General features: G+C 51.5%; 1 protein-coding gene and 5 long non-coding RNA genes across 7 annotated transcripts; 1 reads left to right on the top strand and 5 right to left on the bottom strand.

Moving 5' to 3' along the window:
- Positions 1-1,010: 1,010 nt before the first annotated feature.
- LOC138921567 (uncharacterized) lies at positions 1,011-10,622 on the bottom strand. The gene is made up of 3 exons (XR_011434227.1): positions 9,882-10,622; positions 4,812-4,947; positions 1,011-1,531 (listed from the first exon to the last, which is right to left on the bottom strand). It is a non-coding gene; the product is annotated as an uncharacterized lncRNA (long non-coding RNA).
- An 8,132-nt stretch (positions 10,623-18,754) lies between these two features.
- On the bottom strand, positions 18,755-35,007 carry LOC138921566 (uncharacterized). Its single transcript, XR_011434226.1, has 2 exons — positions 34,322-35,007; positions 18,755-19,016 (listed from the first exon to the last, which is right to left on the bottom strand). It is a non-coding gene; the product is annotated as an uncharacterized lncRNA (long non-coding RNA).
- A 16,021-nt stretch (positions 35,008-51,028) lies between these two features.
- On the bottom strand, positions 51,029-62,854 carry LOC138921563 (uncharacterized). 2 transcript variants are annotated; one of them, XR_011434224.1, is made up of 6 exons: positions 62,791-62,854; positions 62,096-62,263; positions 57,495-57,567; positions 57,013-57,143; positions 52,715-56,869; positions 51,029-51,450 (listed from the first exon to the last, which is right to left on the bottom strand). It is a non-coding gene; the product is annotated as an uncharacterized lncRNA (long non-coding RNA). The 2 variants fall into 2 exon arrangements; XR_011434225.1 differs by lacking the exons at positions 57,013-57,143; positions 57,495-57,567; positions 62,096-62,263; positions 62,791-62,854 and adding an exon at positions 52,095-52,262 and having other exon boundaries at positions 51,029-51,389; positions 52,715-52,802.
- Positions 62,855-63,138: 284 nt separating this feature from the next.
- On the top strand, positions 63,139-113,445 carry LZTS1 (leucine zipper tumor suppressor 1). Its single transcript, XM_023636104.2, has 4 exons — positions 63,139-63,339; positions 104,546-105,021; positions 106,494-107,276; positions 109,741-113,445. Exons 2-4 carry the CDS (start codon positions 104,677-104,679, stop codon positions 110,413-110,415), a joined length of 1,803 nt encoding a protein of 600 aa, XP_023491872.2. The 5' UTR covers positions 63,139-63,339; positions 104,546-104,676; the 3' UTR covers positions 110,416-113,445.
- Positions 102,430-112,720, bottom strand: LOC138921561 (uncharacterized). Its single transcript, XR_011434214.1, has 4 exons — positions 112,606-112,720; positions 109,702-109,980; positions 107,975-108,432; positions 102,430-107,773 (listed from the first exon to the last, which is right to left on the bottom strand). It is a non-coding gene; the product is annotated as an uncharacterized lncRNA (long non-coding RNA).
- Positions 113,446-115,724: 2,279 nt separating the features above from the next.
- On the bottom strand, positions 115,725-116,623 carry LOC111772487 (uncharacterized). The gene is made up of 2 exons (XR_011430644.1): positions 116,339-116,623; positions 115,725-115,990 (listed from the first exon to the last, which is right to left on the bottom strand). It is a non-coding gene; the product is annotated as an uncharacterized lncRNA (long non-coding RNA).
- Between the last annotated feature and the right edge of the window lie 5,313 nt (positions 116,624-121,936).

The following is a 121,936-nucleotide window of genomic DNA, read 5'->3' as shown; positions in this document are numbered from 1 at the left end:
ACGCAGTCACGGAGGCTGAGAACTCCCAGCATCTGCCATCTGCAAGCTGGAGACCAGGACAGCTGGTGTCATAGTTCAGTTCAAGTCCACAGGCCTGAGAACACCAAAGGCAGGAGGAGATGGAAGGCGCAGCTCGAGCAGTCAGTCAGGAAGGACCCAATTCTTCTGTCCTCCACATTTCGTTCTACTCAGACCCTCAACAGATTGGGCGATGCCCACCCACATTGGGGAGGGCAATCTACTTTACTGAGTCCACTGATCCAAATGCCAATCTCATCTGGAAACACTCTCACAGACATCTACAGAAATAACGTTTGGCCAAATGTCTGGGCACCCTGTGATCCAGTCAAGTGGACTCATGACTGGATCCCCCATCCCTCCGCATCTCAAATTTCTGGGAGGCTTTGAAAGAGAACAAATGATTTATCCCCAACCTGACCCAGCCCCAGCCCTCATGGCCATGCCCACCTCATCTCCATCAGGGGCATAGTGTTGTGATGAGATTTTGGCTCACCAGGCAATTCCTGCCATGACACTGTCACATGACAAAAATATGCATGAATCTAGGTACCAACCAATTAATTTACCAAACAGTTCTTACGAAACTAATTGCACAGTTGAAACTCATTTTTTTTAACCCAGATGATATCTAGGCTTGTTTGATAACGTGCAGCTTTCTTGCCAAACTCTTTGAACTTTGGTGCAAAAGTTTCATGGCCTGAGAAGGGACTTCTGCAAGCAACGTGGTAGAAACAGTACAGGCCTCGGGTCCTATTCCTGTTTCTGCCACTGATCCTTAGCTCTGTAACCTCATGCCGGCGACTCCCTCTCTCTGAGGCCCTGGTCTTGGGAGGGAAGGGGCAGCGTTTCCACGGCGTCTTCCGCAGAGCGCTACCGTATGCTCAGGGGACGGCGCAGGCGCAGAGCGCTCCTGCTCAGGTCAGAGCAGGCAACTGGGGAGCAGGTGTTCAGCAGTGAGATGGGCGAAAGCAAACTGAGGGAAGCCATGCTTTTTCAGGTTTCCTCATTGACTGAATTCCTCCAGTGTTTAATAGGCTATTGGAAGAGAGATCTCAAACACAGTGCTTCTCATGTTTGCCCGCAAAGCCAGTTTTTCTGGGAGGGGGGAAGGGGGTGTTGTTTTTGTCAATGAGCATCCCTGAAAGCTTGTGTTCCAAGGGGCAGACTTCCGTGTTTTCTGAACGCCGCATGGAAGGCTCTCCGAGAGGCGCTGTTTGTCGCATCAACAGGCTGGGATCGCGGCTCGGCGCTGCAGCCTGTGCTCACCTCCCTCCCTCAGGAGGTGCCAGGCACCGCCTCCAGAGCAGCGCGGATCCACGAGTGCTGGCATGGAAAAGTCCCAAAAATTTCATTAACGGCAAGAAGCAAGGCGCACACTTTACAAACTGGCCTCCTTGGAGTGCAGGTGGGGTGAGTCGATGCCAGGACGCTTGAGAAGGTGTGACTGTGCATAGCAAGTCTCAGCACGTGCGTCATAAACTCCTTCCAGAGGAGGCCTTTTGGAGTGGCACTGGGGTGGGAGAGAAGGGGCATTCTTACTTTTTATTTCATTACGTACTGTTGGAATTTGTTTTTAACAGGTCATGTATTATTTCTATAATTTCAAAAAGCCTGTCTTCTTGATGAGAAACCGTCAGAACTTGACCCCCCTGGGTCCTCCGAGTGCCAACTCTTCTGTGTTTCCAGCCTGAAACTTTAGGCAGAGTTGAGGGAATGAGCACCTGAGGAGTAGCTGGCCCCTCTCCTCAGGGTCCGTACTCACGGGCTACATCTGGGTTCCGGAAGGCCAAAGAACCCAGCCACAGTGGCAAGAATGCAACTTTGAGTTCCATTGTAGACAAACATTAACAGGCAGACCATGACCAAGCACAGAATCCCAGAAGCCAGAAACATCTGAGCTGGAATAATCATTCTACAGAAGAGAAGTCTGAGACCCACAGTTGTGAAATGGACCACAGATCTCAGCTCTGGTGCTCCTGATTCTGAGTCTGGGAGAATCTCCACCATGCAACTGGAGAGATCATTGCCCTGTGAGCTGCCCACATGGAGACAGGAGGATGTTCCCAGCTTCAAAGATGACGAAAGCTAGACACAGTGGACTGAAGAAACAACGTCCAACCAGAGAAGGCAGAGCCAAAACTGAGGAGAAGGCAAATCTGGTTAACTAACTTAGCTAATGCTCAAACTGATGGAAATCTTGGGGAGAGGGTGCCAAGGTAAAGAAACAGAAACAGACGCAAATCAAAGATCAAGGCAATTTTGTACCAACTGCTAAAGGCAACTGGTAAGAACTATCTTGCCAGTTTCCTTTGGGATCTACTCTGCATACCTGTGAGGGTTTACCCTCTCAACTAGTTATATAAGTGGTAAACTCAGCGGTAACCATGAAGCACGAGGAGAGCGGAGGTGGAGAACGAGCTTTTCCACCTGAGTGAATTGACGGAAGGATGGAAGTCCTCTTTCAGTGCCAGAACTTCTGCGCGTTTTTACAGCGTTTGTGGGAGTCTCTATTGAGAGCACCATCGCGTCCCTGCCTTGTTAAACAGAATGTGCTGCGCGCCACCGACCTTTTCTTCAAGTCTTTTGTTTATGTGTTTGTTTTCCATTCAGAAAAGAGGTCTGTTCTCTGAGATTCAGTACAGAGAGGCCCTGGAACTGCTGAGGTGTGAGGCTCGGCCCGTCCACTCCCCACATCTGTGCTGGACAGGCTTTGGGTCCGAGGGACACCCTGCCTTCTGGTGACAGTTCGGTACGACATCTGGGGGAAGGGGACGGGTGAACTGGGAAAGCATATTTTCTCTTTTGACCCTCTGTCCTTCTGAATCCTTCCATTGCTTTTTTTTTTTTTTTGCAAGTTAAGTTGTTTTTACAACAAACAAGTTTGTTATTTTTGTATCAGGCAAACAGACAAAAGAACAAATAAGTACAAATGAGAAAATGGCACCCTGACCCCTGTTCCCTCATTTGCTAGGAGCCTGGGGTATTTGGGGTTGTTATTATTGCCATTTGACAGGTGAGTCCTGGAGAGGCTTGTGGACTTGTCCAAGGCCACCCAGGGAGTTGGTGGTAGAACATGGGTATGAACTTGGCTGTTCTGGTTCTTAGGCCCCACACCCTCCGCTTGGCAGCGGGAGCCCTGTCCTTCCCTGAGAGTCAGTCAATCTGTCTCTCTCTCCCGTTTTCCCACTGGCATTATCCCTGCTCCTAGCAACCTCTGCCCCCTCCTAATTGGCTGTTTCTATTGTATCACAGACTGGAAAGGCACACATCAGCTCTGTGCAGCGTGCCACTGAAGAAAAGGAAGTAAGTGTCCCTCTGTGTGCAGGACCAGGGCTTTCCCTCCGACAGCGACGTGAGCCTCAGTCCACGGTCGCTGCGGGGAGACTGCCTGCTCTGAAGCCCCAACCCTTCCTCATTCCTACATGTTCCGAGTAGTTGACGTAAACTCTGTGATGTACGTAGTCTGTCCATCCGTAGCCAGAGTTCTCAGAAACCAGCCTGGCTGAGAACGCACTGCTTTGTGACAATCTCAGCCAGCATAAGAGAGTGAAGAAAGGGAGGAAGGAGGAAGGGAGGGGAGGACATGAGATTTGGGGAACCTTTGTTTCCAAGATTAAGCCACAGGAGAAGTGGTGACATTAATGAGAGTCAGCGCGAGTGGCATGGGGTGGTGGGGAACTCTGGTGTTCTCTCCCTATAATCTTCATCAGACCCCTAACAAACACATAATCCAAGCACAAACAATTTGCCTGCTATAAAACATAGCTTCTAGAAAAGGCCTCCAGCTCCCACTTCAAAATATTGCCACCTTTAAGCCTCTCCTGCATAAAAATTCTGGAATCAGCAGCATTCAGGAAATTTGCTGGCCAAGCCCGGCTTCCCCGCCACTCTCAGACAGGATCCTCAGTGACAGGTCAAGATGCCAGGACAGGTAAAAGATCCCCAGGATTTCCACTGCTGGAGGGAGGTCACTTCCTACCTTGGCCCCCAGGCCACCAGGCTGCTGAGCCCAGGCCCCAGTGACTAAGCAGCAGCACCTACAGAAGTCCATTGAGCCTCTCTGAGGCCCGAGTCACAGAGATTTATCTACATAAGCACACACGTGCAAACCCCCACATGCCCTCCCACCCCAGACCCATTGGCTGTCACAGGAAAGGGGAGACACGCGGCCTGGAAGTCAGCCTCTCAGGCTGCAGCTCTTTGCTGCCAGGGGATAGCCACCAGGGTGGGGACTAATAGGAGAATGCCCGTGTGCTGCTCAGTTAAAAAGTCAAACGACCCATAAGGCTGGTAATAACCATCGCTGTGGAGAGAGACGAGCGACACTAAGGCCGTCATGCTGGGAGAAAGAGTGATTGCTCCTGTCTTCTCACACGCACCCGCCAGTGGCAGGAACCTCAGGCCCGTGAGCTGATTTACCCCCAGCTCAGCTGGAGCTGATCAGAGTGAGAACAGAGCCAGGAGGGGGTGGACGTGTTTCGGTTCAGGCAGACACACTGGGCCATTACGATGTAGCGGCCCTGTGTGGGGCAGTGTGGCACGGTGGTCCCTAAGCCAGGGTGCTTCAGAACTACCCAGGGGACCCTCATACAAAGACACACCCTGGGGCTCCACTCTCACCTGCAGAATCAGAGTTAGATATCTGTGCTGTCTTCTAAGCTCCCCAGGTATTCTGTTACAGCCTGTCCATGACTGACATTTAGAAACCGCAGCAGTGGGGACTATGATAGAGTGTAAGGCACAGTTTGTCCTTACAGAACTTATCATATAAGCAGAGAAACAGGACTCACTCATTGGAGGCTGAGCTAATCATTCCCTAGTCTGCGTTCAGATCGTGCTCTTGTCCATATCTCCATTACAGCCTTTGTTTCCTCAAATTGCAAGTGTTGATTAGTCTTCTTGCTTCACAAGTATTCTGTGAATTATCTGAAGGAGGAATCATGTTTATTCACCTTGGAGACATTTATTCACACAATCGTTTATCCATTCATTCATTCCTTTGCATAAACACATACTGAGTATCTGGAGCCAGGCGCTGTCCTAGGTGCTGGCTGTGCAGCAGAAACAAGACGGACAAGTCCCTGGCTTTCCTGGAACTTACGTTCTGGAAGAGGTGAGGGTGGGAGCAAAAAAACAAACCAATGAATAAGACAAGTGTTGCAAAGGAAACAAAACAAAGTCATGGGAAAGAAACTAACTAACCAGGAAGCCAGGCGGCAACATTTAGTAACATGGTCATGGGGGGCTTCTCTAGGTCAGTGACACTTCAGCGAAACCCCAAATGATGAAGACACAGAATTAGTGCAAGAGCATCTGGACGGAACACACAAGACAGAAACAGGAAGTGCAGAGGCTCAGAGGCTGAGATGAACTGGCACACTGCAGTAACAGAAAGAAGGCCGGGGAGATCCCAACCATGGGGACCAGTGATTGACGGGAGACAAGCAGGCGATGCGGCTGAGAAGGGGCAGAGGCCAGACAAGAGGCACCTGAGAAGCCATGGTGGGGCAACTCTATCTTACTCCCTCTTTCTCTTTGATTCTAAGAGCAGGAGAACACCGCTGGAGGGTTTTAACCCAGGCGACTCACCAATATGACCTGACTTCGTCCTTTAAAGCTCAGCCTGCTTTGTGAGGAATGGGTTGTATGGGGGCAAGAATGGAAATGGGAGGCCAGTTGTTAGCCAACTATTTTGGAAGCCCAGATGGGAGACGGGGGTGGGGCAGAGGAGCGGCGCGTGCCCGAGTGCCAGGCACAGCGCACACTGTGGAAGCATCTCTCAGCCCACTAGACAGACTGGTTGTGGGGGAGAGAAAGAGCTCATAAGTGACTCCTGGATTAGTGGGCAAACCCAGTGCCTGGAACATAATGATGAGCACTCGAATGATTACTGCACAGTTGGGTAAGTGAGCACAAAACAACTCAACACCAGCATCGAGAGCACAATTATATGCCAACGTGTCTGGTGCAGACAAAAGTGCTCTGGGCCATCAAGAAAGGTGTCCATGTGAATTCCAATTGTCTAGGAGATGGGATTTGAAATTCGGCTCAAAAGACGGTGGCGTTGGGATAGAGAAGCAAACACCAGGGGAGCTTCCAGATCAGAGCATAAAAAGGAGCCTAGCATGTTTTTGGGGGTCTTTTGTTTATATTTTTGGCTTTGGGATATTCTTAAGGGGTGGGACGTTCAGGGCAAATGTAGAGACAACTGTGTTGGCAAAGCAGAAGATAGAGATAGAGTTGGTTGAACATGAAAACAGGAGAAGAATATGAAGCATCTTGAAAGCCAGACAGTAGTTTGGATTCAAGAAGCAACAGTGCTGTGCCTGGTCCTCGTCTGGGGAGGCAGCATGCCGACAGCGGTCATTTCTGTCCTGAAATCGGATGGTCTGAGGCTGGAGGTGGGTGACACAGCAGGTGACGCAGCAGATCCAATAAAATTACAGTAATCTAAGCACTGGGTTCACCAAACTACCCTGCCTGGGGAAAATAAAAATAAAAAGACATAATTCCCCAGCCTGGGCTCCAACGCAGAAACGCTGCCCTGCCTGAGGCTCTTGGATTGGAGCTGGCCCGGGGGCGGGGGGGGGCACAAGAAGGGGTAGGGAGGTGGTCAGCGGGAGCAAGCAGGTGAGCCCTGAGCCAGTGAGGCAGCCCTCCCTGAAGCAGAAGAGGACACAGGAGTTTCCAGCTGCAGGCTGCTGGGTTCCCTGGGCCAGTCTGTGTATTTTCTATCTCCTTCAGATTCCAAATCTAAGTAAAATTCTAGGTCCTGCCCAGGGCATTTGCAGCTGCCATGAGTGGGCCATGTCGCAGGGAATATCCTCCTTGGTGACCAGAGACTTAAAGGCCAGCCAGGAGCCAACGTAGCCTCACAGCTTTTGCAAGGGGTGCAGAGGGGTACGCAGGAGAATGCGGAGGAGGACAAGCGAATCCTCTTTCCTTTCACGCTCGAGATTTTGCTGGAATGTGGCCTTTCCCACATATATATCACCAACCTAAGAGTCCGAGGGCCTCGCCCCAACCCCCCCGCAGGTCAGTGAACTACACCTGGCCACATGGAAGCTGGACGCAACAGAAGAGGGCGGAGGACTGTGGAGTCAGGTCTCCCGAATGGAAAGGAAAGGACAGAACGAGAGAGAATGACAGCAGCAGCCTCTGGTGGACACTTGCTGTCTTACAGCGAGAAGGTGGCTGGCTCCTCCAGCCCAGGAGGTGGGGAGCAGGCCTGATAGCCAGTGCAGCAGCAAGAAGCCAGATTCTGGTAAAGAGGCTGGAGCGGCTCCAAACAATAACCATCTGCTCAGGGGCCCACTGGAGCCTGGTTGGGGAAACGATCCTGCGTCAGGCCGCACCCGCACCGGCAGCCTCGCTTGGTCGTGGAACATCTGGCTTCCCTGTGGTTAGGCAGAGATGGCACCTTCCACTCCCCGATTTGGTTTGGAAGCTCACAACTACTATCAAGGATGCAGTCTATTGACAAAGATCCAGGGACCCGGCATGTTCCTTCTTACCTGAGGCTCCCCGCCCATACTGCCCTGCACCCCAAGAATCCACATGTGTGCACACAGACACATCCACCGATCATTCAACAAAGATTTATTATCTAAAATGTGTCAGGTATGATGCCAGGACCTGGGACACAAAGAAGAATGTAACAAGGTCCCTGACCTCCAAGAAAGACAGCGCTGTACAGAGATGGCACTCTGTACGACACAGTAGCATTGTTACAGGAACAGGAAACAACTCAGGTTGGGGCAGTTAGAGAAGTTTTACCAAAGATGATGTATTTGTGCTGTGTCTTGAAGGAAAGGAAGGACTTTCACAATCAAAAGATAATGATAAAGGGGCCGGCCTGGTGGCATAGTGGTTAAGTTCGCATGCTGTGCTGCAGCGGCGCAGAGTTTGCAGGTTCGGATCCCAGGCACGGACTCACACACCACTTGTCAAGCCCACAAGGCAGCGTCCCACATACAAAATAGAGACAGATGGGCACAGATGTTAGCTCAGGGCCAATCCTCCTCACACACACACACAAATAGTGGTAAAGAAATTCCCAGAAGAAACAGCAGGTAAAAGGACACATCTTGAAAGAGTCTAGGGAAAGGTCCAAGGATGACAAGCGGTTCCATGCGACCAGCAGCAATGGCAGAGAGGATGAAAGTGGCCTGGTCAGTTGGGGACAGATTACGAAAGGCCTTTGCTAAGGGGTCTGGGTTCCTGAGCAAGGTAGAGACAGAATCAACAGTGCACTGGAAACAAATTGATGGTGACATCTGGTGACCAAGGACCTAGGAATGCCTAATCATATCCAGAAGATCACCTGTCCGCCCCGTGACATTTTCGAAGGAGCTTGCACACAAGTAGCACGATTATTGGTTGTGCAAGCCCTATGTTACCCCAATTGAGGACTCGCCAGGACAAGCTTGAATGGAACATGCAGCTTAAGCTCAAAGACCTGTGTGAGACCTGTTTTTTCTGGACCAAACACATGGGCAATTCTGTGGAGAGACTAGTAAGCAAGAAAGAAGGGTACTGTGAGACCAGGCCCAGCCCTAACACCCTCCCCTGCTCCTGGGGCCCAAGGAGCTGTGGCTAGATGGCCTTCTGGAGGCAGGAGGCCGAAGAGCAGCAAAGCTGGGTGTCGACCACCTCCGCGTGGTGTCCAAGGAAATTATTCATTATCCTAAGTCCCACCTACAGAGTGACGTTCTGCCCCCAGTTTTTCCCTGCAATCTGTCTGGGAGCGTGGTCTCGGACAGAATCCTAGATGTGAGCAGGGGTCTCTCTTCAGCACAGGACCCTGGGCTGCCTCGAGCGCCCAGGTCCAGGGTACCATATGTAGAATGTGGTTCCTTCCACACCCCAAACATGAATTAATCCAACCACAAGCCTTTGAGGTTTCCAAGTTTCTAAAGAATGTATAAGATGCACAACAGTATGACTGCACCCCAGCACCCAACATCGCTTCAAAATACAGAAGACATAATCAAAGCACTAGCATCTCCCAAACCAGAGCTCATCCCCACTTGGCTGCCAATCTGAAATACAGCAGAGTGCTAAATCCCCAGGGAAGGAGAAAAAAGAGAATCCTAAGCTAATTTGGAAGAAACTTGCCATTGAACCGACTTGTGCCACCATATGCAAATTTTATAGAAACTCAAAGCTTTAATGGGTCTGCTCAGGTCTGAGGCAGACGGCAGGAGAGGCCATCCAAGGTAGTGACGTTTTGCTCAGTGACCTGACATTAGTGCCCAGGGGGTGGAGGGTGCGGTGAGGAGGGACTGAGAGTGGACGTGGGTTTAGTAGACTAGCAATTTCCAAGAGCATCTCCAGAGGCCAAACACAAACACTTTCCTCAAGCCTCCTGGCCCCAGGACATGGGCGGAGCTGCCTTCCCTGACTGCTGTCCAGATGCCCTCTTCTGTCACCTGCCTTCCTCCTGCAGCCAGGCCTGGCTCCCCAGATGACAGCAGGACAGACCAAAGGGCTCCCCTCGTACACCCCCCGAGCCCTGAGCTGTCCACAGCCTCTTCCCACTTAGAACTCCTCCAGCCCTTGTCTGTGCCTTTCTTGTAATTAAATAAGTGTACACTTCTCTCTCGGGAGATTATAAACCCTTTGAGGACAGAACTAAGAAGGATTAAAATTGGGAGTTTTTTCTTCTTTATATGGGAAAGAGAAACTTGATAGAGCTCTCCCTTGGGGCCCCGGGTGACGTTCACAGTTCCCGCTGCTCTCCGTGTGGCCCCAACCAAACTTGGGACAAGACACAGGCAGAGGAGGAAGTGGCTCGGGTGGTGTGCTTTGGAATGCAAGGAATTTCCCAGTTGTACCCCCAAAATCTCTGCCTCCAGTACCTGAAGTTCCACCGTTAGTCATCCATTAGTCATCCAGTCCTTTCAGTCTCTGAAGTTGCTCTGCTCTGCAGTTCCCTCCTGAATAAACTCTAAGTGCGCGTAGAGGGAGAGCCTCTCAAGCTCGAGGCAGGTGACACCTTAGCAAGGGATTCGTCGGCCTCCGATGTGAGGACGGTGTTACCGGGCCAGGCACTGCGGCGGGGATCTGAGCGCGTCAACTCCAGGAGGGAAAGGCCTTGTGCGTTCTGGTGACTTCTGTGCACTCCTGCCGCTTTACGGTGCCTGGAACACACAGGTGCTCGATGAACGCTGTTGAAATAACGAATGAACGCGTCCACAAACGAGGGGTCCCGAAGACAGTACCCCTCAGGAGAAGGCCAGAGGCCAGCAAACCATCTCCCTGTAGCCAGGCCCCCCTCCTTCTTCTCGCGGGGCCTCCATGGTGTCTCGGGCGGCGTAAGAAGCGCTCGGGAAATCCCGTGGGACGACGCCCCTGCACAATCGGCGGGGGCTCGGCCCGGCTGTCGGAGGCGCGTCTGCCCACCAGGGGGCGACGCAGACCGGATCCCGGGGAGCTGTGGCGCGGAGGCCGGCGGGCGGCTCCGGCAGGGGCTGCGAGGGCCGCCGGGCAGCCTTCCGTCCCCGCGCGCGTTAACTGGAGGGCTCGGCGAAGCAGCTCGTCCCCTGCCCGGAGCGGAGGCGGTCGTCACAGAGCCGCCGTGAGTGCATCGCGGCCCACGTCTGCGGAAAGGAAGAAGACAAGCCAACTGCGACGGCGCTGGGCTCACTGTCAGGAACGCCGCGCCGCCTGCTCTATTTTCTGAGTAACTAAGGGTGCCCCGGGGAGCCTGAGGCCTCCCGCGGGTGAGTGACACCTGGCCGACGCTGGCGCGCGGCGAGCCCAGGGGAGCCCGCGGGACCCTCCCCCCGCCCGCGCTCGCGCTGGCCGCTTAACGCGTGTCTGCAGTCAAACTGGGTCAGGACCTCGGGCAGCAGTCTGACCCCCTCCTTGTTAGATTGTAAAGAGGGGTTGAGAGTTGGAAGGAGACACGCCCCAGTTAAAGAAGGAGCCAAAAGGGAATATGCATTGATCCAGGGACTGCGTGCCGTGAGGCCTGCATAGTTGTGACTGACTCAACCTCTCCCCGGCCCCGTTAGCACCCGCCTTCCCACGTGAGGAAGCAGACTTACAGAGGGCGTACGATGCTGCTTTATTTCACTCCTTCTTTCATTCAGCATTTATTGGGCTCTTATTTGGAGCGAGGAGCTATGCTAAGCACCAAGGACACTGGGAATGTAACATAGGACCTAAGGTGAGTGTGACAGAGGGACAGGACTCTACATGGGAGTGTATGAGGAGTACAGCTCAGTTCTCCCCCAGGAAGGGCTCGCTGTCGCACTGCATCTCTGCCTTCTCCACAGTCAGTCCCCGTGCCCAGCGCAGGGGCTGTCCAGTCCTCCTTGTAGCTCCAGGATTTAGACTAGTACCTTGTGGTGCTCTGTAAATGACTGCATAGAGAGAGAGATGATGGATGGATGGATGGGTGGGTAGATGCGTGGATGGATGAATGAATGGGTGCATGGACAGGTGGATGGCTGGATGGACAAATGAGTGATGAACAAATAAACAGATCCTGGAGAGTACATGTCAAAAAGGTGCAAGAATACCCAGTAATCAGTGGTAGGCCTTATTCATAACTATATTCCTATTACCTGCACAGAATGTGATCTCTTTGGTATGCTGTAAACCCCACGAAAGCAAGGACCCCTCCCTGTGTGTTTTCCATCACCCACAGAGCCCAGCACAGAATTCGGTTTCCTCCAGGTGCTCAGTAAAAGTTTGTGCAATGAAATGGTGTTTTCCATATTTGACTTCATTCTCTCTCCTGATCCGTGGACAACTTTGGGGGGTAGAGTAGGGTCCTTCCACCTTTCATGCAAAGAGGAGGACCAAGCCACAGAAAAGCGAAATGTCTGAGGGTCTGAACTCTGAGTCTTGAGACCCCAGGCCCTGGGACAAATCGGTGAGTGAGCATGTGGCCTTTCGAGGAGGCAGCCCAGAGGCCCAGAGGCCCAGTGGTGAGGAGAAGCTCCCAGCTGTGTCTGGAGGAAACAGCCAGGCCTGAGTTCCTGTGAGCTAAGGCAGGCCCCCTACTGCCAAAGAGGGGACGATGGCAGCTGGGGCTGGCTGCTCAGCTGGGGACAGAGGGGAGGAAGTGGTGGAGGCAGAGCCCATCAGCCAAGGAGGGGCCTGGACTGAGCAGCAAGCGCATCTCCCCACCTCCAGCCTAGCCGTCAGAGCACATCCTCCCCAGGCCTCCCCAGGCCTGAGGGGCTAAGCAAGGGGCTGTCCTAAGGAGTCTCTCCTGAGACAGTAGACCCAGGACAGGGCCTCAGGGAGCAAGTGTCAGACCCTGCGTGTCTGAAGTGCTGCATTTTGCCCTGGTTTGGTAACTAAGAAGCTTGCGGTCCTTTAGGGCCCCATCTCCTTCTCTGTGCCTCTGTTCCCTAATCCCTGAAATGACGTCATTGAGAAGATGGCTTGAGTTATCGCGTCAACCCCCTGGCAGCCTGGCACAGCATACTTCTCAGGAAAGGTGCTCCCTCCCCTTCCTCTGTCACCCACCTCCTGATGTATGCCTCAGTTCCTCCTGAGAGAAGCAGGAAGAGCAGCACCCACACCAGCCTCGGCTCGGGAAGATCATGCAGACCAAACGAAAGATGGATGTAAAAGTGCGGTGAAGTCTGGGTGCAGATGCAAGAGCAAGGTTAAATTAACACGTCAAGTCCCCAGAATGGACAGTCCAGCTGCTGCAAATCCCCTGCGGTAAAAGTACCAGAGGGGAGCCTCAGCCCCACCCAACTGCCCTGTCCCCAGGGCTCTCTGCTTCTAGTGCCTCCCTCCGAGCTTTCCCCACCTGCCCCACCTGCTCAGACTCTCTCTCCATCTCCTCCAGGAGCTAGAAAGCCTGCTCCTGCCTCCTTAGCTGATGGAGCTGGAGACAGGCAGCCTTCACAGGTGCTCCGTTCCAGCCTCAGCACAGCACGCTGCTGCCCACCCTTGTGAGGGGGCTTGGCTGCCGCCTCCTCCAGATGTTGTTCCAGCGACCGGGAAGAGGATGGGAAACAGAAACCCACTGGCCCCTTGATGTCCTGTAACATTCCTGGAGTGGGACATGCTCAAATGGCATATCTTTTGTGAAGCCACCCTAGAAAGCCCAGTGGCGAACCAGCTCCTCCCTGGGGTACTGAGCAAGGCGAGAAGAGGCTGGGATTGGAGTGGGGAGGGGGAAGCTGAAGGCCAGGTCTGAGTCAGAATCCAGAATCCTGTGTGACCTTGAATATGTTCCTCTGCTCTCTGGACCTCAATTGTTTTCATGTTCAAGACGATGATTGTTTTGAGGCTTAAATAAGAAAATATGATTATAGGATATAGAACAATGTCTGACCAAGAGTTGGCACCAATAAACATGAAAAAAAGAATGGATAGAAGACCCTCAAATCTCAGGACCAGTGAAGAGCATGGCTTTGGGGTAAGCTGGAAGAGGCTCCAGTAAGCAACAGTTTTCAACTGGCTAACCCTGCATCCCTGTGCACCCTCCACGGGAGGAGTGGGGAGGGCTTCCCTGGAGACACGGACTTGGTTGGGGGGTGAGTGTGTAGGAAAAAGAGGGAAAAGATAATCCAAAACCTCACTGCCAAAAAAGTAAGAAAACAATACACTAACAACGAAGGAGCAGAAAGGGAAATCAAGAATGCAATCCCATTTACAATTGCAACAAAAAGAATAAAATACCTAGGAATAAATTTAACCAAAGAGGTGGAAGACCTGTACACTGAAAACTACAAAACATTGTTGAAAGAAATCAAAGACACAAAGAAATGCAACAATATTCCATGCTCTTGGATTGGAAGAATTAACATAGTTAAAATGTCCATACTTCCTGAAGCAATCTACAGATTCAATGCAATCCTTATCAAAGTTCCAACAACATTTTTCACAGAAATAGAACAAAAACTCCTAAAATTTATATGGAACAACACAAGACCCTGAATAGCCAAAGGAGTACTGAGAAAAAAGAACAAAGCTGGAGGTATCACATTCCCTGATTTCAAACTGTATTACAAAGCCATAGTAACCAAAACAGATCAATGGAACAGAATTGAGAGCCCAGAAATAAACCCACACATCTATGGACAGCTAATTTTCGACAGGGGAGCGGAGAACATACAATGGAGAAAGCAAAGTCTTCTCAGTAAATGGTGTTGGGAAAACTGGACAGCCACATGCAAAAGAATGACGGTAGACCATTGTCTTACACAATGCACAAAAATTAACTCAAAATGGATTAAAGACTTGAATGGTCTTAGCAGCATATTTTCAAATACAGTGGCTGACCATGCAAGAGAAACAGTAGAAAAAAATAAACAAATGGAAGTACCTCAAACTAAAAAGCTTCTGCTCAGAAAAAGGAAACCATCAACAAAATGAAAAGACAACCTAACAATTGGAAGAAGACATTTGCAAACCATATATCTGATAAGGGCTTCATATCCAAAATACGTAAAGAACTCATACACCTCAACAACAAAAAAGCCAACAACCCAATTAAAAAGTGGGCAAAAGATCTGAACAGACATTTCTCCAAAGAAGATGTACAGATGACCAACATGCACATGAAAAGATATTCAACATCACTAATTATCAAGGAAATGCAAGTCAAAACTACTATATCACCTCACACCCGTCAGAATGGCTATAATTAACAAGACAAGAAACAGCAAGTGCTGGAGAGGATGTGGAGAGAAGGGAACATTCATATATTGCTGGTGGGCGTGCAAACTGGTACAACCACTGTGGAAAGCAGTAGAGATTCCTCAAAAAATTAAGAGTAGAACTACCATATGATCCAGCTATTCCACCGCTGGGTATTTATCCAAAGAACATGAAAAGATGAATGCATAAAGATACAAACACCCCTATGTTCACTGCAGCATTATTCATAATAGCCAAGACCTGGAAGCAAGCTAGGTACCCATAAAGGGATGAACAGATGAAGAAGATGTGGTATAGATACACAATGGAATACTACTCAGCTGTAAGAAATTATTAAATCTGGCCATTTATGATAACATGGATGGACCTGGAGCATATTATGCTAAGTGAAATAAGTCAGAGGCAGAAAGTCAAATATCGTATGATCTCACTCATAAGAAAAAGATAAAAACTACAACAAACAATCACATAGAGACCAAGATTGGATTGGTGATTACCAGAGAGGAAGCGGGGAGGGAGGAGGGCAAAAAGGATGACAGGGTACACGTGTGTGGTGATGGATGTTAATGAGTCTTTGGGTGGTGAACATGATGTAATCTACATGGAAATCGAAATATAATGATGTATACCTGAAATTTATGAAATGTTATAAACCAATGTTATCGCAATAAAAAGTAAAAATTAAAAAAAATAAGAAAACATATACCTGTGCTCAATTTCCTTCAGTGGCTCCCACTTATCCAGATCTGAATTCGCGGGCAGCACTGGAGGCTCCCCCTTGGCTCGACCCGGTCTGACTTCCCACCCTGATTTATCCCTCCTCACCCAAACCGCTCTCCTCCTCTGGACCGTCTGCTCGTCAACACCTAAGCAGGTCCGGCGCATCTTGCCTCCCCACCTCGTGTGAGCTGGACAACGAAGCTGAGTCCCTGCAGGTCCTCTCACCTGTGCCTGGGCCCGCAGGGCTCTTTCCCTGACTCAGCATTTGGCCGCTCCATTCATTTGCCCCTTTTTAGTGTCACTTTTCAAATATCAGGCTGAGTCTGAGCAACTAGACTGTAAGCTCCACAGGGACAAGAGTGTGTGTGTGTGTGTGTGTGTGTGTCTGTGTGTGTATTCACATGTATATAGAAACATCTATGTATTCAAGATTACTGATCTTTCCATCCATCTATTTATACCTATGCTTATATCCAGCTGTATATCCAGATATAGGTAGCAATAGAGATGTAGACAGATATAGATACAGATATAAATATAGATATAGATATAGGTATAGATGTAGATACAGATATACGTATAGATATAGATAGAATGAGCACCAGAACAACCCCTCCCATCCCTGTATGCATGCCCCTTTAAATGAGACTTTTTTCCACCCATCAAGAAATGGCGTCTCTGTCTCCTTTCCTCAACTCTCAGCTGGCCTTATGACTTGCTCTGACAACTAGACATGATAACTAGAATGTGGCAGATGTGACATTGTGCGGCTTCCTAGTCTAGGTCTTGGCAGCATTGGAAGTTTCCACTCTTGCTCTCGTAGATTAGAATTTGGCCACTGCCACATGACAAAGGCTGAGCTAGCCTTCTTGAGGATGAGAGATCTTGTGGGGAGAGAGGCCTGGATGACAGCCAGGGCCAACCACCAGACATGTGAGTGAGGCCATTTTCAACCATGCAGACCCAGCTGAGCCGCCACGTGACTGAAACCATATTAGCGACCTCCGGAGCAAGTGTCAAGCCTGGCATCATCTAGTCTTCCATTTCCTGTCAGGATCTCCTTCCAGCGCTGAGCCCAGCATGAGCTGTTAACCCACAGACTTGGGAAGAAACAGAACGGCTCTTGTTTCAAGCCACCAAGTGATGGGGTAGTTTGGGTATAAAGCAAAGATTAAAGCATATGTGTACGTGTTTTTGTGTGTCTGTGAAAAATTGAATGCTATATACATATCAGCGTCAGAATTACTTAAGTGAGTAAACGAATGAGTGGGTGAGTTCAAAGCCTTAATGTGTTCCATTCTAGATTTTCCCTTCTGAGTCCATTAGTGTAGAATCTGTTTGTTGGATCTGATTTTACTCCTCTCTATTTTCTCTCAGCAAGAGGAAAAAGTAACCGGGATTTGAAAGAAGTTTACCTAGTTCTTAGGAATGTCAAGCATGCAGAGGAAGGGCCCAACCCATTGGTTCTTCCTCAGTGCACAAAAGCCACCACAGTGTGCTGTCAGGGAAATGAATTGGAAACCAGGCGACGGTTGCTTGAGGCCTGGTTTACCACCCATTGGCTGTGTCCTTCAGTATGGTCAGTTTCGTCTCTCTGGGCCTCAGTTTCCCCATCTGGAAGTAGAAGCTTCAATTGGCTAGCCTCTAAGGCCTCTCTCATCTATGACATTCTCTGAGTTCTTGGTAAAAAGGTCTTAACCCTTTCATCCACCTCATGGCGTATTCTTTTGATGACTAGTTTACAACAAGCAGTATGATAAGGATCGGGAGTGCCACTGTCCCTTGGGGGCAGAAAATAGGACTTAGAAAAGGGAGTTGAGACCCCTTCGACTACACCACAAAGCAGGAAGAGAGCCAGGATTAGGCTTGAGGCCTGGCAGCTGTGTTTTGGAGACTGGCTTGGATGCTGGGTTACATTGGGTCTCAGAGCTGGTGTGTCTCATGTCATCTGGTTAATGCACTTAGGCTGGAACTCACAGGAGATGAGGTTTTATAAGGTGGTCCTGAGTAGCCTCAGAAATAGCTATGGAAAAAGATGACTTTTCATCCTGACGTAAGTCTGATTGGAATGTGCAGGGAGCAGATCATGCCTGCCGTCTCTGCCCTCCATCTATTGCCACTCTTTCCCATGACGGTAACGGCCTTCAGGAAAGGTCTATCTTCCCAGCCATCTCACAGTGGAGACATTTGTGTCATTTTAAACTTGAAGAAATCAAACTCAGAGTGGTAAGGTAATGTCACATGATCAGGAAGTTCAAAGCCGAGAAATAAACCCAAATTTATCTGATTCTAAAACACAACATTTTCCACCATATTATGCAGTCCTCTTCCATTTGCTGCTGGGATCTTCTTCCAGAGCTGAGGCCAAGGGAAGGGAGGACCTTACGCAGAACACACTTCACACCTCAGGCCCGGAGCTGTTAGGAACACTGTGAGCAGGGCTGTCTTGACACGGCAGCCTCACATCCACCTTGGATAGAACTTGGGTTGCGTCCACTTCATCTCAAATTCTATCCCTCAAGAAAATTGAGATATTATATAATTCCAGTGAATATGGATACAATAATGGCTGCAGAATCTTGGAGCTCCTGCCTGAAGCCTGCTAATAAGTCACTTCAGTCCCTCCTCCCAAACCGAAAGCAGTCAGAGGATCACTACACACTGGGCGTGTGCACAAGGAAACACAGGACCTGGGCCCGGTGCAGGGGCCTCAGCTGACAGCCACACAAAAATCCACAAAACATGCAAATGTGAGCTTCACGGTGCTAACTCACTGTACGAGAATGAGGAAAGAAAGACCCTTACGGACTAGCGGGGAACGAGAAGGTTTCATGGAACAAACAGAGTTTGAGCTGAACCATGAAGGAAAAAGTGGTCCAGAGAAGGAGGAAGGGCCCTCTTAGCAGTGGGCACAGCACGAGCAAAAGCTTTGAGGAAGGAGAGACCAGGTTTGTGGAGAGGACAGTGAGAAGGTGAACCTGCATGGGGCCGGGGGCCTGGTGGAGGAGAATGCAAATGGCCCCAGTGGGCAGGAGAGCCCGAGTCAGCAAAAGGGAGACATCTGGCACCCAGGTCCCATCCACTCATCCATCTCACTTTCTACAAGACTGAAGCCCCGCCCGGCTACCCACACAAACCAACACACAGACATACACATGTGTGTGCGCACGCATGCTCACACACACACACACTGTCACACACACACCCTGTTTTGTGTTTGTTCCTGTCAGAAACCAGCCTGAGATTGTTGTGGATTCCAGAGGAGGGTGGGGAAGGCCAAGATAGGAGATTGGTGAGGTTCTAATTACATATCTTTGAGGTGGAAATTTAGCGAAACCAAACTTGGAACAACATAAAAGTGCGTGAAACAGACTTATCCGTTCATTATGCAAAGGAATTGCTTATTTATGGAGTTTGGATTACAGTAGAGAGCTCCTAAAGCAGAAGGACGGTGCTTGACGGAGTCCCATTAGCAGAAGCGCACTCTGTGGGGAAGAGCACACCTGTGGGATGCAGCCTCAGTGTGCGCAGGCCCATCCCCGCCAGCGCGGAGGGAACGCGGGCCAGAGGAGCTCGCTCAGAGGACAATCCGTGACAATTCTGAGATCTTAGGGAAGATGTCCACTGTAGAGCCATTCCTATGAGAAAAAATAATACGATATTATAAATATTGTCATATTGGGGGCAAAAGACTTAAAAAAAGGAGATGATGCTTAGTCACTGCCCGACGCTCTAACAGAGTCATCTATTTGTGATTCGAGGACTTCCCTGGGACCGGGATCCCCCAATTAAAAAAAAAATCTTGAGTCTAACTCACTTTAGATTTTCTACATTTTATTATCTACTCTCCTTTTTCTTTAAATTAAAATTGCTTCGGGGAATGATTAAGTCACTAAGAGAGCATTTCTCAAGTATGTTCTTGTGAAGTACTGGTTTACAAGAAAAAAATTGGTGGTTAAATACATTTGGAGAATTTCAAATTAAATTCACACCCCATACCACCCGCCTTGGACTGTATAGTGAGCATTCACATTAATGTGTTAACGGTTCTGAGAAGTCTTACAATAAAGAAATTTAAACTTGTTTAACTTTAACTTGGTGTTTCTAAAATTTAAGTAATCAAGAAATCTGGGGGTTTGTTTTTGTTTTCATTTACAAAACATCTAGTACTGTCCCGAGGAATGGATGTTCTATAAAACAAGCTTTGGGAAATAATGACCTTTTGGGTTGTTTTTTCAGTTTCTGTCTTTGGACGTAAATTTGAAAATTGTTCATGATTTTTCAAGACCAATTGCTTGATGCTTTTGTTTTCGTGCAGCCTGGTAAAGTTCGACCCTAATCTTCTTACATGGAGTTGCATTTTTTACTCATAAAGAGATTTGGTTACCTGGTTTCTGGGTGGAACCCAGGGACTCTTGAACCACAGGTTCTCTAGGACTTAAAAAGTCATGTTCTGGTCCCCAGAGAGGGCAGTGAAGTCAGAGTGCTCTGGTCAGGGGTACTAGGCCATGTCTGGGTACCAAAAGGAAGACGTCTCAGAGTGTCCCTGTGTGTGTAGGTTAAAAAACAATGGTGCAACTGGAAACAACCCAAAAGGCCATCCACAGGTGAATGGAGAAGCTATGGTATATCCATACAGTGGAATGCCACCCATCAATCAAGTGGAATAAACTATAATGCAGACCACAACATGAATGAATCTCAACATCGTTACACTCAGGAAAAGAAGAGTACATGTTGTATGATTCTTTCATATAAACCTCTAGGAAATACAGACCAATCTATAGCAACAGAAAGCAGATCAGGAGTAGCCTGGGGGTGGGAGTAGAGGGAGGGAAGGGGCACCAGGAAATCTTTGGGGGTGAGTGATGGAAATATTTGGTATCTTAATTGTGGTAATAGTTTTAAGGCTATACACATATGTCAAAACTCGTTAAATTGTATACTTACATATGTGTGGTTTATTGCATATAAGCAATATCTCGAGTTGCAAAAATAAATTAAAATAAATAAATAAATAATTGCCGACAAAAATAATCCATAACCAATCTATAAATGAAAATTTGGGTGAGTTTATTCTGAGCTGAAATCTGAGGACCATGGCCCGGGGCCTTTCTTCCCGAAGGAAGAAAGGGCACCAAAGAAGTGAAGTATACAGAGTGGTTATATACCCCCACACGGGATGTTTCACATATGATTCAAATGTCCCTCTCACAATAGTCACAAGATTGCCCTGTGGGCACAGCACTTGATGGACACAGCAGGTAGTGGGTCTGCTATCTCAGAGAGCATAGCAGGAGGCAAGCCTATTGTCTCAAGCTGGGTGGTCACAGGTGAGCGCAGCAATCAGTTTCTAACCTAAGGAAAGATGCTTAATCCTTAAGGGAATGCCAACGTTGCGAGCGGGAGGGAAGTTGCACCTTTATCTCAAGGGCCTTTGTTCTTGCCATAGGGAATGTCTAAAGCAGATATACAATGCATGCTCAACAGCCACGGTCAGGCCCTTTTGGAAAGACAAGGTCAGGCCGAATTAGGTTTACACCAAATGGCTTCCTCATATATTCCAATGTATCCTATTACTTGCCATTTCAATTTATCATAATTTAAAAATTTTCTCCAGAAAAAGAAAAAGAAGAACATTCTGTGCCTGGCTTGCTCTGATTAATGCTTCCAGTCATCAATGATTTTTAGATAATCAAAGGTGGTAAGCAAGAGAGTGAGCAGGTCAGGACCTTGACTGACTCCGTTTGTAGACACTGCCTTCTAGAGCCCTTTATAGCCACCCAGGCAGAGGCAACTCTTCGTCTTTCATTATTTTCTCATCAGTGGGAGAGGCCTTGAAAGAGTTTCATCTGCTTCCTAGAAATTTCAAGGACTCAGAAGAAAGGTTTGTCCATTGTCTTTTCTTTGACAACAAAGCTTCGCCAGAGCTGGTGTGGTTGAGGGGACTGAACTGAGTTGAACCTCTCTGGTCAAAGCTTGGCTCACTTTCAATGGCTGTGTGTCCTTGGTATAGTCACTTCCTCTATGTCCCTGGAGAATCAGACACTTCAGAGATGTAGCAGATACAAAGGAGTAAAAAGACAGCTCACCCTGGGGAAACTAAGGCAGGAAAAGAGTATCTTCATTCCTAAAATGAAAAGGTGGAAAGCTTCTTCTTATTCTGGCATTTTATGATTCTTTGAATTTTTCTCTGCAAGCAAGAATATGCTATGAGCACTCTAAATGGGTGGATAAAAGTTTGAGGAAGAGGAAAGAGGCGGATGGGGGTAAAACGGGGAACTGGCCAGATTGAGCGCTAACAGCCCAGTCTCCATGTCAGGCAGACTGTAGCTTCACCCTGGATGGATCTTTGACAAGCCATGTGACCTCCAGCCAATCCACAGCTCTGAGACTCCTCAGCAAACTAGAGTAATTAGTAACTACCACACAGTTGTTCTTAAAAGTAAATGAAAAAGTATTTGTAAAAATCCCCAGCACAAGGCCCAGCATATAATAGGGGCAAAATGTCAATTCCTTCTCCACCTTCCAGAGACAAATAACCTGTTAAATATTTGGCTGAGAGGAGGCCTGAAATTCACAGGTAAATACAGGTCCAACGTATCCCACACCCTCGGAGCTGAGTCAACGGCAAGACCTCCCCAAAACGTGAGGCTCCTGGATTTCTATCTTTGCTTAACTGGTCCACTGAAGGCATCTTTCCTGGGGACGCACTGTCTCTGGGAGTGACCGCACAATGTAGCAGGGCTTTTCTCCCCAGCCCTGGGGCTCCTTCCTTGCATCCACTCTTCCAGGCTCTGCAGGGCTTCTTCCCCCATTTTGACCTCCGCTGCCCCACCCCTACTCCATCTTCAACCTTGCTTCCTTTCCTTCCTTCTCCTCTTTGTTTTTTAAGGGGCAGCCCAGGTCTGAGGCACCTCCAGAGATCAGGATGGTGAAAACAGGTGGATGAAGTCAAATGAGGGAACAGGATTTTGTATGTCCCAATAAGTTAAGTCTACCAGAGCTGGAAGACTCCTCAGGGTGTGTATTCATTTCCTGTGGCTATCGTCACAAAGTACCAAAAACCGGGTGGGTTAAAATAGCAGGAAGTTATGCTCTCACAGTTCTGGAGGCCAGAAAATTGAACTCAAGTTGTCAGCAAGGCCTTGTTCTCTCTGACAACTCAAGGGAGCATCGTCCCTCACTTCCTCCATCTTCTGGTGGTCTCCAGCAATCTTTGGCATTCCTTGGCTGTATACACATCACTCCGATCTCTGCCTCCACCATCACGTGGCATTCTCCCTGCATGTCTTACTATCCCTGAGTGTCTATGTCCTTTCTTCTTCTTACAAGGACACCCGTCATATTGGATTAAGGCTTATCTTAATATCTACAAAAACCCTATTTCCAAATAAGGTCGCATTCTGAGATCTGGTGGACATTAATTTTGGGGGGACACAATTCAACCCAATATAGGGTCCTCAATGTTCCACCACCAGAAGAGAATAAATCCTAGAATTTAAAGTGACTTGGTTGGGGCCGGCCCAGTGACATAGTGGTAAAGTTCACGCACTCCACTTCAGCAGCCCAAGGCTCATGGGTTGGGATCCTCGGCTCAGATCTACACACTGCTCATCAAGCCAAGCTGTGGCAGCATCCCACATACAAAATAGAGGAAGATTGGCACAGATGTTAGCTCAGGGCTAATCTTCCTTACCAAAAAATATTTTAAAATAAAGTGACTTGGTCTAGATAAAATGGATTGGCAGAGCTAAGCCTGGAGTTCAGGCCTGTTGCTCCCACACCCAGGTGACTTGTAAGGCACCAGTGTGTCTTTAACAGGCACTGACTTGGCTCCAGGCTAAGGGGAAGGAAGAGAGATGACTTTGGTTTTGGAGGCTCCCTGTGCTGGACCAGGCTTATGATAGGAACAGCCACAGTGCTCTGGAGGCGCGATCCCCAATCTCTACAATAGCGAACGTCCTAGGAAAGCTCACTAAGGGCCAGCCACTATTCTTAGCCCTCAAATGTGTATTAACTTATTTAATTCTCCCAACAAGCCAGGGTCTGTCTGAATCCAAAGCCCATGCCCTTCCTCCAGCACCAAGCAGCCTTAAGTGAGAACTTAGAGCGAAAATAGAGCTTCAGATGATACTTCTGCATACCCACCAAAGACCTATCACGTAATTTAAAGCTCAGCTGGAATTTGAAAATGTCCACCCTGGCTGGGAATGGGGTAACCACACAGGACAGTTGTCTACCCAAAGGCCAGCTGCCAGCCAATGAGCCGGGAATCTCCCAGAGCCCAGGCTTCAGATGGCTTACAGACTGAGACAAGCAACAGTCCGTTAAGCACTTTCCAGCTGATGGCTGTGGTTTCTGGCCAGGATAGCTGACAGATGTGCATGGGGGCCTCTGCCCATCAGGGTGCAGATGTGGGACAAATCTCTCTGGCACAATGCTGCTCTGAGACAAGGAGGGGCAGAGAGAAAGAAAGCAGCTCAGGCCATGCCTGCAAACAGCTCAGGGTTAAAGGATTACTGGTTGGACCCCAGCACCACTGATTCATACTCACTACATGCTGGGGGACTGCGGGCAGTAATTAACAGTTATCCAAAGGCATCAACCAAAGCCGAGGAAGGGGCCCAGTGGGATGCACTGACTGTCAGTCTGGGAGTGCAGACAGAGGGGAAAGTCATCTCTTCCTGGGCACTGGGAGACAGAAAATGCTTGAAGATGCCATAGGGTATAAAAAAGGAACTGGAACTTCCTTTGCTTCTGCCACACCCTTTGTAATGATAGTTCTTATTTGAGAAGAGGCATATGTGAAAGCTTCGGGCTCTGGAGAGGATATATTTTGATGTCACACCCTGGGTTGCTGGACCAGGTTTTTAGAGGAATCTGAATATCCTGCTACTGGTGTCTGCTTGGTGCACAAAGAGAATAGAAGCGCTCCCTTCATCTATAAGGATACTAAGGAAGCAGCAAAGAGCACCCACCCGTAGCCTCAAGACCTGCAGTCCCATGACAGCCCCACCGCCATCTTGCTATGGCAAGATAAACCCTTTACCCTCGCTGAGTCTGAGATCCCCATTTCTCGGGTAAGGATGATCACACACATTCTGTCCTTCTCCATGGGCTATTGTGAGACTCAAATAGAACAATATACACAGAAACATTTTGAAAAGCACAGTTTTAGTAGTGAGGGCAGAAAGTACTAATGACTAAGAGCCAAGAGGAGCAGCTCAGCCACCAACCAACCAGCTATGGGAAACTGGGAAAGTCGTAAAACTCTAATCGTGCATGACAGCCTTGGGTCATGGAGGTTTTTACAAATCTAACCAAAGCGATGGACCGAAGGCCCCAGAAAAACGCCCAAGGAAGAGACAATGTTTTCACATGACCTCAGAAGCTTCCTGGCTTTTCTAGGCCCATCTGTGGGCCTCTAGCAAGTCCCCAGACCCCCAGGTTGAAAGCACCGGCCCCAGGAGCAGGCACACAGCAGCCGCAGCCCAGATCTCAGTTACTGTGCCTTGAGAAGGAACGTCTCGATGTCACGGGGGGACCATTCCCAGCAGACTGAAAGTGAGGAAGTAGAGTATTTCATATATTTATCAGGAGCATCATGGAAGTTAACCTGCACACGGCCTAAGTGTTTTCAGGCCATGTTTGAGGGCGACCTCAGTACTCTGCTGCCCCGGTCCAGGCTGTGGCTCATTATTCTCCAGTTCGTCCTCCCGTGCGGCCCTGTCTACTTCACATCTTTCAGAGACTCCTCAGACTCTCCTGGCACTGAGGGCCACCCCTGCTGTTCTCAGCACGGGCACGGGTTGGTTTCCTTTTTCCAGGTTTGCTGTCATTTCAGTGGGATTTGGGAGGCGGGGGAGGCAAACATGTGAACTCAGGCTGGAGCCAGAAGCTCCTTATTTCTTTTAAGTTCTGTAAATCCCCCCTGGCTCCACCCTGGAAGCCCAGACCGGAGGCACCGCCTTGGTTTGCTTTTGCAGTGTCACGTAAGGCCCTTCATATAACTGCCCATCTGCAGCCCCTGAGTGCCGGTGTCCGCGTGAGACACCCCCTCAGCTGTCGCGAGCCAGGGCGGGAGCAGGAGCACGGCAGCAGCAGCCAGGTCTTGGCCCAAACACCATGAGCGGGAACATCTCAGCATCACGGAGGACTGTCCCCAGCAGCGCACGCAACCCCTGTGGCTGAGAAGCCTGGTGCAGGCACCTGGGAGACTGCCATCTCTGCTGTTCGGGCAGACGCGAGCCCTCATTTTATGCCCAGGTATGTGGGCTAGCACCTGAGCGACAGCACAGCACAGAGGGCAAGAAAGCAGACTTCAGAGGAACTTACTAGCTGTGTTGAACAAATTTCCTAATCTTTCTGTGCCTCAGCATCATTAGTTGTAAAACAGGGACACTGATAGTATTTACTTCATATCGTTGCTATGAAAATTCAGTAGGTTAATACATATGCAGTGTTTAAAACAGTGTCTAGTAAGCACTCAGTAAACACAAGTCATTTGAGGATGGGGAGAAAGGGGTGTTAATGACTGAATGTCTATGTCCCCCTACAATTCACGTGTTGAACCCTAACCCCAGTGCGAAGGATAGAGGGAAGTTTGGAGACGGGGCCTTTGGGAGATAATTCTTTTCAGATGAGGCCAAGAGGGTGGCACCCCCATGATGGAATTAGTGTCCCTGTGAGGAAGAGAGACCAGAGATCACTCTGTCTCCACCATGTGAGGACACAGGGAGAAGGCAGCCATCTACAAGCCAGGAAGAGAGCCCTCACTGGGAACAGAAGCTGTGAGTGTCTTGACCTTGGACTTTCCAGCCTCCAGAACTGTGAGAAACGAAAGCCTGTGGTTGAAGCCCCCCAGCCTGTGGTATGTGTTACAGCAGCCCGAGCTGACTGACACAGGGGTCCACTAGTCAGGTTCTCCAGAGACGCACAATGAAAAGGAAATGTAGGTGTGTAGATATTAAGGAATCGGCTCACGTGGTCACGGGGGCTGGCAAGTCTGAAATCTGTGGGGCCAGCTGGCAGGCTGCACACAGAGGAAGAGCTGATGTTGCAGCCCAAGTCTGAAAGCAGTCTGGAGGCAGGATTCCCTCTTCCTTCAGGGAACCTCGGTCTGCTTTCTCGTAATGCCTTTGACTGATCAGATGAGACCTACCCACACTATGTGCAAAATCCACTGATTTAAATGTCAATCTCATCTAAAACTACCTTCACATCGACACCTAGACTGGTGTTTCACCAATTATCTAGGTACAGTGGCCTCACCAGGTTGACACATATTGACACACGGAATGAACCATCGCAGGGTGACTGAAGGTGAGCAGTGTACAGGTTCACACATGCACGTCAGGAGCACTTCCTCAGTAGCACACTCGACACACCGTATCCTTAAAATGCCACCAAGGCCAAGGCTGTCTCTGGAGCCAGGGCTCCCATGTCTAGATCTGCTGAGGGTGAGAGAGGGTGTGCAGGCCACCTCATCAGCACACCTGGAGCAGTAGCTCTCATGGAAGCCAATGGCAAACAGCTGCCTCGGGGGCAAGTGCAGACTTGGGGCCCTGTGCCATGGACAGGGTCCAGGAGGCTGCCCCCAGGCCTCCTCTGTCCTCACAGTTATACTTTCAACCTGCTGCTCTGCCTACATCATCTGCTCTGGGCTGCATGGCCACCTGGGGAGAACGCCGGGTGGGAATTATAATGCCCGTTTCACAGAGGCACCAAAACAGAGGCTACACAACTGGCAAGGACAGAGTCTGGACTAGAATCAGCTTCTCTGGCCCCTACTTCAGGGCACTTTTCCATTACATCAAAATGTCCTCCAAGCCCACAAACAGGGTCAGCCTGTGATGTCGGGGTGTGTGTGTGTCGGGGTGGGGGGGCAACCAAAGGAATTAAGAGGGAGCAGAGAGGGTCCATGTTATTATCTCAAGCAAGTCAATCCACCCAGCTGAGACTCAGTTTCTTCCTGTGCAAAATGACACAACTAGGCCATAAGTTCCTAAGGATGAAAACTGTATCTTTTCCTCCACATATATCCCCTTCCCAGCCTAGCATGTAGGAATCATTCAGCAAGTGCTTGTTGAACTGAATGGGGAGTAGGTGATGCCATTAGTTTGCTGCCATAGCAAAGTACCATAGACTGGGTGCCTTAAACAAAAGACATTTTTTTTCTCACAATTACGGAGGCTGGAAGTGCAAGATCAAGGTGCAGGCAGGGTTGGTTTCTCCTGAGGCCTCTATCCTTGCCTTGTGGATGGCCATCTTTTCCCTGTGTCTTCCCTGGTCTTCCCTACGTGTGTGCTTGTGTCCTAATTTCCTCTTCTTATAAGAATACCAGTCCTTTGGATTAGGGCCCACTTTACTACCTTGATTTTAACCTAATTACTTAGTTAAGTTCCTATCACCAAATGCAGTCACACTGTGAGGTACTGTTGGGGGTTTGGTCTTCAATATATAAATTGGGGGGTGTGGGGGGCCGTAAATCAACTCAAATCAGGCATCTGGTCTCTAGAGTTGTTCCAGCTCTGACATGTGATTTCTCTCATGGCGAATCAGGAACTTTCCCTAGGCCTTCCTCCCTCTGATGAATAGTTCCTGGTAAAAATGGGCATGTTAACCTCAATAAGAGAACAGAGAACCCAATTAAAAAATGGGCCAAAGACCTTGACAGACACCTCTCCAAGAAGACATACAGATGAGCAATAAGCACATGAAAAGATATCCACATCATACATCATCAAGGAAATGCAAATTAAAACAATGAGATACCACTACATGCCCATTAGAATGGCCCAAATCTGGAAACCTGACAACACCAAGTGCTGACAAGGATGTAGAGTGATGAAACTCTCATTCATTGTTAGTGGGAATACAAAATGGTGCAGCCACTTTGGAAGGCAGTTTGGTGGTTTCTTACAAAACTAAACGTACTCTTACCATACGATCCAGCAGTTGTGCTCCTTGGTATTTACCCAAAGGAGCTGAAAACTTACGTCCACACAAAAACCTGCACATGGATGTTTATGGCAGCTTTATTCATAATTGTCAACACTTGAAAGCAACCAAGATGTCCTTCAGTAGGTGAACAGATCAATAAATTGAAAATGGAATATTATTCAGCAATAAAAAGCAATGAATGATCAAGCCATGAAAAGACATGGAAGAAACTTAAAGGCGCATTAAAGTGAAAGAAGCCAGTCTGAGAAGGCTACACACTGTACGACATTCTGGAAAAGGCAAAACTATCAAGACAGTAAAAAGATCAGTGGTTGCCAGGAGCTGGGGGGGAGGGTAGGATGAATATGCAGACACAGAGGATTTTTAAGACAGTGAAAAAACTCCGTATGATACTATGATGATGGATACAAGCCATTAGACATATGTCTAAACCCACAGAATGGACAACACCAAGAGTGAACCCTAAGGTAAACCACAGACTCTGGGTGATGTTGCCGTGTCAATAACGGCTCATCAATTCTAACAAACATCCCACTCTCATGGGGGATGTTGATAGTGTGGGAAGCTGTGCATATGTGGGGGCAGGATGTATGTGGAAACTCTTTGTACCTTCCTCTTAATTTTGCTCTGAATCTAAAGCTGCTCTAAAAAAATAGTCTTTAATAATAATTTTAAGAAGACATGCTATTGTTTATATAATTAGCCTGGAAATGGGTAAAATCAAGGAGAAAAAGATTAGCACATGGTCCAATGATGCTTTGTCTCCAACAAGAAACTGCCTGGAGTCGACCAGCCAAACGAAGCATTCAGGCTTTGAAAATAATAAGGGAGAAAATGATCAGCGTAATCTGTTACTATTTCTAAGAGAACACCACCATTTAAAGTATTTAAGTACTTTAAAATCATCTAAAACAATATATCTGTAAGCTTATCATTTGTCAAATACAAATTTTACAAAATGAGCATGTCAGGGCCCTGTAGGCATGTATTGGTGTCTGTCCCTGGCCACGGTTGCACCAGGGCCTGGATGCCTCAACTAGGTGGTTCATCCACGCAGTGGACACTCCTCAGGGATAAGAGTGTGAACTCTCGAGCCATGCAAGTGCCTGGATGAATCTCTGTTTTGGACCACTAACGAGCACGGCAAGGACTGGGGACTGTCCATTTGATGCAGACAAGATTGTGCTGGAGATGCAAAGCTTCTTAGTAGTCAAACGGATATTGTTTGCTTTTTTATTTTAAATAGGAAATTGTTTTCTAAAACTAAAATACTGGAATTGTCAAAGTAATATACTGAGAGAAGCTGACAAAAAAGTACTTACTGTACGATTCCGTTAATGTACAGTCTAGAAAATGCCAACAAATGTAGCCTAAGGGAAAGAGATGAGTGGTTGTCTGGGCAGGTGGGTGCAGAGGGAGACCAGAAGGTGATTACAACGGACAGGAGGAAGCTTTTGGAGGTAGTGGACATGGTCACTGTCTTGGCTGTCCGGTGGTTTCACAGGTGTGTTCATTCGTCAGAGCTTCTCAAGGAGTACACTGTAAACACGGGTGGTTATCTGTATGTCAATTACTCCTCAATAAAGCTGGTAAAAAGGCGCAGCTGGAGGAAGGCACCCCCTTTATCAGAGCACAGTGTCTTACGACTTGAGGCCTGTAGAGGAGCACAAGGAGGATGAGAGACAATTTGCTTATTGTTTCCCTAGAGATTCCAGGCCCCCAGAAAGCAGGGGTGAGGGGGAGGTGGTGTAAACTAGAGGAGTGGATGAGGGTCCTACCCCCAGACTCCGGGCCCTACCCCACCCCTCACAGTGGTACCTGCCCCTCCAAGGCTGACTAAAGACCAAATGACCCAGGCCGAAGGCCCTGGATGCTAGACTCAGGTATCCTAATTGAGGAAAACTCGTGAGAATGCAATTTAAAACTGGGTAAAACTGGATTGTCTGTCTGTGTAGTCCATCAAGATTTCTCCCAATGAAGCCTGCCTGAGAGGCTCCCCTGCGTGCAGGGCAGCATCCCCCCACAGCCCTGCCTGGGAGACTGGCATGTGTCCTCTGGGCCTCCCCTCTAGCCTCCACTGTCACTTCCTCTGCAGTATTGTCAACCAGCTGCTCCAGGCACTGAAGGGAGGGCAGGAGCGCGACTGCTCAGTCAGCCTCAGTCAGCACGTCTAGTTCAGGTGGAGGCTCCAGCCTTGGCCAGGGCAAGCTCCAGTCCACACTTCCTCTGGTCCCCAGGGCCCTGCGGGGAGGGGAAGGGGCGCCTCTGCTGGGCACACCGCTCACCTTCCCACCCTTGGTCACATCCTTCAGCGTGCCTAATATCTACCTACTCTTGATTACTTCCGTCTGTTATTCCAGATTGTTATCTAGCTTTAACACACAGGATTTGGGGAAGATCTTTGTTTTCACAATATCCACTATCATCTGGAAATTAGGAACTGTTGCTGTCAAATACACGTCTGCATGTGTCTGCATGATGTTACCTGATACTTTAAAGAGGGGCGGGAGAGATGGGTAACGGGCTGAGGGAGGGCCTCTTCTGAGACTGTGAACACCACACCTGTGTCTAGCAAGCTCCCCAGCGCCAGGTGTGCGGCCTGGGGGTGAGCAGGGGGGGATGGCTGCTAAGCAAACTTTCCCTCAGGCCTCACCCAGCCCCAATCTCTTCCTGGTTGTGATGACACAGGACTGTTTATTTTTTTAATATGAGAGGGAGAAGCTGACGGGTGTAGATGCTGGCATCGTACAGCCTGGGTTTGAGTCCTGGTTCTGCTCCTTAATAGCCATCAACCTCCTAGCTGCTCTGGACCTCACCTTTCTCATCTGTAAAATGGTGCCATTAATAGTACCTCTCATAAAACTGTTTTAAAGAATGCGCAGGATAATCTGCATTCTGCTACGTTGGCTGATTTATCTAGCCCACCTTTTTTAAATTTACAGAGAGAGGTCACTCACCCCAGGCTGCAGGGCTGATGGGGCATGGGGATTGAACCCAAATTCAAGACTCCTCATTCAAAGACTTCCTTCTCTGCAGAGCAATTGCTCTAGGAAAATGCAAATAAGTGTTCCTGGGGGTGGTGGGGGGTCTAACTCCAAGTTATCAGCACCTTAATGTTAGCAATGTGAATTGGTTTAACACCTTTTTTTTAATTGAACTCAGTCTGGTTAGAAAGGAGGACAGAAAGGGGTGGGGGCAGACCCTCCGCCTGTGATTTGGGCAGCCCTCACACTAGAGGTTGCGTCTCCTGCTGTCACGGGACAAAGCTGAGACTCAGGTCCTAGGATCAGACCGCAGTGAAGGTGCTGCTCCCACTACCTGACTGGGAACCCAAACGCTTCCTCACAGAAGGAGACTGGGAAGAGCTCACCATCCACACGGGACTCTGAGGTGGGCCTGGGTGACCGTGTGGGCAGGAGAAGGGGGAAGAGACCACCTCACAGGCCCCACAGCTGCCAGGCAGGACCAGGCACAGATGCCGGGTCCATCATTCTCTCAACACCACTCTGCGCCAACCCCCAAGGCCTCAGGGAGGCGACACTCTGATGACCCCTTCCCGCTGCAGCCTCACAGGCTCCTGATGGGGGAGGCGCCTTTCACTCAGGCCTTGAGCCCCCAGGAACAGCACCGTCTACCAAATGAGCCAGACACGGAGCTGGAAAACCCTCGGACAACTGTTCGGTTCCCTCCTTCAAGGAGGGGAGCGAGGGCTAACCGACGGGCCCCTCCCTTCCCTGCTTCTTGGAGAGAAAATAAACATTCTCCATGGTTTTTCTTCTTAACTAAACCCTCCAAGTTTAGACGCACTTCTCTGAGTTCCTTTTCCAGGGAGCAGTGGACTAGAGAGAACACAAGAAGGAGATGCTCTGTCAGAGAGGATGCCATCTTCTCATTACTCAACTCACGTTTTCAAGGACTTACTACGGCTTTAAAATGCTATTTCATTGGATCTTCATGCCCTCTGTGAAGGCTGAAGGTTATCGCATGTGTTTGTGCATTACTCAAGGTCAATAAGAGCGGCAGGACTGGGATTTGAAGCCAGCCCCGGACGACCCCGGGGCCAGACTCTTCCCGAAACGCGGCTGCACATGTCGTGTCTTCTCATGGTCCCCCGGCTGCCTCCTTCCTCACCCCTGGTCCAGGCCGGGGTCCTGAGCCCTCTCTCCTCAGATGCCTGTCTTATCTCCATGAAGAAACCAGACCCTGCGATCATGTGCCCTCTTCTAGAGTTACCAGGTCATCCAGCATCCCCAACAATTAGTCTCTCTCCTTTAAGAAAATTCATCACACTGAAAAGCCACCACAACGAATTCTGTGACGCTTTTAAAGTGATCTCTATTTTTATAATCACAACAGCATCTATGCACCCGTGAAAAGACAGTTTCACAGGGAAGCGTTATTTATTCAGACTGACTAAAATACTCCCTGTGCCTGTAAATTAGACAATCCCTTGAAATCATTCACCTTGAAGTCCCCAGGGGTTTGGACCGGCTGAGGACACTGCTTTCCATCCCATGATCTCTCCCCTCGGAACCTGCAGAGCAAGCTGGTGCTGCCCTGGTCTAGTACTGGTCTGGTAGCGATCTCGTCTGGTGCCGGTCTGGTGGTGATCTGGTCTGGTGGTGATCCGGTCTGTGGTGATCTGGTCTGGTGCTGGTCTGGTAGTGATCTGGTCTGGTGGTGATCTGGTCTGGTGCTGGTCTGGCGCTGCTCTTGTACTTGGAAGTTACCTTTTGTCTTCCTTTTTTTTTTCCTGGTTTATTATGAGCTAGAACTCCACCCCCAGCATGGTCAGTGCTGTCCAACCCTCTCCTGGCCATCACATTCAGGGCCTTGGGCCCAAACTGACCATCTCTTCTTTTTGTAACAATAACTAAATGACAGTAGAAACAACATTTCGTAGTACCTGACAGTTTACACAGCACATTTACCTACACTAACTCATTTAATCCTCAAATTGACCCCAGGAGGGTATTAGCACTTCCATTTTCCTTGAAAAACTGAGTCTCAGAGAGATTTAAGCCACTTGCTTAAGATAGCTCAGCTCGTGAGTGGGAAAGCAAGATCCAAAACCTTAGGTGTGATTCATTGTCCCCCCATCCACCCTCCCAACCTTTCTGTCACCTCCCTCACAGCCACGCAGAGGGGAGTTCCCTGGCCGCTCAGAACAGGTGTCCTGGTCTGGTTGCACAGGTGGAATGTCCACATGCCTAGCTTCACTGCCCACCGGCCTCACTCTCAAGCCCATTTGGGCCCTCTGGCCAGCTGAGCCCGGGAGGATTCTCCTGAACACTGCTACGAAGTGCTCTCTCGAAGCCTTGGGCCAGAACACATGCAGTCTAGGGAAACGCTTCCTTCACTCTTTCTGGGGACTGTCTTCCCCTCCAGGACACTCCTGCCAAATGGCCTTCTCCCCTACAGCTCAAACCCCACCTGTGGTGTCCAGGGGTCCAGCATCCCAGGCCAGCCTGCCTCCAAGGACTCTTCCCCACCCCACCCCACCCCTACAAAGATCACAGCAGCAGAGCGGGCGCCATGCTGTGGCCTCCCACTTGAGTGCCCTCCAAGCCCCAGGTTAATGCCAGACAGCTGCCTAATCAAGAGGTGTTTGTCCCCCCACCCGGTATGATGGAAGCTGGGACAGAGTTTGCACCTTGAGGCCTAAAGGCTGCGGCCATCTGGTCTTTCTCCCTCCCCCTTCTACCCTAAACAGTTCCTGGCAGGAGTTTCAGGCAAGCGACAGCCAGCTGGGCGGAGGCCTCTGGAGACCCCTCCCCTAGACTCACCCGAGTGAGAAGCTGCCCCCAATCAAAGGCTGACGCGGGCCATCTGTGCCTGAGCCCCTGAAATCGGGCAGGCAGCGCCCTGTGCCTCCAGGGCCCTCCAAGCTGTGAGGAAATTCTGCCAAGCCCTGCTCCTCCCCCAAAGCCCCCAACACCAAACACAACCATCCATTCTCCTGCCTTCCCCCATCTACCTGAACCGGAGAGCAAGTGCCAAGCCAGTCCAATTCCTGCAGCGCCCCCGGGGAAAGGCAGCTGCATTAGGCCAGGAGAGAAGCTTGGGCCCCTGATCCTACAGCTCCTGGTAGTACCCAGACAACTCAAGCTCTGATGCAGGTGAGATGAAAAGGAAGGGCAAGGAACAGAAAGCAGGAAAAGCCCCCAGTCTCCTCCTTGGAGAAAAGGGTGTCAGCTAATAGTCAGAAGATGCAGCGCAGAGGAGGAGCCTGCAGTTTCCCAGCATGACTTCACCTTCCGTCAAACTCCAGAGAAAAAATAGATCCCATGGCTCCTTCAGTCCCAGCCTTTTATTTTGAAGATGAGAAAACTGAAGCTCAGAAAGCGGGATGACAAGTCGCAGCTAGCCCAAGGCAGATTCAGACAAGAAGCCAGTGCTCTCTCCCTCATCTTCCATTGTCGCTGACTGTCCAGCTCCCTCAGCAGTTGTGTAGCCCGTACTCCCCTGCCTCGGGGTCCCTGCATATAAACACTCTGGTCCCTAGGAAAGAAGGGCCCAGAGGAGGACAAGAGACGCGTGTGGGAGACAGTCCTGGCGATGGCTTTTCAAGGGCTCCTGGAGAGGGAGCCCCTCTACAGGCCCTGCCTCCCTCCAGCAACGAGCGCAGCCCGAGTCCGCTGGGCTCAAACCTCAGTTCTGACCTCAATAGCTCTGCAGCCCTGGCGCGTAGCTTCACCCTCTGCTCTCCTGACTCCACGTGTGACATGTGTACAGAAAAGCCAGCTGCCGCGTCATTGTAAAGAGCACGAGATCGCTACTTTTAAAACACTGCCCTGACAGCTGTTGGTTGGCCTGTCCTTCATACTGTGCTTCTTACCCGAGGGGTGTTAAGAGTGCTCTAGCCTGGAGACCCAGACTTCTGCTCTACCCCGAACTAAGAAAGACTGCAGGTGGATGGAAACGATGCATCTTCCTTTGGACTGGAGCCACTCTCAGGAGGTAAAGTTGCCTCCCCTGGTTCTCTTCACAGATAAATATGTTAGGCTCTGTCTTACCTTGGTGCCACCCTCTCCCTGAGATGATCACCCTCCCACCTATTCCAGGTACTCATCCCTGATGCCCACCTCTGTGGTGAAGACCACCCAGAATACTCCAAGCCTCATCAATATTCTCCTTCTCCAAGCTCTCACTGTGATTTAGCGTCTCATTTTCTTTCATCTTATCTTTTAACAAGACTGTAAGTTCCTAGAGGGCAGAAATCATATCTCGTTTATCTTTGAATTTCCCTCACAGTGGTCTAGAGCAAAGCCAAGTAAGTGCATTAATGGAAGGGTCTCTGTTTGCATAAGACCACTCTCCTGCACCCTCCCTCACCCCAGCGCTTCTACAATGGTTCTTCAATACATGGACAAAATGAAACTACGGCTCCAAGGAAATGGGTGCAAACAAGAACTTATCCACTTGCTTGAAGATCTGAGGCTTCCTATGCTCATTCATTTATTTCTTCATTCATTAAGGAGAGGAGAGTACCTATGTCTGCCAACCATAATACATAATTCAGCCATAACTCATAATTCATTCTGGCCAGAGATGGGCAAAAACTTGGGTGACTCCATCGGACCTTGAGGTAGAGCCGGCAAATGCTATGAAGTCATTCATATCAATAATAAGTGCTAGATGTTTTTCATGCGTTAATGATTCTAAGAGCTTTACCTGTATTTGCACATATAAACCTTAAAACTGTCTTTTGAAGTAGGGCCTATCATTATCCCACTTTGTAGATAGTGAAACTGAGGCATAGAGATGTTGAGCCACTCGCCCCCACTAGAAAGGTACGAGTCAGATGGAAGCCAGGCCGTTTGGCTCAGAGCACGTGCGCCTCAGCATTCCACTGTACTCGGGCAGAGTCGCAGGGTGCCCGAAGGTGGAGGGACACAGGACAAGGCATGAGGGGATCGAGAGACCACAGAGCCCTGGGGAGGTGGAGCAATTGCAGAGGGGCAGCACACAGGGCAGAGCAGCCTCTCTGGCCCCGGGGAGCCCTCTCCTCACGAGGACATCCTGAGCCCTCCTGTGAGCCGCCACTTGGCACTCACCTGATAGAGGGCTTCTGAGAGGCAGCCTGGCCTTCCCGTCTGCCTGAGGGTTAGCCAGGCCCCAGCACAGGAGTCCTTGATTGCTCCCAAACCCATCCTCCATATTACTATGCAATTCTGTCCTGCTCTGATCTTGTGAAATCCTCAAAGATCCCCTACTTCACATCACTGGGTGGCGGCCACAGTCTGTGTCCTCTGTCCTGAGGGTGTGTGGCAGCCATGCAGGGAGAAGTCCAATGAGGACATGAGGGACAATCAGAAGATGCTAGAAAAGAGTAGACCCTCGTAGCCTTAGTTGCTGAGAAAACTGGGCTTGCAGGCAAGGGGTCCACCACCGGGTAGGGAGCCAAGACCCTGGTGGGTAGCCTTAAAGAGGGGAAGGAGAGAAGCTCGGAGCTGTGTCTGAAGCAGTTTTTGGTGCAGTCATGGCCATGCACTAATAGGGAGAGAGGACCGCTGCTAGTAGTGATGGCTGAGCCAGTGGTGAGGCCTGGGGTGGCCTGGACACAGGAACTGCAGGGCCCGGGGCAAACCTACACGCAAGTGGAGATGGCTGACATTGCCCAGATGGATGCTCAGAGTGATAATTCCTGGGGTCCCTTCGCCAGTTGTTGGTCCTATAGTCACTCGAGGAAATTCAGCACCTATTTCATGTTGTCAGAGTGAGGATAGACCAAGAGAGAGCATTAGCCTGAGCTAGCGCCCCCAGTGGTCTGAGATTAGCTGACAGGGCAAAAGGGGGGCTTTCCTGAGGAAGACCAGTGGAAATGCGAGGAGGAGCTGGTCACGAAATCTCTCCACACCATCATTCCCTGATGAAGTGTGACAGCTCCAGGTGCAGCTCACCAATGGCAAGCAGCCTGAGGCAGGGGTGGAGGGGAGAGGGCGGGGTGGATGGGGTGGGTCGGCTGATAATGTTCCCTTATTCCTGTCCCCCATCAGGATCTACCCCCACTGCTTCTCTGGCCTTCTCCCTACCCCTCTCCTCTGGTCTATTGGCTTCAGCCACACCAGCCTCCTTGTTATTCCTCGAACACATCAAACATGCTCTTGCCTCAGGGCCTTTGCACTTGCTGTTCCCTCTGCCTAGAATAGTCTTCCCCCAGATATCCAAATAACTGCTCTCTTCCTTCTGGTTTCTGCTCAATGTCACCTTTTTAGAGAGGTGGCCTGACCTCCACATATCCGAGGCACCCCCCTCACAGCTGCACTCTCGTCCACCCTCAGCATGGCTTCATTTTCTCCGATGCTCGCTGCCACCTGACACACATATGCCTAGGTATGTATTAGCATGTCTGTGATCTATTTGATCTTGACAGAACACAAGTTCTGTGAGACCAGAAATGCTTGTCTATTGCTGTACCTCTGTGCCTGGAACAGTGCCTGACACATTGTAGGCACTCAAAATACTTACGGGGTCAAGCTGAATTCTCCTCCCTTATCTCTGGATGATTTCCTTCTGAGCTGAGCCTAGGGATCTCCTTTTTGGTGGTTGACGTTCTTTGTTTTCTGAACTCATTAGTAAAAAGTGGGAAGTGCTCTTTTCCACATCACAGAATGATCAAGGCCCTGAAAACGGGGCTCACCTCCACCCTGCCGCCCTGTGTGAGCCCTCCCTCCGCCCCCACATGCTTTCCCAACTCATGTTCGCCTCTGGGCCCCCCAGCTGCTTCCACGGGCCCCATCAAATGTGACTCCCTTCTGCTTATCTAAATCCTACTCAAACTGCCATACTCCCCTCTATCCTGAGCTTCTTTCCCTCTGTTCACCAATTTCTCCATTCTCTGAGTCCGTATGTCTCTTCCACACTGTTTAGCACTAGAATTTAAAATGTGCTGGTCTCATCTCCCTAACCAGACTCTGCTTCTCTGGGGACAGACAACACGCCTTCCACGTTTTCTGCCTCCCCCTGGGACGAACACCACGCAGGGAGAACACGCGTCTGTGTTGACCAATTTGTTAAGAAGTAAATAAAATTATCGGGAAGGTAGAGGAGCATTTCTCTTCCTTGCAGATATGCCTCCTGCTGCCTCCATGTTGGTATCTCTTAGATCACTGAGTGAGACAATGAGAAGCGAGGGAAAGGGAAAGTCTAAGGCAGAGAGTTGTGCCCCTTTGGTCATTCGCCCAGGAAGCATTAATCAAGGGCTGGGCACTGCCCAGCCGGTGGGAAGACAAATTCCAGAATCACAGAACACTGAGTTGGACGGAACCTCAGAGAGCATCTGGTCCAAACGCTGGTATCAATTACGGTGCTGCTTAGTTGCAAGCGACAGAAACTGACACAGGCTGAATTGGGCAGGAGGGGGATGGAACCAAGGAGAGGATCTGGGAGCGTTGGATACCCGGCCCGGAACTCTGCTTCCAGGAGCAAAGCCCAACGGCTCGGTCTGGCAGAAGAACTGGGCCTCTATCACAGAGCCTGGACTTCCCAGCTTGCGCTGTGGCTGCTGCTGCCCGGGGACACACCACCCCTAGGAGACCCTCCACTGTCCTTGACTCGTTTTGATTCAGACTCTGGCCAGCGCACCACCAAACTTAACCACTAGGCCATGGGGCTGGCCCCTTCATATTTCTATTTTTTATTCCTAGAAGCTTCATTTGTTTCTTTTTTAACATATTTCTTTCTTTTACTCACATGTTCCTTTGAATTCTTGAGCATATTTATGTTAGTGGTTTTAAAAGTCCTAGTCAGTTAATTCCATCATTTCTGTGTCCATTTCTATTGGCTGATTTTCCTCCTGATTATAGGTCATGTATTTCTGCTTCTTCACATGTCTAGTAATTTCTGACTGGATGCTAGAAATCAGGTTTTATATTTTGTGTGCTGGATTTTTTTTTTAAGGTATTGAGAGTATTAGACTTCATTCTGGCAGCCAGATAAGTTTCTTGTGGATCTGCGTGAGCCTCCGAAGGCTTGTTTCCAGGCTTTATTACAGTGGGTGAGAGAAGGCCTTACCCTCCACTAGCTCAGCCCCACTAGGAAGGCAGGACACTTCTGGAGCTCCCACCATCAGCCCTGAGCACTCAGTGAGGACTCTCAACTCCATTTGGTCAGAACCCAAACAGGTTCCAGACTGTGCTCAGTTCAGCGTTTCCCTGAATTTTCCTTTGACTGGCCTGGTAGAGTTTCACCCTATGCATGTGTAGTTTGATATTGAGCAATAGATCTAAGGGGACAACTATGTGGATTTCTAGATCTCTTTTTCCACACAGCTCCCTCATCTCCAGCACACAATTCCAGAAATTTAGGCTACTTTAGCCCCCTCCACCTCCAAACTCTGTTCTCTGTTTGCTCCACTCAGAAAGTCTGCTGTGTTCTGTTTGGGATTACCTCCCTGTGTTGACATCCAGAAAGTGCCTCCAGGCAGAAAGCTGGAGCAATTTTAAGAGCTTACTTTCTGTTTTTCGTTTCTCTTGGAACCACAGTCCTAGTACCTGTTGTTCCGTGTACAAAAGCTACTGCCTCATATTTTTTCCAGTTTTCTAGTTGTTTACAGCAGGAAGACAAGTATGGTTCCAGTAATTCCAACATGGACCAATGTGGAAGTCTTATATCTGTTTTTTAAACTAAGCCACAAGACCTTCCTAGGTTTGAGAGTTCCAGAACAGGCACCCAAAGAGCCAGGATGGCTCCGCCAACAGGGTAAATGTGAAAGAGCTTCAAGAAGGTGAAATTCAAGGGAGAAAATTCAGGGCTGCTTTTATCGTCAACCTTTTTCACCTGGAGAGCTTTTCACGGCTAAAACTTTAGAATTCTTTGTACAATATTTGGTTTTCATAATTCTGAGAAGCACTGGATTCCAAATGCCCAAAGACGAATAGAGGAAGTGAATTGAGGCCTCACTAGGTAGAAGTGAGTTCAAAAACTATATTTAAGTATAATGTTTATATGTTATATTTAAACATAATACTTATATATTATATTTAAACATAATATTTATATTTAAATATAAATTTTAAAAATTTTACATTTATATTTATAATAAAATGAATTCTAAAGTTACATTTTCCCTTGCTTAACATAAGTCTTTCTGACTGACTCCTTACCTCAAGCTAACACAAACTGCCTGTTGGAAGCAAGTCCCTTCAATTCTCTTCCTTAAGGATCTCATAGAATGAAGGCGATACGATCAATCTTCATTATTGACATAGCAAAGAGATTGCCACTGTGTGTGGTCCCCTTGGTCCAGTGAGACCAAGCTACACCCCCAGAGCCCGTGTTACTGCGGTCTCAGGTTCTGCCCACCACCTTGCTCCTGGACTATTGCCACCAGTCACCCCATTCCAGTTCGACCTCCTCATGCTGCTTGAAGATATTTCCTATAATTCAGCTTTAATCACAGCAGTCCCTGGTTGGAGAATCTTTGTAATTCCTCGTTGCTAAAAAGTCCTCTGTAATTTGGCTGCAATCTTTCCTTCCAATGTTTTGCCCCGTGGTTTCCCTTCACTGCATTCTAGCCAAGACATTAATTTCTGGTTCCTGTGCGTGAACCATAATTTCACAGCTTTCTTCTTTTTCTCTCAGCTCATGCTTTCTTTCCTGTCTCTGGAATACTTTCCTTTTCCCAAATATTTGAAGATAAAAATGTTACTTATCTTTAAAAGCCCCATTCTAAAACAATCCCATTCCCGATAACTTTAATATTCTTAGTACCGAATCCCTCCACTGCTCTCCCTCGTCTCTCGTGGGACTTAATCGAAATCTCGTTTATCACCTGCATCACTGTCTACCTTATAGTATAACCTCCTCAGTAAACCCCTCAAGTGTAGAGTCTGTATATCATCCTTTCTGTGCTTCTTCAAGCTTCTAATGGGCTGAACTGCACACAAGGGCTCTCAATGAGCGTTTCTTGAGAGAATAAATGATTGAGTGGGTGCCTGGATGTTTTCCTTGTTGTTCCTGCCAGTTAATTTTAGATGTATTAATTTGAACCGTATGAAATCACTGTAGGTTCAAAAATAGTCAAATGTCAGCAACTTAAAATGGTTCAATCTTATATGTTTTCTTCCCCATTTTGATGTGAACTACCCTTTAGCAGACTATATTACATTATTAAAATTGTAGGATATCTAAATTAATCAGGGACAAAGGATTTTCACTAATTAAATAAAAATGTCAGAAATAATTGTTTGTGAGAGCAGAACCGAGTATGAAACAGACATATATCTGTAAAAGAGCTTGTACCTGCAAAAGAATTGACGTCCACTCAAATCAAGCCAACTGAAGTCTGAAAAGGGAGGTCTTGATGGGGTACTGGAGAACTCGCAGTCAAGGTGGCCTTGTGGGGGGAGCCGGGGCCGCTCAGCAGCCTCCGCAGCAGGCGCTCTTGGGTTTTCCTCTAGAGCTCTGACTCCTAGTCTATTTTGGTTTGAATTCTAACCTCCCGATGGGTCGCATCTGAATGACTTGCCTGGGCAAGGGTTCTGCCGATGCTTCAGTGAAAGCAAGACGGTTGCTTGAAGGCTGGCCTTGTGGACCAGTAGATGGAAAGGGGAAATGGGCAGATGCACGATTTTTGAAATAAAAAGCACATGAATTCAAAGAAATTTGTATATGCCATTACTGGGGAACTGTTTACTCTGCTTTGCCTTCAGGAGAAAGTTTGAGAAGATTCAAGCTAGGTCATCTCTACGGTGTCTTCAAACTCAACATTTTCTCAGACGGTAAATTTCCATATGTAGCCAAAATCTTCTTTTTCCTCCTCCAACATAGCTCGTGGTTTTCAAAGTTGGTCTGTAGGGGGCTAGTCTGCTGTTTGGGGTGTCTGAGGTGGTGAGAGACAAGAGAAGTTGAATTCCTGGCACAAGTGGATAGTGGGACATAAGAGACCTCTCAGCTCTGTTTATACTCCATTTAATTAATGTTTGTTCAGCATCTACTCTGCAACAAAATCTAGCACTTATCAATACAAAAATCATAATATCCAGCATTGCTAGATACTGTGAGAAATACAAAGAATTTAAGGAATGGTCCCTGTCGTTGAAACAGTTATGATCTGATTGGGAAACCCAGGTAAACACACAGGTGTTGTTCATGCCCACGCAAGCTTAGTGGCTAAGGGCACAAATGTGTGTCCTCAGATGCAACTGCCAACATACGTGTCATTTCAGTGTAAAATATTACTTAGACATGGACCAAAAGAATCATTTGTTGCATGAGATTATTTGTTACAGAAAATTGGCCAGATCAACAGAGCTCTCCATTTCGGAGCCATTGGCCAAAATTTGGAAATAGTGTTCTTCAAAGCTCACCTTGAAAAGTGATTTAATTCTATTCTTTTATGTCTGTCTCACCCCCAATGCCGATAAACAGTGAGCAGGTCTAAGGTTTGAGCTGCCTCACCGTCCCCGTCCCACCAAGCAGAGAGCAGCCAGCATTCCGTATTCTTTGCACACAGCCTTTGAAGGGGAAAGAAGGCACAGACAGGAGGGGAAGCAGCAAGATGAGCTGAAAACAGTTATGAACTGGGAACCAGAAAATCTCGGTCCTGGTCGTACCTCTGACCCTAACTTATTGCAGTGCTTTGAGCAAGTCACTTAAACCTCTCTACACCCTAGTTGTGGGACATCTGTAAACTAGGAGGGGTAGAAAAAGGTTTAAATTCACCAACATTTATTATGCGCCGCTGAGGAGATGCCCTTAAATGCTTCCAATAAATGCCTGTGGACAAAACTGGAAACCTAACTTCAAATCACAGACCCCGAGACTGTCTAATAACAGATGATTGAAGGTGAAACATCCACTCCCCTTTTCCAAACCCGGGCCACTTATCTGACTAGACAGACCACGTGCCTCCCCACTTCGATGCAGTAAAACGCTTTGAAAATAAGCTGAAGGAGAAGATCATCTGGGGGACCTGATCGTGACTCCCACTGAACTTGAACTGGTCCAAATCATCCCTCACTAAGGCATTAATTATGAGGATTTAACGTGGTCCTGCCCACAGAAGCTCACAGACTGGTCTGGCCTATTGAGCATTCCACCTGGAAGTTGATTGTTGAGAGCTGTGGGTTTGAGAGGGCACTACCCAGGGACAAGCGTCCTCCTCCTCTGCCTCTGTTTACGCTCTTAGTTCCAGAGCCTCGACTGATGACAAAGAAGGGTCAGCTCTGACTCACGATGGTTCTGTGAGCATCTTGACCCTGGTGAGCTGCAGGGCCTGAGATGTTTACTTCGTTTCCCTTTCATTCCACACTCAGCTGGGCTCTCACAGAAGGAAAGTAGCCCACACTGACTACTCAGCCCAAAAATATTTACTGAGTGCTGCCCAAGTGCTCTGCATAACGAGGAAACAGGAAGACACAGCTGAAGCCCAGGGCTTCAGAGCTGCTCCGGGACTCATGAGAACCGCATGACCCGACCTCCTCAAACAGAGTCCCCAGCCCTGGGTGTGGGAGCGAGTGAGGTTGGGGAGAGGCCTTGGATGGGAGATGGCGGGAAAATGCCTACAAGGAAGAAGCCTGGGCACGCTGACACACTTAAACAAGTCTCCAGCCAAGACTGACTCTTCTCCACATGGGAATGATTCAGAGTTACAGACAAGTGTCCTGAGGCAGATCAGGCAGCTGCACCGCCCTTTCTGCTCTCCTCCAGCCCCGACCCCAGGAACAAACCTAGCACCCCAGATTGGGAGGGCTGGAGTCACTGTTCTGCATGTTTGTGGAGGGGGGCCAGCTGCCTCTCTCCTATCAGAGCACTCAGGAGCTGAGCAATGCAGAAAGGGAAGGGAGATGCTGTGAGTCCAGCCCCCGGGAACAGCACAGACAAGAGGCCATGGCGTTGAGCACCAAGGGCGCCTCTGCCCTGCGCTGTCTCGGGTGAGATTTTGGTCCAGTCCAAGGAGGAAATAATAACAGCTGTTACCAATGTGGGACCACTTTCCAGGGCCAGACACTATGCTAAATGCTTTCTTTGCATTATCTCATTTAATCTTCACACTGGCACCACTCCCCTGCCCTTCCCAATTATAGCCCGGGGAGCTATAATTATCTCTACCTACTAATGAGGAAAAGAAAGGCTCAGAGGAGTTCAGCAACTTGGCTGAGTTTACCCAGATTACAAGAGGAGGAGGGCAGATGCTGATGCGAGTTTGTCTGACTTCAAATTCTGTGTTCCTCTGTACGTGATACTGCTTGCCAGAAAAGAAGTTGGAAACCCCAGGAAGAGTGTGGAGGTGGGGAGAGGGCAATGACAGAAGCAGGCAGGATAGAGGAGAAGGGCTGACAATCCTGGTTCAACAAGGTAAGAGCCTCAGATCTGGAATAGGAAAGAGCAGGTTTCCGGGAGGTGGCATTTGTGCTGGTGCTCAGCCCAAAGTGATGGGGACGTATGTGGACAGAGGTCTTGGGCAGACACTCTCCAGGGATGGAGGGCCGATGGCAGCCCTCTGAGAGCTCCCTCTCTGGAGCTGTGGGGAGGGTCTCTAACTGGTCTCGCAGAATTGTAGACTGAGGCACTGACACAGTGCTGGTACCTCGGTGAGCCATGGCGACGGTAAGAGAGCACCAGCGGGGACAGGCTGGGTCTGTCGTGCAGTTCAACTGTGACAGTCTGTGCAGCAGCCATGGGCATGGAAGGGCAGGGACTGGCCTGCCAGGGCCCGTTGTTCTTAGCATTTGGGGGACCAAGTGCCTTATAAAGCCACAAAGGAAGAAGGCAAGCCTGGGAGGTGAACTCTACCTCTGGCCACTGCAGTCTCCAGAAATAGCATTAAAACATCAGACCTGTCTACTGTCTCCACTGCCACCAAGCCCTGTTAGGTGGGAGCTCAACCAAGGGCGAAATCCATGCAGCCCACTCCTTCCCTCATACCCACCGCACAGAGAAGCGTGAGACATGGCCTCCGCCTTCCAGAAGCACACTAACAAACTAAAAAAGTTTGCTTTGTTTTCTTAACAGCTTTATTGAGATATAATTCACATACCATACAATTCTCTCAGTTAAAGTGCACCGTTCCATGGTTTTTAGTATTGTCACAGAGTTGTGAAACCATCATCACAATCAATTTTAGAACATTTCTTCACCCCAAAAAGAAACCCTGTAACCCATTAGCAGGCACTTCCCATTTCCCTTCCCCCACCCCCTCCAGCCTTAGGCAACCACTAATCTTCCTGTCCCATAGAGGTGCCACTCATCAGTTGATAGACAGTTGGGTCATTTCCACTTTTTGGCTCTGAATATTCATGTACAAGCTTTTCAGCGGGTATAAGTTTTAGTTTCTCTTGGCTGTATAACTAGAAGTGAAACTGCTGGGTTACAGGGTAACTCTATGGATAGTTTTTAGAAGAACTAACAGACTGGTTTCCAAAGTAGCTGTGCCATTTTGCTTTCCCGTCAGCAGTGTATGAGACCCAGCTTCTCCAAAGCCTCACCAACACTTACTATTTGTCTTTTTGATTATAGCCATCCTAATGGATGTGGTATCTCAGTGTATCTTGATTGTGTTTTCTTAATGACTAATGACGTTAAGCATCTTTCCATGTGTTTATGGGGCATTTCTATGTCTTCTTTGGAGAAACGTCTATTCAGATCCTTTGCCCGTCTTTAGATTGGATTGTCTTTTATTATTTAGTTGTAAGACTTCTTTATACATTCTGGATACTCTGTTATCCCTTGTCAGATCTATGATTTGCAAACATTTTCTCCTGTTTTGTGGGTTGATGTTTCACTTTGTTGGCGGTGTCACTTAGGACACAAAAATTATTAATTTATCTATTTATTTTTTATTTTATAAATTACACTTTTCATGTCGTATCTAAGAAATCATTGCCTAATCCAAGGTCATGAAGATTTACACCTATGTTTTCTTCTAAGAGTTTTATAGTTTTAGCTTGTACCCTTAAATCTGTTATCCCTTTTGAGTTCCTTTTTTGGTATGGTGTGAGGTAGGGGTCCAAGTTCACTCTTTTGCATGTGGATATCCAGTTGCCCCAGCAACATTTGTTGAAAATAATATTCTTTCCCTCATTAATGCCTTGTCAGCCATATGGAAAATCAATTGACCAATTTACCATCACGTTTGAGAAGCAGGTTACATAACTGAATAGGACAAGATGATCTATGACACTTGAGCCATTGCTGATGGTAGATTTAAGGAAAAACATTCAGAAGACTAAATATTTCGGAGACAAATTAAGCAGTGGTAAGAACGGCAGAAGGTTTAGAGGCAGAGTGAACTGCACAGCCTAAAAATGCAAGCGTAACAATGTCAAGGGTTTTATTGGTTTGTTTGTTTTTAACCTATCTCTAGAGCAAAGCTAAAGAAAAGAAGGAATGGACACCCTGTTTAGGAACTAAGGTGCAGAGTAAACTTCTTAAACACCACTCTTACACTCCTGTATAGCATGACCTCTCCCACAGGGATGGCATGGGCACTGCCCCCTCACCCCAGATGCTTCTTCCATAGGAAGGTGGAACACTCCTGTCTCTCTCCAATTCTCACTTCCCATGGGCAAAGGATAATTTAATCTGACTAGTGAATTTCAGGAGAATAAACTGGGTATGCTCAGCTCCACTCATTTCCTCCCTTTTTTCCTCTTAGGACTCAGCTACTATAGGGAATTGCAGCTCTCCTCTGCTCTGTGCTGGGTCTATGTCCTGGGGAGAAGGAAGAGGGTGGGGGGAGTCTCCACTCAGATCGGCATTCTCTGTGACTGGCTGGGTAAGTATGTCTAATTCAGGAAATTACCCACAGACATAAGCCATGTCTTATGACTTCGCCTTTATGTGCATCAGAGCTAAGACAGCAAAAGAGGCCTAGGCCCTGAGGGAATACGCCCAAGAAATTTATGGAATTCAGATATCAAAAAAATATAGTGTCTTGAACCTAAATGTAAGACCTGAAACCATAAAACACTTAGAAGAAAACATAGGCAGTATACTCTTTGACATTGGTCTTAGCAATATCTTTTCAAATACAATGTCTACTCAGGCAATGGAAACAAAAGAAATAAACAAATGGGACTACATCAGACTAAAAAGCTTCTGCAAGGCAAATGAAACCATGAACAAAACAAAAAGACAACCCACAAACTGGAATAAAATATTTGCAAATCATATATCCAACAAGCGGTTAATTTCCAAAATATATAAAGAACTCATACAACTCAACAACAAATAAACAAACAACCCGATCAAAAAGTGGACAGGCGATATGAACAGAGATTTTCCCAAAGAAGATATACAGAAGGCCAACAGACGCATGAAAAGATGTTCAACATCACTAATTATTAGGGAAATGCAAATCAAAACTACAATGAGATATCACCTTACACCCATCAGAATGGCTATAATTAACAAGACAAAAAATAACAAGTGTTGCAGAGGATGTGGAGTAAGGGAAACCTTCACACACTGCTACTGGGAATGCAAACTGCTGCGGTCACTATAGAAAATGGTATGGAGATTTCTCAAAAAATTAAAAATAGAAATACCATATGATCCAGGTATCCCACTACTGGGTATTTATCCAAAGAACATGAAATCAACAATACAAAGAGATTTATGCTCCCTGTATTCACTGCAGCACTATTCACAATAGCCAAGACATGGAAGTAACCCAAGTGCCCATCGACTGATGAATGGATAAAGAAGATGTGGTATAAACATGCAATGGAATACTACTCAGCCATAAAAAAGATAAAATTATCCCATTTGCAACAACACGGATGGACCTTGAGGGTATTGTTATGCAAAGCAAGCCAGAAAGAGAAAGACAAACGCTATATGATTTCACTCATGTGGAATATAAACAAACACATGGACAAAGAAAAGAGTCCAGTGGTTACCAGGGGAAGGCAGGGGAGGGGAAAAGGGGCACATGTTTATGGTGATGGATAAAAACTAGACTATTGGTGGTGAGCATGATGCAGTCTATACAGAAACTGATATACAATAATGTACACCTGAAATTACATGTTATAAACCAATATGATCTCAATAAAATAATTTTTGAAAAATGCACTGTCTTGAAAAGTCAAGGTGACAAAATTGGTCCTTCCTAGGCCATAGGGGCAGAAGATTTAGAAACCCACAGTAGCTCCTGGCCAGAATCAGTGGAGGGTGATTTTCCAACTGAAACAAATGTGGGCATGAGGTGAAAACTTTCTCCAGAAGGTTCTTGGTCATAACAATTCCAAAATAAGAGGCAATGGTAGCCCCCTGTGTGGTCCAGAACTGAAACTATCAGCTCACAAGATAGAGCAGAGGCTGTGTTACCAGATGGAGCTCACTCTCAACGAAACACTGAAATTTCAGGAATTCAGGGCTAGAGGGACAATGCTAATGCAAATTTGCAATCTCTGCCAGAAAAACAGCAGTGTCTCAATGCCCTGCTCAGAGAGCAGGCAGATGCACAGGCGGATTCCTGCCTCAGTTTAGGTAAATGCATAGTGCCAAAATCAACGCACTGTGCCAAAATTAACCTCTTACTAGGAGCTTTCCTTCAATTGAGGGTAAGTTCATCAGCTGTGGACTCCAGACAATGATGTCAACTGAGAAACATAATGATGAAGCAAAAGCCAAGAGTTCCTTTGTCTTCCTCCTCCCCTAGGATAGAATGGTCCTTGGGTGGCACTAAATATTGGAGCGTGAGAACATAATTTTGCTTAGGATAACTGCTGGAGGTTGACTGGTTTTCTTTCTTTCTTTTTTTTTTTTTTTTTTTTTTAGGAAGATTAGTCCTGAGCTAGTATCTGCCTCCAATCCTCCTCTTTTTGCTGAAGAAGACTGGCCCTGAGCTAACATCCATGCCCATCTTCCTCTACTTTATATGTGGGACACCTGCCACAGCATGGCTTGATAAGCAGTGCGTAGTTCTGCACCCGGGATCTGAACCGGTGAACCCCGGGCCGCTGAAGTGGAGCACGCAAACTTAACCAAAGCACCACCACGCTGACCCCAAGACTGGGTTTCTTAATTGGAGGTGTTAGAGAAAAAGTGATTCATTCTGGCACTTGTTAAAAAATAGTCGGGCGGACTCTATTCAGGTGGACCATCGCCATAGTTGGAGGGATCACCACGATGGGGTGTTGCGGTGGGGAGAGAGCTTGGGCTCCACTCTGAATACAACAAGCAAAAGTGAAGATTTACAGCCTAGGCTGGGTGTCAGCTGATGGAACACTAGTACAAGGAAACATCAGGAAGAAGGGCTCTTGCTGAGAGCTGGCCAAGGTGAGCAGACATCACCTGGGAGCTGCAGGGGGCTGAAGCACCTGATCAGATATCAAGGGTGATGAGATATCAAGGCTGAGGGACTCTAGCTCAACTTAGTAGGCTTCTGGCTAAAATTGGGCTCTTGAGAACATGCCCAAGACCAGCTTAGTTGAAAAAGAGCTCAGAGGAACCTGATTAGAGTTTGGTCAAGGAAAGAATCTTTGTCAGGGGGATCTGGGGATATATGAAGACTGTACTGTGATAATCTATATGTTCTATTACCTGATGGAGCTCTTTAAAAGTGGGGTATTTGAGGTTTGGCATTGGATTAATAGAACTCCTGAGGCCCTGAAGAAATTGCACCATCCATTGAGAGCCCAGGGTGCAGCTGCTGAAAGAATCCCAGCTCAACCCAGCCATCAGCAAGTTCTCTGGCTGAGTCTAGGCAGAGTCAGAAATTGAAGAGGATGAATTTCAGACTTTAATTTCCTTGAACTTCAACTCATAAACGCAAGCGAATTTTATTGTGGAGATTAGCTTCTTTGAACTTTGACTTGGCAAGGAAACTTAGTCTTTGAACTTAAAATTCTTCCTGGGAATTTGATAATGAGGGGCATTTATATGCAAATCTGGGGCATTCCTAAATTGTTGACAATTTTATTATTGAATTGTCTTTATATGGTTTATAATTGGAAGATCTTAGTGGGTCATATAATTAATTGAAAAACCTGTGCTATGCTAGGTTGGAAAATGTGGTTGGACATAATTTGGAATGGGGAAGGGAGTCAATTTTCAATCATAGGTACAGAGTACTCTGGGGTTTATGTAATTTGTGGACTGTTCTGACCCATTTCGGAGGCTTCAGAGATAAACTCTAAACTGCCCTGCAGAGGTCCCAGGAAGATACTCACAGAAGCCATAGCTGGTCCCTGGGAACTGGGGACTCGGGGAGCACACTGCCTTGATTTAGTACTGTCTCCAGCCAGAATGGGGAGGGTGACATTCTTGGTGGACTCTTGGCTTCATGGCTAAACCCTGTGGGTTAAACATCTAGTGTTGTTAGGGAGAAATACTTTGTCCCCATTCTTGATGTTTTCTTCAATGTGAAGTGTGGCATTACTGGTGTCTATCACCCAACAGGAGGGATTTCTTGAAATATTAGGAAGCTCATTGCCCACTGACTCAATCCACATTCTCCAATCTGGTCCTTGTTAGTAACAAAGGTGGTGTCTTCATTTTTCAACCACATCCACCTTTTCTTTGTCTTATTGATAATTGGTTGTGAGTGCAGAGTAGAAAAGAGTGGTGCTATTCAAACCCCTAAAGAACACCATCTTCGAATTGCACAGTAGTTCACAAGGCATGATTTGGTAGGTGGGGTGGTGCATGATAACTTGCATTTCTAATAAGTTCCCACACTTTGAAAACGACAGGACAAACAATAGGAGACTATTGATCCCACAGACACGACTATCCTTGGATAATACTTTAATTTCACACTTAAAGGACCTCTTTTAAGAGCCCTGTTGGTCTTAATATATGTTACAATGTCTAAAACCAAGCTCAGAATTTCTGAAGGCCATCCATGAGCTGATTCACCTTCATTCTGTGCTTGCAACTGGACGAGCAGTTGTGTTCCATGTCGGAAGTAGGTGGTGGCCAATGAACACTTGATCCAGTGCCATTTCAAACGGCAGCCTTCAAGTTCTACAGAAACGAAAAAGCTCTCCCAACTCAAACTGCTGAAGGCTGACCGCAGGGACCACAGATGCATATCTCCACCCCTTCAGAGAGCCAGCCTCTGAGTCTCCTTCTCGGTTGTCCTTCAAAGGCTGGACGGAGTGACAAGAGAAACTGAATGACTGCTAATTCCACCACAAGTTTGGAGAGTATCTGTTGACGCATAAGACACCCCTGTTATAACAGGTACCATTTAGATTAAAAGCAGTAAATGTCCTCTGATTCAGGTGACAAGTGGTTGGGGTCATGAGCCTTGCTTTCAGCACACACATGAAGGGGAATAGGGAAAATGCTCATCTTGTAAGGGAGGTACCAGGTCTGAAACTGAGACACAAATGGATAAAGCCCAGAAGACAGAAGACAAAAGTTTAAGAGAATGAAAGCCCTCTACAGGTAAGGAGAGAATTATGAGGCACTCAGACACTTGTAGTGTCTTAAAGAGTCTGTGCTCTGGAGTCTGTGCATCCACATCCCTCTTCTGAGAGATTCCTTAAGTGTAAGTAAGCATGCTAGTTTCCACACAAGGCCACAGTCCTGCCCATAGCTCATTGGACCAGAGACAGAGCCAATAGCCAGGGCTGTATGGGCACCTGATTCTTGAGAGGGATGGCTGACTTAATCAGATCTGGGCGTTGAAAAGTAGCAAATGATGCTGACAGAATGCTGCAGAAGTGGAAAGACACAGAGAAAAGACAACAGGAAGAAACCAAGAATAAAAAGAAACCACAGGCAGAAGTAGGAAGGAAAAGAACAGAGAGCAGAGTAAGAAGGAGAGGTGGAGGAGTGAGAGCACTTACACCGCAGCCGGTCCCCAGGGCTGTCCTCCTTCTGAAGCTGCTGTGCTCACCTCCTCTCCCCTGCTCAGAATGCCTTCACTGGGGCTCTGCAGAAGCTTTCTTTGTCCTTACAATAAACTCCCATAAACTGAGACAGCCTAAGCACATATCTAGTTCTTGGAAACATATCTTTGTTAATAGAAACAGAGACAAGAAGAGATTGTTACAGACTAGAATCTTGGGCCCAAACCAAAAAGATGAGATTTAAGATGAGTAAGTTGTGAATTGCTTCATTTCAATTTCAAAAAGTGACCAGGTCTAACTGGTCAGTAGAGCCTCTAGATTTCAGGGGAAGGCAGCAATACCATGCACGTGGTTAAAAGCAAGCTCAGTCTCAGCTCGCCTTCCCGGAAGTTTAGTGTGTGGGGAGAGAGAGAGAGAGGGAATGGCATTCTGCCTTGAGCAAATACTGGATTGATGTGAGCTCTTCAGAGCCCCACATGGTATAGAGACCCTAACTAGACAGCACGTGGGCACACAGAAACAAGCATGGTTGTGGGAGCACAGGGGAGGGGGCCTAGATGTCCCTGCACCTCCTAGACTACCTTGCCTCCCATGGCCTCACATCCCCCTCAACTGACCTGTTCAGTGACTGTACTCCCCAGCAGACTGCAAGCTTCATGAGGACAAGGACACATCTGTGTTCTTCACTGCTCTGTTCCTAGCACCTAGCACAGTGGGTTAAAATCATATTAAATGAGTAACAAGTAAAATGGGAACATTAAATTTAAAAGGGAGGAAATTCAAGTGGACTGAATTGTGGTTTTCAAATATTTGCAAGAGTTTCAGGTGGAGGAGAGAGCAGTCTTACTAGGGCTGCTCAAGAGAGCAGAGTAGCAGAGGGGTGAGAGGACCGTCCTGCAGTCGGAGCCCTGAGCTCACTCCCAACTCACGCTGGCCTCGCCACTCAGACCTGAGGCATCGTTTCATCATTTCTAAGTTCTCTTCGGGCTTCAACATGTAATGAAGCATGAAATGATGAGTAGACATTACTGAGAGAGAGATTTTTATTTTAATTTCACCAAAACTCTCCAGCATTTATAGATGTCAAAAATAAATTGGTTTGTTTCATAAAATAGTGCGTTCTCTGTTGATGTAAATCGTCAAGCTGCATTGGAGAACCACCTGCACCGTGTGCTGCGGCAAGGATGCTTGCGTTAGATGCGATGTTGGGCAGCAGGACTTCTAGTTCTGTCAAAGCTATGAAATTCTAACTACCACAGGTGGAGTGTTTCCGTTTGGACATCAAGAATGTGAACCAAAGAAAGAAGTGGCTTCTGCTTTATTCTGTGGCTTGGCAAGTATGTGACTGAATCTCGCTGAGCCTCCATTTCCTCATCTGCTGGGGGGATCGTGATATATGCCCTTCCTACCTGAAGAGGTTGGCAAAGATCAAACAAGATAATGTTTGGACTTGGAAAATGTAAAGTGTTCTACAAACACACTGTCTGCTCCAGAGGGAGGAAAGGAAATCCCAAAGGCCCATATCGTCTGCCCTCCAGGCCAAGATTCTGTCCGAGTAAAATAAGAGTGTTGGTCCTCAATTCCCCGAAGACACCTTGAAGATACTTTGCCCCTCTCTCTCCCTGCCTGGCGATAACAGAGCTGGTAACTCGTTCTGTCAGTTGTGGTGGTTCCACTTGCCGCATGAATGTCAAGCTCACTGGACCACAAGTTAATATATAAGGTCTTTTCCCTTTCTTCATGGGTACAATCCTGTTAAATTACCCCTTTATGCTCACATCAATTTTTTTTTTTTGCTTTTTAGTTTTAAGTCCTAAAATAGCATATTCCATTCGACTGCTTTAGTGCTTTCAAGGCAGTGCCTGGCGTCATGGGAGTTTAATGCAAACCAGAGTGGAGTTGGCTGAGCTTCAAGACAGCCAGAGCACACCAAATGGGTGTCGTCAAGGACAGTCTCGACATCCCAGGAGCCCACCTACATGGCAGCCTTTCATTCACAATCCCCTCAGCCACATGCAAACCAAATGGAAACACAAGATGGTTTTTTTTCATCTCCATTTTACTGAGAGGAAAACCTAAGTACAAAACACTTAAGCGCCTTTACAAAGATCGCTTGGCCCCACCAGTGCTGGACCAGAGCTTACAAATTTGGCTTCCTATTGGCACATTACTCTTGCTACTAAGCCTTCAGACTCCATCACATGGTTCAGCATTTCCCATGGGTTGATTCTATTCCCAGCTCACTCTTGTAGTCTTCCACCCGCCGCCAGCCTGGCTAGGAAAGCCTCTGACTTCCATCGAGGTCCCTTCTCAGGCAATCCGGAAAAGGCCCAGAACAAGAAAGGTCCTCAGCTCAAGAGGAAGGGACCAGGAGAGCCAGCCAGCTTCTGCTGGGACATTTCAGCGTTGGGCCCTTACAGCTCTCAGAATACTGGGAACAAGTGTAAGTGAGGAGCTTAAAGTCTGCAGGAGGGAGGGGGGATGCTGAGTGAAGGGGAGGCCCCAGCTACGAGCGAGCGCACAGCTACTCACAGTTTAAAAGCACTTTCCTGCTGTCACCTGCTGGGTCCTGGTGATGATGCAGTGAGATCTGAGGTCTGGCAGATGGGGCGCTGTCCGCTTTACAGAAAGTCAGCCCAGGTTACATGACATCCATGGTCACGTAGCTGGTGAATGTCAGAGCTGCCCGTGAACTGCAGTCTTCAGATGGCACTGGAAGATTCTGTCGCCCATAAATGAATCTCAAGCATTGACTCTCATTTACAGAGATATATTTAGGAAAAGAAGTCTCTTTTTTGGTCTCCCAGAAACAACACCAGAAACTCTGCCCGCCCTTCTCCCTCTGCAAAAAGCTGACCCCATGCTATAGCTAGGAGGTTTGCTCACACGTTTCTCCTTCCAGGTGAGGGAGGTCCCTTCTCCCTAGATCTGGCTTTTCTATGAGAACCCCAAAAAGAGAGGCTGGAGATGTTTGTTCTTACTTTTCAAAGCAGTCAGAGACTTCCTCATGCCCAGAGGGAAAGGGACTGTCCCGAAAACACTCCTGCACAGGAGTCCCCTCTTTCTTCTCCCTCCCTCCCCTACCTGCCCCCCATGGAGATTGCTCACCATTCCCTAGCACCCCTTCCTTGCCAGCACAGCCAGCCTGCCAGCTCACACTTCCTGCCTTCTCAGCAGGCAGCCTCTCCTTCAGCACCAATGAGGGCGGAGGGCTGGGCAGGCCAGCAGAACGCAGGTCTGAGGGGAGGCGAGCCTCGGCAGCTCTCCTAGGGGAGCCCCGCTGCCCGCCCGCATGGCGCATGGCGCAGCGCAGGGCCTGGCGGCAGAGCCTCCCCGCAAGTTGGAACAGGACTCCCGCCTCCGCTCTCAGCAGTCGGCTTTAAATAGGATTAGTGAGAGAGAACATTCTAAACACTGCTCTGAGAGGTTCCAGAACAGGCAGCCGGCTACTTCCTCTCAAGCTGCCATTTCGGGCCAGATGCCCTGGCTGCCTCCCCTAAGTTGGAGCTAACTCTTTTGCACTCAGCATTCCCGCTCTGCTCTGAACCTAACCTTAGGCTTTCAAGGACAAAATGAAGTCCTATTGTCCCCCCAACTAGCTCCTCAGCCCATGGCTAGTGCCAGAGAGCTCCCTGTGGCCTCATTCGTTAGACTGGTTATCTTCTTTGATAAAATTCGCGGGGCTTAGGGAAGAGGGTGGGAGGGGGCTGGGAGGAAGCAACAGGAAGCTGTCGTATACACCTTAGTGTGAAGTGCTCTGTTGTACAGCAATCACAGTGCCCCTGAGAACTGCAGCAGATACTCTTAATCTACTGTACTTTTTTCCTGTGTCCTCCTTGTGGAATTACATTGTTAATATCACTCAAAAGTGCCAGAAATTGAGGATATGGGGGCAAGAGACTTGGCCAAGGTCACACAGCTACTAGGTGCAGAGTAGAAGTCAAACCCAGGTCTGCAGCTCCGGTGTACACACGCAGAACGCCGTTCTTTTCCACTATACTGTGCTGAATGGACTTCAGGTCAAGAGTTTCTAATGGAAGGGATAGGGTAGAAAAGGCCCTGGGTTTCTGATCAGGCAGGGGCCAGGGGGCGGGTGGTAAAGAGAACAAGGAAACAGCTACAGAGGGGTTTCCCGCAGCGGTGCATGCTGGGCCCTTCACCGGCGCTAACCTCCCCCTACCCCACCACCCTGAGAAGGAGGTGCCACACCAGGAAGCTCAGCCAACTGCTGCTCCTGTGCTCGGTGCCTCAACTGGACCTGCAGCCAAATGGTCAGCGTCTACCAAGAGCCCATGGGGGGAACGCTCACGAGGCTGCTGCAACAGTCCTTCTTCGCTGTCGTTCCCGGTGACCTCAGGTAAAAGAGAGTCAGAAGATGCTGGACAGGACCACGGAGATTACCTTGTACGACCCCCACCCTCTCCACTCCTCTGCCCTCTTCCCCTTCTCCTCTATTTTTGCAGGAGGTAAGATTGAGGTCTTCTCGATGGAGACTGTAGTCAGTCTGGGAATCAAAGCAAAATATACGGTCGACGCCTAGAGAATTCGATACACAAAGTGAAGGGTGTGAAGCTAACCCAGAAGACACGGGGAGAAGAGCGATGCAGGTTGAGAGGCACACTGACTTGGAGGACTCAATCAGGAGGCCAGCTGGCCCCAGGAGCCCCAGCCGAGGGCAGCCCCTCGTCCCAGACGACCAGTCTTGGACCTCACCAGCTCTTAGGGAGACAGCATCAGACCTTCCTTTCGTCTCAGATTCCTGGAGCAGATTCCTGAGTAAATGTGTACATTAAATGTCAGCAAACAGGGTCTCAAATGCCCCTCTGCCATTTCTCCCTGCCCCCAGCGGGAGTAAATGAGCATGCCAACATTTCCCACAGGGGACCAACCGATGCCCCGGAAGTCATGGTCTTACCTGCTCTATTCGTTTAAACGAGTTTAGGGCTACAAACAAATGTGAGCTTGACAGAGACCGCTTGCCAAAGGTCTCCCTCAAAACTGACAAAGGTCATGCCAACTTCTTTGTCTGTATGATGTTCCTCAGCCCTGGGGAGAAATTAGCTCAAAGTCGATTTGTCCATTAGTCTTCACCCATGTGCTCAGCACCGGGCTGCGTGTTATTAGGGAGACAGAAAACTACGAGGTGGTCCCTGCCCTCATTTAGTCATTAAATATTTTTTGAGCATCTATCATGTGCCGATCATTGAGTTGAGCACTTAAAAATCCTATAGGAAAATGCGATTCATTCACCTGAAACAACAGAACACAAATTACAAGGTGCACAAGGAAGGAAAGAACAGTGGGACCCAGATGTGTATTCGACAGGACTTCAGTGGGGTCGGTGGGGGGAGCCAAGAGGGCTGGGTCAGGGTTTGGGGAGGGCCTCAAAAGACTCACCATTCCGGCTTGAATGAAGGCCAGGGCACAGGAGGTGGAAGTGGCTTGGCGAAGGTGAGGAAGCAGTGTGGAACTGCAGAGATGTACATGTTGGGAAGAGGAGAAAAACGGATGAGCCGGTAGGGATGGGGCACATTGTAGAGGTCTCTGAGAACTAAGCAAAGGAGCTGAAACTTGCTGGTCGAGGGGGAAGCTATTTTATCCCTTATGCTTACAGCCGTTCTGCGAGGCTCCAATTCACTTTGGGGGTCTCTAGCCTTGGGTAGAGCCGAGGAGAGTCGACTCTAGAGAGACAGCCTAGAAAAGCAGAGAAAGCAAAGGCTTTGGATGGACTTGCATTCCAATATTCTTTCCTCCACTTACTAGTGGTGGGATTTGGGTCAAATTATTTAACCACTGAGCTGAAATTTCTTCATTTGGAAGATGAAGAGGTAATGATTTCTACAATTATTAAAGATACTATTGATAAAATGTCCAGCAAAGATGAGATACTAGGCAAGCAATGATTGTTAGTTCTCTCCACAGCTTCCTACTTTCCCCTTGAAGACAAAGGTGAGACGTATACATATGTCCCAGTATCTATTCCATCCCCAATCAACTGATCAAAGCCAATGACAGTAGTCTCAGTGAAGTTGCTATGATTGCTGGATGATGGGGCCAAGCCTATCCAGAGTTAGCTGACAGCCTTCCAGGAAAGATTTCTTGATCCTAGGAAAGAGCGGCAAGAGCAAAGGTCATTTATTCCTCAGCCCATTGCTGGGTTCTGGGTATAACAACTACAGTGGTAGATCCAACCTGCAGTCATGGAGCAACTGTCCTGAGAGCAAAGCCCATGCTCTGAGGACAGCAGAAGAGAGCAATGGAAACCTGATCTGATGCCATTCGGAAGTGAGATATGAACTAACCCTAATCTCTAAATTTATTAATTGATGAGATTTTTTCCTATTGTTTAAGCTAGTTTGATTCAGCTTTAGACAATTTCTGTTACAGTTTTAGACAAACTAGTCAAAACCATGGAAGAGATAGATTCCAGAACAGGTGATGGATGGGCCAGGACTTGTCAGAGCTAGGATGCCGAATTAGAAACAGCCTATTAAATCCTATGAAAAAGACATGGGGGTGGGGGGAGGCGGGGGGTGGTAAAATCAGAATACTTCCCTCTCATTTCTCTGTAATCTAGATCAACCCAGTATTTACATCGAAGGGTTTGCTAAATGATTATCACATGAGCCTCGTCAGCTCGTGGCTGAACAAAGCTTACTCACCCTGGAAGCTAGTTAGTGCCGTTTGAGCCCAGTTTTATGTTAGTCAAGGTGGCGGGTTCACTATTGTTTGCTCAGGGGAAGGCTGCCTGCCTGTGATCTACTGTGTTCAAACCAAACCACATTCAGGCACGGTATCAGTCACACAGTTTCTGAGGCAGCTATCAGACGCGTGCCTTAAAACCCTGGGCTCCCAACTCCAGCGAAGCTGGGCCAATTTCTCATCTTGCTCTTTGACTCAGTTTTCCTTTTCAGTGAAAGAGCAGGATGGACATATTTCCTAAGGGAACTCTAGCATGTTACTGGGGACGAGTCATCCCTGAATAGGGATTCCGAGGCCAGAAACTTCTCTCCGAAGAGTGTTTGTTCCCTCGACAACTTGCCTGGTCTCCTGAACCTGAATACAGGTTAAGCACTCAGAGCGAAGATACAGATAATAACACCACCGATGACGATGAGGTGGATGCTAAAGAGTTCTTGAAGTCACATAGCAGTTTCTAGGAAAGAGAAGCACTAGTTGCATTTTGTCTCACTTGTCTTCCTAACACCCTAAGAAGTCAAGGAGGCGACGTTCCTCCCAATGCAAAGGGGAGTTTACTGAAGCCTAGAGATAAGAGGTGCACAGGGACACGCAGGTAAGGAATGTAAATTCTGGTTGTAATTGCTGCACATCCAGGGGAACTGTTTTCTACCCTGGAGAGAGACAAGGTACTGGGGGCGCATCCTCTAAGGTCAGGAGGCATTGGCTCAGCCTGCAGGAAACCCAGCCTTCCTGTACTCTCCTGGGGTAGCTGGGAGATGGGTGGAGCAGCAGCAGCCTGTTGAGCCCTTAGAGCTTCACTCAGAGATCTAGCATTATAATATTCTCTCATCTGCTTTTGGAGATTACCCAACCTCAGTTAAATATAGTCAGCCTTTCTTATCTCCGAAGATAAGGCCCTGGATTTTTAGACTTGAAATAATATTAAAAATTATTTGACATTTTTCACTTTTCCTACCACCTTCTACTTCATTAATTCTTTTTATCTTTGCATGATTGTCACAAGATGGATAAGGCAAATGTTATTAGGTCCATTTTACCAATAAGGTTGTGACAAGTCCGAGTCTTAATATTGAATAAGAAAACTGTTGGTCTTTGAATGAGAAACTTACAGAAGAGTTGAAGAGACAAACAAGAAACTGGGAAAGTTTTTAAATTGTGATTGAGAAAGGCAGAGGTGTTTCTAATCCAGACAAGCTGCTGGCTTAACTGGTCCATGGGTCTGGTCCTGTGTGGCCAATCTTAGGTCCTAGAGATGAAGAACAGAATGATAAGCCAGAATACTAAGCTACTTGAATCTCAGGTGATGAGTAGATGAGAATGGCAGGGAATATTTTTTTTAATAAGAACATGCCTTGTGACCCAGCTTTCTAGACTCAGCCCAGGCAAAGAAGAACCTGAGGGATGCAGAGGTTCAGATGGGATACCCAGAGCCCAGGAAGGGCAGCACTCCTACTAGACAAAGGAGAGAGGAGCCACAGTGAAGATCTCACCAAGGGTGTTAGGGGCAGACATACCCAGCCATTGCACGGCCATAGCCAACAGCTAAATCAGGGAGCTAACTATGGCTTTGTACTTCTGGAGACCACATTCTCAAGGCCTTTGTGAACACACACAGACACACACACACGCGTACATGCTGCACCATCACAGTTCTCCTCCCCTCATCCTGCTTCCTTACTTTCACTGCACTCTCAAAGTCCCCGGCTTCATCTATGAAGCATCCCTTGCACAAGGTGTTTCTATTGTTCCATGCTGTATCCAGCTTTCACCCCTCACACACCCCGCAGCCACTGCTCACACCTAACCCACACATTAGAAGAGGGCTGCAGGGCCGGCCTTATGGTGTGGTTGTTAAGTTTGTGTGCTCTGCTTCTGTGGCCCAGGGTTCGCAGGTTCGGATCCTGGGCATGGACCTACACACTGCTCATCAAGCCATGCTGTGGCAGCATCCCACATAAAATAGAAGAAGATTAGCACAGATGTGAGCTCAGGGCTGATCTTCCTCACAAAAAAAAAAGAAGAAGAGGCCTCCATGTCAAGCTCATCTTCTACCCAGAATGCCCCTGACAGAGACCCACAGTGCGTCAGTGCTGGAGGAGGGCCCTTAAAGCATATCTCATCCAAATTACTCACTCTGCAGATGGGGAAACTGAGGCCTAGCCAAGAACATGGTTTTGTCCAAGAGCATTTAAATAGCCAGGTGAAGGGCCAAAACAAGGAGCAGGCCTCCAGGATCCTTTTGCTCTCCACATGGAATTTCACATCTGAAGACGAAAAAATGATGATGAAGTCTGGAGCCCACCAGATCCCTTCCTCTGCCTTCCAAGAGTCAGCCCTTTCTTTAAGTGGCTGGAATGTTTGATCTACATTAACCCATTCAGCAAATATTCCTGAGAAACTCCCACCTGTGAGGCACCACATCTGCCTTTGGAAATAGAGGTCGAGTCTAGCCCCCGGCCCCAGACAGCACACACCCTAGGGAAAGACAGACTTGCAGTCACGGCCACCATGCAAGCAAGCAGACCTGTGTTGTGCCAATGAATGGGCCCCAAGAAGCATGGGGCTTAGAGAAAGGAGCCGCGGCTCCGCCGGGGGCGATCAGAGAAGGCAGGAGGACTGCACCTTAGGACTCAGATTTTGAGAGGGAGAGTTAAGAGGAGCAGGAAAAAGGCTTTTACACTGAGGGATGAGTGTGTACAAAGGTGAGGAAGAAGAGGTGAGGTTCAGAGAAGGCTGAGTAGCCTTTGTGGTTTACACATAGAAGGCGCAGCATTCCTTGTAATAACTGCCATGTGTATGTACTTACCACATGCCAGGGGTTCTTATTTAATCCTCACAACAAGCCTATGAACTAGGAATTCACTCATTTAACAGATATTCATGGAGTGCCTACTCTGTGCCAGGCAAGTTCCAGGTGTTGGGGATGGCCAAAGAGACCAAGTCTCTCAGCCATGAACCAGAGAGCCGTCCCTGCTCTCAGGGAGTTCAGCTGCTTGGAATTATCCCCCTGTCCACAAATGAAGAAGCTGAGACCTGGGGAGCTGGAGGACTGGCTCAGGCCACACAGACGAGAAGGGGCAGAGCCTGTCTGCGCTCTTAACCCAGCACTGTGCTGCCTCCCCGATGCTGCAATTGAGAGCTGGCCTCTTCAGGGTTAAGATCTGGAGGCAGTGAGGATCCCTTTCAGGGTTTTGAGTAAGGGACAAAACGGTGTGGCTTCCCTTCTGGCTGGCTTGCTCGTTCCACCTACACTCAGAGGCCAGCCACCTCAATCTCCCCCCTCCACACATACACACCTCTTTAGGCTGAGGCCGACACTCTCTGGGCGGAGCTACGCCTGGTTTTATCAGATTCGCTTCGGAGCACCCTCAGGACCACAGCCTCGTGCACCACCTGGCACCCCACTTAACTGACCCTTTATCCAACCGTAGTGTGTAAGCTTGGTTCCCCTCCCAGGTCAACGGCTAGAAGATGAAAGTGAGAGTGGTAGAGAAAATGATAGCGTTAGAACCATACTGGGTGAGATTACTAGCTATAAACTTGAAACAGGCCTCAGCGTTAGCCTGAAATTCAGTCCCTGGCAGGGAGCTGGGCAAGTTTGCCTTTGCAATGTCTTGGGAGGGAGTGCCAGGGCTCCCGGCTGTATGCTGGCCTGAGAAGCAGCGCCCCTTGTGAGGCTGCTGGTCCGGTCTGGGAAGCTAGAAATCCAGGCTTTCCGTGGGGTTTGGGGGTTGGAATGGGGAGAGGGTGCTGGGAAAAGGAAACTGATGAGGAAGGGGTGATAGAGGAGGGGAAAATGTAGAAAAGGATAAAGAGAAGGATGGATAAAGGAAATCCGAAGGAGTAAAACCTGAGCGCAGGTGATAAAAGCAGGGGATGGGGGCAGACGGGAACAGTTGGAGAAAGGGAAAGACTGGGCGGACAGGGCGGGGTCTGGTGAAGTGAGAGCGGAGAGATGGGGCCGGTCCTCGCAAGGCGGACGCGGACGAACCGGGAGGTCTAGCAGCCCAGCTGTCAGCGGGAACAAAGGCGGCCCGGCGGGGACCAGGCTGGGTGGCGCCCAGGCCAATGAGCGGCGCCTGCCCCGCCCCGCCCGACTCTGGCCAATCATCGGCGTCGACCCCGCCCCGCCCCGGCCAGTCAGCGGCCCCGGCCCTGCCGGCCCCGCCCCACCCCGCCGGCCCCGCCCCGCCAGCCCCTCCATGGCCAACGAGCGGCGCTGGCCCCACCCCTCCGGCCCCGCCCCGCCCTGCAGTCCCCGCCCCACCCCACCCCGGCCAATGAGCGGCGCCGGCCCCGCCCCGCCCGGCCCCTAGACCCGCGCAGAGGCCGGCGCGCCGGGAGCGGGCGGGCGCCGGGAGCAGACGCGCGGGCGGGCGCGGGTCCCGGAGTCCTCCTCCGCCTGGTCCAGCCGCCAGCTCCGCGAGATACCGGGCGCCGTGGGACGCGCCCGGCCCGGCCGCTTGGGAGAGGAGAGACGGGAACGCAGCGCGGACACGCGCGGCAACGATTCTGGAGCCAGCCCCCGCGCAGGAGGCAGGTAGGGTGCGCGGAGAGGCTCCCGTCCCTCCGAGAAGCGTCTGCGGCCGACCCGGCGCCCCACTCCGGGGAAACCGCGCTCCCCGCGGCGTGCCGGCGCGTCCGTCCGGCCGTCTGTCTGTCGGATCTCCAACTGTCTTTGTCTCTGCACGCAGCTGTCAGGGTCTGCCCTCTGCCGGGGTGGGTGCTGCCGGTCCGGTCCCAGCCCCGGGAAAGGGTGGTGCGTCCGTCCTTCTGTCTTTGTCTCGTCTCTTGCAGACCGGGTTTATCGACTCCCCGCCCGAGTCTGATCTTGATGGACGTCAGTATGGGTGACAGTGATGTGGGAGGTGAGGAAGCCGGAGGTGTGCGTGAGGCCGGAGGGGCCTGGCCCCGGGCGGAGGGCCTGACAGCTGGGACCGGACACTGAACTTTCCGTCTGGAACTTAGGAGATGGGCTGTGTCCGCGCTGGTGGCGGGGACTCAGATGCGGTTAGAGGTTAGGAATACTTCCCTGAAGGATATGTCACACTGACTGGGGTGGATAGAGAGGGGAGTGATGAACCTGGATGTTGAAGTGGGCCCCTGAAGCTGCAGGTTACCGCAGTCAGTCCTGGACATGAAGGTCGGCCAGAGCAACACAGACACACAGACAGACACACACACACAATCTCACACCTATGCACGGGCCACATTTACTTCTTTCTCTCATCCAGCACAAGCAGCCAGCCCCCAGCTGCCTGTCCATCCCTAAACACACACAGACACACACACACACCATTTTACATGCTTAACTCCAACCTTCAGAGCACAAAGTTCAGCAGCAACAGGCACCAAAACACTAACGGCCAGGTGGTCTTTCTCTTTCCTGCTCCAAGTGGAAAGGATTAAACTGGGAGCAAGTGAGTATTCTGCTCGCCCACGAGTGTGTCAGGCCTGGAAAAATGTTCCGGACCTGTTAGCTTCAGAGCCCTCAATTTTCCAGGAACAAGGAGTGCTTAGGGATCTGAGCAACTAAAGTTTCTGGGTCCTTTCTCTTCCATCCACACCCTCCTGCTGGCCGTCAGCCCTTCTGCTCTGGTCTCGGGTGCTTGAGTACAGAGTTCTGGAGAGCTCTTGGCAGAGGCTGTGCCAGATAAGGGTCTCCTGCTTTGCTGTAAGTGCAGTCTAATTGTAACTGTGGGAGCCGAGGAGCCCAGCCGCAGAGATGAGCTGTCCGCTTGGCAATTCTTCCTGTAGCAGAGACCCTTGAGAAGAGTCTGTGGGCAGGGCCAAGAGAGTGCTTGTAACCTGAGCTTACTCTGAGTTCAAAAACAATTTTCTGTGGGCATGATGGGGAAAATACAGGTGTTGGAAGTATGTATGCGTATGCACATACATGCAAATAGTTATTAGAGACAGCATTTACGGGCAGGAAGAGTGTTCATGTTCAAGGATGGAGGTGAGCAGAGTCTGTGGGTGGGACTCTGTGGGCAGAGGCATACCCACTAATCAGGTGTGGGGTTCACACCTTGTATTTATCCAGCGCCTTTCTTCTGAGGTGCTTTCTGCATATCACAGACATTATCTCATTTGTTATCTCCCTTATCCTCACAACATAACTACCAAGTTGGCTTGAAGCACAGTTAACTCTCTGTGTTCCATCAGTGAGGAAACTGAGGCACCAGAGGGGCAGGGCTTTCCCTGGGGTCACAGCTAATGGGAGCAACTGGGAGTCCAGGTACAAGGTCTCAACTGGGTAGATGTGAGTGTGGGACACTCACTCTGCTTGAGGTAAGAAGAAACTCAGGTGGAGAAAGAAGGTGTCTCTTGAAGGTGTCTGTGTGTGAGCAACAGGGAGGACGAGACATTTGAGGTAGTTCTATTTAACATTTTGGGCAGCCTCTGTGCACTTCACAAGGTAAAACCTGTTGTGACCATTCAGCTTGCGCATTTGTGTCTGAAGGAGGAGCCCCGTGTCCCTGTGTGTGCCCCACTGATGTGTGTGAGGGTGCTGCCGTGGGCAGTGTGCTGCTGTGTGGTGTGTGCCAGGAGAGCTGGTGAGGTGGCCGTGTGTGAGGGAAACGTCAGCCGCGAAGTTTGAGAAGCCGTGGGTCCGCCCGTATGGGCGGAGAGGTAGATGGGCTCCAGCCTTATGACAACGGCTTCCTAATCCCGAAAAATTATTTATATGCCTTTGTACTTATTCAGCATTCATTTGATAGGTATTCATTGGGTGCCTTCAGAATGCAAGGCTCTGGGCCAGGCAGCGAGGCGACAACGGGGAGAGAGGTGCTGGTGGCAAACCTGTGGTTAAGCAGCTGATAGACTCATGTCCTGGGTAGGATTGAACACCACTTAATACATTCCCTAGGTAGCTGTGTGCCCAGTGCTGTATTCATTATCTGGTTTAGGCCTCTCCACGGCCCTGCAGGCTGTGGAGGCCTCTCAGACGAGGAGACTCTAATAATGTAGCTGGGATCAAAAACGGAGCCGGGATTCGAACTCAGCTCAGCCCCTGGCTCGCTCTCTTTCTTCTGCTACCTTTGAATGTAGAAATGCATCTTTCTTCTCTGTAAAAGGTTCTTGCCCTGTCCCTCTACCTCCATCTAACTAGCTCCCGCTTCCACTTCTGGTTTTAATCCTAAGGATCAGCACCTCCCAGAAACCTCCTCCCGCCTCGCCCTCAGACCCGGTCGCCTGCCTTCCTGAGTTTCCATGGTCACTCCGTGCTAACCTGGCGTTTACCTGTCGGCGCCTGAAGAACCCGCAGCGATTTCAGAGGCGGAGATTGTGTCGTAAATCCCCCGCCCAGAGTACAGTGTCCGGCTCCAGTGAAAAGCCCTCAGTAAATACTGGTTTAATAAGGTAATGGGCAAGAAAAGAGCTGTCAGAGACCCTTGGCGGGGAGCGCTGTTCCCAGCAGCGGATTTCTGCATGGCCTCTGACTTTCCTGCCTCTGTTATTGGGCCAGCTCCTTCTCGGCCTTGGCCTGAAAGGCTGTGCCGTCCCACTTGCTGCCTCCAGCAGTTCAGGAGCCTGAGGAAAACCTAGCCCCACCCACCCTGCCACCCAAGCGCTCTATCTACAGGTCGATCAACAGACAAGTACAATTATATAGGTGGGAGGTGCCAGGCGTGATCTAGACTTGGGGTTTTAAAATTGTGCAGTTGGAACCCCAGGGGGCGGTGGTTCCAGGGCAATGATGAGGTGTTTCTGGGGTTTTGCCTGTAGAGAAGTATCCCAATGCTTGGGGAATCTAGGCAATTTACATGGTGGGTCTTTGAGTTTGCTTTTGAGGAGATCTTTGTTCTGCTACAGTTTGAAAACCACTGGTCTGAAATGGATACTCTCACGCTGCTGTTGAGAGTGTGAATTGCTACCATGTTTGAGGAGGTAATCTGGCCAAGATTGGCCCGAGGTCACACGGTCAGGGTCCAGTGACTCCCTTCCTATGTCCTTTACCACCTGTTTTTTTCTCCTGTGGGGCCTCCAAGGCCGATCTGCGGGCTCGCTTGGCTGGAGGCAGTGGTGAGAGGTGAGTGACCTCCACCCTTCACTCCCCAGCGCCGTCTGGTCTGGGTGGCTGGCTAAGCCAGGCAGAAGGAGGTGACAGGTTGCCACATGCCTTCCCAAGGGTCTGTAATGATTTTAGTTTTCCTTTCAAAGATCATTGATTGAGTTTGAAAACTCTGCATTTCGCTATCTGTTAAAGGTCTTATCCATGCAAGGTGCCAGGGAGACGAGGATTTAAAAAATGGCTAAATAATAGTTTGAGACTAAAATTTATGATGAGATTTGGGAAGAGGAACCAGCACACAAGAATCAATAACTACAGTGAAAATTGGACTGTACTTACTTTGAACACAGGAACTGCTCAGAAGGCAGGAGGTGAGCTGGAAGACACCAGGGAGGATGTGGTCAGGAACTGAATGCTGAAGCTGAACCTCAGGAAGGCATAAAGAGAGTGACCATAGCAGTAGCCAAGGTCATCGCCCTAAGATGAAAGCCGACAGCTGAGGAGATGGGGCTTTCTCCTCCAAGTGGAACCCTGGTGGGAGTCTGTCACCTCCTTCTGCCTGGCTTAGCCAGCCACTCAGACCAGACAGAGCTGGGGAGTGGAGAATGGGAGGTCACTCACCTCTCACCACTGCCTCCAGGTGAGCAAGTGGGCAGACTGGCCTTGGGGGCCATCCTCTGAGGGTTGGAGAAGCGGTGGGCCGGGCTCAGGCCAGCTGCCGCTTGGAGAGCTCCTCTGCATCTGCAGCCTCCATCCTGCTTCTCTCTCCTGCTTCCTGCCAGACACCAACCTCCACCGATGGCCTAGCACCATCCCTAGGCTTCCGACAATAATGACTTCAATAGCCCCTTTTATTTGTACAGGACTTCACACTTTAAAAAGGGGCATCATTATTATTTACAACTGTGTGAGAAGAGTTCTTTCACAATTTGACAGATGAGAAAACTGAGTGAAAACTGAATGAAGGAGTTCACCCAACATTTTCGGTGGAATGCTGGGATCTGAACCCAGCTATCCTGACTCCCATCCAGGGCTGTAACCACTCAGCTACTGGGCCTCATTCATTAAACAGATTTAGGTTCACTAAATTGTTGACAGGTGTTTAATGTAAAGAAAAAGGTTTTTAAAATTGTAAGAACTTGATTACTTCGTAATTATTGTAATTCAAACATGATAGCAGTCTTAAGAGTTTTCTTCGCTTTTTCTGTGCCCCCCCCCATTATCCCTAAGCACTTGTTATGCATATATGTTAAGTTCAATAAACAATAAACCAGGAAGTATCTAGAATAACAGCATGTCTAGTTGGGACTTACCTTAAGGAATGAAATTTATCTTATGTGGGTTCTTTTCTATAGCTAATCAATTCATAAGGTTTAGTCCACACCACTTTGAAATTATGGCTAATTTTGCTTTCACAGAATCTGAACTAATGACATTTCATTGGAATATCAAACTCTATTCCATAATCTATTTCAGTGTTTCCACCTTATTCATAAACAAATAAGTTCCAAACTAAAACAGGACAGCAGTCTCCTCGCTGGTGTGTAAGCCGTGTGTGGAAACCAGGCTTCGAGGTCATCACACATGGACACGGCCCCCCAGACAAGGAGAGAATTGCATGGAGTGTCAGTGGGCAAGAGTGTGCGACGGGTAGAGAAGAGAGGGTGGAAGATACAGCGGACAAACTGTATGTGTGTGTATGTGTGTGTGTGCGTGTGCGTGTGTGTGTGCATGTGTGTGCGCACGCGTACGCATTAGCTAACAGCTAAAACTAATTGTTCCAATCAGTCCAGCAGAGAGGGGGTTTTCCTTACTAAGTGACAGGCCAAATTGGTGTCTGAACAGATGTGATGTGGGTTTTCCCCAGGACCTGGCACACAGGCAGTGCAGGGCCTCCCTGTCCAGATCACTCATAGATTTGCTTCCACATCAGTTAATCTGCCTTCAGGATGCTGCCAGCAGATACACATACCCAACACTCGTTCTTCCATTCCCATCATCTCTCCCTTGGAGACGTGCTCTCCTCTGCTCCCCACACTCAAGGCACATCCCATAATGTGAGTCCTAAGATTCCCAGATGGCAGGACCTGGAAGATCCACACCTGTGTCTACCTGGGCTGGCCTCTCTGTGGCCTGATCTGAAGTGTGCTTCAGCGGCCACCTCCCTGATACCATAGAAATTCAGTTTCTGCCATACCCACAAGCAGTATTTCAGGTGCCGTCAGCCCCTCAGAGCTGCAGATGCTCCTAGACCACAGCATCCACCAGAAAAAGAGGGACCAGTCTAGGTGAAATGCCCAGCCCAAGGGGTGTGCAGGGACGTGGACCCCTCAAAGGTGTCAACAGTGGAGGTGGGCATTGCTCTGAAAAGCAAGTGGTATCTAAGGACAAACACTGCCCCTTGCATAAATCTAACCTCAATGCATAGACTGCCAGGTGGCTGAGGGGTCCCTGCCCAGGGTGCCAGGGCAGGGCTATGCACTTGGCTCCCTGGCTTTGGGGGCATCTTCACCCTCCTTGCTGTTGCAAAGCTCTTTGCTGCTAAATTGCCCTCCTCCTGGCAGCCTGGGCCGCTAAATTGGTCTCAACTTGCTGTACTTCCACCCACCACCTTAGTCATTATTTGCTGGCAGCATTCAGAGAGTGGGTGTAGAGCAGCTGAACATTATATTCCTGCTGGAAAGAGAGAGAGTTGAGCATAGGCATGTGGGGAAGGGGGAGAGGGAAGGAGGTCAGAGCGGAGGAGGCAGGGAAGCAAAGCTCGGGTTCACTGGCACCTTCCCCAGTGACTCCAGTAACGTGGGGCAGTGGGCAATGGGGAGTGTGGATCCTGGCTCAGTGGGAGGAGATGCAGGCACTCTAGGATGACAGGGGTCCCTGCACTATTTGGGGCTGCCCTTGCCTGGTCTGGAGGGAGGAAAGGATGTAGCTGTGGGGAGAGAAAACTCCAACCTCATCAATTCCCTGTTCCTTCCGTTCTCCAGTAGGGACTGTCATGCCTGTTGAGCATATGTTCCCATGTGTTAGTATTCAGCTCCTTCTCTATCCTTCCTCCCAGCCTAGATTATAAACGCCTTGAAAGAGAAAGTGTGTCATGCTTCAGGTGTGTTGCACCAGGCCCTGGACAGAGTCAGGGCTCAGCCCCAGATGGCTGATTGATGATGACGAGGCCTACGGTGGCCCTTCCCACCTAGACATTTCGTCTCTCCCTCTGCTGCCACAGGGTCCAAAAACCCAGGCAGGCAAGAGGAGGAGGAGTAACCAGGGAGATTTCCAGCGCTTGGTCTCCTGTCTCCGTGAGGACGCTTCAGCGAGGGCAAGGGTTACCCCACAGAAGAACACACCAGCTAGGGAAGCAGAGGCTTCAAGGCCTCCTGTCCTGGTGCAGAAGGCTCGAGGGATCTCCAGCCAACAGAGGTGGCTCCCTTGGAGAGTTCATCCAGCACCCAAGCCTTGCACTGGGCTGGCAGGAGGTGGAGAACAGAGTCGGCTCTCATGTCAGACAGCAGAGACCCATCAGGCAGAGCAGAATGACCCAGACAGGAGGTCCTCTGAGTGCCCGATGGCGTGTTTGGTTTCCCAGAGAGAGGTTGGAAGGGGAAGGCAGCGCCAACCCAAGCTGGCTTGGAACCTGGTGGGCCTCCCAGTGCAGGTCCTTTCGGGAAAACCCTGGGCCCAGAAGCCTCCACACAGCTAGGGAGCCATGCTGAGAATGTTGAGGGTCAGAAGTCTGGGGGAGTGAGCCCTGAGGCTGCTCTGGCCCTTCTGCCAGGTGCTAAGAGGCAGCTCTGTCTGAGTGTCTCCTGCAGAGGATGCCTGTGCGCGGTCTGCCCTGCCACCTTCACAGCGAGGTCAGGCGGCAGGGTTTCAGGACACTTCAGACTCAGGGCACCTCCCTTATTTATTGCAAGCCTCAGACACTCCCGCTTCGGCTCCTCCTGCCCCTCCCCTCCTCAGGAAGGGCATCTCAGCAGGGCACGCGGAGGAGGGAGGGAAGGCTTAGACTGTGCTCAAGTCTTAGGGAGACAACCTTCCCTCCTGCTGATCAAATTCCCCCAGCCCAAGCCTCAGTGGCGCCAGCAGACAAACCGCACTGCCGGCAGGTGGGAAAACAAGAGCCGCCAGGCCAGGCGGAGCCCGCAGCCTCCACCTGCACTATAAAGGGAGAAAGGGAGCGCCCGCTGAGGGCCCAGGAGGGTCCCAGCTGCCTGTGCTCCCCTGCTCAGAGGCTCTGCGCTGCCGGCGGGTGTGGGCGGGACGCTCAGCCTTTCCTGAGACCACGTTTCCTCATCCACCAGGGTGACGAGGTGCACCCGGCTTTCAAAGCCTGGGCCTCCCAGCCTGCTTCCGCCATCTGTTAGAAACCTTCTCTGATGATGGAGTGACTTCTGTCTTAGAGCTACGCAGGACCTCTAAGTCTAGGGTTCCAAGATTTACCAGGAAACTAAAGAGCTTGCGTTGAAGAAATGTCCGGTCCTCTGCACAGAAACACAACTCTCAGGGTTGAAAAGACCCTTAAATGCCATTCTGTCCACTCTCCCACAAGAAACACTTTCTCCCCCAAGGTGTTGTCTTTTCTCCGCTCACCTCTGAGAACTGCTGTTCTGGCCCAGGAACCTGTTCTTTCTGTTTGAATTTCATTCTTTTAAAGTCATGGACTGCTAGGTTCATGGCAAGTACTCTGCCAGATCCTGGGAGGAGCACAGATGAGCAAGAGGGAGACCTGCCACGAGGCGTCCCTGGCCTGGGATGGGGGAGGAGACAGATACATTAAAAAAATGTCAGTGTGCAGAGAGCCCAGTCAGTCTAAAGACTCCTCATGGATGACCTGTGGGCGGGGTGTGATTTTAAGAGATGGAGGAGGGGTAGCAAAGATAACAGACAGTAAGTGGTGGGAAACAGGCAAACTGGGTCAGGTTGAGGAGCACTTTGCGACCTGGCTGGGAGTCTGTGTATTATTTGGGAGGCAGTGGGGGCCGTTAAGTGGCAGGCAGGGGAGTGGCATTAGCCGACCTTAGTTTGGGACCTTTACCTAGCAGGGCAGTGGGGAATGGACTTGAGGGTCAGCACCTTCTTTCCAGAAATCACGTTATTTTTTAGAACACCTTTCTGTCCTCCTCCCTGTCTCCTGGTTGATAGCACATGTTCCCAGAGATCTCACACAGCCTGGAAGCGTGGGGTAGCTGAGGTTTCAAGGAGAGGGAAGTTCCTAGTCCAAGATCAAAGGTCAGGGGTCAGTGTGCTGGGTCAAGGACTTATTTATAACAGGATCGATGGGTAACACCTCTTAGCTTTGGACCTAGAAGGAATCATGGGGGAGTTTTTTTAAATGGATGAAGATGCAGAGCAGACTGGGAGGGACTTGCTCAGGGTCCCACGGTTAGAGGCAGAGCCAGGACAGCTGCTCTCACTCCAGACCCTTTCCACGAACCCACTGCTAATTGTGGATGAGGACTGAGGGGAGCAGAATTCATCAGATCCTCAAGCCCTGAGTGTTAGGCTTGCCCCAGGGGACATACATGACCTTGTCAAGGGTGGGATGTCCTCAGTCTTTATGGACTTCCCCCACCCAAGTCAAAGGAGTCCCTGGACTTCAGTGACAGCTGGATACCCAAGGCCTCCGTTTTTCTCTCCTGTCTTCTTTCTTGTCTGGGTGCTTGGCGCGTTTTACTTCTTTTCCTCCTCCTTTTCCCTTGTTCTAAAGGTTCTGCGAAGCTCCCAGCTAACGCGACAGTAAAGGCTTACTATGCCAGTCACAGCAGCTACCAGTTGGCACCTTTCAAAAATGAGAAGAAGTTCTCGGCCTCTGCCTCCAGTGTGCTCAGCTAAAACCAAATTTGAACAAGTCGGGCAGGGCGGGAGCCGCTCAGCCGCATGAGCTGCCAGTGCGTTGGCCCGGACCAGACCGGGAGAGACCGCGGACAGGCAGGGAGCTTCCCGGTGCAGGAGCCGGGTCTCCTCAAGCAGGGCCTATGTCAGTCTCAGAGAGCAGGCTCCCCCGCAGCGGGGAGCTCTCAGAACGCCGCCCCCATCTCCTCTGGAAGGTTCCTCCTCCTGGGACCTGCCCCAGAACTTCCCTCTTGCCAGCCGAGTCAGCGTCCTGCTGGGTCTCCAGCAGGTGGCCCTGGAGGCAGGTGCTCCTCAGGAAGCACTGGAGCGAGCCACACTCCCTTCCTCTCCCGGCCGGCTCGTCCTCACCTGGATGGAGGCCCGCAGCCCTGGTGGCAAGGGCGGCTGAGTCCCACAGGTGAGCCGTGCGCTTCTTCCTGCCCATCAGGCCTGTGGGCGAGTTTGGGAGTGGGCGGCAGAGAGAACTGGGTTTTGGGATCAGGCCAGTGTTTGGATCCCAGCCATTAACTGTGCGGCGTTGGGCAAGCCCTTAGCCTCTCTGAGCCTCCGTTTTCTCATCTCTAAAACGTACCTGGTCCCATATTGAATTGTTATGAAAATGACATGGGCCAGTAAAAGTAAAGGCACGTGAAGCCCAGCCAGAGCGCCGTGTCTGATCGCCTCAGCCGCTTGCCGTCAGCTCCAGTGAAAGGAAACCCTGCATGAGGCTGAGCTGTCTGTGCAGGGGGGTTGGGAGCCCTTAGAGCAGGCACATGTCAGAGGGCTCAGGGAGGGACAACTTTGGGGTCAGGTGGTGCTGCCTGGGACAACTCCTCTCTTATCTGCTCACTTTGGCAAAGGGAGACAGTAGTAAATGAAAACACTGTGAGGGGCTGTGTCCCCCTTTATCACTCTGGATCTCCGTCGACATTGTCAATGTGACCAAATTAAGATTAGCTTACAAAATTCTGTAGAACAGATCCCTGCAGCATCCTTGAGTGTGCTGAGGTCTAGACAGCGCTGAAGGTGGAGCTCTTGCTCACACTGGCTCGTGCCACTTGTGTGTGAAGGAGAGGAGGACGTGAGAGGGAGGCTCCAGGCCTCTGCAGATCAGCGAGGGACCCGCAGCGCCACCCAGAGCGCGTGGTGCACCCAAGTTCAGGGAAGGCTTCTCCCCAGGGGGCGTGGCTGCGTTCTAGGGGTTCACACTGCACCTCTTTCTTCCTCCATCCTGCCTCCCGCTTTGAAGCCAATGTCTTTGCCATCTGGATCATTTTCTGGATTACGTTACACATAAGGTCAGGAAAGGGGGAGAAAGAAAAACAAACAAGATGAAATTTCCCTCCGCATTCAGTTTATGGGAGATGCACGGAGGTGGGAGGGCCCAGGTCTGGCAGACTCTCACATGGGAGAAATGCATAAGGCTTTAGAGTCTTGTTCTGTGTGGGAAAATTAGGGGAACATTTATTCTGCCTACTTGGCATTATACAAGAAGCGGGCAGGCAGCCTGGCTGGACCCAGCAGAAGCTGTTCCTGTTGGGGACAGGCATCCCCTACCAGGGACACATACTGGCATCCTACCACGTGAAACAGGCAGGCGTTTAATGCACTGGCCACCTGACTTCTCTTTTCCTCTGTGTCTTTGTTTTTGGTGGAGGAAACTTTTTCATGCTAATGGTGTGGCGCGGAGGGTTGAGGTTCTGTCTTCCCAGGCACACAGCTCTTAGGTCTCTGATCTGATGTTAGAACCTGAGTCGTCAGCGTCCAGCGACCTCTCTGTTCTAGCATGTTGGTGTCTGTTGGGGAGAAGGCAGTGCCTCCATCAACGCAGGCTCACACGGCTTTTAGGAGCAGCTGGGAGAGGGGGTGCCGGCTCAGCTGCAGCGCCTTCTGATGCGATCAGGGACTAGGCCAGCTTGAAGAGATCTCAAAGAGCCACCCAGGAACAAAGGAAGCCATGGGACTTGCCTCTGGGCAGTCTCCCCTCCCCCTGAAATTAGGCGGCGGTGGGAACCTCCCACAGGCGGGACTGACACAGAGTTCAAAGGACTGCCCTCTGCCCAGTCCCGGGGACGGCAGCTTCGTGGACTCAGAAGCTGACAAGGGATGTGGAACTTTTTCAAGAAGCACAAGGCAGCCTGGAATTAAGCCTTGCTCTCATTGACACGCAGTGATTTTAGGGGAGTCTGCCAAGAGGCAAAAATGATGGTGAATGTTGAAGTCCCTGCTTAAGATGTCTCCACCCAGGCGGGCCCCAGGGAATGCATCCCAGGCCAGGAGAACAGGATGACGGCAACACAGACCCAGTGCCCGTCTGCCCTCCCCCACATCTTTCCACCAGCAGCTGAGGACTGCTCCATTGCCTGAAGCTGGAGTGCCTGAGGGACAGAGACAGCGAGGCACCTGGGGCTTTCTGGGAGCAGCCAAATGCAGATCCGTCCAACTGCAGCGCTGTCTGTCTGCCTTGCCCGGACCTGTGCCGGCTGCACAGTGCTTCTGAGGCAGCCAGGACACGAGTCTGCAGGCACCGAGTGGCGGAGACCCCAGTGATCAGCCACTTCTCCTGAGGACCAGAAAGGCCTTTCAGGATCTCAGTCTTTGCAGGCAACTATGTCTCCACATCGAAAGATAGAAGGATGCCCAGCAGAAGGTAGAGTCTGGTTTCTAAGAGGGGTGACTGTGAAAGTTTCTTTTGCCAGAAAAACACGGGGTGTGCAGTATGCGCCAGACCTGGTGCAGGACTGGGTGTGGTCTATGCACACTGCCTCTGCACTGCTCCACCTTCACTCTTCCTGCCCCGTGCCTCCCAGTGGAGATGAAACCCCGGACTCCCCAGCTCTGTGCTCCCCTCTCCCCTCCCTGGACTCAGGTGCTCCTCGTCAGTCTTCCTCCAGGGATTGGTGGCAGAAACTGTGGACTGAACAGTATAGGCAAGAGACAGGTGGAGGCCAACGTGGGAATTAGGGCCAGAGACCCACAGAAATGCCTCAGGGGAGGACAGAGGCAGGCTGATGTCATTACACCTGGGCTGGGCTGCTGTCAGCTGGTTGGGACTCAGAGCTCATGCAGGAGGATCAAAGAGACACTTCCCCTAAAGGCACTCCAGCCTCCAACCCTCTGTATCAGCAGGCAGAGGCCAGGACTGCTCCCTCCTGTAGAGGCCTTGCTTCTGCCTGTCTGCTCCATTCCTTAAACGTACTGGGCTCTTCTGGAGAAGGCTCCGTGCTGCTCCCCAGGGAGCACCCTGTTCACTCCGTCAGATCACTGAGTTCTTGGCACTTCAACAGCAAGTCCTACCAACGATTGATAGATGATCTTTTTCTTAATCTAATCTCTAAAGGCCCCAAATGGAAATGATCTTTTTCTTAATCTAATCTCTAAAGGCCCCAAATGGAAATGTCCGCAGTTCTTTAGATAATGAAAGCAAAGAGAGCCTAGGAGTCTGCAACATTAGAGAAAACTACCAAGAGTTTGAGCCTAGGGTGAGAGCCTTGCAATATCTTGAGTCACCAAGCCCCATATGTTTAAAAAACAAAACAGGGTTGCCCGTGGCCTAGTCGTTGAGTTCGCACGCTTGGCTCGGCGCCCCAGGGTTTCGCTAGTTTGGATCCTGGACGCGGACGTGGCACTGCTTGCCAGGCCATGCTGAGGCAGCGTCCCACGTGCCACAACTAGAAGGACCCACAACTAAAAAAATATGCAACTGTGTACTGGGGGGATTTGGGGAGAAAAAGCAGAAAAAAAAAAGAAAAAGAAGATTAACAACAGTTGTTAGCTCAGGTGCCGATCTTTATGTCGACAAAAATAACCCATAACCAATCTGTAAATGAAAATTTGGGTGAGTTTATTCTGAGCTTAAATTTTAGGATTATAACCCGGGAGAGTCTTTCCACAAAGGAACAGAGCACTCCAAAGAAGTGGGGGTACACAGGGCGGTTATATACCCTCAAAGAGGGTGTTTCACATATGATTGAAATGTCCCTCCCATAATAGTCACAAGATTGCCCTGTCGGCACAGCACTTGACCGACACAGCAGGTAGTGGGTCTGCTATCTTGGTGGGCGTAGCAGGAGGCAAGTCTATTGTCTCAAGCTGGGTGGTCACAGGTGAGCGCAGCAATCAGTTCCTAGCCTAAGGAAAGATGCTTAATCTTTAAGGAGATTCGAACATTGGGAGGGGGAGGGAAGTTGCACCTTTATCTCAAGGGCCTTTGTTCTTGCCATAGGGAATGTCTAAAGCAGATATACAATGCATGCTCAAAGGCCTCGGTCAGGCCCTTTTGGAAAGACAAGGTCAGGCCGAATTAGGTTTACACCAAATGGCTTCCTCATATATTCCAATATATCCTATTACTTGCCATTTTTATTTGACATTTAAAAACAAAACAAAAAACTGCTATTTATTAAGCTCTTAATTATATCCTAGTTCTTTTACAAATAAATTTTCACTCAGCACATACAGAAAACCACGAGGTGGGTCCTCCTGTTAGCCCCAGTCTACAGATAAGGAAACGGAAGCTGGACAGGCCCAGCAGTGGCCCATGGCTAGGGGTGGAAGGGGCTCAGAGGGCCTCCGGACAGAACCCAGAGCGCAGGGCAGCCTGGGAGGGGGAGGGCCAGGGGCAGGGTGGGGGGTGTGGGGTGGGGATTACTTGCTACTGGTGAGGTCTGTGCTGAGCAGAGTGCCGTGTGCCTGATGCCACTGGAGCTAAAGAAGTGTGTGCGTTGCTGGAGGCTGTGGACCACAGCCTGGGTTCAAAGCCAGGCACTGCCACTTGCCAGATATAAGCCCTGAGGCCTCATTTTGTGCATCTGTCAGATGGGGATAATAATAGAGCCCCCTCTTGGGGTTGGGGTGCTGCTTGCACCAGATCATGTGTCCATGGTGCTTCGTCCAATACTGGAGGAAATACTCAGCAGATGGGAGCTGAAAAATCTCTCTTCCCTGCTTGACGCCCAAGGGACCGTACTCTGCAGTTTCAGCTTGAGGTGATGGGAGGGGAGGTCAGCTTCTCCCCACAGCCTTTCCTGGGCAGCGGTGACCCTCTGCCTGAGCCCTGGGAGGCTGGCAGTCAGCTTTTTCAGAGGAAGCTTCTGACAGGCTCCTGGGCCTGGTTCTTCAGCAAGGCGGAGACTTAAGCATCTCCCGGCTGTGTGGGGGAGGGAGAGAGACAGAGGGAAGGAACCCCTGCCCAGTGGTCTGCCAACAGAGACAGCTTCACTCCTTCTTCTCTTGGGGAAGGAGAAAAGAGCTGTGAGGCTGAGACATGGGGAGGAGTCAGGACGAAGCCCTGGCGGAGGGAGCGGTAGAGCTGAGCAGACAGCACAGTCCAGCTCCTCCTCGCCTGTGAGCTTCTCACCAGGGGCAGCCAGGGCAGGAGACCCCGCCCTGCCTGGTGGTGGCACGGCTGCAGGTGGCCTGAGGGAGAGGAAGGAGCCAGGGCAGCATTCTTTCTCCCCGACACTCACTCTCCACTGCGTCTCGGGGCCACATTCTGGGAGCACGGCTGAGGCCACCCTACTAGCCTGGTCCTAAAGATGGCACCGCTCTGCCAGGTAAGGAGGCAGAGTCAGGAACCAGGCAAGCTCAGGAACACTCTTTAGAGCAGGAAGGAAAGGACAGTAGGAGGGAGGAAGGGAGAGAAAAGGGTAGGTGAGCAAGTGTATAGATTTCGCTCTGGCTGCCTTCTTCCTTCATTGAGTGTCTCGGTCAGCTCAGGCTGCTGTGACAAAATACCATAGACTGGGTGGCGTAAACAGTAAACATTCATTTCTCACAGTTCCGCAGCTGAAGTCCAAGCTCAAGGCGCTGGCATATGTGGTGTCTGGTGCCCACTTCCTGATTTGCAGATGGTGCCTTCTTGATGTGTCCTCGTGTGGTGGAGAAAGAGGGTTCTAGTCTCTTCCTCTTCTTACAAGAGCACTATTCCTACCATGGGACCGCAGCCTCATGGCCTCGTCTAGCCATAATCACCTCCCCAAGGCCCCATCTCCAGACACCATCCACACTGAGGGTTGGGCTTCCACAGAAGAATTTGGAGGGACAGAAAGATGCACCCATAGCACTGAGGGTCTGCCGGGCTGCAGCGGCCATCCCCTTGCTGACAGCAACGGGAACACCAGGTAGCAGCACGCAGGGCCCCTGTGAGCCCCAGTGAGGACTGAGCTCCTGGAGAGAGAGAGCACTGTTTGTGGAGTCAGGAGGCCGGGTCGAGGCGTGCCCACAGGGCAGGTGGGGACCGTTCTCTGCCTCTCGTCCCTGTGTGACATCCGACCGGTTCCCGTTCCCTCTGAGCGTTTCCTCGTTGGTAAACTGGAAAGAAAGAATCACCTCAGGGGGTTGTGAGAATTTTTTAAGTGAAAACTTTATTGAAGTATAATAAACATACAGAAATGTGCACAAATTGTGGATGACCAAACAGGTACATTTTCACAATTTTCATATAAATAGAACCTGAGGCAAAAGATAGAGCATTAAAAGTACCCCAGAAGCCCCCCTGGTCCCCCTACCAATCATGTCCATCCCTCCTCCTGACTCCATACTGTTCACCTCTTCGTAGTGTCTTCTTTCTAGAGTCACATAGTAGGCCTGCTGTGTGAGAAGATCTGTGTCGTGGTGGTGGCAGCAGTTCCACCATGCCTGTTGCTCCGTAATTCTGCTGTCTGAGTGTACCCCGCTCGTTAATTCTACTGGAGGTAGGGTTTAGGTTTCCAGGTATTTCCAGTTGGGGCCCCTTACACGTGATGCTGCTGGGTCGTTAGTAAAGGCATGTGAAAGTTTCTACTGGGTGTCCATCTAGAGGGGGAGTTGCCGGGTCAGAGGGCGTTCATCTGTGCAGGTTGAATCCCTCCTGCCCGTTTGCCAGCGTGGCTGATGTACCGGCACCGCCACCAGTGGCGCATGAGAGCTGCGCTCGCTTCACGTCTGCACCAACACTGGGTGTGGTCAGGCTTTTCCACTTTGCCATTGTACTGGTTGTTTAGTGGTATTTAATTATGGTTTTAACTTGCGTTTTCCTGAGGACCAACATGGGGAGCACCTGTTTATACATTTTTGGCTATTTGCATATTCTATTTTATGAAACACATAATTCAAATCTTTGGTTCATTTTTTATTTGGTTTCTGTCTTAGAGATTTACAAGAAGTATTTTTGTAGTCTGATGGGACCGCTGTGTCAGACGTGTGTTGTAAACATCTTCCACTCTGGCCTTTTCACTCTCAATGGAGACCTTTGATGAAGAGAAATTCTTCATTTATCAATATTTTTGCTTTGTGATTGGTGGTGTTCATGTTTTGGTTAAGAAATTTTTTCCTATCCAAAGGCCAAAAAGTTGTTCTTCTGCGTTTTCTTCTGGAAGCTTTAGTGTTATACCTTTTGAGTTTATATTTATAATTCATGTGAAGTTGTTCATATGTAGCGTGAAGTAGGAATCAAGATTCACTTTTTGTAAATGAATTACCATTGACCCAGCAGCAATTAATAAAAACTTTATATTCCCACTGCTCTGCCCTGTCCTCTTTGTCAGAAATAAGTGGCCAGACACATGCAGGACTGTTTCTGGACTCGTTCTGTTCCATTGGTCAATTTATCGACCTTTATGTCAACACCACATTATCTTAATGACTGTTACTTTATCACTCTCGGAATCTGGTAACATACACCCTCCAGCTTTGTTCTTTTTCAAGATGGTCTTGGTTATTCTTGGCCCTTTGTGTTTTAGTAGATAAACTGTGGGATTTTAATTGGGATTATATTGACTCTATAGATAGTTTGGAGAGAATTAAAATCTTTAGAATATTGAGTCTTCTAATCCATGAACCTGACATGTTTAGATTTTCTTTAATTTATCACAATACTGCTTCACAGTTTTCAGTGTAGACGCCACGTGTAACTCAGTTATTCCCAGGTATGTACATTTTTTAAATGGTATGTTTTAAAAATTTATTTTTCTATGTATTTGTTGCTAGTATATAGAAGTGCAGTTGGTTTTGGTATACTGGCCTTGTATCCAGAGACTTTGCTAAGATTATTGAGAGGATTAAGTGAGGTCCTGGGTAAACCCCAGGCACTTCGTTGGGGGATCCTAACACTTACCTGCGCAGAAGAACTGAGAGAGGTCAGGGTCTCGGCACTCAGGGTGCGGGTAGTGAAAGAGGACGTCGGGGTGGGATGTCAGTGAGCGCTTGCGGGAAGGGTTGACCTGGCCCGTTAAAGGAGGGAGGATGGCTATGGAGAGAAACAACATGAGAACCGTAAGCAAACCCTCCTGAATGGACCTTGAGAGAGGCTGCAGAGCCCTGCGTGGATTGTGGGGCTGGCACTGCAGGTGGCAGTTCAGAAAGCCCTTTCACGTCCACCGTGTCCTTGGTCCTCACGGCACAACGATGAGGTCACATGTGAGATCTTTATACCATTTTCAGAGATCAGGGAAGGAGCTCAGAGAGCTCAGAGGCTTGGCCAAGTTCTCTCCATGAGGGAGTAAGTGTTAAGATAGGATTCAAACACAAGACTTTTGATCTCGCCTCTTTTTTTTAAGGAAGATCAGCCCTGAGTTAACATCTGCTTCCAATCCTCCTCTTTTTGCTGAGGAAGACTGGCCCTGAGCTAACATCTGTGCCCATCTTCCTCTCCTTTATACGTGGGATGCCTACCACAGCATGGCGTGCCAAGCGGTGCCACCTCCGCACCCAGGATCCGAACCAGCGAACCCCAGCCCGCCGAAGCAGAATGTGCAAACTTAACTGCTGCGCCACCAGACCAGCCCCTGATCTCCCCTCTTAATGGACAGGTTTTCTAGCGCTGTCAGGTGGCAGCGTTGATCTCAATGAGGCGGGCCATGGGAGCAGGAAGGGGGACCAGGAAGATGAGTGATGCAGGTGGTGAAGTCTGTGTTGAGAAGACCTTTGTGCAGGCCGGGCCAGTGGGAGGAGACGACAGGCCGTCTTGCAGGTTGTTGCCACGTGCTGGGCCTGAGATGACGCAGGCCCTGGGGGCGTGGGAAGCAGAGCGCATGTGCAGAGGAAGGAAGTGCAGAATGGGCCAGGTGTCCACTGGGTCACGTCCACAGTACCCCACATGCAAGTGAAGAATGCTCCTTTGGGGCTTTGGGATCTCAGCTCCCCATTTTAAAAAACTGAAATTGGCATGTCTTTTACCCTTTCTCAGCTAATCTCCTGATTAAGACCAAAACCAAACCAAAATAATCAACTCTTCCCCTGCCTCATCTGCTCTGCTGGATGCTTCTCCCAGCCCAGAGCTGTGGGCTCCCAGCTCCTGAATACACTGACCTCATTGACCTTCAGAGGGCAGCTCCACTTTGGCCTCCGAGAGATGGTGCACCGTGGTCTGTGCTCATCCTGTTACCTCAGTCCTTCCATCCGGTGACTCCCTCCTAAGTGGCTCTGGTGAGGCTGCGCCCCCTCAGTGTGAGGCTGACCCCGCTGGGGTGTCCACCAACAATGCTTTCTCTCTTCGCAAAGCACGTGTGGTTGCGGATCTCACCAGAGCCTCTCCAAGCGACTGTATTGGAGGGAGCAGTCCCGCTGCTGCCCGCGAGCAGATGATGAGGGGCCCCGGAAAGAATGACACACTCTGGACCACACAGCTAATCCACACCCAGAGGAGCACATTCCAGGCCCCAGCCCATTGTCATATCTGCTCCACTGCTAAAAAAAAAAAAGAAAAACGAAAAAGTCCCCGAGGAGTTGGGGTATCTCTCACTTAGGCAGCTCTGAGATTGCCTATACTGGATCCATTTTGCTCTCACTGAAGCCTGGTTGTGGACTTGGAAGATCCCTTGGGTCCTAGGCCTGAAGGAAGCACAGCCTCTGGGGATTTCCCTCCTCCCTCCGTCTGCTCGCCCCAGTGGAGAGGTCTGGGTCAGGGCAGGAGGAAGACCTGAAGCAGAAATGGGCAGCCTGCTTGGAAAGGTCTCTCCAGGGCAGTGCTGAGCTGGCATCCCTCTCCGGGCCTCCAGCTGCGCTGCCCTTTCCCATCAGACACTTCCAAGACACACCTGAGCATCCGTGAACTGCCACCTCTGAGACCAGTGCAGCCGCGGACGAGATCACTGGGCTGCATGGCTTCTCTTGTCTAGAGCCCTCCTCACTCCACCCACTTCCGAGGCCCCAGGGACACTCCATGGTGGTGGAAGGGAAACTGCCAGATTCTACTTAAAATCGCAAATGGGACCAATATTTATTGAGCACCTTTTATGTGCTAGATGCTGTGTCAGATACTTTACATATGCTGTCACATAATGTAATCTTTAGAACAACCCCAAGGTGTGTATATATCAGTGATTTTCAACTGGGAACAATTGTGCCTAGCAATGTCTAAGACATTTTTCATTGTACAACTGGGTGCAATTGGCATCTAGTATGTAGAGGCAGGGATGCTGCTAAACTTCCTACAGTACAAAGCACAGCCCCATACAATAAAGAATTATCTAGTCCAATTTGTCAATAACGCCAAGGCTGAGAAGCCCAACTGTGATTTGCAAATGCAAAAAGGAAAACTGGGGTTGAAGCAGTCCAGTAGCTTCGCCAAGGCCTCAGAGCTAGTTAACGGCTGAGTTACGGTGCAGTCCACATCTCTCTGACCCAAATCTTGTGCTCTTTGGGTTAAAAAATGCCCACATTCAAGACCAACTGCCCACCAGGTCCTGTCTGTCCTGGGAAAGAGCAAACATTATTTCTCACTAGGCAAGCAGATGCTGATCTGCACCTGCTGCCCGGAAGCCCAGCCAGCTCGGGGAGCAGCCGCTGAAGTGCAGACTTGTGCCCTGGGTGCAATAGGGGGTTATGGAGGTGAGAGCCCCTCCCTCTGCCCTCTGAAATTTGGGAGCTCATCTGAGTAGTTATGATATTTGTACGTGCAGGACCTTCTAAGTGCCAGTGAAGTCCTCCAAGAAGCCCGTGGACAGCAGGAGGACTGTGGGCCCTGGTGGGGATCAGGGAAGGTCTCCGGCATGGAAGGGTGGGACTAGAGGAGGTCCCCGGATGCCTGGTCGTGGCATTTCAGTACTCAGGAGACTTGGGGTCCTAAATCAGGAGAAAGAAACCTGAATCTGTGGCTGGGCGAGGCGCAGGGGAGTGTGGTTGGTGGCAGGTGATAGAGTGGGCCCTAGAGAAAACAGCTCCCTCCATGCTCGGCTTCTTTTCCCTCTTCCATCATCCTGTCTCCTATTTCACAGACTCACCTTTGCTCTGCTTCCTCTGATGACTTTTTTCATGGTCTTAACAACCGTCTTGTTAACCATTACCTTAAGAAATGTTGAAAGGACCCCGTTTTTGCTGGGTGCCTGAGGTAGAACGACTGTTCTGCCATTGCAGTTGCAGGGCCCCTAGCAGTAAGCGGAGAGAAAACCTGAGCACAGCATGAGCTCTGGATAGCAGGAGCAGACCTGGCTGTGGGCGTGGAGTCCAGTGGAGTGAAGAGGTAGCAGATAAGCCTGGAAGGTACTTGAGAGCCCCTTTTGGAGAGCCTTGAAGCCCAGGCTAGCAAGGAAGAGGAAGGCGGAGATTGGCTGTCCAGGACAAGCTGGTTCTGGGAGGAGTGGGAGGGAAAAGCAGTCTGTGGAGTGATGTGGCTGACAGTGTTTTAGAGAAGGGAGCTGCCAGGGAACACCCGCCCCTTCTCCCTGCCTGCTCTGCGGAGGCCTCTGTTCTCCCTGCACCTCTTGAAATAACATGAGCGCAGTCGACTCCCCAGCTAGGAGAGAGGGCGGGCAGTTCTGCATTCAGGTGGGGCTGCCCTTTATTTCAAGTGTCCTCACTGCTAATGGGACTTGAGATCTGAACACATGTGCACGCGCCTCTGTGCATGTGGCAGCAGGAGGAATTATCCCAATGAATGTGGTGAATGGACAGGGATAATGAGGTCCAGTGACTGAGTGAGTTGTAAGGGGCCTTTTATGAGGCCTGAATGACAATTGCACTCCCGAGGAAGGTGCCAGCGGGAACAGTACCCACATCCAGAAAGCGAGAGGGGGGGGCTTTCATGCCTGGCAAAACAAGGCTGCAGAAGGAGCTGCAGCCCCTCCAATTAGCACTATTGCTGGGCCGACGCAAGCCAAGGAAGGGCGCTCCCTTCTTGTGGGAGGCTCGAAGAAGATCAGGGCCAATTCCTGGAAAGAAAGAACCGAGGAAAGGAGGGACATGCAACCTTGTCTCCCCGATGAAACTTGGGGGTGAGTGCCCAGGGAGCGAGGCCCCACTGCCCCTTTACAGGACGCTGGAGCGCTGCCTCAGCTCCTCTTTCACTAGCAGTTCTTCGTGGGATGGAAGCTGGACTGGGAAAAGGAAAGTCGGTGCTGCTTATAGCTATCTCTGAGGCAGATAGCTAGGTGTCTGCCATTTTTCATTTACCTAACACCAACCCCTACAGCCCTTCTTCCAACCTCTTTGAGCCTCTCTGGCTTCTCTCCCTCCTTCCTTTAAGAGTCTGAGTTAGGCTGAGTACGTGGAGACAAATAGAAGTGTTCGTCTTCAAGAAGCCCAAAGACTAGTGCAGGGTGATAGGGATGGGGAGACAGGATGAAAGCAGTGCCCAGTAGCCTTGGGCCCCCTGTTGTGAAACGGCAGACAAAGAAGCAAGGGAGACGTAGGAAGTCTTCATGGAGGAAGTGACCTTTGAGTGGGACCTTGAAGAGTGGGTTATCACAGGCTGAAGGCTAGGGTCTTAGGGTCACGTTGCGAAAGAGATTCTCACTTGAGCCAACAGCCTGAGCCAGGCTGTGAGGGTATTGTGCGCTGAGTGGGGTTTGGAGGAAGTGGTGAAGGGTGGAACAGACTGAGAAGGGGACTGAGACCTGGGTCATGGAGAGTCACGAAGGCCGCGGGAGTGCAGGTTCTGAGGGGAAATTGGGACAGTTATCCAAAGGGGAGAGGCTGAAAAGGACCTCAACCTGAAGCTGTCAGGTCTGTGTTTTAGAGAAAGCCTCCAGCTGCTGCGTTGTGGAAGGCCTGTTTGAGCTAGGAGAAGCCTAAGGCAGGACGTTCATTCACTCAGTGAACATGTACTGAGCTCTACCTGAGTGCCAGGCACTGTACTGCACGAAGCGGTGGGGAGTGACACGTTGCAGGGGGCTGGTGGTTGATGGGGCTGTTTCTACGTGGCCCCCCAGCGGCATGGAGGGGCTCTCACTCACATTCTCCTACTGCCAACCTCCCTCCAGTCCAGCATTCCCACCCTCTGCCCCAAGCCAGAAATGGCGTAGACACAGACAGCCCTCTGGGAAATTTCACAATGCCGACAGATCCTGTTCAGGGGGTCGTGCAGGAGATTCTTGGCTCTGCGGTGGGTAGAAGTAGAGAAAACAGTGCTTCCAGGACAGTTTGCCCCCCTGGGGTTGCTGGGGTGTCCTCGTGTTCCGCTCCCCTCCTGTCAGCTCACAGAGTGAGAATCCACAATTAAAAGCCCAGTTCTTAAACCCTCTTTTTCTGGGTGTTGTCCTGTCAAAGTTAATGCCAGCTGTGTGTGCTCACCTCCAGTCTGGTATCAGAACCGCCTGTAATAGCCACCACTCTTCAAGCCATTGCATCTTGAAATGAATAAAACAGACAAGTCTACCCCAGGATTATGTTGCTCTTGGTACCCTACAGGCCTCCTGCTCGCCGTCTATGTGGGGGGACTCACTTCCCCGACGCCTCTCCCTGTTGACGCGCGTTGTGGTCCCTGGAGCTGCCTCCACTTGGATGGGCTCCATGATTCTTCACCGTGCTGAGAGGCGCTCAACGACACGCCTCCTTGCTACCAAGCCCTGACTTGGTTTAGTTAATAACAGCTCACCTGGCCTGTGACATCTGCACAAAAGAAATCGGATCTCCATAACCAGCAGCTATGGTAGAATCTCTGCACCCTCTCCCCTGCAACTCAGTCCCTCCACTTACTCACAATGAAGGCCTTCCCCGGAGGGTCCCTGTCAGACCCTGCCCTCTGCTGCCATCAGACTGGGCCAACCCGCTCTTCCTATCCTCCTCCCTCCTCCTCTCCTTTCCATTCTCCTCCCCTCCCCCTAGAGTCCACCTATGCTTTTGGATCCCTCCCTCCCACATTCTCTTAGACCTCCTCCTCCTGCTTAGACCCTCCCCCTACTCCTTGCCCACCTCTCTCAGGGTCTTCAGGAAAGCTTCTGGGTCAGGGAGGAGGAGTGGGGATGGGGGCTAACTGAGATGTGCTCACTTCTTCCTTTTCTGTCTACCTCCAACTTAAGGATTCACCCATCCCCTCCACACACCTTCTTCTTTGCCCCCACCATGGCCCTATAGGCACTTCCCTCCAGGAGCCCAAGATCACACCCCTGATAGGGAACCCGTTTGAGACACACATATGCAGCCACTATATCTCTGTTTTCTTTCGGGTCACCCCAGGGAGCAGCTCAGTGAGGGGCCAAGGGAAAGGTCAGGATGTCACCAGGGCTAATTCAACCTTCTTTTGTACTAATTCCAACTTCCTGGCTAGATAAGGCCACCAACTCATCCCAGTTTTCCTAGGACTTTCCCCATTTTAGTACTGAAGGCTCACATCCCGGGCATTCCCACAGGCCCAGGCAAACTGGGACAGTGGGTCATTCTGTGAGTCCTGGATTCTCTTCACCGAATGGAGCTCAGAGTGCAGATGACTTAGAGGAACTCAGCACCAACAGGGATGTTGCATCCAGTGCACACGCTTACGCCCCAGCAAGTTATGTCGTTCAGCTGGACTCTACTGCATGAGGAAAGTCTAGCACACAGGCCCACAAACTCCAACACACCCACAGCCCCTGACTAGATGCTCAGACTAGGGTGCCACTGAGGCACAAGTGCCACACAAAGACACCTTGTCTAGAGCATGGTGAGGGGACAGAGATTGTTATAGCTGTGTTCCAGGCTACGTGCGTTCTAAGGAGCCTCCTGGGGTTCGGGTTAGGGATGAAGAAGTTTCTAAACACCCAGTTGTGGTGGTTTATGGTGTTGCAGCTAGGAAAGGATAGCTTATGGAACCCATGCACCCTAAAATAGAATATGATATTTAAATGCATGCTTGTCCATTCATTCAACAAACATTTATTGAGCTCCAGGCCAGGTACTATGCTAGAAGTTAGGAATACAGAGTTGAAAAAACACATAGTCTTATAGTCTTATAGTCTTATAGTCTGCTGAGAAAGAGATATGAATAAAGAGGGCCTGCAGTGTGGTGTGATTAGTGCTGTTATAAGAACAAGCAGAGGGTGCCTTGAAGACATATAGGAAGAGCTCACAGTGGAAGCCCTGTTGCAGCAAAGTCCAGGGACTTCGGCATAGGGAGCAGCGTGGGAAAGCTGGGTGAGGGTCAGCGAAGAAGACTACACATTTATAGAACTCAGGTCAGTCCAAATGGATGGAGGGCAGAATGAGGGGAGGGAGGGCAATAGTGGCTTACAACACGGAGATGCAGGGACAGACAGTCCTACTCATGAAGACCTTCTCTGCCATGTTAGCAAATTTGGACTTTATTTTTCGGGCGATAGGGAATCCTTGGGAGAACTTGGAAAATAGCAAATAATGGCCTGTTAATATCCCAAGAGAAACATGATGGAAACTTAGACTAAGACAGTGGTAGTGAAGTTGGAGGGAAATGCTGGTTTTGAGGAAAACCGATGAGACAGGATCTAGTGATTGGTCAGATATAGGACTGCGGGAGAGGGAGGAATCAAGGGTTCCTGGCTTGGTCAGGTTTCTTGGAATCTGATTTCTAGCTTGGTTGTGCCATTCTCCAAGACTAGGAATCCAGAAGGAGGGACATGTTGGGAGAAAATGGGTGATGGCAGGGAAGAGAGATGGTGAATTCCATTTTGAACATGTTGAGTTTGAGATGTGGTGGCCCAACCAAGGGAAGATGGCCAGCAGGCAGTTGGGTGTCCAGCTTAGGAGCTCAGGAGAGAGATTTGAGCTGCAGACATGGATCCAAAAATCATCACCATGTGGGTGCAGCTGAAGCCATGGGAAAGGATGGTCCAACCAGGAGCAGAAGACAGGGTCCAGGATGGAACCCTGAAGAGAACCCTCTTTTCAGGATGAAAGATGCAAAAGTGACAGAGAAGGAGAGGCCGGGGGTTATGGAGGAAGCCAAGAGATCATAGTATCATGTAAGCCCAGGAAAGTGTCTCAAAAAGGATGGAGTGGAAAAAAAATATGGAGCAACTAAGAGATTTAGTGTGATAACTGTGGAAGAGTATCAGCTGGACTTAGCAACATCCGTGGAGAGCAGTTCTAGTGGACTGGTGGGGACAGAAGCCAGGGTTTTGTGGACTGAGGACAAGTGGGAAATGAGCGAGTGGCAATGTGAGCATGGCCTTCTCTTTCAAAGAGCTGGGCTGTGAACAGGAGGAAAGACTGGCTCCTGGAGAGAAAATGGAGTTCAGGAGCTAGTGGTTGCTTTTGAGTTGGCAGACTTGTGCATGTTTAAATGCTCAAGGGAGAGAATAATAGAAAGCAGGAACATGAAGAAATAGAAGGAAGAGAACATAATTCTTGGAGCAAGACCCCTGAGAAGGTTGGAGTTGATGGACTCATACCACGGCTGGAAGGACTACCTGGTGTGAGGACATTCCATTGTGACAGGCACAAAGGAGGCAGGAACCACTTCAACTGCAGGTAAGTTATGAGTTCAGGGAGCTGAGGGAGTTTCCTCCCAGTGCTTCTAGTTGTCTCTGTATGAAGAGATGAAGTGGCCTGCAGGGAGTAAGGTGCAGAGGTGGGTACATGCTTACAGAGTGAAGAAGCTTTAATAGATATGACTTGAGAAATACAAAAGGCAGCAGTAACGGCCAGGTTTGCTAGGAGATCTTAAGTCTTTGGTGTGCCCCTCAGCATCTGGACTCAAGGGGAGTTTACTGTCTAGTTGACAAAAGCACTCCTCAGCAATACCAAGTCTCTGAAGCAGGAGAAACCTGGGAGGGCTGGATCTGAGAGGAGAGGGCTGTGCCTCAGATGGGAGGAAGCGACATGACAAAGGTGTGGAGAAGGGAGAGGGCTGGACAGGCCCTGGAGGATGGTCAAGGATGCTGGCAAGAAGGGCACAGCAGATGCCCAGTGCGCCCTGAGTTGACCCTGTGTACCCGGATCAGTTGGGAAGCGCACTTAGGTGGCGTAGCTTGTGATAATGGGAGGCGAGGTGAGAAGAGAGGTTGGGTCAGATTGTACAGGGCCTTGAATGCCAGCCCAGTGGATCATTTTCTGATGCGATTTTACATGTCGATAAGGGCAGACTCTGCTCTGGTCACTGCTGTATCTGTGGAGCCCTGATCATGAGTGCCCGTAGTAAATGCTCACCAAACATGGCTTGTGAATGTTGACCAAAGGCACGGGCGCTCCCAGCAGCTCACCCCTCCAGGGGTAGATCTCTCCACCTGTCAAAGCAACCACTGACACATGTACTGGGAGGTGACACGAGCTGGGTCTGCCCTACCAGGCATGTCAGTCCTGCTTTCACCTTGCCTGCCCTGTGACTAGGCTGTGTGAGGTGTTGGATAAGCTCTGGCCTATGAGCCAGAAGTCCTGGGTTCTAGAATCAGCTCTTCTACCTGTGCCCCCTGGAACCTGTCTTACACTACCTGTCCAGGGTTGTAGTGAGGACAGAAGAGATAAGGACCCGACGTGAAGGTGCTTGAAATATAAGGTGCCACGCCGTAAGTGTCACTGTAGGCAAAGAACCTAGTAAGTGGTCCATTGAGCTGGGACTCACCGCTCCCTATTCCTTCCCTATGTGTGTCCCTGTGGTCAGTAGAACACTAAGTGGCTGAGGGGAGGGGCAGGGGGCCAAGAGACACCCAGCCTCCCATCACGACATCCTCGCCCCTGGCCTGGCCCACGTGGTTGATACCTAAGGTGAGCGTACTCCCTGCGTTATGTCTGTTGTCCTGCTGTAACTAATACCAGTGCCCTTCCCACTCTTAAAAGTGTCCAGGTAATATGGTCACCCTCCTGATGGCCCGTGCTGTGCTCGCAGCGTCCGTGTTTCTGGGAAAGCTGATGTTTGCAGATCGGTGGCTTTGGTTGGACACAGCGAGCACCAAATCTGGCTGGCAGGTTGGCTAAATAGCATGTTTATGCTGTATGTCTGTCTCCTTGGCCACAATCAGCCACATTCCAGTTAGACTGGCCAGAGGCCTGGGAGGGAGCCCTGCCACCAGCACAGCGGGGGGAGCCCGCACCCCTCCTGCTCTCTTGCACCTGGATGCAGTGCCATGGGTTCCCGTAAGCAGGCTGCTCAGGGGTGTCGTGAAAGAATCTGTGGGCTGGGGGTTAGTGCCAGACTCCCTTGCCCTGATTGTGCATTTTGAGAGGACAGCTCAGCCCAAGAAGCACCTAGAAGGTTTGTGAAGTCTTTGCAACATTACTTGGTCAGGGACAGTATTTTATACTGCTGATCCAAACTCTTAAATATCTGGAGCTTCCTGACACTCCACAGGTGCCCTCTCCCCTTACTTCACCCTCACTGTCAATTTCGTGAGGCCTAAGTGGCTGCCTCGGGTGGGGTGGGGGTTTGGGGGAGGTAGGTAGTCTTCTTCTCTTACTGAGGACAGGTAAGGCCCATCCCCAGGATGGATGGGAAGGTTGAGAGGATGGGGAGGCGGGGGAGGAATTAGAGGTTAGGAATTATTCAATGAAATCTAATTAAAATGCTCATTCAACTCAAATTCACAAGGATTAACCCACCATTTCCTTAAAATATAAGACAAGGTCTCTACCCTCATGGAGCTTATAATGATAATTCAAGCCAGGCTATGATCAGTACAATGATAGAATATAAAGAAAATACCAGAACAGTGGTTCTCAAACTTTAGCCTGTGTCAGGACCCTCTGGAGGACCGTTCAAACACTGATCTTTGGGCCCCAGCAGTCTGGGTGGGGTGGGCCTGAGAATCTGCATTTCTAACAAGGTCCCTGGTGAAGTTGCTGCCGCTGCTGGTCTGGGGGGCCACACTTTGAAAACCACTGCCAAAGAGGATCTAGAGATTGACGTGCCTTGAATTCGTCTGGGAAGCCCCACAGAGGAGGCAGCATTTGAAGTGGCCTTGAAAGACCAGTGAAGTCAGGGATACCGCATGGTGAGAGCTAACCATTACTGAGGCTTAGGATGGCTGCGTGCTGAGTTAAGTTACGTGTTCTCCTTGCCTTGTTCATTCAGTCCTGATGGAGATCAGACGAAGTAGATACTGTCCACAGAGGTTCTGGGTGATGAGGGCACCCAGTGTGCTATACCAGCTCAAAACAGTGTTGACAGGGACACAGCACAGGCACTGTTGCTGAGGGTTCTTCAAGAACCCCCAGCTGGAAGTCCCCTCCTCCTGCCCAGATCTCAGCTTCTGCTCTGAGCTCTCCAGTAGCAGCAGCCGTGTGCCTAACCCTCTTTCCCCGCAGAGTGCGGGGCGTGTGTATTTGTGGGTTTGGGTTTGATGTCCTAGTGGGGCATAGGACTGGCATTGCTTCCTCCGACACAGTCGAGGAAGGCCGTGGTGGGGGAGAGGTGCTTGTTCACTTACCCGTGGTGCAGCCACAGTCAGGGGGGTTGTTCCTGGCAGAGGGAAGAGCATGTGGAAAAGCACTGAGAGGCAAAGATGGCAAGTTGGGGAGCCAGGAGCCAGCAGCATCCCTGGAGCATGAAGTGCAAGGAGGGAGGGGAGCAAAGCTGTAGTGACCCCAAGTCCTGCCATCTCCATGCTGTGCTTCAGGGCCTCTTTCTGATGTGCCTCTGGTTCTGTCAGCTGCAGTCTTTACCAGGAAGGTGTCGCGGAGGTGGACAGGCAGTAGTCAGGGACTTAGGGACAGCCCTGGGCCAACCCTGCAGGACGCTTGGACTTTGAAGAGAGGCTGCCTATCTCCTTGTCGGGGCTGGTGGGGCAGCAGACCCCGGGTGGGTCCAGGGCTTTCCTGATGCTCACCAGAGGTTGCTTTGCAGGATGTGAGGCTCCCAGTTCACCGAGAGGGACATACCCTGGTGGAGGACGCAGGGAGCTTGAGAAATCCAGGCAGAGGTGACACAGAAGTCAGCGCTCCCCAGCCACACATCAGATGGTACTGAGAGAGGGTTAACTCAGGACAATAGAGACTCATCAGGAACAGTCACGGGGTTCCCGTGTTGTGTACACAGATCCCAACAGACAGGCCATGTCTTTGAGCACTCAAAACACACTCAGGTGCACATGGGCGACTCCAAATACCCAAAGCCACACTCCCTAAGGGACCAGGTCATTTCGAGCATCCAGAGTCAGGAATCTGAGCTTTTCCCTTGAGCTTTCCCAATTCCATTCCCCTTCTGAGCTCTGAAACCTATGAGGCACCCCCACCATGCACACCCCCTGGATACTCCCGGTGTGGTCTGGTGGGACGAGGGGAGGCGAGGAGGGAAGGCGAGCTGCTTTAGGACAAGCACGCACACATCCCCCCAGCTTCTCCACCCTCCATCCTTCTCCCACGCCTGCCCGGCTTCTGGAAGGGTCAGTGCCTTCTCTGGTAAGATCTCCCTCCCAGTCCTGAAACAAAGCTATCCCAGGGGTCTTGTAGGTGGTAGAGAGCTTTTTGCTCTGTCTTCTTTTTTCTACTCTGTCTTGCTACCTCTGTCACTTGTCACACCCTCGCACTAACCATTTGGTATGGGCTCCAATTTCCCCTTGATTTTTCGTGGAAAGATACCACTTATTGCCTGGCCTCAGTCCCTGTCTTACGGCTGGTGATGACACGTGAAGTTGCAGTGGCTGGGATGTGTGGTGGGGGACTTGATTTCATCTTTGGTCTGGCTCCTTTGATTTGAGTGTTTTCAAAGCAGCACCTCTCAGCATAGAACATCTCCACTGCAGCCCTTCTTGCTCCTGGTTAAGCAGATGTAAGTGGTGAGAGCACCGGCCAGCAAGGCGGGAGTCCAGGCGTCCAGTGGCATTCTGCTCCTGCGTCGCATGTGGTCTTGGACAAGTCACCCCACCTCTTTGGGCCACAGGGGCCTCTTATCATGGAGCATTGAAGCAACACCTCTGGGCTTTGAAAGCTTTTCTCCGTGCTGTTGTCCACCTATGACCTGATGCCAACCTGTTTCTCATCGTCTGATTGCCCCAGGGCTCCTGCCATCTTAGGATGGGCTTCATACCTGGGTGGAATAAATTAAGTGTGTGTCTCTGTGATGCCTTTGAAAGGGCCCTCCAGCTTCCTTCAGTTCAGATGGCTCACCATGAGTGCGGCTCCCTGCAGCTTCCCTCCCCTGGCTCCTGGGATGAAATGGAGTCCAGGCAGCTCACCTGTTGCATTTTCCTCTGAGCCAGGAACCTGGTCTGGAGAGTGGAGAGGACCTCAGTGTGGAGCCGGGGGCAGGCCAAGGAAGGGGGCGAGGTTTGGAGAGTTGGAGCCACAGAAGCAGAGCTCCTGAGACGACTTGAGACATTTCCCATCCAAGTCAAGATGGTGGGTAGTCAGCTTTGTTGGACTTCCCTTTCCCAAGCCCACGGCCCGCATTACTCATTTAACACAGACTAACCCTACTGAACCTGAGCCTGACCTCAGAATACTGTAGGCAGTCACAAAGATGATGAACAGGTAAAACCAATGTTTCAGTCCCTGAGACCCTGTTAATCTGACCATCACTCACTCCGCACAGACCTGACAGCTTCATATTCGCCCTTCCGGAGTCACCCGCTTAGCCTCTGCTCTGGGGCAGTAACCATTAGGCAGGTAGGGGGGCCCATCTGCCCTGCCGCCAAGGGCCTACCTGGTCCGGGGCTCCTTATCTCTGGCCTGCTGAGGTGGGAGGGAGTGTCGCAGATCCTCAGCCCTCCCCAGCGGTCTCACCCACGCCCTGTTTCAGATCTGAGTTATGGTTCTTCAGGTGCTGCCCCGTTTGTGGGAGGAGAAGTGGCTCCCTCCCCCCGTCTGCCCCCGCTCACGTGGGCCCCCTGCGGGCACCAGTCAGGAATGGTGATGAGGCTCACCTGCCTTCTGCTCTCTTGGTGGGAGCAGCGCCTGTGTGAACAGCAGCGGGGTTAAATTTGCGTGAGCTTTGCCTGGAACCCCGGCTTTATTTTGGGGAGAGGGAAGGGCAGGTTGGGATGGACTGGTGGGTAATGGTGATCCTGAGGAGACGTGCCAGTCAGCTCTGCTGAGACACAAGCTGCCCGCCGGCGCGGCTGGGGAAGGCGCAGTCAGCAGCCCCATGCTGACCACCTACACACCAAAGGCTGCCGGGCAGGACGGGTTTTGATGCCTCCAGAGTGGTGGGATGCAGAATTGCTCCCGATTGTTCACTCCGTGGAGTGACTCAGCCTGCCGGCCATTTCCCTTTCTACAGATCCAAGTGCACTTAATTGAGAGCTGCGTGGGCCCCTGCTCCCCATCAGCACCTCAGCTCTCCTCATGCTGCCCTCACCCTCACCCCTCCTCCTCCATTCACTCAGAAACTATGTACTGAGCTTTGCACATGGAGCCTTCCAGGCATTGGCCAACCAACTGAGCACTGGGAGGTTTGCAGATAGGCTGCGATGATTGACTAGCTCACAGGCTCATCCCGCCCCAGCCCTGGGCCCCAACCCTCATCTAGAGCAGCAAATGGGAGGAGAGGCCAAGGACAGGAATACAAGCCCTGCAGTTGCAGATAAGGAGAGCTGAATCAGGCAATGTACTGGGGGGAGGGACAGAGGCTCGGGGGAGAGTCAGGTTGACAGTGGGGTCAGTGAACCCTGGGCACACACTCAATGAGTCCCAGAGAGACCTCTGCTGGTGAGCTGGCTGGGGGCCATCCACCAGCCTCGTGCAACCAGGGCCCCCAGCCCCATCTGGCAGATGCCCCTGGACTGCCCTCACTTCTTTGCAGACCCTGCTGCTCTCCTGAAGGCACAAAGGTGGGTCTGGCCCTGCAAGTGCCTGTGAACCCAGCCCTCCTGCCACAGGGAGGTGGCTGTGGGGCGGCAGTGGCAATCTTTCCCGAAGATCTGCTCTTTTAACCGCAGGACCTGTGGGGATCTTGTTCTAGTATCTTTCCTCACTGCTCTGATTTCACAAGTCCTTCGGTTTTAAATTCATCCAGTGCGTATTGTTCTTTTGCTGTGGTCAAGCATTTTCATCTGTATGACCTTCCATCCTGACAGTTGCTCTGTGAGGTCTGTGTCAGCTGTGCTTGGCCAGCACGTAAGGAAATAGATGCATGGGATGGTTAAATCTTAGCCAGGCGACAGAACATGTCCATCCACCTGCGACCCTTCCTTGAGGGCCTGGTGCTATAACACAGGCAGAGCCGCACCGTGTGTGGTCCTGACGAATGTCACCTGATGGTCCGATCTGGGGACCCACACCTGTGCAGGCCACAGGACCTGTCCTCAGGGAGTCTGCCTGAAGGGACAAACAAGTCATAGCAGGCAGGCGGGCCAGACAGGGAGCTGGCTGCTTGTCCCAGAGGCGGGGCCAGGCCTCCCTGCCTTCCCACAGGGCCTCTCCATTAGAGGGCGCCCCACAGGAACAGTGTGTGGAGGGGGGCTGCAAGCTCTGAGGCTCAGCATCGCGTGGGCAGAGACCAGGAGGGAAGAAAAGAGACAATGCCAGAAACAGGGGTCTGACCGCCTGGCAGCATCTTCACCAGGGCGTCTGGGGGGCCAGTGTCTTAGTCTGCTCAGGCTGCTAAAGCAAAATCCCTCAGACTGAGGGCTTAAACACGTCTTTACTTCTCAGGGTGCTGGAGGCTGGAAGTGCAGGATCAAGGTGCTGGCAGTTTTGGTGTCTGGTGAGGCTTCTCTTCCTGGCTGCCTTCTTGCTGTGTCCTCCCAAGGCAGGAGGAGAGGCAGGGAGAGAACGGGAGAGGGAGAGGGCTCTCTGGGCTCTTCTTATAAGGGCACTAATCCCGTCATGAGGACCTCACCCTCGCGCTCATCGAACCCTAAATGCCTCCCAGACCCCATTTCTTAGTGCCATCACATTGTGGGTTAGGGCTTCAACATACACATTTTAGAGGACACAAACATTCAGTCCACAACAGACAGACAGTCGAGTGAGAGTCTTCACCTCATTTCTATATGAAAGAAAAAGTTAAAAAGGTCCCTGTGCTGGGCGCGGAGCCAGTCGGCTCTAACCCAGCAAACTCCTGCCGGTCGCTCCTGCCTCCCGTTACACTGCTGCTGTCTTGTACTCTTCGTATTTAGCTGCACCTGTCTAGTCTCTCAGTCGTCTCCTTGAAAACAGCGACTCTGCTTCCTATTTCTTTGTCTTGGTCCACAGCTTTGCACAGGACTGGGAGGTGAAGGAGATGGCCACCGTTTTGCCCCAAGGTGACCAGCTGACTCAGTCTAAGAGACAAAAACGTTTGGGTTGAAACCAGATTTGGATTCTAGTTGTGTCGACTTAGCTTCCCATCTCCATGTTGTGGGACCCCAGTCTACGTCCTGTGGCCACCCTGTGCCTCCCCGTCCCTCTGCAAGCTCAGAGAGTCGCCTCTGTGCTCCCTGTGAGCTGCTTTTATTAACAACATGCATTGAGCGCCTGCTGTGTTCTTGGCACTGGGCTTAGCGCTCTGTGGGTACAGAGAAGCTTCCACTCTGTCTCCGCCCTGAAGGAGGGCTAAAGATAATTGGAGAAAGAACCCTTCACTCCTGAAAAAGTAAATAATGCGAGAGCTGTCCCTAGGCTGTGCAGGCTGAGTGCCAAGCCAGCTGAGCACTGAGGAGCAGCTGCGGGCCTGGAGGAGGGGCTTGCTGTGGTCTGCAGGGCTTCCCACAGCGGGAAGGCGCAAGCCAGGCCTGGAGGAGGGCCACATTCTTCCTCTGAGAGGAAACTGAGGATCCACTACTGGATTCAAGTTCTTTGTGAGAGACCTCGCCGCTCTTCTCGGCACCCAACGTGATGCTTGCACGTGGTCTAACCTGAGGGACATGTGAATGACTCATAGTGAATGTAAAGTTCTCCAGGTTCCACAGATGGGACTGAACATGGGACTGCAAAGGGTGGTTCCCATCTGAGATTAGAAGTTATCATGGACTGCTGATGTCCCCTCAGAGGGAGAAAGAGAGCTGAAGGCAGAGCTCTGGTCTCAACCCAGCAGCCACCAGCAATTCCTGGAGGCAGGTCAGCTCTCCCATCCCTGCCTGGGGCCCACACAGAGCCTGCAGGGGTTCCTCTGCCTTCTCAGGCACCCACCCACGGGGATCATCTCTGAATGGAGCAGTACTGAGAGCTCACAGAAAGGAATCCCATTTGTATCAGGTACCAGGCAGCCTTACACATACACACGCACACTCCCCACATCCTCTCCCTTACACATGTGGCCCATGGAGAGCAGGGAGCTGTGCCCCCACACCCCAGGTCTTGGAAAATGGAACCTGGTTGGCCCTGTCCTGTTGGTAAAATGGGAAGGATACTGGTTTCGAGTCCAGAACTTGCGATGTGACCCTTCCCTGCTCTGGGCCTCTGTGTAGTGGAGGAGTTGGGGTAAAGGATCTCTGAGGTCCTACCTAGCTCCAATGTTAGGGAATTTTCACCACAGAAGAGCAGGAAGGTCCTCTGTCACCTCTCTGCCAGCCGGATGAGCTGTCTGTTTGGCCAAAGCTCCTTGACTCCACCCAGTCCCAGGGTTCCTGCTCCCACCTCTGCTCTGCCAAAGGCACCCTCTTATTAGTAACAACAGTGCCATGCCCCTCCCCCTTGCTGAGTGATCTGGTGAAGCGTACCCTTCCCCTTCCCGGGTGATCTGGTGAAGTATGAGTGGGGGCTCTGTCCCACTCTTGCTGCCGTCTGTGACATATTGGCCAATAAGGGTCTCAGATGCCACTTCTCAGGGGTTTCAATTTAAGGAATGGGAATTTACAAACTAGACTTCTTCCAAGACTCAAAAGAAAATCTTAGGATAATCTCATACATGGGAAGCAATAATCACATACAAGAGATTTTTAGCAACAAAATGGAATCACCTGAGCAGAGACTGGTACGTACGGGACATGTGGAGGAACACTACTTACCACGCAGCAGGTACAAGAAGGACACGAGTAGATCCCAACATCTGAAATGTGTAAAACAATGCAGGTTGCAGAGTGATAATGCAACACACCATTTAGATAAAGTGAAAACACAAAGCGATGCATACAGTATCATACGTGTTAAAGACATTTAATGATCAAAAAATGTACCCACAAAGTTCACGATAGGGATACCCTCTGGGGAGAGAGGGATGGGGGAGAGGAGAAAGGAAGAGGAGAGAGCGATTTCAACTCTGAGATGTTTCACTTCTGAAACAAATAGGACAATGTGTTAACAATTGTCAATTCTGTATGAGTTACTTAGGTTATTTTGCTGGTATTTCAGTATTTTAAAAATGGATTAGAATTAAGTAGAAGAAGAAAGCCTAAAAGTGGCGGGCGTGTGGGGCGGGGGCACTGGTGAGCTGCCTTGCCTGGAGCCTCGCTCATCAAGATCAGGGCAGCCGCCCCCTCGGAGCCCCGACCCCTCCTTTTACCTTAGGACCTCTTGAAGTAGGTCTGAAGCCCATTGAGTCTTGGGAAATTAGGCTGCAGGACCCTGGAGTCGGAGTGTGGGAGGGGCAGGGGCTGCACTGAGGTGACACATCCCTTTTCTTTAGTTTCTCTTCCTCTCCTTGCTCCACCTCCTCAGTCCCTGAAGGGAAGTAGGGAGTCATTAGTTGTCAATAATCTAAGACAATTATTTGTTCCTCCCTGGAGCTCCAAAGCTCACACTTGATCCTCCAGAGCAGGATATGTTAATGTTTGTGCACTGGGCCGTAGAGGGGCACTGAGGGTCCAGGAACCCTGAGAAGTCATAGCCAAAATGGGACAGTTTTGTGAGGAGGGGGTTGATAGCTCTCATTAAATTTTCAAGAGGTCTCAAGAAGAACTGAAATGAGTCCAGCCCCTCATGTGGTGGTTGGAAACTGAGCTCAGAGAGGGCTTGAGGCTCTGCACCGACAGAAGGGAGAATTCCGACTGGCACCCAGTCTCTGTCTGCTCCCAGGCTCAGGGGAGTTGTGGGGTGAGCGGCGTTTCGGAGGCTGGGTTCTGTTCTGGGAGTGCAGCCTGGGGCGCTTCTCAGATAGAGCATCTGCTGCGTGACTGAGTATCTCAGAGAAGGTTCTGGAGAATCATGAGGAACGCACTAATGACAACCAGCACCGGGCTTCTCTGCAGACTTTCTACGCTCTCACTTCCTTTCGTGTTTGTAGTGGAGTCTTGTGCCAGGACAGGCCTGGGCACCTCCATTTTACAAGTGAGGAAACTGAGGCATAGAGAGCTTAAGTTACTTGCTCAAAGACATACTGAGTCAGTGGCAGAACTGAGGTTCTAAATTCATACTCTCTTCTGTTCCTCTAAAACCAGGTTTCTCAGCCTCGGCCCTATTGACAGTTTGGGGGAGAGAATTATTTGTCTTGGGGCTCCGTGACCTCCTACTGACTTTACAGAAGAAATCCAGCAAGAATTAGACTGGAGGTCCTATGAGAAGAGAGGAAAAGAGAAGAACAGCCTAGAAGAAAAGAGAAGACAGCTGGTGGGAAAGGTCATGCAGAAGAAGGTTACTATGACATACTCGGCGGAGGTCCTAGGGTTCCTTTACTGTCTCCTCTCCAATCCTCCTTTCCCCCTCCAAGGATCTCCAAGATCTATGTGACTGCTTATTTCCACCCTAAGTGCGCACTCGGGCCAGTGGGGATTTGTTTCCCCTTGTCCATCCTGAGGGCAGAGACGGCAGGTCTCTCAGGGGTGGCTGGGAAGACTAGGGTTAGGACCTAGGATGGATCACAGCCACGTTTTCTGTGATGCTCTCTCCAAGTTGAAAATGGAACAAGTGTAGACACTTACAGGTAATTCGCGTAGCTTCAAGTGGATCTGGGGATAATCTCAAACTTGAGAGCTCCTCTGTGTCAAGACCTGGGGAGTGGAAAGCAGGGGATCTGGGGCCTGGGGACAGGAATGCACTCAGAGGACCCGAGCCTCCATCCTTCAGCTTTTCCTTTGCTCCCTGGTATCATTTCTCCTCTTCTTTGTGCATCACAAGTCATCCAGGCCTCTGCTCGGGTGAACAAAGGAGCTCCGCTGTTCCTGAAACCTTGTCGTCATCTCCGGGAAGGGCAATGAAGCTATGGCTGGAGACCCTGGCCCTGTGTCTCTCCTCCAGGCTTTCTCTCTGCCAGTCCTGGAAGCTCACATGGCCATCCGGGATAGGACCCGTAACGTCTCGGAGCCTCACGCACAGTCCCCAGCAGCGTGCTGCAGCGTGGAGAGCATGGCATTTGGGTCTGGATTCCGATCCCACCTTGGTCACTGGCCAGTTGAGAGACAACGGTCAAGTCATCTGCCCTCTCTGAGTCTAGGCCTCATTTTCCTTTCTGTTCTAGGAGCTATAGATCCAAGTTTGTGCTCTCAAAGAGCTTATATTCTGGTGGAGATACACACAACAGACAAAGTTTTAAAAAAGATTATTACAGGTTAAAGCAAGTGTTCTGAAGGAAATAAACAGGTTGGAATAACAGAATGACGGAGAGGTGGACTTTTCCAGGGGAACCAGAGAAAGCCGCTGTGGAGGTGGGAACTCAGAGGTGAGAAGGAGCCATCTGCGGAATGGCTAAGGGCAGAGGCAACAGCAGCTGCCAGGCTCCTCAGTGGGAAAGGCTTGGTGTGTTCACCCAACAGAAAAGAAATGAGTGTGGCTATGATTGTGGCTATGAGCAAAGACAGAATGGGGTGAGAGGAGACTGGAGCAGTGGGCAAAGCCAGGGCCTGCCTGGGGCCTGCAGGACTTGGTCAGGAGTCTGCTTTGCTTTTAGAACAATGAGAAGCCTTGAAGGGTTTTCGCCAGACAGTATGACCAGTGTGGCACTGCAGATGCTTAGGATGAACAGATTGGGAAAAAACAAATTTGGAGGCTGTTTCGAGGTCCAGGCGAGAGGAGGTGGTGGTTGAGCAGGAGAGCTGCACACAGATGCATTTAGCATGTCTGCCCTGGATTATAGCTACACTCCAACCCTGTGATGCACTACTTGAGGGCACCGCCCTCCTCATGTCCTTCTGCTGATCAGCCACGCGTCAGGAGGGCACCTAGTATGTGCCAGGCATTGCACTTCTTTTAGTTTGCTGCATCCTCACATTGGTCCTCAGAAATAGTTATTATTTCCATTTTGTGAGCAAAGAAACCCCAGAGAGGTTAATGTTCAAATCCAAATCTGTCTGATGCCATAGCCAATGGTCTTGTCTCTACAACACTGTCTATACTGGATGGGCAAAAGGTAAGTTGCCACTTGTCCAACTGGTGTAATGTGCAGAGTGCAGGAGAATCTTTTGGCCAAAAATAGCTTCCCTACATATGGACAAGAGTAGAATTTTGCCTCAGAGGACCTGGAGGCCTCAGCTCAGCAAAAGATGGATGACCTGGGGGATGAAAACTACATTTGTCATTGTCAGCTGTCAACTCAGCAGAGGAGCTCCACTCTCGGAAGCAGTGCTGTCAGGGCTGGGGGCGGGAAGGCACGTGTGGAAGGGAGAGAGCTAGTCCTGGACCATGAGACGTCACCACTGAAGCCAGCAGGGATGACGAGTGCTGGAGAGCACAGTGACAATAACATACAGATACCAGCAAAAACGCTTGCCACTTACGGAGTGCCTCCTATGTACGAGGCAGTCAGTAAATGTACCAGCCCTGTCAGCTTACAGTGTGTCTAATGAACTTCTCATATCCATCCTTGATTCTAAGAGGTCATCGTTGAATAAATTGTTAAAATAAACAGCTAAAATAACAGTTAGTTTAATAAACAGCTTTTCATAGAAAAACATACACTAAACTTGCACAATGATGTTTTGTTGTATTGTGCTTTTATTAATGGAATATAGAATATTCTTCAGGATAACAATGCCAGTTTGAAGCCAAGCCTTAACGTTCAGTCTGAAGTCTCTGGCTCCCTTCATTGTGTGCGTCCGGCTCTTCATAACCCACCTGGAACTGCTTTGACCCCTGTAGGATCAACAGTGTAATTTAAAGCAGAATAAAGAATGCGAGGTTCCTTCTGCATTTTCTCTTTCATTATTAAACTTGTTCTTTCATCCTTGATTGGGTCCTCTGTCTTTTGACTAACTGAGAAACACTCCTTCACAGCGCGTGATGAGCACACAGCCTTCCTGCTTTTGGACATCATGTGCTCTGTGCTTAGAGATTTGTGTGTGTCTGCGAGTGTGCGGGCATTGGCATCCTGTGTATGCCTCTTGCTGGGGACTGGCAAGGCCATTAGTGTTTTCAGCGTCACTTATAAGATGCATTCCGATTACTTTTTAAAACAATTTTAACTGTGTCCTAGAATTAGTTTGTGAAACTGAAGATTAAAGATGTGAGAGTTTACCTCACATGTCACAGCTGGCAGGTGGCGTGACTGGGAATCCAGGCCAAGTCTATCATGGACTTCTTGGCATTCAAGGGTACAGTTATTTCCTCCCTCTTTCTCTCTTGAACCCTCTCCAATCAGGCCTTTCTTCCCACCACTCCACCAAAACTGCTCTTGTCGAGGTCACTGATGTCCTCCACTTGGCCAAATCCGTTGGCCAGTTCTCAGGCATCATATTACTTCAGCAGCACTTGACACCATCCTTATGAAGCAGTCTCTTAACGTGCCTTTCTCGGGTCCCTCACATCACTGGCGGAGCCTTCTCAGCTTCCCCTCCTCATTCCTCCCCCTCCTGACCTCCAGGAGCCAGTCTTCAGGATTCTCTGTCTTCCTGCTTTTGCTGCCTGGTGGCCTCATCCAGTCTCAGAGCTGTCTCTCTGCACAGATGACTTTCACTTGGGGTCTGCGGCTCCTACAGCCCCTGCGCCTCCAACTGCCAACTCCACATCACTCATTGACTGTCTAATAGGCTTTGCAGACTTAATGTCTTAAACCAAACTCCTATTTTCCAGCCCCTCATCCTAAACTGCCTCCTTTTGCGGTCTTTTGCATCTCAATAGATGACAACTTTCTTCTTCTAGTTGCTTGGACAAAAACATCGGAGTCCTCCTTGACTCCTCTCTTTCTCTCACTCCCTGCATCCAATCTTTTAATGAGTCTTATTAACTTGACCTTCAAATTACATCTACAGTGTCGCCCATAGCTACTACCTTGGCCCAGCCACGCTGGCCATTCACCTAACGTAACTGGCCCACCACTTCTGTCCTACAGCCAGAGTGACCCTCCACAGCCTAAGTCAGACCAAGCTGTTGGCTGCTTAAACCCATCGGGGGCTCCTCATCGCAATCAGAGTAAAAGTCAAAACCCTTTATGGCTGGCCAGGCTCTGCGTTGCCCAGTGCCTGTCTCTCCTGCACCCTCACTGCTCACTGTTCTCCAGCCAGACTTGTCTGCTTGCCGGTCTCCTGCATGCCAAGCACACTCCACAGCAGGGACTCAGAGCTTTTGCACTTTGAGCTGCTTCTCTCCCCCCAGATTTCCACTTGGCTTGCTCCCTCGTTTTCCTGGGGTCTGTTCAAATGATACCACCACAGAGAGGCCTCCCTTGGACTCTCTGTCTAAAATAGCCACCTTCCAGAATTCTGTCCTACTCACTCTGCCTTGTCTGTGCCTACTGCACACGTGTCACTTGAGGTGGTACACCCCGATCTGTGTATGGCCTGTCCACACCACACTAAACACCAGCCCCGTGAAAGTGGGGACTGTGCCTGCTGTAGTCACGGCTGTCTCCCAGTGCGCGGAGCAGAGCCTTGCCCGAACGAAGTAGGCGCTCAGGGAGTGTTGGTTTGAACTGGCAGATGAAGGAACCATGTGGAGAGCCCACTGACAAAGACACGGCTGAGCTTCCGGTGAGAGAAGCACCTAGTTCCCTCCTGCCCAGACCTAACCCTCAGAATGACTCCTGCTGGAGTCGCCACCGAGGGCTGTGTGTGGCTGGCCCCGACCCCGGCTCCCTCTGCCTCATGTCTCCCTCCAGGTCTGCGGCCCTCCCGGCTCCGAGAGGCTTTTGCTATGACTGCAGTCTCCTTGTGGGCCAGGACTGCCCCTTGCTGCCACAGCCACACCAGGTGCCCGCCCTGCCCTGCCCGTCCTTGGCCCTGAGTCACCATGGGCAGCGTCAGTAGCCTCATCTCCGGGCACAGCTTCCACAGCAAGCACTGCCGGGCTTCACAGTATAAGCTGCGTAAGTCGTCCCACCTCAAGAAACTCAACCGGTGTTCAGACGGGCTGCTGAGATTTGGCTTCTCTCAGGACTCGGGTCGTGGCAAGTCCAGCTCCAAGATGGGGAAGAGTGAGGACTTCTTCTACATCAAGGTCAGCCAGAAGGCCCGGGGCTCACACTGCCCAGATTACACCGCACTGTCCAGTGGGGACACAGGGGGCCAGGCTGGGGTGGACTTTGGCCCATCCACCCCACCCAAGCTCATGCCCTTCTGCAATCAGCTAGAAATGGTAAGTGGGGGTCTCTGGTCAGGGTGGGTGGGTTGGAAAGGCAGGAGAGAGCAAAATGGGAGTGGAGAGCGGGGTAGCGGGTTGGGGCTGTGGTGGCGGTGATCTAAATGTTTAGATCTCCAAGAGGCCAGAGGGGCGCGTGAGGGCAGAGGTGCCCAGCCACACCAAGAGACCAAAGGCTGGAGGAGGAGACTGAAGCCGTGGTCGGCCCCCTAACCCAGAAGTCTGGGTGAGCCCTTCAGCCAGGAGCAAAGGGAAGCGACAGCCTGTCTGAGCTCACTGGGTGTGACTCTGGATGGTTGTGGCAGGGCCAGCAGCACACTTCCAAGCGCATGGTGCCCCGTGGGAAGGAGAGGCAGCTCCGTCCTTGTCTGGGAGAGCAGTGGAGTCTGCTGGGGGCGGGCCACAGCCCCTCCCGCCGTGGACTCATGGAGGCGCACCTTCCCTCACTTGCTCTGCTGGCGCCGCACTCCTCGCTCAAGCTGGGCCTGGAAGTGTCTTTGGCTGGATGTGGGCTATGAGTTTGTTATCATTGTCACTGTAGCAGGAATGAGGGAAAAGAGTCCTACATAGCCAGAAACCCAGCCCTCATGCCGTTCAGGCCCCCATGGGTCCCACCAGCGCACGCTAAAAACAATGTTCCTGTTGAGTGCCCTGCGCCCACCCCCGGGGAATGAAGCCATGGCTTTGGTGCATGAGGAAACGGTCCTGGGCGTCTGCCTGGGGCTTTTCAAACGTAAGGGCTTGTACACTGCAAAGTGCCCTACCAATGAAAATAACAGTTTTCAGAAAAGGATTGTTACTTTAAGTGATCCGCCCAACCCTTCGAGGAGGCCACGGTCAGGCCTACTGGAAGGGGCAGTGAAGATGGAGAAGGGACTGACTTCTACAAGGACACCACGGGGCCGGTCCGGTGGCACAGCGGTTAAGTGCACATTCTGCTTTGGTGTCCCGGGGTTCACCGGTTCAAATCCCGGGTATGGACATGGCACTGCTTGGCAAAAGCCATGCTGTGGTAGGCGTCCTACGTATAAAATAGAGGAAGATGGGCATGGATGTTAGCTCAGGGCCAGTCTTCCTCAGCAGAAAGGGGAGGATTGGCAGTAGTTAGCTCAGGGCTAATCTTCCTCAAAAAAAAAAGTACAAGGACACCACGCTCGTCCAGCCTACTGCCTGTGCCTGCCCCACACAGAGACTCAGAGCCAGAGCCCTGGCCTGGGATCTTAACTAGCGAACCTAAACATGCTGCTCCTGTCTCGTGAGGGCTGGGACGTGCTGGCGACAGGCCAGTGTTTCATGAACAGAGTGCCCTGGTGACCAGTAGGGCAGCCCCAGGCATAGAGAGAGATTCTCCTGTGGCCCTGACCAAGAAGGGTGCCGCGTGGAGGCACACCTACTACCTGGTGGGGGAGGGAGAGACGGGAGGAGTGTGGGGGGAGACACGGGGTCAGTGTGGTTCTTTTCCTCCCCAGGGCTCAGAGAAGGGTGCGACAAGGCCCACGGCATTCAAGCCAGTGCTGCCGCGGTCAGGAGCCATCCTCCACTCCTCCCCTGAGGGAGCCAGCCACCAGCTGCACCCCACCCCTCCAGATAAGCCCAAGGAGCAGGAGCTGAAGCCTGGCCTGTGCTCTGGGGCGCTCTCTGACTCCGGCCGGAACTCCATGTCCAGCCTGCCCACACACAGCACCAGCAGCAGTTACCAGCTGGACCCGCTGGTCACACCCATGGGGCCCACCAGCCGTTTTGGGGGCTCAGCCCACAACATCACCCAGGGCGTCATCCTCCAGGACAGCAACATGGTGAGCCTGAAGACACTGTCTTTCTCCGATGGGGGAAGTAAGCTGGCCCACTCGAGCAAGGTGGACAAGGGCTCCTCGTGTGTCCGCTCCCCCATCGCCACAGACGAGTGCACCATCCAGGAGCTCGAGCAGAAGCTGCTGGAGAGGGAGGGTGAGCTCCAGAAGCTGCAGCACAGCTTCGGGGAGAAGGAGCTGGCCTGCAGCCAGACCTCCGAGGACCGGCTGGAGGTCCTGGAGCAGAGGGGCGGCAGCAGGGCAAAGCGGGCCTCGCAGAAGAGCCAGCGCACACAGCAGGTGCTGCAGCTGCAGGTGCTCCAGCTCCAGCAGGAGAAGCGGCAGCTTCGGCAGGAGCTTGAGAGCCTCATGAAGGAGCAGGACCTGCTGGAGACCAAGCTCAGGTCCTACGAGAAGGAGAAGACCAGCTTCGCCCCCACGCTGGAAGAGACGCAGTGGGAGGTGAGGGCATGGGCTGGGGTGGTGAGGTGGTGTGCTGGTCCCCTCCTCTCCTCCGCGTTCTGGCCAAGGGGGTGTGAACCCAAACTGCCCAGCAGACTGGGCTACAGCGCCAGCTGGGAAGGGGCTCCCGGGAGAGCATGTTGGGGTGCCTCAGTCTGAGCTTCCTACTCTCCCCACCTTGTGCCTAGTGGAATTCACTTCCAGAATTGAATTTACCAGCCACATGGTTGACCGGGAAGCTGGAACCAAGAGCACCGGGGCCTCCCCGGGCTATGTGAGGGCTGACTCACTTCCTCTGCTTCCAGGAGGCTCAAAGGAAGTGCAAGCCACGCCCGAGGAGTTCATGCTGGTCCCAGAGCCCTCAAGAGAGTGCAGGATTTATTTGTTGCTCTTAAGGGAAGGGACCCACCCACCAGTAAGAATGATCCCATTTGTGGCGGGTCTCAGTGCAGAATTGGCGGCTCCTCACGGAAGTGTAAATGAGGCTCTTTGGTAGGCTGAGATGGAAACAGAAGAGGAAGAAAAGGGCTCACACACACACTCAGACACACGTGGACAGGAGGCTTCTGGACCTGGCCTTGCTGGAGAACCTGCTTCACCCCCACATCCTGCTCAGTAGAAGTAGCTTTCCTCCCCTGCGGGGCCCCGGGCGGTGGTGCGGGGCAGGGAGGGCACACGTGGGCAGCTCTGACACTCACCCTGGCAGAGACTCCGACCTGGGAAGGGCATGAGGGCTCGCTGAGTCCGGTTAGACCAGCACCACCCAGGTGGCGGGACACCCCTCAGCAGCACAGCCACCATTTGCTCTGGGGCTTCCCGTACCTGACCGGGAAATTAGAGTGACAGCGACAGTAGGAGTAGAGGAGAAGGATCCTTTCTATGGAAGGGGCGAGGGTGGGGCTGGACAGGTGAGAAGGGAGAGTCACTCTGTTTGCCAGGTTCCCAGAATGTTCACTGTGGAGGAAGACCTTTCCTCCTCCTCATGGACGCTGGCACAGCAGAGCCTCCCCCATAATTGCCTCTCCACCAGGGCTTGGGGACACTCAGCCATCTCAGAGACATAAGCTAGTGCTGGCGCCAGGCATCCGTCCTTGTGTGTCCGGTCTGGAACTAAGCTGCACGTTGCTGTGACCTCGTCCCAGGTTGTCCAGTCAGGCTATGTAGGAAAACAATAAGTTGAATTAAATACTTATGATAACACATAAATATATTACAAACATATCTATAATCATTTATAGAGTGTCTTAAGTGCCAGGCCCTACTTTCTCTCATCTGATGGTTATAACAACCCTATGATGTAGGCTACTAATCCTCATTTACAGTTAAGAAACCTGAGGCACAGGGTGACTATGAGGGCAAACAGCTGGTTAGAGGACTTGCCCAAGGTCACCACATAGTAAGTGTGAGAGCTGGGATTTGATCCTGACCATTTGGTCTCCGAGTCCACATTCTTACTCCACCATCTTGCCACCTTGTACCCAAGTCCCCTGGGTCCTGAGTGGTCAGGCCAGGACTGAAAGCCAGGCCCAGCCCTCAGCCATGACTGTGCTGTTCCTTCCATGAAACAGATGCGGGCTTGGCCTCGGGAAGGCCTTCTTGGTCCCAGCCAGGCATCGAGGTGGGGCTGTGCAATGCTCGCTAGGTCGTTCGTGAGAGCATGGCGGGTTCCACCGTGAGAGGGAAAGTGAGAAGATACTAAGGTGGCTCCACGCCTGTTCTAAGGGTCCGTTCTGTGGAGGCCCAGGCCTGGCCTTCAGTCTGGCCAGCCTCCCACAGGCCAGCAGGAAACACTCTTGTGGCACAGCCAGCCAGACTGGCCCTGGTCTTCTTTCGAGCCACTGACCACCCCAAATGGCGAAGCCCCCAGAGACACATGGATCTGATTCAGCACTTTTGGCATTTTCTTTTATATGGGGAATAGGAGTAGAAATGGTGGAGGAGTGGCAGGGGGACAGCAGCTCCTCATTTGGCAGACAGAGCCTGTGTCTGAGCCAGGCCTGGTGCTAGTCACTGGGGTGCAGCAGTGAGTGTGTGAATACGGCCCCTACCCCTGTGGCGAGGACAGGAGAGCTGGGTGTGTGCAGGGCGGCGGTCAGAGGCTATGGGCATGAACACAGATGACAGAAATCGGGCAGCATGGAAATCGATACCATTGATGTGAACTGTGGGATGCTGGGGCTACCGGCAGTAGGCAGTTAGACCGCTGATCACTGATTTACACGGAGCCCAGATGGAGATTCAGACTCTGAACTGGGGGTGAGGCAGGCATGTGGACAGACCAAGCCAACTACAGAACGAAAGGAGCTTGAAAGAGGGGCTTGGCCTTCATGGGTCACCCAGACCACCCTGCTTGGGGGCTCTCTCCAGGGACCGTGTCAGGACCAGCTTGACTCTTTTAGGCAGTTAAGATGTGAAGGCCTCTCACCTCTGGGCACTCTCTTCTCCCCACCCTAACCCTCGGCAGGTGTGCCAGAAGTCAGGCGAAATCTCTCTCCTGAAGCAGCAGCTGAAGGAGTCCCAGACAGAGGTCAACGCCAAGGCCAGTGAGATCCTCAGTCTGAAGGCGCAGCTGAAGGATACCCGGGGCAAGCTGGAGGGCATGGAGCTGAAGACACAGGATCTGGAGGGCGCCCTGCGCACCAAGGGCCTGGAGCTGGAGGTGTGTGAGAATGAGCTTCAGCGCAGGAAGAGCGAGGCGGAGCTCCTGCGGGAGAAGGTGAATCTGCTGGAGCAGGAGCTCCGGGCACTGCGGGCGCTCAGGGCCCGGGAGGCCCTGCAGCGGGACGGTGTGCCCCTGGGGCCAGGCCTGGGGGCTGGGCCCGCCTGCTGCGAGGACATCCCCGCCCTGCAGCGCGAGTTGGAAAGGCTGCGGGCAGAGCTGCAGGAGGAGCGGCACGGCCACGACCAGATGTCCTCAGGCTTCCAGCACGAGCGGCTGGTGTGGAAGGAGGAGAAGGAGAAAGTGATCCAGTACCAGAAGCAGCTGCAGCAGAGCTACCTAGCGATGTACCAGCGGAACCAGCGCCTGGAGAAGGCCCTGCAGCAGCTGGCCCGCGGCGACGGCACAGGCGAGCCTTTTGAGATAGATCTTGAAGGGGCTGACATCCCCTATGAGGACATCATAGCCACTGAGATCTGAGGGGCCTCCTGGAGGCAAGGGTGCTGAGTCCGCCAAGGAGGGCTCCCCTCCCCATCTCCCCTGCACAGTCACTCAGGCCTCTCTGAGAGAAGCCTCCCCAGGCACAGACCTGAGACCCTCAAGGGGACGGGAGGGGTAGGGCTGCTATGTGGCCTCCCCTCCCTTTCCCACCTGCCCGCCCCTACATCCTGCAGCCTGCCAGACCTCTAGCTTTCCCAAGAGATGGGCCTGGGGATCTCTGTCATTTGGTTAAGGGCTCCCTAAAACTTGGCCTTTGTTCAAAATACTTAGAGATACTCTCACCCAGGGATGGTGGCGACTGCCGTGAAGGCAGTGGCCACCCCAGGACAGAAGTTCCCTTCCGCTTCTCTTCCCACAACCTCTTTTCTACCCCGGACACGTTGGGATGCCTTGGAGATAGAAAGAAACCATTTGTGACCAGAAGCCTTGGAACCGGACCAGGTCCTAACCGGAGCTCTTCCTCTGGCTGCGGGGTGTAGGAGCTGGAGTGGGCTGTAGAGAAGCTGGCTTAGCATCGTCAGAGCCGACCTGACCCCGGCAAGCCACAGAGAAGAGGGGAAAGCTGGGGCAGCCCAGGAGCATCTAGACTCAGCAAGGACACATGGGAGTCAGAGCGAGAAGCGAGGTAGTAATGCCCAGATGCTGCTGGGCCCCACTGCCTGGAGGTGAGCAGCTTCTGGATGGCTGGTGGCCTTTGACCTCGGTGACCACTTTCTTAAAGCCATAGACACTGAGGCCCTGGGGTGGGTGCTGGTGACACAGGGAGGGTGTGGCTTTCCAGTTGTCCCAGGAAGCGCCTCTGGATCTTTCCTCATGGGGCTAGAGGTCCGGGTTTCCCTGTCTGGTCCAGGCTGCCCAGCAACTACTCTGAACTTTTTCTTCCCAAGAATCAAGGCTTTGTCAGATCCAGAACAAGTTCTGTCCACTGAGATGGTGGGGGCCCTTCCCGGCTCTGCCTGCCCTCAGTTCAGCGGCACACCCACCCCTTGGTGTCTGCCGTGCTGCTTCAGACCAGAGTCCTCGGGGTCAGGAGGGGCCCCTGACTGCAGGCAAGAGCCCCAGGGAGAGTCCATGGCGCAGTCGGCCTCCAGCCCCCAGGAGCCCGACTGACGTTCGGGAGCGGGACTCCTCTGAGGACGGCAGCGCTGGGGCAAGAGACAGACGGAAGGGGCACTTTCTCTGTTGCTTGCTGCAGGGAATTTTCTTTCTTTCTTCTTTTTTTTCTTTCTTGTCTTTTCAGAAGCAAGCCAGATCTAGCAGGCAGCCAGTCTGTTTCATGTTCTATTTTTGACTCTAGCCACAGCTGCTGCTGGTCGGACAGCCAGCCCTTGCTGGATTCCTGGGCCTCATGCCTGCCTGCTGAGGGCTCCCGGAGACAGAGGGGCGGGGAGGCCTGAGCCCTCAGCAGTCGGACCCTGACACCCCTGCTGCCTCCCAGACCGTGGGGCCTGCAGGCCCCAGGGTGGGGAGGGGAGCTGCTTCTCTTCTTGCCCCTAGCTCTCCCCTCCAGGGCCCAGCACATTCCTCCCTGAGTCTGGGCTGAGGGCAGGGCCACCTTCCCTGTGGCTGGCTCAGCCTTTCCGTCCCTGGGGTTAAGCCGCCAGTCCTGCTGCCTTCACATGACGCAGGAGCTTTTCTGAAACTTTAAGCCATTGCTCTTAGTCATAGGCTAGATTTAAACCTGAGCTCAACAGGCCAAGAGCCCCTCCCTGCCCTTGGCAGTGCCCTCGCAGGGCACAGTGCAGCTCCCAAGTCAAAGACGCCCCACTCCCTGCGCCATGGCCCTCAGTCCCTCCACTCCCACCAGCCTGTGCCTTTGTTTGAGGTCTTCTTCCCAGTGAGACTGCCCCACAGGAGAGAGAAAGGGCTGCTGCCCCTTCCCAGGCTGGAGACACCGTCCCTCTGCCTCCCGAGAGCAGCCCAAACCCCATGCTGGCCTCCAGGTCTCCCTGAGAGGAGGTGCTGAGTGGCACAGCCTGTGCTCCCTGCCACGGGACCGTGCCCCGCACCTGCAGCCCTCCCCAGGCCAACCCACGATGGTCCTCCCTGCCACCAGCCCAAGGTCCCAGGGTGACCCATGGTGTCCCCAGAGTGCAACACTGTCCTGGAACATAGCGACCTCTCCACCGTGGGGTTTTTCTTCCCTTCCCTGTAGAAAAATATGCTTACTGTTCCTGGACTGTGCCAAATCCAGCTGCTCCAGCAGGCTCGGAACAGCAGGAGCTGAGCAGGAACCCGGGAGATCAGCCGGCACGGGCCTCAGAGCAGGCGGCCTGGCCCAGCGCCAGCGTGAGCTCTCTGTCCTGCCCTCTGCACATGCCTGCTGGCACGCTTGCTTGCTCAGTCAGACCAACCTGCTCTGCTCCCTGAACGATGCTTGCCTGAAAATGGTCCAGCTGTCCGCACAGAGAGAGCAGGACTCAGCACCACCTCACCACAGATGGGACTCTGCCTTGGGGCCTTGCAATGACCAGACTGTCACAGGGCGCCGCCATGGAGATCTCCTCTGGCCACTGTGTTGTTCGGGTCATTCCTGCTGGTCGCGCTCGCCCCCACAGGTGCACTAGCAATGTGGGGACTGGGAGCCACCTCTCCCCAGAAGCACTCCCTGAGCCTCTGCTCCCCGCCCCTGCTCGTCTGGGTCCTGCACCTTCTCTTGGATGAGAGGGATGCCCGGGGGTAAGCCAGGCTGGGCTGTGGGTCCTGAGTTCTGAGCCTGAGCTGCTATGGCAGGAGACATACACCCTGTGCATCTGGATGCTCCCTTCACCTCTCGGGTGGTTGGTCAGCGTCTGCAGGCAGAGCTGGAACCCCGAGTCGAGGCTTTGGAGGGACTGGCATTTAGAAGAATGTGTACATAGTCTTCTCTTGGTTGTTTCTTGTTGTTTGGTTTGCTTTGCTTTTGACAACCTTGTTTTATTTTATTTTTGACGCCCCTTTTTGGCCATGTAAACTATTTCTGGTAATTTTATGTTTTTATTTATGAATAAAGAATGCCATTTCTCATGCCCTCCATACCACTTTTATCTACCCTTCCCCTGGCTGTGGCAGCTCCTTGGGGCCACTCCACCTGGAACAAGAAAGATGGCGTCTCTTCCCACCAGTGGCAGAGGGGGCAGCCTTGATGAGGGCGGGGTCAGCTGGCAGGAGAGCATGGGCCTCCGTATCAGATGGACTTCAAGCTGGTCCCTGCCCCTTGCCACCCCTGTATCTGTGAATGGGCCCTGGGCTGACCCTGAAGAGGGGGAAAGGAGACCGGGGGGCAGAGTCCTCTGCAAAGGCAGAGGGTCCTCTCTAAAGAGAGCCCCTCCTGGCCGACCTCAGGCCCCCTGCCGCCTCCTCCAGCTGTACCTTGGCCTGTTGCATATGGCCTCCTGGGCAGGAGACCAGAGTGGCTGCTGTTGCCACTCCCTCAGGGCCTCCCAGCTGGGAGGGTGCTGCCACCACAGTGGCCCTCTGTCCAGCCCGCTTGATGCCAGCCTGCCTCGCTTGCTTCGACAAGTGTTCCCTCCCACTCTGGGCTCAGAGCCTGGGCTCAAAGGGCTGCTCTTCAGGTGGCCAGAGACAGAAGGGATGTGTAAAGAAGGAATTAAAAACACGAGGCAGCCTCTGAAGCACAAGCGGGGCAGAGGACAATGCCTCCGGTGGGAAAGATCAGCATGGGCTGGGGGGTCTGGGCCAGGGCGGCAGGCAGGAGGAGACCTTGGGGGCAAGGGTGGGAGATGAGTCGAGAGGAAGGGAAAGACCAGAAATCCATCCAGGGTAGGCGTCTACACCAGCGGAGGGCCCCCTGCCTGTCTGCACAGGGACAGGCGCAGCCAGGGGGTTGGAGAGGCAGGAAGGCACGGCACCAGGACCTCCAAGGCTGAGGATGGTCAGGCAGCTGGGAATGCCCGAGCCAGGACAGGAGCCCACGTCCGTCCAGCTCCAAGGTCCAGCTCTGGAGCACAGGGGTCGTGCCCGGCCTGGGGTAACGTCCCGCTCTTCCTCCTCGGCCTGCCCAGGCTGGCAGGCTGTGGCACTGGTGCTGCCCTGAGATACGCACCCCTCGAGTCGCACACCTGTGCAGCCGCCTTCAGTTCAGCAGGCCCAGGACTCGCCAATCAAGTCAGCAGAGGGCTGCTCGCCAGGTCCAGCCCGACTTTAGAAGCCTGGGCAGATTGCACTTTTGTGCTCTTGGTAGCCCTGAGCTGCCCTGTAGGAAGCCCCCCTACTCTGCTGGAGACCCCCTGGAACAGGAGGGGTGCAGTGGTTGTAGCTAGGCTCCAGCCGAGTGCAGCAGAGCGAGCGGCCCAGGACTCAGCTGACCCAGGGGAGCAGAGACTTGTTCCCCCATTCTGCCCTTCCAGAGTCCTGACCTCAGAACCAGGAGCACATTAAGCGGCAGTGTTTTCAAGCACTAACTCCAGGGTGATTTCTTACGTGGCACAGAAATAGATGACCAGAACGCCCACCAGCAGCCCCAATACTTGCCAAATCCAGCCCCCTTACTTTGCCTAGATCCAAAGATCTAGGAACACCAGGAAAGCGGAGCCCCGGGAGAGCGCGGCGTGGGAGAGATGCTCCCTCGGCTCCAGCGGCAGGAGCGCAGCCAGTGGGGTTGGGGGAGGCCTCCTGCACCGCTCTTCCTCTGCAGGGCTGGCCAGGACACAGCCTTCCTGGAGCCCCCAGACCTGCTTATGATTCTAGGAAAAAGGGGAACAAAAGGGAAATGAGAGAGGGGGGCTCCTTCTTCCCCGAGAACAAGCCGCAGAGCGTGGACCTAGGCAGCTGCCGGGCGGACGCTGTCTCCGCGTGCTGCCGCAGGGTAGGCTCGCCGGCGGAGGGGTAGGGCCTGCGCTCAGCCCCAAGCAGCCCCGGCAGCAGGGGTTTCTGAACCACGTGAGGAAGGTCAGGCTGCCCCCAGGTTTCTCCCCAACCTGCAGGTCTCTGCACTTTATGGTTCCAGTACCTACCTGGGCAAAGCTGAATCTAACCACAGATCAAAGCACAGTCCCTAAGACAGCTCACCTACCATTCAGGTAAGCTCAGTAAACACCGTGGGTCACAATCTTTATGACAATCCCTGCTCTGCAGCCCAGCCCTGGGTTCTCCCCTGAGGCCGGCGCGGACTCCTCAGCGGGAGGCAGCGAGGCGAGGGGTCAAGCGCTCCAGCTGCACCAGCAGAGCCGCTGGGTTCACCTCCAGTCTCCCGCGCTGCCGAGCCTGTGACGCTGGGTAAGTTACTTCATGTCCCTGTGCTTCGGACGGTTGTTTTGACAATTAAATGAGAAAATGCCCAATAAAAGTTAGCTCTAGTGTCGCTGTTATTTGATTACTCCTATCACAATTCGTTGTTACTATAATTACTATTATTTGTTAATATAATGTCACTGCTGCAAGATGCAATGAATTGCAGTGGTGTTCCAGGCTCCAGCGGCCTCAGCAAAGCTCCAGCGCCGGGAACAGCTGACTTCATCCCGTCAGCTGTCCACCAGCACATCCTGCTTTTTCTCCCGGCTCTCAGCTCCAGAAGGCTGGCTCGTGGGGGAAAGCCTCTGGAGAGAGGGCGCAGCTGGGGGAAGAAAGGAACAAAGAGGGATTTGTTCGGGGGTGTGGTGGAGCAGGCCTGGGCCGGAGCCAGCCTGTGACACGACCCAAACCCCACGGAGCAAGGGGCACTTAGAGCCCTCCTCCCACCGCCCCCAGAGCAGCCTCCGCTCTCCCAGCCCCGCCTCCTTCAGCGCCGCCCCCAGTGCCAGCCAAGCGCACGGACGCACGTGCACACGCAGTCCCGGCTGCTCTCCTGCCCACCACTCCCCCTGCCCCTGGCGCTACTGCCTCAATTATGGCTGATCGAGCAGTAAGTAGGCTCACGACGGCGTTTTAATCAGTGACAGGTGAGGCAAATTAAATTCCTCACAGCAGAACAACAGGACGATTTGCCTGCCGGGATGCGGCGCCTGCGGCCCGCTCCTGGGTGCGGGGCCTGAGCGGGGGCGGCCCGAGGATCCGAGGCCGGGTTCCCTCCGTGTGACCGCCGGTTCTTCCAGGCGGGAGGCTGTGGGCACAGCAGAGCGGGCCTGGGCGGGCCGCCGCGGGGAGTCCACGTGTCCTGGGCTGGAGGGCGGCGCTCCCAGAGCCCTGCGCTGTGCAGACGCAGCCGCGCGGGGCCTGCCGCGGCCACAGCTCGAGCTCGCGCTCAGACACCGGGCTGCCTTCTTTCCGCCCTTCTTACAGCCCCCTCCGCTGTCCCTGACTAGCCATAAAAGGTTGTGTTCTGAGCTCCTCTCCCCCACCTTCCCGCAGACTGAGAGAGGCCCCACCCTCCCCTCAAAGCAAGCCCTTTCCATCACAGTCCTGAAATTCCACCCTTAGATATGCATGTCTTTGGGCTGAGCTTTCAGGAGTGTGAATATCCCTGAAGAGGTGATCCCCAGTAAGTGAATGCTTTCTGAAGCATTTCCCAAACTGGAGAAAATCCGGGTCACATGAGAATGCTGGGCTCTAGGTGGGAGGGGGCTGGGTATGGGCACAGTCAGGGAACAGGGGTGAGCAGAGGAATGTCAGCTGGCTCAGGGTCACCTTGCTTTTCTCCCCCACTGCCCATCAGAGTGGCCCAAGCTCTCCAGGGCCCTCTGTCCTACAGCCCCTGAAAATGCCACTCTGAGCAGCTTGGAGCTCTGGTCCCAACCTTTGCCAGCACCAGACTGGAGGGACAGTGCCGCCCCACCCAGAGGTCAGCCTGGGAGGAGCCTCAGGACCAGCCATCAAGCTCTTCCTGTGCCGGCAGGGAGCTGAGGGAAGCAGGCCTGCCCCACAGCCAGAAGAAAGGAGGAGGGACTCAGCACCTCTGTGGCCGGGGCGTCCCACTGGCCTGGGGCTCCAGCTCCCCGGACTCTGCCCCGAAAGCAAATGCTTTCCAGGGAAACTCTGGCTCCGGCTGCATCTGGCTGGGCCTCAAGGACTATACTTAGAAAGCGGGAGGGGCCCGGGCGATGCCAACTGGCCGGCTCCGCGCGAGAGCTGGCATCGCAGAAAGACACAGTCGTGGAAAACCAAAGAAAACCCCGCCACCCCAAGCCCTGCTTCCCCGATCCAGTTACCGCCCCCTCCTCCCGCCTCCTGAACCCAAGAAAAGCAACCGTGCTCTCAGGCTCCACTGCACACGCTGTCTTGAACGTGTCTTAATTGGGTAGTATCATCTTATGCGCGATTCCCCAAGGGCGCAACTGTCTCAGAAAAGGAAAAAGCCTCTCAAGCAAATTTACTTTTCTTATTCACACACACACACCACACAGGCACACACCACACTTACACACACCACACATGCACACCACACAGACACACACACCACACAGACACACACACCACACACACACACCACACCACACACACCACACACACACCACACCTACACACACACCACACAGGCACACACCACACAGGTACACACCACACCTACACACCACACATACACACACACCACACATACACACACACACCACACACACACACCGCATACACACACACACCACACATACACACACACCACACATACGCACATACACATACACACAGCACACACACACAGACATACACACACAGGATAAACCAGCGGAAAAAGTGCTCCTTTTCTCTAGTTTCTAGATGTTTTTTAAGTTGATGTTGAAAATTAGGGCTTTAGAGGTGTGTGTGTGAGTGTGTATGTGGGTGTGTGCATGGTGTGGGTGGGAAGGGGCTGAAGGGTGCTGCCACATGCGGAAAGGCACCACATTCCTTCCATTTCATCCTCACCCCTCGCCAGAGAGCAAGTCAACCTCCAGGTTGCCTGTGACACAAGTGAGGCCCGCAGAAAGAGGGCAGGGCTCTCTGGCTGCCTCTGTCTGGGCCACCCTCAGGGGAGAGGAGCCAGCAGGGCGGCCCCTAGGAAGAAGTGTGGGTGTGGGCTAGGTGGCTCCAGAGCTGAGGGCCAGGCTAGGGAGGGGCTCAGCTGGGCCGGCTGGAGCGGTGGTCCTGGAGCGAGATCAGCTGCCACCTTGGCTCCAGCGTTCGGCCCACCATCTGTCTTCTCCCCTGCTCTCTGCACCCTCCTCTCTGCCACCCCACCTCTGACCCGGGACCGCACACCAACGCCATGCCCCGTGGATGGGGCCTCCATCCAGCTCCAGCCCACCCTCCAAGCCTCACCATGGCACCAGGAGCAAACCCAGAGTCCTGAGCAGTGCTGAAGTGCGGTGACACACAGCTTGCCTCCTCCTGCCTCCTGCCTCCAAGACGGCTGTGTAGATGCTCACTGGTGCTCACTGCCGAGAGCCAGACTTGTTTATGAACTTGGGCAAATTACTGAGAAGAGAAGGAATGTTTGTTGAGTGTCTCTAATGTGCCGAGGTCACAGGCACTTTCAGGGACTCCTGGGATGTCCCCTGTAAATCTCCAGTGGTGGAACTTCAGGCCTGAGGAGGACAGCTGGTACAGCCAGATTGGGGCTGGCAAGGGAAGGGGGGCTGGGGTGTGTTGTGGTCGGTGTGTTGTGTGGTGTAGTATGACATGATGTGTGTGGGTGATGTGTCTGTGTGCGGTTGATGTAGCGTGGTGCAATGTGGTGCGTTGCGGTGTGTGTCTCATGGTGTGGGGCGCTGTGGTGCGATGAGGAGTCAACTTTCCGGGGAGCTCCTCTGCCAGTGCCGCAAGCGGCCAGCAAGCACAGCCCCAGGATGGAGGCCAGTGGCTGGTGGCCCTGCGGGAAGAACGCGGGTTCGGGCGTTCAGGAGCCGTGCCGCCCCCATGTCACAGCGCCCTGAATGGTAGTGGGATGCTGGCAAGCGTCATCTGCATGGCCAATGACCACTGGAGCCCCTTCTCCAGTCCCCACTTGGTCGCCTTCCCCCTGCGCTCCAATCTGCCTGTCCTGCGCGGTGGGACAGCCAGGAGGGAGGGCGACCGTGTACCACTTCTCAGAGCCGCTCGCTTTGGCCCACGGCCCCACCCCAGATGCTGAGGCCAGCGCCCCTGCAAGGGGAGGACTGAGTCGACTATGACAAGGGCCCTCTGTTGTTCCTGGGGGCTGGGTTGTGGGAGAGGATCTCAGCCACCCTCGGATCCCATCTCATTGAGGGTGCCATGCCTTTTGAATCCCCAACTGCACCCAGAGCAAGAGGCACCCACATCAGGCAGCATTTAGTGAGCAGAGCATCTGCTGACCCCAGTTCCTGGGATCTTGGCTCATGGTCTGGTGGAGACACAGACGTGAGGAACTACAAGGCTGACTGTGCCAACAGTGCCGGGCGCCGGGGAGGGAGAGGGACTGACTTGGCGGAGGGGGTGCCCTCTGCTTCTTTCCATTTCATTGTGTGGTTTCAGGGCCCTGGTCACACCTTAGTTCCTGTGGGGCTTAATTACAGGGGTCGGGGTTCAGGCTGGACTGGGGTTGGTCTCCCCCAGCCACACACACACACACACACACACACACACAGAGCTCTGGTGTGAACAGCAGCTCAGGAGGGACAATACCACCTGCCTTCCAGGGCTCTGTAGTGTCCTAGGCTGCCCGACAAGGACCACACTCTGGGGGCCCTGAAACATCAGAAATTTATCGCTCACAGTCGCGGAGGCCAGAAGCTGGAAATCAAGGTGTGGGCAGGCCCTGCTCCCTCCGCGGGCTCTGGGCGGGGTCCCTCCTCTTCTCCCAGGTTCTGCTGGCCCTGCGGGCCCACCTTGGCTTGTGGTAGCGTCACTCCAGTCTCTGCCTGCGTCCAGCGCTGTGCCTCTGTGTCTTCACGTCGTATGCTCTCTGTGTCTCTCCCTCTTCTCACAAGGACACCAGTCATGCTGGATTAGGGCCGCCTCTTCTTAACTGAGGACATCTACAATGACCCTATTTCCAAACACAGTCACAATCTGTCCTGAGGTGCGGGGCTTAGGACGTCAACATGTCTCTTTGGGGGACACAATTCAACCCGGAACAGCGGGTGCTGAAGGACTGAGATTAAAGGGTGTCCATGCAGAGGGGGTAACGCCAGGCCCTCCTGTGGCGCAGACCAGAACAGACCCCGTCAGGATTGCAGCCAGCACAGGAGGGTCCTTGGGAGTCTCTGGGTGGGGGGGTGCTTAACTCCTCGGGTGGATTAAAACCGCCCTCACGTTAAGAAGCGGGTGGGCCTGGATGGGTAACTACTCAAAGCAACTTGATTTTCCCCAGAATAGACTCGGGTCCCAAGAGTGGGGAACTGGAGCCGACCCCCTTTGAAGTGCAAATACCCGCCCGGGTGCAGCCTGCGCAGGACAATCAGCCTGCACCTGCCTCGGCCGACCCTCGGCCAGCTGCCCTGCTCCCGCCCGCGATTCGTGGCTGCGGATCTGGCCCCAGGCAGTCGGTGAGCACCACTTAGCGGGAGGGGAAGGAAGACGACAGCGTTCAATGTTCCACATGCTGGCGGCAGCTGCGGCCTTCCCCTCATTTGCTTCCATCCCTGCGCCCTGCTGGGCTGTGGTGGCGGAGGGGAGAAGGGTGCGACCTGCCCTTTGTGTAACAGGCAGCCCTGGGGGCGTCGGCCCATCACTAGAGGGGGACAGGACCTTTGTGGCTTCGATAAGAATCAGTGAGCAAACTTGCAGATAAGGAGGTACAGAGGTCTCCTGCAGCAGAAGGGGTCCCAGCTGGCTGCTCTCGTGACACCGTGTGGCTCCACCTCAAACCCCAGGGCCAATGCCAGCCCCAGAGACAAGCGGGGGTTCTGCTCCGGAAGCCGAAGCTTGGGAATCAGAGCAGATGTGGCGACCACACGGCACTCTGCCCGTGGGGCTTCGGTGCAGCTCCCCGAGCAGGCCTCAGCTTCCTCCTCTGTAAACAGGAGTCGGGATGCCGACGCCTCGGCCATTGGGGTGGGCATGAGAAAGTGTGTGTGCAGCGCTGTCAGTGATGTTACACAGGCCCTTCCCCCCAGGACCCCGGGGCCTCAGGAAAGGGGACCTCCCAGCACCACTCCCGGAAGCAGGCTGAGCGTGGAGGTGAGGCGGCCACCCAGAGGCTCTTGGAGCATCCTGGGTGCCAGGGCTGCTTCCCAGCCCCCTTCCTCCTTCCGTCCCACTCGCCGGCCCCTTCTTGCCGGTCACTTTACCACTCTGCAGTGTCACTTGCCTCTCAGGGCTCCACTCGGGTCTGTCTGGGCTGAGGTAAGCAGGGCTCTGTGCTTGAGCAGCCGCCGGCCTGAGGGGACAGGCGTCAGCTGGCAGCATGGCCCGCTGCTGGGGGCCTTCACTGCTGACGAAGCTGTGAGCAGTGCGGGCTGGGCAGTGGGCCTGCTCAGCCACTGCCTGGGGGCACTGCCAAGGCTGCCTTCCCCAGCTGCTCCTTGGAGGGGACAGGGCTGTGCCACGAGACTCTGGAGCCTGCGGGTAAAGGATTCCTGGAGCTGATGCCTGCTCCAGGCCTTCCTGGGCCCCAAGGGACATGTGTCCTGACCCACGGCAGGGGCAGTCCCTGCAGGCTCTGCAGAGGCGGAAGGGGAATTGGCTGTTG

This window comes from Equus caballus, chromosome 2 (genome assembly GCF_041296265.1).
Source record: "Equus caballus isolate H_3958 breed thoroughbred chromosome 2, TB-T2T, whole genome shotgun sequence".
Classification (NCBI taxonomy): domain Eukaryota; kingdom Metazoa; phylum Chordata; class Mammalia; order Perissodactyla; family Equidae; genus Equus; species Equus caballus.
Note: the sequence above shows the minus strand (reverse complement) of the source record. Positions and strands in the feature narration are given on the sequence as shown.

What these genes read in the sequence shown, in the direction of transcription:
- LZTS1 (XM_023636104.2), top strand. Translation starts at nt 104,677, where the DNA reads ATGGGCAGCGTCAGTAGCCTCATCTCCGGGCACAGCTTCCACAGCAAG. An exon ending in TCTGCAATCAGCTAGAAATG is followed by an intron (nt 105,022 to 106,493) that starts GTAAGTGGGGGT and finishes TTTCCTCCCCAG; the next exon opens with GGCTCAGAGAAGGGTGCGAC. An exon ending in TGGAAGAGACGCAGTGGGAG is followed by an intron (nt 107,277 to 109,740) that starts GTGAGGGCATGG and finishes AACCCTCGGCAG; the next exon opens with GTGTGCCAGAAGTCAGGCGA.